At 41.5% G+C, this 134413-nt stretch overlaps 24 protein-coding genes across 28 annotated transcripts in view; 15 read left to right on the forward strand and 9 right to left on the reverse strand.

Annotated features, from left to right (window-relative positions):
- mmp14a (matrix metallopeptidase 14a (membrane-inserted)) overlaps positions 1-412 on the reverse strand; it is a 12990-nt gene extending 12578 nt beyond the window's left edge. The window contains exon 1 of the mRNA XM_034557238.1: positions 1-412. This exon is cut by the window's left edge and continues 22 nt beyond it. Coding sequence (XP_034413129.1) covers positions 1-59 — 59 coding nt within the window. The 5' untranslated portion in view covers positions 60-412.
- A 1420-nt stretch (positions 413-1832) lies between these two features.
- On the forward strand, positions 1833-10834 carry lrp10 (low density lipoprotein receptor-related protein 10). 2 transcript variants are annotated; one of them, XM_034557085.1, is made up of 10 exons: positions 1833-1877; positions 3791-3956; positions 4132-4164; positions 4404-4548; positions 4984-5180; positions 5368-5930; positions 6045-6481; positions 7242-7436; positions 7747-7876; positions 8906-10834. In XM_034557085.1, exons 2-10 carry the CDS (start codon positions 3908-3910, stop codon positions 9521-9523), a joined length of 2367 nt encoding a protein of 788 aa, XP_034412976.1. In that variant the 5' UTR covers positions 1833-1877; positions 3791-3907; the 3' UTR covers positions 9524-10834. The 2 variants fall into 2 exon arrangements, with proteins under 2 accessions (XP_034412976.1, XP_034412978.1); XM_034557087.1 differs by lacking the exon at positions 1833-1877 and adding an exon at positions 1884-2636.
- A 1103-nt stretch (positions 10835-11937) lies between these two features.
- Positions 11938-17475, forward strand: LOC117748130 (leishmanolysin-like peptidase 2). The gene is made up of 14 exons (XM_034557762.1): positions 11938-12286; positions 12478-12571; positions 12862-12913; positions 13015-13164; positions 13505-13663; positions 13746-13830; positions 14436-14575; positions 14660-14843; positions 14974-15043; positions 15162-15258; positions 15449-15547; positions 15618-15755; positions 16345-16454; positions 16538-17475. The coding sequence occupies exons 1-14, from the start codon at positions 11938-11940 to the stop codon at positions 16725-16727; spliced, it is 1917 nt and encodes a 638-aa protein (XP_034413653.1). The 3' UTR covers positions 16728-17475.
- Positions 17186-21584, reverse strand: LOC117748131 (ubiquitin carboxyl-terminal hydrolase 47-like). Its single transcript, XM_034557763.1, has 15 exons — positions 21508-21584; positions 20816-20870; positions 20631-20679; positions 20419-20480; positions 19788-19896; positions 19359-19471; positions 19210-19280; positions 18998-19123; positions 18557-18652; positions 18348-18470; positions 18114-18242; positions 17989-18026; positions 17739-17770; positions 17383-17646; positions 17186-17298 (listed from the first exon to the last, which is right to left on the reverse strand). Exons 4-15 carry the CDS (start codon positions 20474-20476, stop codon positions 17186-17188), a joined length of 1272 nt encoding a protein of 423 aa, XP_034413654.1. The 5' UTR covers positions 20477-20480; positions 20631-20679; positions 20816-20870; positions 21508-21584.
- A 2745-nt stretch (positions 21585-24329) lies between these two features.
- Positions 24330-26997, forward strand: LOC117747403 (E3 ubiquitin-protein ligase RNF19B-like). The gene is made up of 4 exons (XM_034556571.1): positions 24330-24535; positions 25161-25261; positions 25823-25978; positions 26063-26997. Exons 1-4 carry the CDS (start codon positions 24379-24381, stop codon positions 26504-26506), a joined length of 858 nt encoding a protein of 285 aa, XP_034412462.1. The 5' UTR covers positions 24330-24378; the 3' UTR covers positions 26507-26997.
- A 778-nt stretch (positions 26998-27775) lies between these two features.
- Positions 27776-29802, forward strand: LOC117747395 (E3 ubiquitin-protein ligase ARIH2-like). Its single transcript, XM_034556560.1, has 4 exons — positions 27776-28045; positions 28177-28277; positions 28927-29082; positions 29154-29802. Exons 1-4 carry the CDS (start codon positions 27781-27783, stop codon positions 29613-29615), a joined length of 984 nt encoding a protein of 327 aa, XP_034412451.1. The 5' UTR covers positions 27776-27780; the 3' UTR covers positions 29616-29802.
- A 948-nt stretch (positions 29803-30750) lies between these two features.
- LOC117747451 (E3 ubiquitin-protein ligase RNF19A-like) lies at positions 30751-33772 on the reverse strand. The gene is made up of 4 exons (XM_034556676.1): positions 33631-33772; positions 32453-32657; positions 32154-32324; positions 30751-32062 (listed from the first exon to the last, which is right to left on the reverse strand). Exons 2-4 carry the CDS (start codon positions 32645-32647, stop codon positions 31607-31609), a joined length of 822 nt encoding a protein of 273 aa, XP_034412567.1. The 5' UTR covers positions 32648-32657; positions 33631-33772; the 3' UTR covers positions 30751-31606.
- LOC117747449 (ubiquitin carboxyl-terminal hydrolase 47-like) lies at positions 33743-39062 on the forward strand. Of its 3 annotated transcripts, none has more exons than XM_034556674.1 (11): positions 33743-33913; positions 34991-35124; positions 35209-35305; positions 35691-35806; positions 35903-35973; positions 36394-36519; positions 36619-36714; positions 36899-37027; positions 37120-37248; positions 37353-37428; positions 37608-39062. In XM_034556674.1, the coding sequence occupies exons 2-11, from the start codon at positions 35067-35069 to the stop codon at positions 38405-38407; spliced, it is 1698 nt and encodes a 565-aa protein (XP_034412565.1). In that variant the 5' UTR covers positions 33743-33913; positions 34991-35066; the 3' UTR covers positions 38408-39062. The 3 variants fall into 3 exon arrangements, with proteins under 3 accessions (XP_034412565.1, XP_034412564.1, XP_034412566.1); XM_034556673.1 differs by having other exon boundaries at positions 33782-33913; positions 34988-35124; XM_034556675.1 differs by lacking the exon at positions 37608-39062 and having other exon boundaries at positions 33782-33913; positions 34988-35124; positions 37353-37600.
- A 52-nt stretch (positions 39063-39114) lies between these two features.
- LOC117747453 (polyubiquitin-like) lies at positions 39115-42273 on the forward strand. Of its 2 annotated transcripts, XM_034556680.1 has the most exons (4): positions 39115-39153; positions 39315-39480; positions 39751-39987; positions 41224-42273. In XM_034556680.1, the coding sequence occupies exons 2-4, from the start codon at positions 39351-39353 to the stop codon at positions 41433-41435; spliced, it is 579 nt and encodes a 192-aa protein (XP_034412571.1). In that variant the 5' UTR covers positions 39115-39153; positions 39315-39350; the 3' UTR covers positions 41436-42273. The 2 variants fall into 2 exon arrangements, with proteins under 2 accessions (XP_034412571.1, XP_034412570.1); XM_034556679.1 differs by lacking the exon at positions 39115-39153 and having other exon boundaries at positions 39282-39480.
- Positions 42274-42559: 286 nt separating this feature from the next.
- On the reverse strand, positions 42560-44545 carry LOC117747452 (probable E3 ubiquitin-protein ligase ARI5). The gene is given in 6 exon segments (XM_034556677.1): positions 42560-42874; positions 42876-42911; positions 42914-43195; positions 43535-43705; positions 44041-44141; positions 44428-44545. Coding segments are annotated over 6 exon segments (816 nt in total). The 5' UTR covers positions 44516-44545; the 3' UTR covers positions 42560-42736.
- A 43-nt stretch (positions 44546-44588) lies between these two features.
- On the forward strand, positions 44589-46434 carry zgc:194655 (uncharacterized protein LOC794380 homolog). The gene is made up of 2 exons (XM_034556681.1): positions 44589-45553; positions 46176-46434. Exons 1-2 carry the CDS (start codon positions 45409-45411, stop codon positions 46307-46309), a joined length of 279 nt encoding a protein of 92 aa, XP_034412572.1. The 5' UTR covers positions 44589-45408; the 3' UTR covers positions 46310-46434.
- Positions 46435-47303: 869 nt separating this feature from the next.
- Positions 47304-52627, forward strand: LOC117748058 (putative ubiquitin carboxyl-terminal hydrolase 50). Its single transcript, XM_034557673.1, has 12 exons — positions 47304-47591; positions 47684-47784; positions 47868-47970; positions 48061-48182; positions 48411-48481; positions 48561-48686; positions 49178-49273; positions 49393-49524; positions 49610-49738; positions 49852-49889; positions 50227-50267; positions 50360-52627. Exons 2-12 carry the CDS (start codon positions 47730-47732, stop codon positions 50440-50442), a joined length of 996 nt encoding a protein of 331 aa, XP_034413564.1. The 5' UTR covers positions 47304-47591; positions 47684-47729; the 3' UTR covers positions 50443-52627.
- Positions 52628-53397: 770 nt separating this feature from the next.
- Positions 53398-59278, forward strand: oxa1l (OXA1L mitochondrial inner membrane protein). The gene is made up of 11 exons (XM_034557285.1): positions 53398-53531; positions 54558-54692; positions 55505-55603; positions 55700-55979; positions 56104-56247; positions 56360-56445; positions 56887-57051; positions 57266-57370; positions 57667-57829; positions 57927-58007; positions 58963-59278. Exons 1-11 carry the CDS (start codon positions 53421-53423, stop codon positions 59091-59093), a joined length of 1500 nt encoding a protein of 499 aa, XP_034413176.1. The 5' UTR covers positions 53398-53420; the 3' UTR covers positions 59094-59278.
- An 8-nt stretch (positions 59279-59286) lies between these two features.
- On the reverse strand, positions 59287-67629 carry slc7a7 (solute carrier family 7 member 7). The gene is given in 19 exon segments (XM_034557286.1): positions 59287-59966; positions 60616-60799; positions 60908-60930; positions 60933-61017; positions 61019-61057; positions 61146-61240; positions 61334-61364; positions 61366-61440; positions 61554-61591; positions 61594-61676; positions 62591-62735; positions 62897-63022; positions 65158-65257; positions 65259-65378; positions 65381-65434; positions 65436-65519; positions 65521-65562; positions 65564-65832; positions 67432-67629. Coding segments are annotated over 18 exon segments (1485 nt in total). The 5' UTR covers positions 65657-65832; positions 67432-67629; the 3' UTR covers positions 59287-59898.
- Positions 67630-71891: 4262 nt separating this feature from the next.
- si:ch211-212k18.5 (sal-like protein 4) lies at positions 71892-76973 on the reverse strand. The gene is given in 5 exon segments (XM_034557764.1): positions 71892-71948; positions 71950-72519; positions 72593-74995; positions 74997-75139; positions 76898-76973. Coding segments are annotated over 5 exon segments (3249 nt in total).
- Positions 76974-78790: 1817 nt separating this feature from the next.
- Positions 78791-81228, forward strand: LOC117747957 (E3 ubiquitin-protein ligase CCNB1IP1). Its single transcript, XM_034557502.1, has 5 exons — positions 78791-78861; positions 79351-79655; positions 79772-79918; positions 80108-80276; positions 80877-81228. Exons 2-5 carry the CDS (start codon positions 79359-79361, stop codon positions 81041-81043), a joined length of 780 nt encoding a protein of 259 aa, XP_034413393.1. The 5' UTR covers positions 78791-78861; positions 79351-79358; the 3' UTR covers positions 81044-81228.
- A 626-nt stretch (positions 81229-81854) lies between these two features.
- ttc5 (tetratricopeptide repeat domain 5) lies at positions 81855-85994 on the reverse strand. Its single transcript, XM_034557210.1, has 9 exons — positions 85697-85994; positions 84448-84580; positions 84144-84355; positions 83807-83957; positions 83599-83690; positions 83302-83505; positions 82605-82819; positions 82328-82472; positions 81855-82238 (listed from the first exon to the last, which is right to left on the reverse strand). Exons 1-9 carry the CDS (start codon positions 85757-85759, stop codon positions 82119-82121), a joined length of 1335 nt encoding a protein of 444 aa, XP_034413101.1. The 5' UTR covers positions 85760-85994; the 3' UTR covers positions 81855-82118.
- Positions 85995-86205: 211 nt separating this feature from the next.
- Positions 86206-92131, forward strand: mettl3 (methyltransferase like 3). Its single transcript, XM_034557211.1, has 11 exons — positions 86206-86423; positions 87462-87649; positions 87808-88260; positions 88414-88589; positions 89557-89770; positions 89884-90071; positions 90590-90628; positions 90717-90825; positions 91467-91532; positions 91634-91746; positions 91845-92131. Exons 1-11 carry the CDS (start codon positions 86321-86323, stop codon positions 91945-91947), a joined length of 1752 nt encoding a protein of 583 aa, XP_034413102.1. The 5' UTR covers positions 86206-86320; the 3' UTR covers positions 91948-92131.
- A 12264-nt stretch (positions 92132-104395) lies between these two features.
- Positions 104396-109674, reverse strand: tm4sf5 (transmembrane 4 L six family member 5). Its single transcript, XM_034557363.1, has 5 exons — positions 109501-109674; positions 108264-108344; positions 107174-107316; positions 105529-105721; positions 104396-104597 (listed from the first exon to the last, which is right to left on the reverse strand). Exons 1-5 carry the CDS (start codon positions 109672-109674, stop codon positions 104580-104582), a joined length of 609 nt encoding a protein of 202 aa, XP_034413254.1. The 3' UTR covers positions 104396-104579.
- A 1542-nt stretch (positions 109675-111216) lies between these two features.
- On the forward strand, positions 111217-113022 carry zgc:103586. Its single transcript, XM_034557340.1, has 5 exons — positions 111217-111491; positions 111602-111718; positions 112297-112408; positions 112699-112756; positions 112855-113022. Exons 1-5 carry the CDS (start codon positions 111485-111487, stop codon positions 112966-112968), a joined length of 408 nt encoding a protein of 135 aa, XP_034413231.1. The 5' UTR covers positions 111217-111484; the 3' UTR covers positions 112969-113022.
- A 231-nt stretch (positions 113023-113253) lies between these two features.
- fis1 (fission, mitochondrial 1) lies at positions 113254-115270 on the forward strand. Its single transcript, XM_034557672.1, has 5 exons — positions 113254-113321; positions 113768-113900; positions 114600-114676; positions 114862-114967; positions 115073-115270. Exons 1-5 carry the CDS (start codon positions 113277-113279, stop codon positions 115174-115176), a joined length of 465 nt encoding a protein of 154 aa, XP_034413563.1. The 5' UTR covers positions 113254-113276; the 3' UTR covers positions 115177-115270.
- Positions 115271-121643: 6373 nt separating this feature from the next.
- On the forward strand, positions 121644-123829 carry cldn15a (claudin 15a). The gene is made up of 5 exons (XM_034557356.1): positions 121644-121860; positions 122166-122330; positions 122573-122654; positions 122733-122840; positions 123736-123829. The coding sequence occupies exons 1-5, from the start codon at positions 121644-121646 to the stop codon at positions 123827-123829; spliced, it is 666 nt and encodes a 221-aa protein (XP_034413247.1).
- A 1496-nt stretch (positions 123830-125325) lies between these two features.
- Positions 125326-131045, forward strand: dnajc3b (DnaJ (Hsp40) homolog, subfamily C, member 3b). The gene is made up of 12 exons (XM_034557355.1): positions 125326-125818; positions 126634-126744; positions 126877-127001; positions 127156-127230; positions 127339-127482; positions 127798-127979; positions 128136-128255; positions 128384-128489; positions 128603-128723; positions 128947-129085; positions 129235-129383; positions 129993-131045. The coding sequence occupies exons 1-12, from the start codon at positions 125734-125736 to the stop codon at positions 130139-130141; spliced, it is 1506 nt and encodes a 501-aa protein (XP_034413246.1). The 5' UTR covers positions 125326-125733; the 3' UTR covers positions 130142-131045.
- Positions 131046-131996: 951 nt separating this feature from the next.
- On the reverse strand, positions 131997-133956 carry naa38 (N-alpha-acetyltransferase 38, NatC auxiliary subunit). The gene is made up of 3 exons (XM_034557854.1): positions 133837-133956; positions 133181-133355; positions 131997-132707 (listed from the first exon to the last, which is right to left on the reverse strand). Exons 1-3 carry the CDS (start codon positions 133873-133875, stop codon positions 132580-132582), a joined length of 342 nt encoding a protein of 113 aa, XP_034413745.1. The 5' UTR covers positions 133876-133956; the 3' UTR covers positions 131997-132579.
- Between the last annotated feature and the right edge of the window lie 457 nt (positions 133957-134413).

Consider the following 134413-nt stretch of genomic DNA (forward strand, 5'->3'; position numbering starts at 1 on the left):
GTGACCGAGGTAAACCCAAAGCAGCAGAGACCACAGGCCAGGAGGATCTGGGGCAGCATTCTTCTCTCTGCAAACTGCCCCGAAAAAAACAAAAACGTCCCGACGACCTGACAGCAGACGACGAATAAAAAAAAAATGATAATACAAAATCGACTGATGCTACTCCGTTGTGCTTTTTAAAAACAAGGCGTACAAACTTGTCCTCGTATCCACATGGACACTCGGAGCGCAACAGGACGGGGTTTTTCTGCACGAGCGCGACTCCCTTAAAGTCAGGAACACTGAGCAAAATGCCCCCAAAAGTCGTCGGGTTGCGGTGACAAACGCTCAGCTGCGTGTTTTCGCTAAAGCTTCATAGTTTGGCTTCCTGTCCTCTGGAGGGATTGTGGAGCGCGTGTGGACGTGGTCTCACCAGAGAGAGAGAGAGAGAGAGAGAGAGAGAGAGAGAGAGAGAGAGAGAGAGAGAGAGAGAGAGAGAGAGAGAGAGAGAGAGAGAGAGAGAGAGAGAGAGAGAGAGATGGATTTTCCTCTGGGTCCTCCTCCAGATGTGCAGACGTCATTTCATTTTTTTAATGGCTCATCAGAAATATCAGTGTACCGATTATTGACACTGAGACAAATGACAATCTGGAGAAACTATATACGACATTATAGGCAGATTTTGAAAATATGTTCATGTGTTTGATTTGGCACAGAAATTGCCAATGCTTCACTTTTTATTTATTATTATATATATTTGTACAGGCTAAAATATACATTTTCTACATTCAGTATTTAAAAATAAAATGCAAATACTCCATTAGTTCTAAATGCAGAATACTTAACTCTACAACTGTATTTATGTAAAAGCCGTATCTATCTTTATTCTAATGAGACGTTTCAAAACCATATACTCAATTTATAAAGCAAGGGACATTGCTACCCAATTGTTTGAAAAGGGAATTCGCAACATTAAGATACTACACATTCATGCACCAGTAGATGAAGATATAATATAACCAGAAAGATATACAAGAGATATGATAATATTACATTGAATACTAACTAGTTATATTTGTACTTTTAAGTGGGGTAAATGTTTAAATCAATGGCCTTTTGTTAAACTGCAGTATTGCTATTTTCACTTCACATGTTTGAGCTACTGCAGAAGGAAGTGTGCAGAGTTTAACACTAATATGTATACTTAAAACCTGCAGTTCACATAAACTGAGAATGGACATTTTGCATCCAGCAGTTGAGTTTTTTTTAAAATGGAAAATATATCTGGATTTTCTCATTCAAGGAGGAGAAGTATAGGACGAGGCATAATTTTATGAACTTTCAGTGAGGTAATTCAACTTTTTATAAAGGAAAAAAACACATCAGTCTGCGGGGGAAGAACTATTGATATTCGTTGTAAATGTACGAAATACTAAAATACTCATTATAATGTTATATCATAAAACACGTCTGGATGAGTTCTTTATGCAAAGGAATTGAATAATATGTTTTCTCCCCATGCTGAAATTCGGTGGAGTCGAAGTATAAAGTAGCATCAAATTAAAAATAAATGTAGGTCCCTACCACATTTTTGTGAATTAAAACTAATCTTGTACATATTTGTACTACCCGACACTGACACCGTGCGTTTAGAAATACACATTTCACACTAACTCTTTTCAGATATTAGCTATATATATATATAATATAAATATATATATACATTTACAGTATTGTGACTAACGCATGTATTCAGTACAACACGTTTAACGTGCATAGAAACGTTAAAATGTATGAATGAAAAGAACGACGACAATTTAGCCCCGCCCCCTCCTGTCACAGGCTAAAATATACGGAAGTAGATCAGAACTTGTCAACAAGAAAGGCCGACTGACATGGTAACGTACTGGGCGCCTGTCCTTTGCATAGAAAGCCTTTTTATTTCCTCGTCGCCGCTTCTGACCTCCATGTTTCGATTGCTTCGGGCACTTAAAGCCTCCGCGTCGTGCTCAGAAACGTTTCCTCGTGGTGACGTCGTCTGTAAAAAGCGTTTTAACGGAAAGTGAGGATGTTAGCAGTTAGCTGTGAAGCTAACTAGTTAGCTGTTAAAGCTCTTGTGACTAAACGACGAGCAGCTGCCCACCCCCACCCCCCCTCTCAAACCGAAACTATCTCCTAACGTTGTTTAAATTAATAGGTGAACTGAACGAGGCGTTATTTCTCCATAAAACGAATGTTTTATAGCTTTTACTTCACTGGGAATGACGGAAAGACTTTGAAACAGTTTGTGTGGCGAGGATTTTCGCTCTCGGAAATGGTCGCGAGCGCTACTGACGTCATCGTCGAGAACATTATGTGAAGGAAGTCTCTGTGTGTGTTGCGTAAACTCAAATGTACAAGGTACACACACCTTTAAGAGGCAATACTATTGTGTTTGCATGTATCGCGTACAGTAGTGGATTGATTTGGGATGTTACTGTGTCTATAAATGCTCACTTAAGGGAAGTGCCCCCGTTTTGTACTCAATCGGCGATAGTTGTGTTTATTTATCTAGTAAATATGTTTAAAGCAGGAGCACTTTAGCAGATTAACCAACACAAATGATGAAGCAAAGTGCCACACAAATAGATGGTTTACAAAATGTATTGGCAGCCAGGGTAAGTTATTTAAAAAACTGATATCATTCAGTCGTACAACTGTATATTTCCTAAACTGAGGTCTTATAATTGAAATTGGCAAATACTAATTTACACTTTATTTGTATTAATGGTTAATCTGCTGATTTATTTTCACAAATGTTTGGTCGAGAAACTATTAATTCCACAGTTTTTCAGATTACTTGTTCTGTCAGACCGATGGTTCAAAATCCAAACATATTTTAATTTAGAAACATAGAAGACAAAGAAAGCAGCAGGTGAGATCATTTGACGAGCCAAAAAATATGACTTTCATTTGTTGAGTTGTAGTGGATTTTATATATACTTGCACATGTAAATAAGATAAGTTTATGTTTTAAATTAATACATAAAGAAAGTTATGATAATTAATGTAGGATATTATGAGGAATATTCTGGAGGAATGTATTATGAAACATAAGAGAGGATCGCTGTTTTACTATTCTGTTTGTTAATGACAAATGTAATTAACTGTATGATGCATCAGAATGAATGAATGTTTTATTGTTTAGACAATAGTTAAAATGGATGCCGATTGAAACCTGACATGTTGCTTTTATTCTGAAGGCAGGATAGTAGGTTTTATTCTGACGGGGAACTTCTGGTCCCTGACCGGATGTGTGCACTTTGACCCCGCCTATTTACTAATTTGCTGAGCGAACAGAACGGCGGCATCCTTTGAACTGGCCAATAGAACTAACCTTTAGGTGTGAATTCATTTGCATGACCAGACTAACGACCGAGCATTTGTTCTGGGGAGACATGGTTCTACTGGTCTGGAGGACTCGAGACAGCCCCGGTCTGTTGCTTCCTGGGAGCTGCAGTCCGTCTGTGGAGTATTATCTTTGCCATTAAATATTGTTAAACTGTAATTGAATCCTGAATTTCCTGCGGCCACGGGACCTGGAGCTCTGAACACAAATCTTACACATTACAGCTCTATTGTCATGATAGTGGACAGTTGGTTTCCCAGCGACATAATGCTTTAGCCCTAATTATAACTGTCAAATATATATAAGATATGTTGGCTGATTATTTGTCACCGGAGCAGTGCAGTAATAACGTCATGAGGCTGTTTTTATGCTGTACAACCAGATCCGACACCTCATTTATCTTTTTCTTCTTTCACGTTACAGGTGAAGTCTTCCTGAACAAACCTCCCAAAAATGGCCCTTCTCTGATGTTTGTTTACCCTTTTTAAGTGTTCAGTTTTTATATAATTTCCAACATTTTAGAGGGGACGGATTACCACAATGACGGTCACGTACAACCTCTGCGCCCTCCTAGTTTTCACCATAACAGGTGAGTGAATTCATCGAGGTGTTCGACAGTGTATCTATCTAAGGTGCCTACTTTAAAAGTGTGTCAGGCAAAGGTCGTGTTGGTCACATTTCATATCATACGTTTACAATCTGTCAGCCGTGGTTATAAAACTCCTGCTCGACTTGTTCTGCTTTTTCGCTTATTTCCTCCGCAGCATGGAGCCGCTTTGAGCCTGCCCTCTGCTCTGGTAAGGAAACAATATAGTCAATGTCACATTCTGGTTACATACTTTTCTTTGACGGTACTTCCACTTTGGGTTTTTTGTGCAACGCTACTTCTTCAAACACCTATTTCCAACTGTGGCGTGATGACATTAGGCTACATTTGAGGGATAAATGATTGTTTAATCAAAAATAGTCACGCTGCAACACATCACAGGTTTAATACCCCAAATATTTTCTTAACTTTTGCTCTTCTGTCTCGCAGCTCGCTGCGGGCATTCCTTTCAAGTCTTGGACAGCAAAGTGGGCGAGATCAAGAGTTCTGCTTACCGCAGCTGGTCCTACCGCTTCGGCTCTAGCTATGACTGCTGGGTCATCAAGGGTTCCGAAGAAGAACACATCGTTCTCAGGTAAAGGCACTAGGGGAATTTGAAATGCCATCAGATGCCGTCTGTGGTAATAACAGACATCATTTAATGTTATATTAATATGAGATGTGCTGTACATTGACTGTATTTACTCCATGGAACATATTGGGGAACCTGATCTCGCTTGATCACGTTCTCTGGAGAGGATGTAATGTTATGAATGCGCAGTATGGATACAAAAAACTATTGAGAAACAGTTCATGGATAAATTAATCAGATAGGGAGGCTATTCCAGCAAATGAAATACCCAATAGATGAATAAGATTGATTTACATTGGTGCCAGAAATATAAACATAAAATGTTGTCATGCTAAAGGACATAATGTACTGATGCACTTAGCATTTTTGGGTCAAATGTGAATCACTTTAATATCTCTGCCTCATCTCTCTGATCGTTAATCTAAATCCTTTTCTCAGCTTTTCCCAGTTTTTAGCACAGTGTAGTAGGAAGGAATGGGTGTCTATACAGTCTTCAGCTGGCAGTGAGCCGGTTGTCCTCTGTGGCTCCAAGTTGCCGCAACCAATGGAGTTCTCAGGGGGAAATATTACCGTGATGCACCACTTCCTCCCGCACCAGTTCCCTGTGTCGTCTTTCCTGTTGAACTACGCCAGAGGTAGGATAGCAATGTGTTTTTCTTATTTCTCTTAAATATCTTTATTTGAAACATTCTTAAAAGTGCTGGCACATTCAATCAGTGTTTGGAAATAATAACTGTCTTAAATAGTTCCAGTTATTCTTGGAAAAAAAATCTTAATTTCGCTCTTAATATCTCTTATACTCTTCTGTTTCTACACATTCAGACTCTGGTGAATGCCCAGCAACATCCTTCAAGTGCCGGGAGGGGCGCTGCCTTCCTTTCTCTTGGCGCTGTAATGGCCAGGTGGAGTGTCTCGGGGAAGGCTCCGATGAACAGGGCTGTGAGGCAGAAGTGGAGACCCCTGCACCCCCAAAGTATGGCATCACACCGGCAGAAGAAGAAGCCAAGGCACAGACGTCCTCGGAGAAGAACCTTGATGGGGACTCTGAGAGACCTTACGGGACAGATTCTGAATCTGATCTGTGGGCGCTGCTGAAGGAGAGGGATGAGGAGGAGGAGGAGGTGCAGGTGAATCGAGAGCAGGCTCACAGGCAGCTCGTTGTGACGGCCACTCCCATTGAGTGGCCCTGCGGAGGCCTCCTCCAGACCTTCTATGGTACCTTCTCCCCTCCAACCATCCGGGGCCCCGCGCTGTTCTGTGTCTGGACCGTGGACCCTCAGGACTCAAGGCCACTGAGACTGGACCTGCAGCAGCTGGTGCTGGGACCCGGGGATAGACTCACCGTGTACAACAAAGAGCAAGGCAAAGGAGACGTCATCAAAATGGTGAGTTATGTTAAACTCAAGAAATTAATCCAAACCCTTTTTTCTTTTTTCTTTTTTACTATATTTTAAAAGAGCTTTTTGGTAACATGATGTTCCCTTCCTGCATCTTGACAGATCACCAGCTCGTCCAATTACAAATCGATCCAAGTTGAATCCCACACCGGCCTCCTCTCGATGAAGTACGAGACTCTTCCTGGCTCGGAGGGAAGCGGCTTCAACGCCACGTTCCACGTCGGGACCTACTGCCCCCCTTGGGAGGGCCGTTGTGGGGGAGCGGCGGGTGGATGCTTCACCCAGGAGCAACGCTGCGACGGGAAATGGGACTGTTCCGAGACGGGAAAGGACGAGGAGGGTTGCAGGGGATGCGGTTTGAACCAATTTACCTGCGGAGTGGCAGGGCAGAGAGCGGTGCCTTCCAGCCACTTTGCCGGTAGACCGGTGTGCTACTCGGTCACGGAGCGGTGCAACTACCAGCTGTACTGCGCTGATGGTAGCGACGAGCGGGACTGCACCGTGTGTCAGCCGGGGACCTTTCACTGCGACAGCGACAGGTATGTCGGGTATATGTGAGCGTCTGAAAAGCTGCTTATGCCCCCCCGGTCGTCTCCTTTTTGTTCTGTTCTTGACTGTGGGAACAACGGTTCACAAAACAATCTCGCCTCATTTTAAAGCTGTTGTGGAGCGCTATGTCTTCAGCTAAAATCAATAATTTTGTGATGCACAGAATAATTAACAGAATTGACACGGTCTCAGTCTCCATAAGAAGATTGAGTTTGCTCGCGCTTTAAACACTGTAAATGTTTAAACTTTTAATAAGTTTGGTCTTAAAAGTTCATGTTTGAGGCTGATTCTCGAAGCACAGCTGACAAAACCGTCTCCTTAACGTCCATATTGTCTTTATTATAGATTATTTTGTCAAATTAACTAGATTGGTTTGTGGATAGTTGCATATTAGTGCGAGGTGCCTCTTGAATATAATGCAAGTGTGAGTCAGAGGGTGTGTGTGACAATGTGACCATCTAATTGGTTTTTCTGTCCTCAATTTTGTGTATTTTGTGGGTTTATTCTACAGTTGGAATTAACTTTGGGCGTAATGAGAGAAAATACACTTTCTCATGTAGTTTTGTTACATTTTCCCAAATCTTTTACATTTCTAGTGTATTGTTAGTATATTTGTTAGCTATACATACATTAATTCTACTAAGGTACATTTATCTGACACATTTGGAGCATCGATAACACAAAACGCAGTCTCTCACTTAACTCCTCGACACACTCTGACACACAAGCGGCACATTGTCCCGTCTGCAGGTGCGTGTTCGAGAGCTGGCGCTGCGACGGCCAGGTGGACTGCAAGGACGGGACGGACGAGCTCAACTGCACCGTCATCTTGCCCCGCAAGGTCATCACCGCGGCAACCGTGGGCAGCCTCGTCTGTGGGCTTCTGCTGGTTATCGCCATGGGCTGCACCTGTAAACTGTACTCGCTCAGGACCAGGGAGTACAGGTAACTCTTGAGTAACAGCGCTGCCGTGTGATTTGTTGTCTTAACTCATGTTTGCTTTCCAGACACTACTTGCTTGTTTGATGCAAGTGGGTTATGTTATGTGTACTCTTTTCAAAAACTAAACTTGTGCAGCATCTTTTTAAATTAAGTGAAAACGATCGTATAACAATATGGTAATGTTCTGTGAAAGGTAGCGATAAAAGATTGTATTCTCTCAATTGCTTTTCAACAGAAAATGTGCTGACGGCGGAAAGCAAAGCGGCAATCTGTGTGTGACTGCATCTTAATGTGTACGTTTGTGTCTTGGCAGCTTGTTTGCACCAATCAGCCGCCAGGAAGCGGAGCTGATCCAGCAGCAGGCTCCTCCCTCTTACGGTCAGCTGATTGCGCAGGGCATCATCCCGCCAGTGGAGGACTTCCCCACAGAAAACCCCAATGAGGTAAGAGAAAAGGGCACGAAACCGCATTGGAGTTATCTGATGATCAATTCAGTTGATAATTAAAGAGCTACTGACTCCTAGTTGTGTTTACACACATCTAAGATATTATTTTTTAGTACTGATGCATTTTCTTTTGTCTTTAACCTCAGTGCCTAGTTTTTAACCCTGACACAAGTACGACTAGAGCCGAATATGTGACTATGCATATCTTCCGTTGGGTAGATTCAGATATAAAAACACACCAAACCTTTTTGGAAAATGGTTCTTGTTCAAAAAAACGAGTAAGAAAAACCAAACAACAATACTGTAGATTAACGGTATCCTTACAAATGAATGTCTTTTTTTTAATTAAACCAAAAAACGTGCGGGGGGGGGGGGGGGGGGAGCCTCTGCGTGAGTGACGGAGGATATTCGTTGATGATTACGACCAAAGCTCCGGAGTCCGAGACGTAAAGACACAGAGACTAATCTATTGGCAGCTTACTGTAAGATCCTACTACCTACTACCCGGGACTTAAGGTTGCGGTAAACACCTCCCCCAGAGTTGTAAAGCACCATGACAATTCATTTAAATGCTTTGAAGATGATAGGAGTGGGTATTTAAACTGTCCTATGAACTGAAAGTAGAGCGCATTGACTATATATTGATTAATAGGGAAAGACCTTGACTTCACCCACGAGCAGCACACTGTAATCTATAGCAGCCCTTGTTTTATCTCTAAGTCCCGCCCTCCACTTTATCAGCCGTAATTAATCCCCAGCCGGCTGCGGGTTGAAGTAGACGAGTGTTAAGATGTGCTGTTGCCATGCGGCTCCACTCTGAGGAGCTTTATTATTAGTTGGTGAGGAAAGATGAGGTAGGAGAGGGATTAAGTGTATGAATCAAAGCTGTCTGAGCTACTTACTCGTTCCCTTGGATCTACTAAGTGTCATATTTCAAATGATTTGAACTTCAGGATATGGAGCACGAGTTGTAGTTTTATGGGCTCTTTTCCACTCACCGTTCCTTTACGTCTCCCTCCCCGTCAGACTTCGTCTCTTTCTCTGAGGGGAATTCTCCAGCTCCTCCGTCAGGACGCCGCCAACTCCCCACACCGCAGACGCAGGCCCCGATTCATCCGCCGGGCTGTTCGCCGCATGAGGAGGTGGGGCCTGATCCCCAGACCTCCGTCCAGGCCGAGTCAGGCGGCGAGCTCCGGCCAGCAGCAGTCGGACGCCGCTCTGTCCGGGCAGGAGCCGGCTCACTCCGCTCCCACCGGCTCCTCGTCGGCCGTGGAGGCGGTCAACCAGCCGGTGCCTCAGAAACTCGGCTTGTTGGCTCAGTCGGAGCAGCAGCAGCATGAAGCGCCACTGCCGCCTGCCGCTTCCCCTCCTCCACCTCCGTACGCTCCGCCAGCTCCAAGCCCGGTTACCCCTCACACTCCTCCCGTCGCTGTCCCCCCGAGCAGCCCCTCCCTGGCCTCCATCTTCCACACGCTGGGCCTGAGCATCTCCCTCTTCAGGGCATCGCCCTCTCCCTCCTTCACCAACTCCATGCCCCTCTCGGCCTCCCCGTCTTTCTCCTCGTCCTCTTCAGACGACGAGGTGCTGCTTATCCCGCTGTCTGAAGACACCACGTCAGAGGACGACGTGCCCATGCTCACCTGAATGACTTCCTCACCCACCCAGTAACCCCCTTTTTTTTTTTTTTTCCTCTCCTTCACACACTGATAAAAACTGAAACTCAGTCTTTCCACGTTTGTTTGAACTTGAAGCACAGGAGTGGCCCACGGCGAGACTCACCTGCACTGTGCAAGTCTGGTGCCTTTGGGAAATGGCTTTTGAGTTGGATTTGTTGACTTATGGAATCAAGTATTTTACCTTTTTTTTTTTTTTTTTTTTTTTTTAAAAGACCTCCTTGAAATCAGTTTTAGCCCTAAAAGCATGACTGACGTATGTAGGCGAGTATTGGATGTGCACTCACTTAATGCTAGTCTGCACATTGAAGGTAAACTTTTTGCACAGATGAATCTTCCCTATCCAGAAACTGAGGCAGGCTACTGGCAGATTGAATGATTTGAGTTTTTAGAGAACGTGATGGAAAGTATTGCGTTTGTGTGACTGCGACCGTGTGAATGCATTTTTGCGTTTTAGTCTTACGTTGACAGTGGAGTATGTTCGTAGACGTGGATTGTCTCCACGTACTTCTGCCACTTGCATCCAGTCTCGTGTTTAATCACAGCTAATCCCAATCAAGATGATAAAATCTCCCCTATTTAAGTGCCTTTTTTGAGGAGTTTCCCGTCGACGGTTCCTGAGATGCACACCGCAAACCAAAACACACGCAGGAGGCACACGTTTTTCTCTCATCGCAGCACGCGTCGACACACACACACACACCAGTGGCTTTTATTATAACATGAGCGGAAATGCATGTACTCTGCAAGCTGGCAATAACCTTTTTGGGACCCGTGTTTTAGTGCACACTGATTGCAACGCATTGTGTTCTGAGTACACACACACATACACACTTCTCCAGTGAATGTATGTAATCTACAAAAGCAAACGTGTCAAAAGACAATCTCGTGTGTGTGTGTGTGTGTGTGTGTGTGTGTGTGTGTGTGTCCGTCCCTCATGTCGAAAGGGGCCCTGAACTCACTAAATAACTTGACTCTTCAGCCCTCGAGGGGAATTTATTGCATTCTGTCACATTTTCACACAACAGACTTGTGGCGTGCCATTTGTATTGTACATTTTATGGTGTGTTTTTTTGTTTGTTTTTTCAGCAAGTTACTTTTTTTTTTTTTTTTTCTTAAGCCGTTTTGCTTTTGTTGAATGTATTTGGGTCAATCTCGGAAGTTTTAAATACGCAATTTAATGAGGTTAAATAAGAGAGAAAGTGATTTTATGGTTTATTAGGGTCAACTTCACTGTATATAAGTAACAAATGTGGCTGAGATTAAACAATTTGCACTTTTAGGTGTTGGGTGTTGTGTATTTTTTTTATGTGTTAGTCCGGTGGGTGAAGACACACCTGACGCCTCCTAACAGGAAGGGCCGAGTCGTTGCATTGTGCTTTGTATTCAAAGCCCTGGAGACATTCACTGGTTCCTCAGAGAGCTCCACTGGTCGTACTGGGGGGGAAAAGGCAGATCATCGCTCCCGTGTTCAGGATAAAAGGCGAATGCAGAGAAAATGAAGCCGTTTGCCATTCAGGGTCGAGTCTACGCGGTCATGGAAAGGTAATCGTAAGGAATTTGATATTTTTGATTGATGTTGCAGGAAAGTGATTGTTGGAGCTGAAGGAGGTTCTATCTGTTATTCCTTATTTTATCCTTTATGCAAAATGTGCCTGATTTAACGACCAAGAAGATGACAATCTAGGAAAAATGATCTTTAAGTTAAGTTTGTAATATATATTTCCATATTTGTAGAAAACAGGCATCTGACTGAGTCCAGAACATTAAATCTACCTTTTTTATTTATTTTTAAATGACCTCATGGCTGTCGAAAGTACACCATATAATTTATTTTTATATCATTGATTTCAAAAACAAACAAATGTGCCGTTATGACAAAACGCTTAATTCACAATGTAAAGTACAACCGGCGAAAGCCGTGAAACGAGTAAGCTAAACAAAATGATGTTTTTGAATAAGAACTTTAACTCGATGATATTAATATACATGGTCTGCATTTAGTTTTATATTTTCTGTTGTGTTGGAAAAGTCGTCTTTGCGTTGGTTTAACATTACGTACAAGACGAGTGCATAATTATGGCCAGAAATACTGAGGTCATGAGTTCAGGTTCCCCTTAATGCTATTATTTCTATTATGTTTATGTTTCATGAGCCAACATGAAGGTCTCCAAACTGCTAGAGAGAGAGGCAATTCTTCAAGCTCACTAACTCCTCTTCTCCGGAAAAAAATGACACGTGAGCTCATTGTCCTCAACATCTGCTTCCATCTCTCCAAATAGGCTCCAGGGAGGGAGATCAAAGGATGAAGTTGCTTCGCAAAGCCCCAAAATGTCAACCGACTCCTCATACGCTGTGACCCTGAAATAGGTCACAGTTGTAATTATGGTTTTATCTCCATCCCAGCGGTTCTGGGTGGGGATGTTGGTGGTAATGGTGGTGGTGGAGGTCCCTGGAGTCCTGCCGAAGTGCATCTTTGACGAGGTTCAGGCCCAGGCCCGGGTGGTCCGAGCTGCACCCAGCGAGCCCAGACGCGGAGCCCCCTCTGGGCAGCAAACCAATCACCCGGTGACACGCCTGAGAATGAGGGCGCCGCCCACTCCAGCCTCTCCGCAGCCAATCAGGATCCGGACCTGGATTCCGGTGGAGGGCAACGGCCTATCAGAGGCTGAGAAAGAGAAGCTGGAGGCAGCGGTGGAGCAGGCTGTGAGGATGGTGTCGTCTTTACTGTCAGGTGAAACACACATTTACCGATGTCTCTCTTAGACAAACCCAAACCATAACCACTACGTGTCTAACATTAACCACTGACCCCAAATCAGCTCTCTGGACAAGCTGCCCCCAATGAAGTGGTGTTTAGTCTGTAATGTGTCTGAAGGTGGCCTGAGTACATGTATGTTCATGACCTGTTGACCTTTTCTATAGTGAACAGAGTGCCGGGTCCATTGCTGCTCAGCAGAGACGTCAGTAAATACTGCAAGTTTCTGTGGAAGAATTCAAGTACTGCAAACTACAACAGGTGTGTATGTAGAGCGTGTACTTTTAGCCAGGTTATATTCAATAAACTGATTCACTGTAAACATGTTTTGCGTGTTTTATTTTTGCATGACAATATATTTTTCTAGTTTATCCAAAGAAACTGAAATGTTTTTTTTGTTGCAAATCACATCGTCGTACCACTTTACCAAATTCACTTCATGGCGTAAAACGAATAAATACAAACACTAGCACTAAAATGTGTATTAAATAAACAATATTCTCCATGTATTTTCTCAAAAGACGGACGCTTTCACGGTTTTCTTCTTTCAGGTGCGGTCGGGCCAGCACCAACTACAGAGCTGAGACCTGCCTGGATGTAACGGTGAGTATCAGTTCTCACCGTATTCACGTGGGAAACTTACACAGCGGCTACCTGTGTACCCACAAAGTACATTAAATCCAGTGGAGCTTCGTTACCAACAGATCCCAGATGAGCATCTTGCCGGTTGTGATGTTTACCCCGAAGCTGATTCACCTCGAAGGACTCGGCTTCGTCCCGAAGGGGCCGGACTCCCCAACACCGACTTCCTGCTGTACCTCCACGTTCAGGCCACCGACAAGTGCAGAGCAGAGGTGAAGAAGACTGAGAACATACCCAACACTTGGTTTAAAGTAGATAGTTAAAGTTGGACACTTCAATTAATGACAAAATATGATTATATCTTACAAACAAGGGAACAAGGCTGAATAAACAAGTTAACTGACTGGCTTTACTGTGTTATAAGTGTCTAAAATAATAATATTTTCCTCACATCTTAAACACTCACTGCTTTAAATATGTGTTGCCCTCAAAGCACAGACATCACTTGTCAGCATCGTGAAATCATTTTCCTTTTTTATTCTTTCAACGGACGAATAAAACAAAATAAATGTTTCTGCATTAAAACATTAAAGTGATGAAATGTATTTGCAGCTGTCATTCTCGTATGTCCTGTTCACCTCTCAGCCTCATGTGTTGGCCTACGCTGTCCACTGTCAGACGGACGCCCGCGGGCGACCTTTAGCCGGGGTCGTGGTCCTCTGCAGGGGCCGACTGGCAGAGGCCCCCGACAGCCAACGGGCGACTGTGCAGGTCTTTATTAATATTGTTAACGATGCTTTTTTAATTTGTCTGTTAATTGTGCTGAACTGTGTGAACTCATCTGTTTTCCCAGACTGTGATCCACGAGCTGTTTCATGCACTTGGTTTCTCTAAAAAGCTCTTCGACACCTGGAGAGACTGTTCCTCCACTTCTCAAGGTTTTTAAACGCATTCTGATATTTTTTTTTACCATAACTTTATTCACACCTTTTTTTTAAAGACAAAGTGCTTTGACAGACGAAAAGCAGTACAAACTGAGGTACAGTTTAAGAAAAAAATAAAATATGCCATTAAAGTAGACAACCAAATAAAATAAAGATAAAAACTGAAAATGTGAGTAAAAAGGCCATGTCAGCCTGTAGAAAATAAGTTTTACTCAAAATTCCTCTTTTATTTAACTGCTGAGTTGTGTATTTAAAATGTGACTTTTCTTTTATTCAACTTTTATACTTTGAGATCTGTTTTTGCAACACTGGAAAGCCCTGAATGAGGAAAGAGAAGCTAGAGAGGCGTACAAGTTACAGACACAAGTATAGTATTTATGTATTAAATATAGTATATACAGGAAGATTAAAACACAATCAATCATAAACCTAATAAAATCAGGCAAATTAAAGTATATGTAAAAGGAGAAAGAGCAAAACAATCATCCTGCACACACAGCTCTATTAAATCTTGAAGCAAAGATTCATTGAAGATCATGTGCAGTGGTTATAAAATGCTTTTCTTCACTGGTTATAAAATGCTTTTCTTGCTGCTGCAGCCGGCTGTTCTCCTCGAGGCAGAGTGACTCACTCTGATGGATCGGGCCAGATGAGGATTTACACCCCGTCTGTTATCTCGGCCCTGCAGAGGCACCTGGGGTCCGCTCACCCTGAGCTCGGGGGGCCGCTGGAAAACCTGGTGCTGAGCCGCCCTCGACCCCTTTTCTTTTTGTACACATCCATCCTGTGCTCTGCTTACATATTGCCCACTCCCTTCCTTCAGGGTGTTCCTCCAGGCACAGTGTCCTCTCACTGGGAGTCCCGGGTCCTGCAGGGCTCCATCATGGCGGCGGTGCTGGGGGACTCGACCACGGTTCGGATCGACCCAGTGACCTTGGCTGCACTACAGGACACAGGCTGGTACGCTGTCGACCTGAGCCGAGCTCAGAGTCTAGTCTGGGGAGACGGTGAGGGAAGATGGAGACAGTCAATGTTGTCATCGACATTAACGTTATCATATTTTCCCCCAAAAAACTGACTCGTGTTTAAAAATTGTTTGCAAGAGAGAAATAATAGATGAATGTGTTTGTTTTATAGGGGAAGAAGCCATGTTCGGTTCCCTTTCAGCCTGTCGGAACAAGTCCTCGTCCTTTTTCTGCACCGGCAGGTATATTTATAAATATAAACTCTACACAACAACTTGTGTTTTAAGTTGAATGTGGGTCACTTTTCTCTTTTCATGCTTCCTTTCCAACACTTACGTTTGCATTATTCCTTCTTCTCAGTGGGTTTGGGTGTCATTATCTTCACCTCCACAAGGGGGAGTGTCAGACCGACGCACACCTGGAGGGATGTAGAGTGTATAAACCCCTTAAGAATGGAGTAAGTTGTTTTTCCTCTCACTTGATTTTATTTACCAAACTATATCCTTCAGATTGTAAAATAAATAAAGTATTTTACATCATAACATTTCCAAAACTATCAACACTCTTTACGCTGTTTTTTTAAAAACTTAAAATATGGGTTTGTTTCACTCTGCATTTTTACTCCTTTTCCTCCTCTTGTTCTTCAGAGTGAATGTTGGAAAGAGGGAAATGGAAGAGAAGAGGATTGGAGCGGGGAGGTCTTTGGTTTGCACAGCCGCTGCTTCTTCTCAAACCTGACCAGACAGGTGTGTGTGTGTGTGTGTGTGTGTGAATAATGTCACCTTTGTTTTCCTGACTGTTTCCTTTGTTTTTTAGACCCTGAGTCCGATTCTTTCACTCAGCAGCTCTGTGCAGGGACGTTGTTACACACACAGGTGTACTGGACCCAACAGGTACCAGATCCAGGTGTCAGGCTCCGAGTGGGTGCACTGTCCAGCAGGAGGCACCATTCAGGTAACACGACACAACCCCACCCTAAATGTAAATAAATCAATAGAGTTGTTGACTGCTACTGTTAATGATAACCACTCAGTGGGAGGAATGTGGAAGTGTACTTTGATATTTGCTGTTATTATCGTTCTTTTGTGGACAACAACTGAATCATTGTTATCTGTACGACAAGATATGTTTTAACTTTATTAATCCTCGAGAGGAAATTCACACGTCACACCAGCACAGAGAGACTGAGAAGTAAGAAAACAGATAGTGTATAAGTATGAATAAGTACAGTATGCCTTATAATAAAAGTGTTATACTGGACATGTATCATAGTATTGAATATACTCACATTATACAGGAATAATACTATTAAATTAGTATTATTATATGTGATATACTGCAATGTAAATATATGTATATATTGTGTACTTGGTCTTGATGTATTGTTGTTTAGTGCAACACTAAGCAGGAAGTAATAACTGTGAGCCAGATGGTTTGTTTACTGATTTTACAAAAATGTCACAGTTGATATAAAAATTCAGTATACGGCTTAAACGGATCCCCATTTATTATTTGGACTTGACTCATTTGATGTTTTCAACAGATCAAAGGTCACCGGGGTTCAGTTCGCTGCCCCGACCGGAGGTTATGTGTGTACGCCGACGTCGCTCCTCCTTCAGGCGACGTCGGTTCGCTTCCTGCTTCTCTCACAAGGCAAGTGCGACTTTACACAAGCGGCCTGTTTCTATAGTAACCTGAAACTCGCACTTATTTTACTGCGTTGCTTTTTTGGTCAGTGGGACTTTAACTTCAGGCCAGAACGGGACCCGGCCGCCCCTCGGACGTCCTGCAGGGCTCACTGCAGCCTCGGCGCTCGGCATCACCGCGGCCCTGTGTCTCCTGGCTGCGGCCGTGGCGTCCTACAGGTCATGTGGCCTCTGCAGGACCCGGGTCCACGTGACCCCAGAGGAGCACACGGACCTGTAGCGAGCACGGCCTTCTTAAAAATATACACTTTCAGTGTCCAAGAAAACTCTGGCTTTTTTTTTGTGTGTGTGTGTGTTTTCTCCTTCTTAATGATTATTTTAATGGGAGAGTAGAGGAATAATTAATTCAATCAAATAATGTATTTTTATTTTACAGGAAAGTCAGCAAAGTCATGAACGTTTATCAGCTGGTTTCCAGCACAAAATATAATGTTAAGTGATACAAAAAAAAGCGTAATGAGAAAGAATAACAGTAAATACAACATTTAAAGAATGAATAGTGACTCACACTGAAACAGCAGGCTGAGATAAAGATTACAGGCGACACACAATAGACAGTTGATTGGTTTTCACTTGGTTTAGTGCATTGCTTACAAAGAAGCAAAGTTAATTAATAACATTATGGAGTAATTATCGCCTTTTTATTATCCCCGTGTTCAGAGCTGATGTAAATCCTCCCTAGTAATATATTATTGCTAATGCAATAATAAGTGCCACAACTAGCATAACAACGATAACGATGAGTAAAATCCAAAGAGGATGCATCTTGTAGCGAGGCCGAGAATTCTCATCTGGTGGGAAAGTAAGACAGAAATTAATGATCAAGCTCTTTTAAATAAAATGCATTGAAATAATAATAATAATCCTCTCCTCACCGGGTTTATTTTTGCAACCTTTTTCCATCATCTCCTCCGCTGCGCTTCTGTCCGCTTGTCGTCGACTGGAGTTGCTTGTGTTTTGTATTTGTTGAAGGACCAACGCATCTTCTTGGATCCTGGACTCGGGAAAACGTGGAACTTCCTGTTTATATTTTGCATCTTTCTTCATCTTTTTTTTCTCACGACTTTCTTCTAAATTGATTGCGTCTCTCCGTCGATCCATTTCCGGTTCTTTCCCCTCGACTCTCAGACTCCCTGAGGCTTTAAAGTGGAGAAAAATAAATATATACGAATCGATTATCTTTGGATATTTCTGACACTAATGATTTCTTGATGGTTTTAAGTGAACTTACCTCTGTACACGAGCAGATAAACATCACTGGAACTGTTGAACAACCATTTAAAAAAAATATTTGTTTGCATATAGAGCAATAAAAAAAGTTGAAAACATACAGTAAACATTTCCAGATAATATAATATATCCATTTTGAAGCTGTTCTGAAGCTTTTTATCATTTTAAATGAATTTGAAGTCCTTTAAAAAATGAGGAAATGTCACTTTTATATATCAGACGTTTTGGAAAATGGAAATAATCGAGCATACTTGTAAGTCCCAGTTTCTGCAAATGGTTGCTCCTCAACCTGCACCATTTATAAGAAGGAAAAAATGTATTTATTGTTTTGGGTTTTGAATATTTATCACGCTGGATACGTTCAATGAATCCTCACCTTGTTGACGCGAGTGTCGTCGAACTCGTACCAGGTGTGGTCCTCATTGGACAGGAGGATGGCTGTGTAGTGTCCTCCTCTCAGGCTGCCCGTGTGGTTCACCATCCCGTACAGGTCGTACCTCTTTTCCTGCAAACACATTGTGTGTGTGTGTGTGTGTGTGTGTGTGTGTGTGTGTGTGAGTGAAACCATCTTTAAAGCAAACGCAAGGAGCACCAAGTTGCCCGTCGTTACCTTTCTCTGTAATGCACGTGGCACATCCACGCTGCAGGTAGTTTTGACATGCTTCATGTTGACGTAGTCAAATCTCTTGAGGAGTAGAGTCAGAATCTGAGGAAATGCCACCATCTCACATCCCTAAATAATACAAGAGGCATTATTATACACCACAATATTATCAACACACAAAGAGTTGTGGCTCCATGGGGTGTTTGATAACTCACACTTTCTGCCTCCGTTTTCTCTTCACACTCGTTGCAGTACACCATGTTGTCTCCATTGAATGATTTAGGATGGAAAAACTTTTCAAGGCCACTTTCCTGTAAAAACACAACGGTTTGTCATCATTTCCAAAGATTGTTTGACCTCTGTGACTGGCAGCGTTTCTCCTGTCACTGTAATAATGATAAGCTGCAATAAACGCTTTATTGACGCTTAATACAAAATGTACTATTGCTTTACAGATCAGTTATTAGCCATATTATTGAGAACAGCGTTTTTGACACTAATCTTTATTCAGACAATCGAACAACTTCTCATCTTAGACGTGTAGCATTTATAAGATAACCGCCGTTTCCATCAACATTTCACTCCCCCATTAACTCTCCTTTTTGACTCATCACTTATGTTGATACGTATTCACAATAAAATAGCAGGGTAATCACCACGCTGAAGGTTTTATCGTGGGCGTCCTTCAGCGACAGTGGGAGAGTCCAGAATGGATTTGTCTCCTCGTTGATGCTGTGGCCGCTGCAGCATTTGGTTGTGTATGTCAGCTGTCCTTGGAACACCTTTTTAAATATAGAAGTATCAGGTATATCACGGCTTTCTGATGTGTCAGCTGGTAGATTGAAGTCTGGATTTCACGAGCGCTCACCTCAGACGCTTGCGGGCTGATTTTATTTAAAATCAACTCCAGGCATTCAGCAGCATCCCGCTGTTGGAGAACTTAAACATGGATATGACCATTTACATCCATTAACTCCCAAATCAGTGAATCTGAATGTTCTCATGATGACAACTTACCATTCTTTATCCCCAAACTCTTTGTGAGGTTTCCTGTTTGGCACGGTGTTTCCTTCAGCTTTTTAAAGATGTTTTTCAGCTGTTGATCTATGATCTGCGATCTGGGCTCCAACCTATCGGAAGAGATGAGTTCATTATTGACTGTTTCACTATTTTAGTCATTTTTTATGACTATTTTAACCATGACATCATCACCAATAGAGTGTTCTTTAAGCACAAGCACACGTGTATTTGTTATATGAGCTTCATGGTACTGTTTTAAAAAACACATGGCAGATGTTTCTTGCAGTAATCATGTGGCTCAAGGAATACGTGTGTCTTCAACCAGCACCATCTACTGGATCACTCTATAAAACAATGTTTCCTACTTGATACTTGGCATACTTGTCTCTCTTCTATTGTCTACAGATGAAAGCAGGCATTTCAAACCTGTCGTGGATCTCTGTTGTCATGGAGAGAACCTGCAGGACACAGTTGAGGTAACACGTGGCGCCTTGATTATGCAGACCATAATAAGGAAGTGTCTGCGTCGGTGTCACTTCAAGGAAATAAAACCACAGTGTCAGTTCATCTCCAGTAACTTAGGGATGTGAACAAATGAAGAGCAACAAGTTTTGTAGGAATCTCCAAACATGCATATTCATTTTATGACACAATTCTCGACACGCTTATTGTTAAATAACCCTGGCTGGAATCTATCCAGATAGCTGATATACATTGTGAACACTCATAGGACATAGAATTTGTCAGAACTAGTGCTAATCCCAAGAAATTAAATGCATTTATGGTTTTATATATATATATATATATATATATATATATATATATATATGTAATTATACATATATTTAATTATACATATATATATATATTTAATTATATATTATATATATAATTAAATATATATATATATATATATCACCATCAACAACATTTTTCTAAAAACAGTTAAAATACAAATTCTGCTTGGAAGTCGCCCACTTTTACTCATATAGTTTTTTTTCTATCCACCAAGTGTCCCGCAATAATATTTTGTGTACTTCACCTGCATCGTTATTACCTTTTGGTTTCTTCGACTTTTGATCCGTGTCTTTCGATCGTTTTCTTGAGCTGCTCATCTTTCTTTGAAAAATAAGAAAGTAACGTCTTATCGTTATTTATTAAGACGAGAAGAAAAAAAAGAAGAAAATCAACTCCTGTGTAAAGTGTATTTTAGATACACAAAACAACAAAAGCCATTTGATAAAGAAGGATGGAAAATGTGTTTGTTACCCTGTGAAGTGTTTTCTTTGACTTTTGCAGAGGGACAGGTGAGACGGTCCTAGTGGAGCAGAGGAATTTAAATGTATTTTCCAATCACTCTCAGAAGAGGATAACCGTCCTCCTGCTGCAGTTTCTTCCACTGATGGACTATAATGATTACACTGAGATGATCAAATGTCAATACTGCAACTCACAGCCACACTGCAGGCCTTTTGACACGTATGTTCCAGGAGGGGGCGCTGTTCGCCTCTACGTGACACCACAGAGAATATTTAGAACATATTCATTTAAACAAATCTGTATCAATAAAATTAGCTTTCTCAGTAGGGAAGTATAGGGGAGTTGCACCAAATAATTGCTTGCAGATACTATTTAATTTGTATTTTAAATATTAGATGTGACTGTTATTAATTTGTACTGTCGATTGGTTGAGAATAAGCTCATATGGTAACATATGTCAAATTATTCCAGTCCAATAAAAGCCTAAACATGACAGACTTTAACAGCTGCTGCATGAACGTATCTGTAATCAATCGAAAGAAAAAGTATTAATGATTTAACGTTAATTAACATTAATATGCCATTCAATCTGCAACAGCGAAGTGGATGAATATAGATCCCACGGCCCGCCAGCAGTAGTTATGTTAGTTTAAAGAAATTAACTTCACAAAGTTTGGGTTGTTTACTTCAAAATAGACGTTTCTAGGATGCTCCCGACGTTTAAGGGTAAATTAAGCTCGATGACCCCCTATTGTTGTGCATCGCGTGCAATGACTCAAGCTAAAAAACACAATACATATCTGCACAGATTCAAAACGAATGGATTAGAATGACTATAAAACAGCCGTGAGGATACTTTGAGATGTTAGAGGGATAATCTACTTACTGACAGCTGCCTTCACACAATGACTGCAGGACGCTTTAATGGAGGATGCGGCTTCCTGCGCCTCAGCACCACGTCATGAACCGTAAACCTCGCCTGACGATTTCGTGTTTTGTGTGTGTTTATTTATGGGATGGAAGAAAGCAACTTGTACTTCTGATAAGGAAGTAAATACCATGAATATTCTAACCACATCCCCGTTCTGGTTTAGTCTTCCACTGCCTGAATGTAGTCTGACTACATTGTCATACTCGCAGTTTACCTTGATCTCCTTGTTTCGGTTCCTCAACATATTGTTTTATCATGTCAATCATTATACTTGTTTTCACTGCGGGAGATGACTCAGCCGCTAGTTAATGTTGTTGGCACTCTAGTTGTTGTCTAAAAGTACCTTTTGATTCTTCACCAGGAAGAGGAGAATATAAATACCGTCTTGACGGTAATAAAGAAGGATTTCTTAAAGTCTTAACCGGTAAAACCGCAAAGCTTTCCTCAGTTCAAACCGGGTTTCATTCCTTTTGTTGAGACACTCATTGAAAAGAAGAAGAGTTCAGAGCTTTACATGTAATGTAACATGTTCCTATCATTTTGTTTACAACTCATTCAAAAAAATAAAAAAGCTGTATTCTATAACCCACTTAATTGTTAAAATAATAATATTTGTATATATTAATAATTAATATACATTTTTGTTTTAAGTAAAGTTAATCTGATTATTTTTTATATAAGGTGACACTATAGGCAAAGGAAACGAACGGAAGGAGGCAGCTATATTTCCGCCACTGTGAGAACAAAAATTAGGATCCTGTAAGTCATAATTACGTAATTATGACAGCATCTCATAATAATGACTTAGCATCTCATTATTATGAGATGCTATCTCATAATTTCGATTGACTATCATCCACCTTCGCTTACATGTCAGTGTTGCAAGAATTTCAAAATCCAAATGTTTTTTCTCCTCGGTGTGTCGGAGCTGAAAGTGAACACAACTTTGCCTAATTAAACATTTCTGCTGAATTCCGAAAAAAGCACACGTGCACCTCGCTGTCCGTATAGTGCTCTCCGTGGTGCTGATGCACGCTACATATACAGCTGGGCCACACTGTGCGTCAGCTACCTCGCTGACCTTCTGCGGCTCGCACGCGCTGTTCACACAGACAGCGCCGCTTTGAACATCCAGTTTGTCTTTGATAATAGAAAATGATAATTGTGTTTATAAAAAGTGCACAGAAGTCCTTTTTATGTCATCATTTGTATCTGATCAATATTAGTAACGTTTGTTTATTAAGTGCAAAGAACGTGCTTTTAATATTAATATTTTAGCAAACAAGATGTGTTGATAGTTTGATTAATTCATCAGGACTTTTGTTATTAATTCTAAACAAACAAGAGGTTTCTTCAAAGAAATAAAGTGAGTAAACGGTCATATTGCTTAAAATACTCAATTAAAGTGCAAATATCTCCAAATTGTATACACTTTTTGAGTATGTGCATATATACCTTCCCCCGCTGGTTATGAAGAGGAGTTGCTGTTGCTTTCTGAATATAGTTATAGTTATTAAAGTGAGAGCTGATACCACTGCAATTAAAACTCACACGGAACTATTAAACATAGGCACTCTGCCAACTCGTTGTCTAACATGCTGCACATGGGTTGAAAGGGCAGGGCACTGCAGGTTTTATTTATAGCTGCATTCAAGAGAAATATACACTTTATAAATATTTTTTATTATTTTTTTAACATAGTCGAACAAACAAATACGAATCACACCCGTCAGCACTATACAGCATATTTATTGTTATTCGGGTTTGAGTTAATTCGACATTTTCGCTATATATATATATATATATATATATATATATATATATATATATATATATATATATATATATATATATATCGTTGACTCGGTGTAGATTCGAGTCCCGGTGCGTCTTCGTGACGTCAGACCCCTCCGGGCAGCATCAGCAGCGTGTGGATGGTGGACATGTGTCGGATCCCGTAGGACGACAGCAGGGACGACTCCTCCAGCTGCTCTGTTCTGAAGACCATCCGGATGTCGTCACCTGGACAGGTAGAGACTGTTTACCACAAAGACGCCTCTGATCCCCCCAAAGAGAACTTCAACGTGTTTTATGTTAATGATTTAAAGCTGAACCATAACCAAATATACTTTTTCAAGGACTTTTTCCCCTCATAAAAACACTATAGTCTTATAACTGACTCAAATACATTGTTGTACCTCTTATTTATCATGTGTGCCTGCACTAGCTTGCAGTGATAAATGCATCCGCAATCATTAATATTTTGCAACCATTACAATTGTAGTGTAGTTGTATGTCATATATAAAAGGTATTTCATGCATGTTCAAAATACAAATATTGTGAATCCATCCTTTGGACCCCGATCTCCAGGAAAGAAGCCTTTTAAAACATTGTTTACAGGTACATTGGCCTATATCTATCATTATTTGCTCCATCATAAAAGTTTCAAAAGCCTGTAATGCATAATTAAAAAAGACATACTTGTCTTCAGCTCTCGAGCGATTTTCTTTTTTAGCTGGTGTACAGTGATCCTCCCCATATCCTCTTCATTCTCGCACAGATCGATGATCTTTTCTTCTCCTCTCGGTCCATTTATTTTCAGCTGGTATTTCATGTTGCCACCGAGTCAGCTCAGAGCAGGAGACATAGAGTGCGCGTGTCCAGGTGGAGTTATATATTCAGGTGACGCGAAAGACGGGAAGAAAAAAAAGGACGCCTAATTTCTGGCAACTTCTCGTCACATGACTTCACGGAAAAAGGATGCCGCGCGCACTCCGCACGCCTTAAATGCTGCGGCTGGTCTCACAGGAGAGCCGAGAGTCGACATGGGGACCAACTCGTTCGCTGCAGAGGATGAGAAACGTGTGTTTTTCAACGAAAGATACGTCGGACATGAAGAGGAGCTGAGTCCTCCTCGTGAGAGGTGCTACGACCCCCACGACGCCACTCTGACGTTTGTAGACGGAGAGGACGATTTAGATTGTAAGTAGTTACATTTTACATTTACCAAAGCATGAGTTTAACGAATATAAATGAGGGCTGTGGTCGATAAATCCGAATGATTAATGATTGTCTCTCGATTCGAATCTGATGAAATCATGAAGATATGATGAAACACTATTATGTCGTCTAAATTGATGACAGTCACGAACTCAAATGTATCAGAACATTTTATAAAACTCTGTTAAATCAAACGGATGTCTTGGTTACTCTGTATTTGCGTGCATGCATGTAGAGAAAATCAATGGAAAAGTGAAAATATATATTTTGTTCCTCTAATTTCACTTGAAAGTGTTAATTTTGCACTAAAGTTCAATATTAAATAGGAAAATATACTGATTACTTTTTATTTGTCAAGTATTTAGTTCACACAGGAGTATCAAAAATATATTTATTACATATAGCATTCATAAAATCTACTTTATCACGATATGTATCGCTATCGGGATAAACACCTACATTGGAGAAGATTTTCCCATATCGCCCAGACCCGATAACTTCACAATTTCAGTTTTTACCTTGCTGGTTACTTTCACATTTGATATAGTTTAGTAACCATAAGAGAGATTGCTGATATAATAAACCACTGCACATCTTTTCATCATAGTTTTGTGCGCTGACTACAAGTCTCTCCGAGCTCGGATGTCCTGCGGGCACGCGGTCACTCCCACGTCTCTCATCAACTGGTGCCACCGTTTGCTGGACAAGGTCTGTTACTTGATGGCACTCATCATGAAACATATAGCTTTAATACTAAAGTTAAAAAAAAACTGAATGCGAGCTACAACAATTTTTGGAGGGCGAGAGCCGGAAGTTAGCATCACACTGGTTCCCTCTGCAACATGCCATTTTGTTGGCTTTTTGTATTATTGCAAAAAAATATATGGTTTTGTTCAGCAAGATAATCTTCACGAATGAAGGGTCAAAGTCATTTTATTGTCATGGTACAGGGTTGCACAACAACCAGAATGCAGTCCCATTTTACTGCATGAGAAACATACCAAAAAAACCCGATATTATTTATGGATCGTGGAGGATGAGGAATGGGCTATTGTCAGTTTTTTTTTATTTCTGGGTTTTAGGACTCATAACTGCAGCATGAAGAAAGTTATGTTGTTAATATAAACTGATATTATTATTAATTCCGTACAATGGTCAGCTGAAATTGAATGAAGAAACTCATGTTGTTGAAAACTGATTGCTTGATGCAAAATAATTCGCTTTTGTACTCTTTAATGTTTTTCTATGATTTCCTTTTCATTCTCCAAGGGTGAATGCACATTTGTGTGCGCACAAACGGACTGTGATGTCAAGTGGCCCTTCGAGGAGGTTTGTAAAATGGCTCTTCTGACCCCCGAAGAAATGGAGGACTTTGAGAAGAAACTTTTTCAAAACGCTGCCAAAGATTCCTTGGACGTCAAATGTGTAAGTATACCTCAAATCACACCATTTACATCATGTGTTTAAAAACATATGGCTTTGAGTTCAATGGGTCACTTCTTGTAACAGTGTCCCGGCTGCAAATCCCGTGTGATGAGAGCTGACGTCCGTAATCTGTGTGTTGAGTGCCCGGTGTGCACAGCTAAAAGAAGAAGGACTTACACGTTCTGCTGGCTGTGTTTGAAGAGATGGAAAGGTCCGGCTCCTTGGTCAAAGCACTGTGGAAACCACGAGTGCCAAAACCCTCTGGAAATACTGAAGAGCTGCCCTCACATCACCTTCAAGGATGTGAAGGGGGTCACCGGCTGTCCCTCCATCCGGGCCTGCCCCACCTGCGGTTTGCTGGTGGAGCACAACACAAAGCAATGTAACACCATTGTTTGTCGCCTTTGCAAAGTGAAGTTCTGCTTCGTGTGCCTGAAGCTCACCGGAGAGTGTCGGACTAATTATAATCTTTGCTCCGGTGGTGTGGCTCCGAGACAGACCTCCATGCCCGTGTGGCAGAGGACGTGAATCTGTTGATTTAACACCGCGATCTCAAGGAATAAACACACTTTTTTTTCTGTTTTTTTTCGTATAACTGATATGTCTCCAGCACTAACTCTGCTTTTCAAAATAGTTAGAGCCTTTATGATCTTTTCTGTATACTTCAGCCCATATGAGAATGTGTTTCCTTCTTCCCACGGTTGAAAGATTTATGGAAAATGTAGATGTAATTTTTTGTCTCTAATGTAAAAAATCCTGAAAAGAGACTATAAATGTCAAATACATCAATATTTCCCTCAGAAATGGAGAGTTGTGGAAGTATAACAGAATATGGAAGTGCAGTACTGAGTAAATACTGAGCTACAAATAAATATTGGAGATGAGAGGGTTCTTATAGCACTGCTGGTTATAGATGTATAACATATATATATTCTGAATAAATGCATTTTTGTCAAAAACATGAAGCTGGAATATTTGTCTCTCAAACTTATTACAATACAATAAACCTGTGAATCATCCTGGGGTCACATGTCGTGGTACTATGTACTTTTAGGACATTAAATACATCTACAGTACCATTTAAATTAATTTTCAAGGTCACAACTTTGAACTCCTACACAATGACATCATCACTGCTCTGGCTTACAACACAGAGGACACTTCATCTTCATCTTTCTTTGTTTTGTGTCAATGCAGTAATTTTATGTTGAGTCATATATGCATGTAAAAGGTTGTATTTGATGGTGTTAACATTTTAAAAAGAGATACATATATATATATATGTGTATATATATTTATATATATATATTTATATATTTATATGTGTATATATTTATATATATATATATATATATATATATTTATATATTATATATAATATTATATACATGTGTATATATAACATATATAATATATATTGTTACATCAAAATAGCATATTGCATGATAAAGAAGAAATGATTTATCCTTATAGTTCTCGAGTGATTGTCATTTATTTTTAATCTGCTGTTCATTGATCTTCTTCATCTTCTCACAAATCGATAATCTTTCCTTCTCCTATTGGTCCATTTTATTCCCATGCTTAATTTTCATTTTGCCACCGAGTCAGTTCAGAGGAGACGCACAGAGCGCGTGCATGTGTTCAGGTGGAACTTTTTTTTTTTCAGGTCACGCAAAAAGGGAGAAAAAAGCCAAAACAAGTCGGGTCATTGCTGTCTACTTCGTATCACTTGACGTCACGAAAAGGACGAGGAGGCCGTCTCACGCGCACGTCAACCCTTAAAGGCCGTGCAGGGTGTCGTCATGTCAGAGTGGAGAGCACGAGGAGTCAACATGGGAGGCTCAGCTAGCCGGGAGCAGAAACGAAAGAGCCAGAGGAGTTATTACTGTTTGACTCATGGAGTGGAGGAAATAAGTTATAAAGAGAGGTACATAGGTGAAGACCACGAGGAAGAGCTGCTTTCTGATTCTGAAGAAGGCAGCAGTTGGACAACTGAAGAAGAGGAGAAGTGTTATGACCCTGGAGACGCCACTCTTACATTTGTAGAGGGAGAGGACGTTTTAGATTGTAAGTAAATTACCATTACCACGTGTTAGTACCACCGAGATTATTTTTCTCATTGGCTATATACCGTTTCATTTTAATAACATATTGGCTTATATGCCAATAATAATAAACCACTGCACATCTTTTCATAGTTTTGTGCGCTGACTACAAGTCTCTCCGAGCTCGGATGTCCTGCGGGCACGCGGTCACTCCCACGTCTCTCACCAACTGGTGCTGCTATTTGCTGGACGAGGTCTGTTTACAGGAAACGATGACCTCTTTTAAATGGGTCTGACAACAACATGCATATAGAAGGAAAAATAACAACTTTTCAGTAATAAACTATTTTAATTATTAGGAAAAAAAAGACATCGCTGTGTAGATCATGTATTTTTGTTGGAGCGTTTCCTCAACAACAATCCTATAAAATGTGTCCATTGGATTTCGGAATATTGCAGAAATTATGACACTTTCACGTTTTTAAGATAAAATAAGATATTACTTTATTCATCCCAGAAATTCCTTGAAGCAGCAGCAAACATGTTTAGGAAATGAAAATGTAAAATAATTGTTCAGCAAGACAAGATAATCTTAACAAACCCCACTTTTATGTTTAAAAAAAAAAATACGAACGTAATTGGCAGGATACAATATTTAACTTAACGATACTACAACGAAGCTGGCAGGATCACTAGACCACGTGATGACGTTTGTAGTCTCATTTAGCCACTTAGGCAACCGGAAGTGCGTGTTGGTGAATACTCAATTCTGATTGTCTGTCTATTAATTCCGTACAATTCCTCGGCCATTATACCTGACATGGAAGAAACAAATTGAATAAAGAAACTCGTTGTTTTTTTACTCTTTAATCTTTTTCTTTGATTTCCTTTTTATTCTCCAAGGGTGACTGCAAATTCGTGTGCGGACAAACGGACTGCGATGTGGAGTGGACCGTCGAGGAGGTTCGTAAAATGGCTCTTCTGACCCCCGAAGAAATGGAGGTCTTTGACAAGAAACTTTTTCAAAACGCTGCCAAAGATTTCTTGGACATCAAATGTGTAAGTATTCCTCAAATCACACCATTTACATCATGTGCTTTCAAAAACAAATGGGTCACTTCTTGTAACAGTGTCCCGGCTGCAAATCCCGTGTGATGAGAGCTGACGTCCATAATCTGAAAGTCCAGTGCACGGTGTGCACAGCAAGAAAAAAAAGGACTTACACGTTCTGCTGGCAGTGTTTGAAGAGATGGAAAGGTCCGGATCCTCGTACAGACCGCTGTGCCAATGACGAGTGCCAAAACCCTCTGGAGATACTGAAGAGCTGCCCTCACATCACCTTCGAGGATGTGAAGGGGGTCACCGGCTGCCCCTCCATCCGGGCCTGCCCCACCTGCGGTTTGATGGTGGAGCACAACAGAACTGAGTGTAAAAACATTTACTGTGCTCGGTGTAAAGTGGAGTTCTGTTTCGTGTGCCTGAAGCTCACGAAAGACTGCGTGGATGAGGCCAACATAACCACGTTCTTCAATCTTTGCTCCGCTGGTGTGGCACCGAGACAGACCTCCATGCCCGTGTGGCACAGGACGTGAATCTGTTGAGTCAACAAAATGCTCCTTTTTATTTTACTTATTGTAAAAGGTTCTTCATAATTATCATAACTGGTATTTCTCAGACAGGAACTCCACCACATATACTGTCTTTCAATAATTGTTTGAATGTACAATGATTTAAAGATAACTCTGATACAGAAACAAATGTTTTGGTTTATACTGAAGATATATTTAGAAAAAGTCATATTCTGGATTAATGTGTTATTGTTACAAACTTAAACCTAGAATGTCACTCAAGCTTACTACAATGACTACTTTGCTCATATTACATACAATACAGCTACCATTTTAACTTCACAATGTGTAACTCCTACCCAATGGCGCCCCCTTCTGGCCAATGCCCTCCAACCAAATCCGTCCTTCAAGCCTTCATCTTCGTTACTGCAACACAGCTTCTAAACTTACTTTCTTTTTTAATCATTCATGAATGTGGTTTCATCTTGGATCTGGGTGGAAAAAAATAGCAACAAAAAATAAAGATCAAGTGCCACTCTGCTGTTATTTCAGTGTACGAATACACCCATAACCGAATCCTCTATATATGGAAACTATATTTGATGTGACTTTTATTGACATGTTGTTGTCCTGAATACAAATGTGCTTTAAAATAATGTCCGGTGTATTTTTTATTTGTTAGTTGTCTTTTGTTAAACTTTGGATTTAGATCACACCATCATCATGTACTTTACCATCCCATCTTTTCCTTTTTTAAATAACATAATGCAGCAATATCTTAACTGACCTGAACCTACTTTTAACTTTATCAAAGTACAAAGTCAATTGTTCAATTGGAACATAATTAGATTTTGTTCGGCATAAGGAACACGTTTCCACATTTAAATTTAATATCATTAACATTTTTAGTCCGTTTTTGTTGAATGGTGCAGATTAAATAACAGCCATTTGCAAAAGCCAATTATGTTTGATTAAATTTAATTTATTACATTTTAATTAATAATAGTTTAAGATACATTACATTGTGTATCCAACAGTGTTGATTGTATATTGTCCACAGGACTGTATGTGTGTTTGTGTATAGAGAGGTAAGATCATAAAAAAGACTTTATTGTAATATTAACACATCATTGGTAAATAAATAACATTGTCTTCACTTCAGAGCCAATTCAGAAGGTCAGAAAGACAACTAGGAATCAACATTGTTTTTTAATTATTGTCCATTTATTAAATCAGATGAAAATGATGTGATTGACCATCCTGTGACATACTGTATATGTACATGTGTGTATATATATATATTAAAATATATATTTATATGTGTATATATATTTTTATATATATATCAAAAATATAAAACACATCTCCAGTTAGGATTTTCCAGTATTAAATTGAATATATATTAACAAAATTAACTGAAAAATATTAATTAGATGTAAATTATGCACCCAAAAACTGGGGGGGGGACAAAATCACAGAAATATATATACTTTATAAACATACATACTTTCCAATCACGTGAACATGCACATTGTAGTTAGTTGTGGTAAATGTGAATACAGTGTCATTGTTTACTTTGATCCTGATGTAATCCCTTTAAAGACACTGATCATGTATGTTTGTATGCATCTGAAATATAAAGCAACATTTAAAAAACATATATATTTCGATTATAGCTGCATGGCTCCTGGAATGGAGCTATACACAGGAGGATCTTTGTAAATGTAAACATTTTATTTAGTAATGATAAAGTTTCTAAATACATTCTGAAATCTAAGAATCTCTTTTTAAGACATTTAACTTTGTATGTACAGAATGTATCACAAGTAGCTCATTGTCATGTTCAATTTAAAGTCCATCCAGAAGATACATGTGTAATGTCTTTTGGAGTTATAGCGCGAGTATTTGTCACATTTTGTGTATAAATCAACAAATATATATGGAGTAATATTGATACATTTAAACTCAAATCTCCTGTTAAATTGTTCATCAAGTTACAGCCACCTGTTTCTTTTTCAGGTCCTCTTCCACACGGGGATGGAGGTCTGTCTGGGGGCCACACCACCAGGACAGATGCTGTACGGTGAACTCGTCTTACGGCATTCTCGCTTTAGCTTCAGGCAGACGAAACAAAACTCCACGTGGCAGCGAGGGCAGTTGATATTTTTGCAGTGCTGCTGGCTGTGCTCCACCTTCATGCCGCACGTCGGACAGACTCGGACAGAGGGGCAGTGGGTGACCCCCTTCACCGCGGGCAGGCCGATGGTCTTACACGTCTGCAGAAGCTGCAGGTCCCTGTCGATGCAGCCGTCGTTGCCGCAGCCGTCGGTTCGAGGGACCGGACCTTTCCACTTCCTCTGGCACTGCCAGCAGAAGTCGTAGGCCTCCTTCCGATCGGCTGTGCACACGGTGCAGCGGACGCGCAGGCTGGAGAGATCCTTCCTCTCCACACTCGTTTTACACTGCGGGCACTGATTATTGAACAGGGAGATTTGAAAATCAGTGCGCTTTATGTCATTTTAAAACTTTTTCCAACATTCAAAACCCCCCGGGATCACTTACTGTCTGAACTTCGCAGAATTCTGCAGCAGCCAGACGAGCCATCGTATCTTCAAAGTGCTGCATTTCCTCGACAGACAAATCCGCCAGCCTGCGCACCTCTCGGTACGACCACAGTTTGTTGCACAGTTTGTTCCCCTCTACCAGGGCAGGGCATCTGAATTTGTAGTGACCCTTGACACCGCGAAGAGAAGAGGAAGCAGAATTTATGAGCCCCTGATCTGCCATGGAGGTGACTATGTTTCTAATGCTTATATACAGTATATATATTTTTAAAAATGTGCTTTCGAGACTTGAGGTACCTCATCCAGCTGGCTACGACACCAACTTGTGAGAGAGTCAGGAGTGACGGCGTGGCCGCAGGACATCTCTGCTCTGAGACCGTCTTCATCATCGTCACACATTGGATCTAGTTCATCCCTCCTGTCGACAAACTTCAGGGTGGTGTCATGCGGGTTGTACTTCTTCTCCGCCTGTTCCTGTCCCCGAATGCTCATTTTGATTCTCCTATAATGTGGGGAAAAGAGTCAGGCTTTGACTATGATTGTACTGTACTGACGTAATATCTTGACTCTTATTATGATCGGACACAGGGATGTATATACTGTATATATATAAGAATGCTGGGATATTCTGAGAATACATAGCGTCATGTCGAATTATGGCTCACATGATATTACAATATACGGTGTAAAGAAAATTCAAATGAATGGATTTTGAAACTCCAATCGTTGTTTTTTTTGTCACATTTTCGTCATTATTATAGTCATTTGGACTTTTAGGGATATAAACAGGAAGTGTGATGAACTTTGGGCTACAACTTGAGTATTTAGCCTCATATTGGCACCATTAAAAGAATGCTGGATTATGTATTAGTAGGGCCTGTTTGCAATGCACCCCCGAAAGTACAAATAACCACCACTGGATTACTTTTATACTGAACTGAACTTTCAATTCAGTTCAGTATAAAAGTCATATACAAGTCATATAAAAGTCATAAGGAACATTGTTATAAGGAACATTGTGTTTATGATCTTTTTAGCGGATTTCTGGGGGTTTATTGGTAATGTACATAAAGACAAATCCCCGAGAAGTGACTTTGTGTTCTGATTTTTATGAATTAATAGTCCAGTTTAATAACCTCTGATTTGAAGCAGGCTTTTGGAAAACGTTATGTTGAAAACACATTATGTTAAGAAGGCTGTCAACACGGTTTTTATTTAGGGTGGCATTACGTCCACCTGAGGATATATTCATAACACAGTAGGGAAACCAGCATTTAAGTTAATACTTTAAACATGTTAACGTTGCACCGATCAGTAGAAAAATATCGACAGTTTAAATCACCGAATATGTAAATATAGTTCCCCTCTCACATTGGTCATTTTTAATGTATGACACTGATATGACACATTGTTAATACAACCTTCATATTATATACATATTAACTGTACATTATTAAGAGGAAGGAATGACTTACCTCTCTCTCGAACTTTCCTTTCACGACTTTCCTTTCAATGTGTTGCCCAACCGGAAGCGCAGAAGCCCCGCATGAAACGATACTCATCCGCGTCTGACTGCAGGAGGATTCCGCTGGAGCCCAGTGAGGCAGTGAGGTGTTCATGCCAGTGTCTCCTCCTCCTCCTCCTCCTCCTCCTCCTCCTCCTCCTCCTGTCTCTCTGCGCCGGGGTCTTCCTCCTCCGACCCCCTCTTTGGTATCGAAAGTGAAAGGGTTGAACGCGGATAACCAGATCGGCTGCTCGGTGAGGATATCCTCGTGTTATTACTCCCTCCCTTATTCCTGCATACCCAAACAATAAGGCGCCGTGTGTTGTTGAACCGTGTGTAGTTGTAGTGTGCGCGTGGCTAAGGTGTGTTATGTGTGTCTTATATTCCTTTAAAAACTCTTTTGGAGGCGCTGGTTGGTCTAATGGAGGCTTGAGAGGCTGCGTGGGTTTCCTTGGCACCCAAACACACCAGCTGCGTTCAATGGTTACTCATTGCGGTGTTTGTTTGGGCTGAACACCATTATTTATTTATTTTAAGTTTCACTGCGTAGTTGCAATGCAACATTATAAATCAACCTGCTTCCTTATTGTGACTTTGGACTTCCATGTGGGTTTTTTTACTGAAGTGAAATGACACTTTACTTCCTGCATTTCTTATTGTGCATGGGCAGAAACCAAACTAACATTTAGCATTTGATCCCACACAGAGTAAACAGAACAAAAGAAGGGGCACACAAGTCAAATATAAAAGTTTGTGTTTTATTGTTGTATTATTATGAGTGGTGCATGAATGTGTAAGCTGTTATGTATTCTTATTTCTAGTTGATGCGGAGCTGATGAAACTTTATTTTCTAACAATCATCACACCATCATATTTTAGAGACGGGTGTGTTTTGTAACCCTTCTTGGCATAAATGGTATGTTAAGGACTCAAGTACAGAACTCCAGTAAAAGTACTGACTGTTAGAAAGGTATAATAATATTTAAACTGAAGTATAACGAATCAAAAAGGTCAATGCAGATCAATGGGAGAAATACCATCTTAATCCAAATGTAAGTGGTGCAATCATAATATTGTCATTATGAGTATTTTTCTAAACAATTTATAGCATTTCTTTTTCACCCCTCCGCCATCATTATTTAAGACATTATCAAAATACATGCAAACCCCTCAGAACCAGCCCTGTAAAACTTCCCTCTGGCTGTTTTCAATGGTCAGCGTTCTATTGTTGTTCATGACTGCCTTTCTGTCTTGTGAGTGTAAAATCAGGCCACTTGTGCCTGCTTGCTGTCTCTTAACTTCTGCTGTATCTCATGTGCTTCATTCAGCAGTCTGAATCCGTACACCAGGAGAAGAAAAAAAAAAAAACTACAAAAATCCTAAAAATGTCATTCAAAAGACGTCATTATGAATCACGACCTTGTTGAAAGGTTCCGGGAGAAACTAGACAACTTCACCATCTCAGGTGAGTGACATCACGCCGCGAAAGCAATGTGCCTTTTTAATGCTTCAGAGTTTGGTGATAATGTAGCTGCTGTGTGTCTTTTAGATTATAATGGGCTGCACAGTCCAGGTCTGACATGCTATTTGAACAGCGTTCTCCAGGTGCTCTTCATGACCGAAGACTTCCGGGAGGCTGTGAAACGGTTGGTAACCTCCTCTTCGTTCGGATTGTTTAAAAAAATAATTTTAGACAGTTCAGATCAAATTAATATAATGATAGTGAAGGAGTAGTTTGATATTTTTGGGATGCTTCCTTGCTGAGAAGATAGATAGCACTCATGTTTGTTTAATGAAGCTGGAGCCGGCGGTGTTAGCGTAGCTTAGCATAAAGGATGGAGAGCAGGGGGAAACGGCTGGCTTGGCTCGGTCCAAATGAGAGGTCTGAGGAAGGTGCGGGATGAATGATGAGCGAACATGCTGATGGGTCCAGCTTCACATTTAAAGGAATGTGTGTGTGTTTGACAAATACGTTAAAAAAGAACTTCACTCATTCCAATAAAGCGCCGCGTTGTTCCCACTGTGCCACAGACGCTGCAGTGAAGATTCCACAACCATCGACCCACAGCTGAGAAGCCTATTTGCTGATTTACAGAAAAGTACGGCGAAAACAAAGAACCTGGTAAAAAAACTGGGGATCACAAACGGTAAGTTTGGATGTGAGACGTCGCACTGCGGCTGCAGGTGTGTGAACATCCTGCACTAAGGCTCACGATGATCTGTTGGTCCTCTCCTACGTTTAGTGTACGAGCAACGGGACGCAGCGGAGTATTTTGAGAAGATTTTGTGTTTGACCAGTCCAGAGGCAGCCGCGGTATGTATGGATAGCAAAGGATAGGATTTGTTTTTAAGTGTTTTTAACGATCAATCCATTAATTGTTTGGTTTGTGAGTTGTAAGAGAATAGTGAGAAATGTGCTTTATAATTATTTTATACAGTGTGGGGAAGTTGAACTTTTTTTTGCCATGCATCATCTGTTAAAAGTCCGCCGTGTGTTTTGTTTGTAGAAACTTAATTTGTTTGCTGTCAGATAAATGTTTCCCTTTTGAAGTATAAAAGGGACAAGTAAAGCTACCGTTACAGTTGTACATGTGTTCTGCACTCGAGTAAATATACTAATAAACAATTAAAGAAGTCAGAGGTTATAAAGTGGTTTAAGTGTTCAAGTCTACAGGAAGAGATTATACCAGGCTACTCGGCACTCATTGAACCGGTGCTGTCCCTTTGTGTCCAGACATTCAAGGGGGAGCTGAATCACAAGACCACGTGCCTCAAGTGCCAAGAGAGGAACGATTCCAGGGTCTTCTTTTGGATTCTGCCGCTTGCGGTGGAGGACTTGCGTCGTCAAACCTACAGCGTGGTACTGCGCTTCCCTAGAACGAGAACAAGAGTAATGTGTTTTTCAGAAATGCACGAGACAAGATGCATGCAGGATGAGTGAATATACTGTGTTTCCCAGGAGAACGGGCTGAAGGCATTCTTCACGGGAGAAAAGGTCTGCGGGGACAACAAGGTGCACTGCAACCGGTGCAATAAAAAACGAGATGCAGTCTTCGTGAGTATTTATTTAGTTCAAGTTTTTTTTATTTGCATGAAAACGTTTCCTTTAATTTCTCATCGGCTTATGATGATAACAATAAATATGTGACCCTGTAACATCGAATACATCTCACTGTAGTAGGTTAAACCTAATTCCTGACGGTGTGTTGGGTGACCTTGCCTTTCATTATGTGGTCTAGGGTTGCGAGATGACACAACGTCCAACGGTTTTGACCCTCCTGCTGAAGAGATTCAGCTTTGACGACAAGCGCAGGTGTTACGTGAAGCTTCACTGCAACGTGGATGTCCCCCGAACTTTACACATGGAGGCGTGTTGCGGTTTTTTTCTTTCAAAAAAATACTTATTTCCTCAGCAAACGGTTTTTCGATTTAACATTTCTTAAATGTGGTGTCTCCTCAGAGTTGTACATACGACCTCTACGCGTTAGTTCACCACTTTGGGAATCTAACAGGCGGTCATTACACGGCACAGATCAAGTCTTTCGAAACTCACGCATGGTATCACTTCAACGACCCCATTGTTAACAGAGTGAGGAGTCTTGTTTTTTTCTACATGCAGTCCAGTTTCACAAATCCTCTTGACAGTTCAACAACACAGTTTAACATTTACTGTGGTTATTTTTAATTCTACAGGTCATTCCACCATTGTTTGGGGCCGGGAATAACTCTTTGAGGTCTTGTACAGCTTACCTCCTCATGTACCGGAAGGGTACGTTTGCAACCGTACATTTACTTCACATTTTACTGACTTGTGTTTGGCTCCCTTTACATTTTTCTGACACTGAAGTCCGTTAGCATCCTAAGGCGAGCAAGATAACCTTTCTATATGAAAGGTGATATATTTATAAAGTTGTTATTACTATCAACCTTCCATTTTTACCTTCAAAGTTAGCAGACATGCTGAAAAACCTGATGAAGGCAACCGGCAGTCTGTCTGCACACGTGCAGATGTTGATGCTGAAGGAAGTCAAGACGAGGCAGAGAGAGGAGCTCTTGTACCTGAGCTACTGGAGGATGAGAGCAGCGGCGGAGGGGGAAACTTGAAGCGCTCGAACAACGACATATTAAAGAAGTGTCACGGAGATTCGGTTGCGAAAAAAGAGACACACTTTTCTTGTGAACAGAATGAACAGCTGAACCCGAGAGCGGCGCGGGTGAGGCCGCACGAAGGGGTGTTACCTCAAACAGACAGCGGAGCAGATGGAGAGGGCTGCAGACCAGGGCTGCAAACACAAAAGGCACATTTAGCTATGCTACAAAAAGATGGTCATGATAGTCGCCTTACAAGAAATGGAGCCAAACCTCAGGAATGTAAAGTTTTGAAAAACAAAAGGGAGGCAGTAACAGAGGTAAAACAGAAAAAAGAGGCGCGTTTCAGTGCAGATGTGTGTGATTCTGATCTAAAGTCACCTCACGTTTCCTCCAACGGCGTTGCTTCTTCGACACATCCAAAGCCGCAATTTAGCACGCGCCAACCCGCTGGGTGTGGCTCTTCACCAAACCTCTACTTAAAACTAATCAGTCCAGCGGGAGACGAGGAGGAAATGCAGCACGCTGCGACGGCAGACGGCAGCTGGAAACTGGCGACCACACACACTGGGAAAAGCGGAGAAATGAGTGCAAGTCCCAGAGCGAGAAGAACGGCTGCAGAGAGCAATGACAAATTCAAAAGAGAGCCATGGAGGTGAAGAATGAATAAGGGATGCGCGAATTGCCACTGGAAATAACTTATTTGATGCAGGACTCATGCAAACCTAATTCTTTTGACACTGTTGTGTTTTGTTTTGCACCTCAGGGCCCACCCCCAGCTCCTTTTGAGTAGAAAAGACTCCCACCTGCTGTCTAAACGTGGAATCTTACACATGTCTGCCTTTTATTTATGTAGGTCAACGTATCTATTGTCTTAATTCTAACATTTCAAGACCTATTTTAAAAATCAATGTATGTTTTTCTTACTTTTTGTTGTTTGTTAGACTACTTTCCCCGTCTTAAAAAAACGTGACATCATTGTTCAGTGTTATTTTGGGATTAATAATATTGTAAAATACTGTCAATTTGACTTTTTCATAATTTTATATCTTCATAAACACAAGTTCAAATACATACAAAAACAAAATGTGTACATTTTTGCACATTTACATTTTAGAGGTTTACATTGACATCCACTCTTAAGTCAGTGAGCGTAAGGTGACTTTGTAAAGAAGTATCTATGTATTTGTTGTATAAAATGGAATAACTCAAAGTATCTCAACATTGCACTTAAATACACTATTGAGTAAATGTACATTATACCACTGATTAAACTGCAAAATAAATGTTGTTCACCTATTTATTTGAATATAATCTTTTTTTGTTTGTCTTTATTTTAGGTCAATGAAGGGTGAACAGATATGAATGGTGTAAAAGCATGCTCCCATGGTAGCCTACTGAAAATGTAATTAAACTTCTAAAAAATAATACATGAATAAGAATCAGTACTGATGTGTATAGGCTAAACACGCACGTGTCCAGGTTAAGGCTGGTGTATATACCTTTAATTCCAAAGATGAAAGTGAAAGTAATCTTCAGCTCATTTGTTTCATTGCTGTCGGCTAGTTAACACGTGAAGACCGTCGCAGAAACAGCACAGAAATGGTCGTGAAGGTCTTCATCGAAGAGCCGTGTGGGAAGACCACAGAGGTCGAGGTGCGCGACGCGGAGTACGAGAGCTGCACGGTGCTGCAGCTGAAGAGAGAGATGCGGGACAACGGCACGCTGCCAGGTACAGGAGCACGTGACTGACCTCAAATCATCAAATCATCCAGTTGATAATATCAAGTTGAGTTATTTTATGAACTTATTATTTTATTATAAATTATTATTATTATAAACTCCTTGCGACTTATTTTGCTATTCAATGGTGTGACTGTGGGGTCACCGAAGGGCGGATTCAAATGACTTCCTGTAAATGATGACATGGCATATCTTTGTTGATCTCTCTCTCTCTCTCTCCCTCTCTCTCTGTGTGTGTGTGTGTGTGTGTGTCATGTAGTTGGTTCCCAGCAACTGATCTTCAATGGCCGCCAGCTGGAAGATGCTGCTAAACTGTCTGACTATGGAATCCAGCACGAGTCAACTATTCACTCGGTTGTTAAATCCACGGAAATAAGTTTCTTCCTAAAAAATTATCGCGGTCAAACCTTTGGGATGAAGATGGATGAAGATGAGATGAAGAGCTGCCTGGTGCTGGATCTGAAGACCAGGATACGCGCTATAGAGGGAACCCCAGGTTGGTTAGAATCACTTTGGATTAGCGCCACCACACCTTAAATTAGATTAGATTAAAACTTGACACCGAGGTCTACAGGTTAGACTATAGGATAACTCTCCAATCATACTGTTTTAGCGTTCCTGTAAAATTCACGAAAAACGCCTATCCAGACGTACCCAAAGTAAATTGAAAGCTGTAGGAGAACCATTTGGAGTAAATGCATGGCTTTGGTCTCTTTTGAAAGGTAACACTCTGAAGTCCCCCCCCCCCCCCCCCCCTCCTATTCCCAACAGTCAGAATCACTTTAAGTGCTGCTGACATTGAGTAATATAAGTTGGCACACACATAAGTAGAAGATTTTCTATTTTCGCCTAAATATTTTTGTGAAATAGATGCCTGGAGATGATTATAGCTGGGACTTATGGTCTGGAAAACGCAATGGGAGCATAGCATTAAGCCTTACCTAGTCCAAGTAAAAAGTAGATTATAATTTTACAGAAAATCATTTGACAAATCCGACTTCGTGTGTGCGCACAGTAGCCAAAATAAGTTGGTCAGCCCTCTGACTCTGGTTGGCTAATGTGGGTTTAGAAGAGGATATCTTGCTCCTATTGGTTTACATTTGGTGTCAATCGAAAGGTCCAACGAACAGTTTGATATCCGGGTTGTAAAGGTGCGCGGCAGAGAACGGCTTTTACAGCTACTTTTCTGAAATATTTTGTCATATCTGCCGGCTGATTTGAAATGATGCAACGGGAGTTTGTGGATATTTATGAATGTAATCACGTGTTTTGGACAAAATCTTTGACTGAATTGGATCGTATGGACCTTTTTTACGACGTAACAAGACCGTTTTTATTGGAATGTGATGACCTGTGGCTCAAAACGAAGCTTCATCGGTGAGTCGGCTTGATTTTAAAAACGTTTGTTTGTTTGTTGTTGTCTGACAAAAACGTTGCCTGTAGCTGCTGTGGTGGTCCGATCTTGAAATGGAGTGGATAGTTAGAATCACAAGAATCACAGGTTTCCAAAAACATATACAACACTAGTATCTAACTATAAATAGATGGACAATGAACGGTACGATCATGCCAATGAAGAGCCATGTGGTATGACTGCAGCAAGTTCAACAAGGGTGGATTTAAATGACTTTTTAAGGATTATAGGCTAAATTACATCTGTGATTTATTTTGGAGAAATGTTGTCAGTCCTCACCTTTGACTTCCTCTCTGTGTGTGTCTGGTTTTGTTGTAGAAGACCAACAGAAGCTGATCCACTTGACCAAACTGTTGGAGAACGACCGTACTCTGTCTCACTATAACATCGAGAACAACTCATTCATTCACCTGACTCCAAAGCTGCGTGGGGGAGAGGTGCATCCACAGGGACCTGGTGGAATGGGTGACAAAGGGGGCAAAAACGAAAGTATGGAAAACCTGTTTCTTTTTCAAACTACTCCTAACTGACAGATATGAAACACGAATCCTGTAGCCTATCCATATAGAAAGCGTTACCTTAAGGTGGAACTAACTATTCATATGATTAAGTTTCATTCCCTTTGATAAGCAAGAAAGTGTTAACTTAAAGTTAACTTAAAGTCGCAGAAGATCAGACTATGTGGACTGCTTTATACACTTGATTAAGAATTCATTGTTGTCTACCAAATATATATATCGACCAGGAGGTTGAAGAAGCGCCAAAGAAAGAGGTATACATAGGAGGAGACAACGAAGGATAGAGGTGTGGTCTTTTGGGGGCGGCAGGTCTTCTTCTCAGGGGTCTTTAGGTCCAGGACACTTTAGATTTTAGAAGGTCTGAGTGGGGTTTGGAACTTTTTCCATTTTGTCTTTTCTTATACTTGTTTTTTTTCCATTTTTGTAACCTTTTATCTTCTTTTTATTACCAAAAAAAAAACAAGTAAAACTGTTTTGTATATTGTACATTCCGACCAAAGTGCAGTCTTGTTTATGAGCATCGCAATGCTGCAGCTGAAAGAGAAGATAATAGAGACAGAGAGCAGACATTTTGTAGGGAAGGGCAGGTGTTATGACACTAACGATGGCTCTGTTCTCTGCAAGTGTGCATGCACAATACAGGACCCTGATATCAAAGCAGCTAAATGGAATCTATGATTTTTCCTAATTTGACAATTGAAAAAGGCCTCTGTGAAAAAGGCCTTTTGGAGCTGATTCCTGTCGCCTCCTCAACCTCCCCACTCCACGTGCACTCAGGACTTTTTTTATTTGTTTGTTGTCCTCATTAAAAAACATTCAAACAGGGTGAAATTAAAATAATCTGAAGTCATGATCTTGTATCCATACATTTACATTTACACTTTCGCTTTTGTTGTTTCTTTTGGATCTGACATTTTTCTTCAAATTGGGCTCCTTGTTACCCTAAAATATGTGTAATTTTCTCCACTCCTTTCTGAACTATATTCTCCAATAATTGCTTTCCGGCCAGGAGCCAGTAAGACCTTACCTGCTCATCTTCTTTTAGTCATATTTAGTATCATACAACGCCTGAGTATTATTTCATTGTATTCACATGCATCCACCTGTTTAACATAAAATAGACATTCTGCATTATATAAGTTTGGGTACATTTTATTAAGTTATCAATGATGAACCATGAACAAAGATCAGTAAATAACTTTCAGTGGCAGCATTACGAAGATTAAGACGTGTGTGTAATGCGTTCAATGTTACAGAAGACAGAAGAAGGCAGCGAGCTTCGTCATGAGCGGTGACCGTGTGCACATTCGCTCTTAGTTTCTGCGCCACACAGGTATGGAGGTTTGTCTGGGAGCGACACCATCAGTGCAGGCGATGAAGTAGGAGCTCGTACTCAGGCACTCGGGAGTGAGCTTCAGGCACACAAAGCAGAACTCGACCTGGCAGCGAGGGACAGATGATGTTCTTGCAGCCCGTTTTGTCGTGCTCCTCACCCTCTGACCGCAGGTGGGACAGGCCCGGATGGAGGGACACGCGTCGACCCCCTGCACCTGAGGGAGGTCGGTGGTCCTGCAGTTCTTGAGGAGCTCGAGGTCGTGGTTGACGCAGCCGTCGTTGTCGCAGCGGTCAGAGCGCGGAGCTGCACCCTTCCATTCCTTCAGACACTGCCAGCAGAAATGGTAAAAGTGCTTCTTGTCCGCGGTGCAGACTGTGCACTGCACGTTGAGGTTACTCGGGTCCTGTCTCTCCACATAGGTTTTACACCCGGGACACTGTTGGAAAGGATGGGAGTAATGGAAAGGTGTAACATTTAGGGTAATAGGCTTATTCACTTTCTTGTTTAGAGTTGATGAGAAGATTGGTACCACTCTCTTTTATATTTATATATATATGTATTAACATGTTTTATCTCTTTTGTTTAATCCATACAAAAACTGAAGAGTAGGAATAACAACACCTTATATCTTCATTCATGACAGACAAACTTCTCAAACTATTCCCTCCTGGGTTTTTTTCTGCATGATTGGCGGATGTAGTAGAAATAAATAATCCCTGCATAAATCAATCCGTCTGTAATTCGTTGAAGGTGGAGGCAACATCGGGACACTCACTGTTTTAAATTCACAGTATACTGTGGCAGCCAGACGTGCGATGTTCTCCTCGAAGTACTGCATCTCTTCGGGTGTCAGCACCGCCAGTCTGCGCACCTCTTGGTAAGACCACTCAGCATCACACCTCAAGGTGCCTTCCCCTAAAGCTGGGCACTTGAATTTGTACTGACCCTGAAATTAAAAAGGACACAGGTTGCCAGTAAAAGATGTGGTAAAAAAAACTGTCTGGGAGTTGAACATCCCTGACATGTAAACCTAAGAAAGGTGTAATTCAGTAGAATAAACCGACGACATCCAGCCTGAAGAAAAGTTCACATGTAACACTGACGACACAACATTGTACAAATGTCCTGTTTGTCCTGTATGAAATAACACATGGTAGTTTAATAAGTTGTCAAAATGGGCTCTGTTGTATTGCCTGTGAAATGTAGTGAAATAAATAAGTCATTCTTGGGAGACATGCAGTGAAAACACCTCTGCTCTGTAAATGAGGTTTTGGAGGGTACCTGATCCAGCAGGCTGCGGCACCACCCAGTGAGAGACTCCGGGGTGACGGCATGACCGCAGGACATCTCTGCACGGAGGCCCTGGTCTCCCTCATCTGGTGCTGAAAAGCACAACAACAAGAGCGGGCATTGAACTCACCATTACAGTCGCGTACACGCTTCACATCCAACGAGGAGGATTCCACCCGCTTAACAACATTGTGACAATAAAGCCTCGCATCTGCATCACTGTTTACATATAAACAAAAGTAGAATTTAACACGTGCTATTCGTTTAATTGACTTAATCACGATAACCAATGAAAAAAATATCAATTAAGGAGATATTGCACACATTCGACAATATAATTTAATTATAATATATGAATATAAATGTTGTTGTGCTTACGTAGTGGATCCAGATCATCTGGTCTGTTGACAAACTTCAGACCGGTGTCTTTGGGGTCGTATCTTTTCTCTTCGAGCTGAGAAGTCATTTTGTTTCAGCTCCTCTGCTCCCGGTCGACCAACTCCTTCTGTCTGCTCTTGTTGCGCAGTTAAGAGGTGGACTGCTGTGTCACATTCACTGACTCCACCAACAAAAATGTTTTTTGGTTTTTTAACTTTCACTTTCTGCCTCGCCATTTACAAGAAGTCACGTGAATGCAGGGTTAGATCTGGATTCCCCTTCTAGTTCCATTGCAATGACATGATATGTATTGTATTCAAGCACACTGTGTACATTCTTTGTCATTTAAAAAAAAAAAAAACGTAAATGTCTAAATAATCGTTGCAATTGTGATCAATCATTGTATTGATGAACAGTTCCACGGCAGCTTTAAGACAATGAGGAACAGCTGGTAAACAAGCACAGCGTTGGCTAGGTGCCAACCCCTGCTGGGAATATGAGGTGATTCCCAGTTACACCAGCTTGCAAACTGAATGTAGAGCTGCATTCACACACATTGGTAGTCTTTAGGCTGTAGAATGGAAATGCTGCTCGGGCTTTCAATGACAAACTCTCCAGTGTCCAACACGTGCACGTTGGTGAGGTTTCTTTCCGTGGATGCTGTTGGAATGAAGCGTTTGAGTGAATCAGGAATATGGAGGAAATGTTGGGTTCAAAGGTCACGTGCACCACACCTTATCAGCTGGCACCGAAGAAGTTGGCATTATTGTTAATGATGACGATATTTATTATTATTGCAATTATGAGTAATCCATCATGTACTGTCATTGTCATTGTTTTGCACTGAGACGAAAGTGAAAGTATCCTCGACCCTCTGACGTCCTGGATTCAACGCCCTGAAGTGTCATTTTATTTCTGAGCCGCGGAGCCGAAAGCAGCGCAGCAACTCGCGCACACACTCCAAGAAAAACAGCACGACAAATGGGGAAAATCTACCAGGTCGTTGTGCACGGGCTGAGGGGGGAGAAGATGGTGGTCGACCTGTGCAACACGGACGAGCAGTTTAAGAACATGACGGTTCTGCAGCTGAAGGAAAAGATAGGAGAGAGACTCCCGGAGACCACAGGTAATTGACCTTAGCCACCAATTAAGTTATGCAAGGATATATATTATATAAGGAAGTAACCAGGGTGTTTAAAAAATAGTAACACAAGTCTTGCGTTCAACATTTGACTTAAGTAAAAGTATTGACAGAAAAAAATGAGGCCATTAAAGTGCCTGTATGAAACGTACATTCATCAGTATGCATGTGTACATATGAGCACACTTTTAATGTTCAATTTAGTGAGAATAAACTCCTGTTGGTTATTTTAACCAATAACAATAAACCATAAAGTAGCACCAGAAACACTCAAATTACCTCCAAGTTGTATTTAAGTACAATACTTGATACTTAGTTACATAGTTCCCACTGGGGATTTGATAATCCAGATTACAACTGGGATTCATTTAGTACATTTAGAAAATGTTTTTCGAGGTTTCCATTGAAATAATGTTGAATCAGAGGTTCAGACCAGCAATATCCACCATTACTGTTTTTGACATATATTGGAACCTGACCTCAAAAGGAAACTTTTATTTTGAATGAGGTAATGATATCTCTTTTATGTTTAATTCTGTATTTTTCTCTCTCTCTCTCTCTCTCTCTCTCTCTCTCTCTCTGTGTGTGTGTGTGTGTGTGTGTGTAGGAGAGGATGCTCTGCGGCTGATCTTCACAGACAAGATGCTGGATGGAAACGACGGGCTGCTGTCCGTTTATGGGATCCAGCACATGTCCGTCATCCACATGGTGGTGAAGGTTCCTGGAGGACTGACCGCTTGACAGAGACCAACTCCGCCTGCCGCTGTTTACACACTTTTAAAGCATTTTAGTGCAATGTTCCTTTTAAAATTGCCATGTTTTTAAAAACGCTGCTGCTGTTCTGCAAAATAAAGAAAAGTTATGTCTCAAGCCTGGTCTTTGATTAAGTGTGCAGACATTAAAGCTTACGGTGAAGCCACGTCAAGAGGGCCATCAAATACAGGCAGAACGTGTGATAAACAGGGTCCACCATGGAACCATGCAAGGGCTCTAGTGGCCTACAACAGAATAAGAGACACACTGTATATAACCCCATGCATAAAATCAGTTAACAGTTAATTGAATAATTGAATACTATATATATATATATATATATTTTAACCTTTATTTAGCCAGGCGAAACAGATTAAGAACAAATTCTTATTTTCAACTGTGGCCTGACAAGAGGCGAAAACCTCTTGCAGGAAAGGAGAGGAAAATAAATAAATAACAGGGTTAAAAAGTGCCAAAGAGTGGAGAAAGCAACATGCTAACAGCCTGAGAAACAGCTGCATTCTTCTTTCAGCAAGTCTGTGATCTTGGCTTTAAAGGCCGACTTGGAGACATAGTGAAGTTGCAAGTTTTTCTGTAGTTCATTCCATATTAGCAAAAGACTGCACATCTTTATGGCGGAATAAGATACAATAATCCTTTATTAGTTTCACAGTGGGGACATTTGCCCAATTACAGTAGCTAATGGGTAAAGTGCACACAAGAGATATAGTAGGATAAAAAAAAACAAGTGATATAAATAATAAACAGTAAAAAACAGTAATAAAAACAGTGCAGAATCTAAACACATTCAACACATGTCAAAATTCACTACACACATGTGTGCCTTTATAGATTTTGTAATATTCAAACATCTCTATGGATAAAGCCATAGATGATCCACAATAAATAGTAACGGTGCATCAGACAGCTGCATATGCTGCGTTCACGCCCTCCCGTAAAGCAGAGAGAGAGAGAGAGAGATAGAGAGAGAGAGAGCGAGAGAAGGCAGAGGAGACGCTTTTTCGTAGCTTGCGATTTATTTTACATTTATTTGCGCTCTTGTTCAATATTATTTAATTTCCTTGTCAGTCACGTGCACCGTCTCCTTGATGACACACACACGCCCTGAATGCAGTTCGGGACAAACGAAAGAGAAAGCACACGGAGGGGCTGTGCGGGAGACGGAGGCGCTGCGTGTTCGTGTCAGCCAACAGAAAGGTGGACCAACACACGGGGAAATGACTTGAAAGTGGGAATCTTAAAACCGAAGGTGAGCTCCTAGTGTTTTCTGCATTTGTGTTTGTTTAATAAACAGGTCCGATGGATTTATTGTCAACAAAGTGACTGTCAACTTCTTCGCAGCTGGCAGTGAAGCAGCTGACTCTCACAGCCATTTAAAAGGAAGACAATGGCTCTCTGGGCAAATGGTCGAAAGTTTATCTACAAGATTGTGTCCTCTCCAGGTGAGATCCACTGTCCGTGCTCTATAATGGTTTGAAGACAGTTGTGCACTTGACATGCATTATTAACAATCTGCTCCCTGCAGCCAAAACGTACCATGGCCTGGTGAACCAGGGGTCCACATGTTACCTGAACAGTGTGCTGCAGGTGCTGTTCATGACCGAAGACTTCAGAGAAGCTGTGAAAAGGTTGGTTTCAAAGTCCAACTCCGTGCCTGTGCGATACATTTAAAACGCATTGAGGCCACAGTGTCTCCATTTTGTCTTTATTTTGTGTAGGCACACCTGTGATCATTCTGGCCCTACGCATATTGATCTCCACCTTACATCCTTGTTTGAAGACTTGAAAGCATATGATGGATACACCTTTAAAATCACGAGGAAGCTGTGCATCGATAACGGTACAGTATGCTAGAACAACAGATGACATTAAGGTCACGTGGAGTACAGTATAGTGTCTGAAAATAATATCAGGATCTGCGTCCTGTGTACTGGAAGCGTGAACAGTTCCTTTATTCCCCACAACACCCTTTGCTTGTTTTAATATTGACCAAAAGTCTTTTTTAGTAACTTGACCTTGTATTTAGTCGAATAAATCCACATTAATTTCTTCTCTTTTCCCCCCCCAGTGTATGAACAACGTGATGCCGCCGAGTTCTTTGAGAAGATTCTAGGTCTGACCAGCCGTGAGGCGTCACAGGTAAAGACGACATCATCCATATCGAAGGGAGTCCGCACTTCGAATGAAAATACTTTGTTTACCAGTCGCGTGCTTTCAGATCTTCCACGGAGAGCAGACACAAAAGACCATTTGTTCTATGTGTTCTACTGAGACCGGCAGCGACGGGCCCTTTTGGAATCTTACTCTTGCGTTGGTGAATTCCTACTGCGGAGACTACAGCGTGGTAAGGAACTCACAACCTGACAACTTCTAAAGCATTTTTATTTTAGAGGGTGATATCTAGTGAACTAAAATATGCCATTTGCAGAAGAGCATTGTTGCTCAATAACATGACTAAGTTGAGAAGACATTCATGAACACTTCCAACACACATTAAATAGGTCGGGGCGATAATTCAATATGATGATTTCTCATCCTTCAACTGAATCATATCGCAATAAAATCGTATATTGAGATATTGATACAAAATGACGTTGTTTTAAATGGATAATAACAAGCACACACTAATAACAAATTCTGATTAAACTAAATCAAACTATTTTCTTAATCAGACTACTCAATATGTGTGAGCATGCGTGTAAACATAGTCAGTGTATAGGTAGAAATATATATTTTGTCCCTCTATAATTTCACTTGAAACTGTTCATTTTGTGGTTGTTCAGAAATTCTGTCGCTATAGTTTCAGACATGAGTGACACGAGTGCTTTTTATCAGGTGGCCGGCATTGAGGATTATTTCAGAGATTCATATTTCAGCGGAGAAAACCAGATGTACTGCGACGTATGTCAGGCCAAATCTGACGCTACCATTGTGAGTAACACGTCTCTGATTCCTGTACATCGGCGCTGTGATTTGAAGAGTCGATTGTGTCGTGAGAGTATTGTAACATAACATATTAATATACGTGTCGGCGACCCGTTTCTTTTCAGAAATGGGAAATAAAGGTATCATCCAGAGGTTTTGATGCTGCTGCTGAGAGGTTTGAGTTTGACTACCGATACATGGCGTATGTCAAAACCAACTGCTTTGTGAAAGTTCCCTGCACCCTTCAGATACCAGAGGTGTGTGTGTGTGTGTGTGTGGCATATTTTACTATTTTCATCATGAAAATAGTTTCATTCTGACATATTTTCCACTGGTGATCAGAATCAGACATATGAACTGTACGCGGTCGTGGATCATTTTGGAGATCTTAGGTTTGGACATTACACTGCAACAATCAAACCTCAGGACAGCGAGAGCTGGTATTACTTCAACGATGAAAGGGTCACATTGGTAAGACTGATCCCTCATTGTGTTATTGACAGTTACATATTGTGTTGACAGTTACATATTGTACCCCCAAACAGATTAATCATGTTATGTTTGTTTATTCTTTTCCTCAACAGCTTGATTACCTGCCATTCCAGGTGGATAACTTCATAAGGTGGGTTTCATACCCACCACACATCTTTTGCAATTATTTCTTGATTGATTATTATTTTCAGTTTGATTGAATATACCACATACACATGTTTGATGTACTATATTACACCACACCATGCTGTGGAAAATTGTTTCTGTTACCCATTGTCCAACCCATATACGCCACTACCTCCACTAATTACGGTGCTGCAGAAAAGAAAATGAGAAGTGATATATGGAGTATATTTTAGCATGCTTACATGCATGCATACTTACATATTGGTGCATGTGAGCATGCACAACAGAAGCCATACATTTTGAAAATGACTGTACTCTCCGTTGCACCTTTCTCCCACTAGATCCAGCAGCGCTTATCTTCTTTTTTACAGGAAAAAGAAAGGTAAGATGGCAGACATGTTCATTGTGTTATTGATGTGCAGTGTTCAGATTGCTTGGTACTTTGCCTGAATTTATTTTCTACCTATTTTCCAGTGTATGCTGCTGATACATGTACTCAGGACCCCGGAGAGATGTTTTCTCCTGCATGCTTCAGGCCCCACAACCAGAGATATTGACAATGTCCAGTTTGAAAGGATGAGTGGGCAGCGAAGGCAGAGGTTGGGTCCAGTGGAGTGGGGCTATCATTCTGACCTCTACAAAGAGGATCGGGACAATAGAGTTTATTCCAGCCAGAGCAATCACCAGGACTGTGAAAAGGACAGAACGACTTGAGCTATGAGGCAGAAAAACTAAGAGATAAGGATAAATAATGGCGGATGATGAGGAAGACAACAGAGGAAATGAGACAGCGAGGAGAGGAAGTTTATCTGAGAAACTCAACGAGAAGAGAGTGTTGATGATCCAAATAATGACAGTATCAGAACAGAGGATGCACCACAGGAGAGTCTGGGGGGTGAAGACATGCACAACACAATGCAAAAACAGGAGGTCAGCAACATGCAACCTCAGCAGGTTTGTGTTGACATGCAGAAAGACGAGGAAAAAATGGCAATGGATGTAAATAGAGACAAGAGTGTAAGGAGAGGAATAGCTTCTACAAAATACCTAGAGGAAGAGCATCGGGACGATGAAGATAATGTCAGACAGAACATGCATGAAGACGGTGCACAGAAAGTTAGTCAAGATGACTTCCAACCTGTTAGTGAGGACAGACAGGATGATGGAGAGGGGATGAAAACAGATGACGAGGAAAGGAAAGCAGGGAGAAGAAAGCTCTTGACAATACAGGACCTCTACAATCCTGGCGGTGAGAGTAAACAGAACATGCCTAGAGATGATCAGAGGGTTAAACGCAAAATCGAAAGCAGGTTTTATCAAAGCCGCGAGCAACCGAGAGAGGAGGAGAGGGATGTGAAGGGAGACAAGCAAGCAAAGAGAGGGGATGATGAGCACGCACCGAGGACAGGAGCTTCAGGGAGACAAGAACAGGGTGCAGAGAAACGGGCCATAGGAGGTAATGGACATATTCAAAGAAGAGCAGACTCTTCTCTTAGACCAGCAGGGTGTGCAGGAAGCAGCAGAGGGACAGAGAACAGGGGAGACGGCAGCGTTGAAGCAAGAACTGGACTTAATGAGGATACAATGGAAGGAAGGTCCAAGCAGTTGAAAACATACCACGTGAAGATAATTGAGGAAGAAACCCATAGTGGTGTTCAAAAAAGCACTGTGACAAAAAACATGAGAATAAAAACTGTAGAAGGAGGCTCTCGAGGCCGCCTTAAGAGTTTGGTAGAATATGATGATGGAAATGCTGAAATCAAACTCTGATCCAAAAAACAGACCCGAGGGTCACTTTGTCAGAGGGTTTTAGCAATTTAAAATCTGAATGGCTCCCCTCTGCCAAGCCAACAGGAACGCGGAAAAGAGATAAATGTGTCTGATGCTTATGGGGAAAAACATGCAGCGAAAGAAAGAGGTGAGAAGAAAAGACACTTGTGGCGTCGCTCTTCCCCTCTGAAGCAAAGCGGAAAGGAAAAAAAGAAACCGCAAAAAGACGACATGTTTTTATTGTTCGAGGAAAAGCCGTAAAACTGGACACCAGACTTCAGAGTGAATGTTTCTTTGATTGATGCTTATAACAATCATTAAACAATCAGGCACTACACGCAGTATTGGACTGATGTGTATTTTTTTTGTTTGAGTGGTATCAATCTTTGGTTTGTCTGGTTTAAGTCTATTTAACAATTTCTGTGTAAAATAAAGTGCTACAGATTTATTGCATCAGTCTAATAAAAAGTAATGCTTTGGAAACTTAAAACCTATTTAAATTCAAGAAAAAAATAAATAACTCATGCTTAAATGATCTGAAATCAGATTCATGGATTGAATGATTAAACCTTTTCGTTTGTTGCTATGCTGTTGAGCTTTTACATTTTATTTTGAAAATCTTCCTGTTTAAGTTGTTGTGAGGTATATAAATATATGGCATTGAATGCAACATCTAATTTGATCTCAGATGAGATTGCATGAGGAAGTGAAAAGTAAATGTAAGTATTTGTATAGATATTTAATTTGGGTTATTTTATTTAAGTGTTTCCTTACTGTTAAGTACTATTTTAAATTAATTTAAAACTATTGCTGCACTTTCCACTGACTAATGTCATCGATGCTTTAGATTTGATGTTTATCACTTTTAATCAAACTATTGTAGTAATTTGTGTTATTTGTTGGTTTCTGATGGTGATTTAAAGAAAAATATATGTAAAATAAAAAAGAACATTAAACACATGCTTGAACACACACTGGTTTTTGTGGAAAGTCCTATTATTGTAGGTTATGATGACAGAATAGGGAAATCAAGTTTCAAGTTTCTTAAATCACAAAATAAATGTTCTCATTTCACAGAGAATAAAAGGATTAAACTTCAGGATGAACAACAGACGTAGTAAAATAACAGTCGTCAAATTATAAGAAAAAAGTGTGTATAATATGAATATGTTGGATATTGCATTGGGCAATATGTTCATTTGTGTTATTTGAAAGTTTGTTTTTCCACTTAAGTTGCTTCTCATTTAATTGGATGTTTAATGTTGCTAATGAAGCTAGAATAGTTGAAATTAACTTGGCGTTAACATTTTACTTAATTTGTATTATTTTGTATTTTTTATTGGAAGGAGGCAATCACCACCTGTTGCCTCTGACATATACAGTACCGTGTCTGTGAGTTTTTTCACTGTGGGTTTGGATTGGGTAAAGCTGCTAATTAATTGCCCTTCTTATATGAATTATGTCGTCTCAATCTGAACATGTTATATTTTAAGGGGTTTTACACTTTACATAAATGTACATCATTTTTGAGGTGGAAGTTGTAAGGTTTTACATCCATTTTGATTACTGTATGAAATGTGCACATAATGCAAATGCAAATTGTTATTTAGTTTATCCTAATTAATTACACTGCATAGTATTTTAATCAACAAAAAAGAAACGTGTAACACCAAACACGAGCGAAGCGCGCTAGAACAGTCAGGAGAATTGACTCTTCACGCGTCCCGTAGAAACGGTTTTCTTTTCTCCTCCTCTCCCCTCAAACATGGCTGCCATCAGGAGCGGGGTGACTCCCGGCCGCCTCGCAAGATGCCTCCTGAGACATTCTGGAAAATTGAGCCGAGGCAGCCGTCCGCTTTCAGACGTCGGAAACCACGTAGGTCTTGTTTACAGTGTCGCAGCTGGCACTTTATCCCTGCTTCTGAAACAGAGACGCAAACGAAGGCTTTCCACCGCTAACTGCGCTGGCCGGCTAGCGCCCTCGCTGCGCAGTTTGAGTGCCTTCTGTGTGACTTTGACAGGCTCTCTGGAGGAGACCGGCTCCTCGGATCTATTGCTACTGTTAGATCTCCGGGGTTTTGAATAAGAACAGCATATAAACTCAATCCCTGGAATACGTGCTAAAGACCACCAGGAGTTTATTGACTTATTGACTAATAAACATGTGGTTGTGCAGGTTAGCCCTGTTGACAAAGCTAGCCCTGCTATCTGAGACATGCTGCTTTTTCTTTTTAGGCTATAAAGTTCAGTTAAATGGTAGATTTCTACAGCTCAGATAATGTTATTATTTTCTCAAATTTCAAATCCTTCATTATGCACGTTCTTGTGAAGGCAGAACAGTTACACCATTGTAATATTGTGTCAGGTGGATCACCTGGGAATTGTTTAATTATCTGAGTTTATGAGTCACTGTAGAGGTGCCAATGCTCTAGTTATTGATGCTGCAATACATTTAAAGGAAACCGTTGTTATTGTCAGGGTTAAATGTTTCACGATATGATTACGTTTGCATTTAAAGTATTTTGTTATTAAGATTTAATTTTAATGACGAAAAAAAATAATGCAACTAGCCCATATACGAATACTGGATCTATCTACATAATGCATCTGGTTGTATTTCCTAATTATTCATATTTGAGAAACTGTAACTAATAAATAAAATTACTTACCATGATTACTTAACTATCAAAATATTCTTCTTAATGTTCTGTCACGTAATGACTCAATCAAAAGTTCCAGATTAGTTTCTGCTCGAAGGTAAATTTAGAAAGCAGCTGCGATTTTAAACCCTGGCGATGCCCGTGTGACGACGGCAGCAGCCCTCACACATCAGATCGTAGTTTATTCTGTGTAAGTGTGCATCTGGCGGTCTTGACACGCTGTCCCTCTGGTTCACAAACAGCGGTTGCTCCAGAGGTCCCATCTGCACACGGCTCTCGAGTGTCGCAGTCCTGCCGCCGGGACTCTGCTGGGCCGCAGGCAGCAAGGGAAGTTCCTGTGGGTGAACGCCGTGGCAGTCAGGCACAACAGCTCGCAGGTCAGTTGTAACACAGGTGAATAGACTAATGGCGAAGCGGCTCTTGAGAAGCGGCAGCGAACGTCAGTTTTGAGACCAAAATCAGGTCGTCCTTGTTTTTTTTTTAATCCATGTGAGTTCAGGATAAACTCGGATATATATAATTGTAGTTTGAATTGTGGATTTCTTGAATGACCAGCATTTAAAAGGTGGTCCTGATCACTACGACTGATCAATAACCACCTGCTGTGTCATGTTTCTATTCATTTAGAACTTCCACAATTATGTTATGAGCTATTAGGATTTAACGGTTTCGCTAAAGAGTTTTCTCTTTCGACCATAACCTCTAATAAAGACTTTCTGTAAGTCGGTTGTGGTTTCTGCGACCATGAAAACAGTTTGTTTGTTTATTCATCGGTACAGCTGCTGCTCACTTTAAACACTAGAGTGCTAACTGAGCTAGTGATGGTGAGAAAAATATGGCTCCACCAACATATTTGTAATGAAATATTGATGATCTGACTAGTGTCATAGTCTTTATTTCTATGCACTAAATGTCTGTTTAAACTATATTTTTATATTTGTAAGCAATTTCGGTTCAGCCTTTGAAGATGAATGATTTTTTTATTGCATCAGGGCCCTCAGTTAGTTCTATAGTCTGTATAGCGGTTGCAATTTTTCTGTATTTTTATATTAAAATCTATCAAATTAAATTAAAAAAAAATGTATGGTCAGAATGTGAGATTTTAGGATGCGTTGAATCTTTGCTGAAGTCAAGTCGAACAACCGTTTGAACAAATCGTTACACCTCCACCTTGTTGTTATATTGCCAGATCCCACCTGAGGATGGAACCAGGGCAGCTTCAGTCCTGGACTCCTCGTCCATCTCTCTGCCCGCTGACCCCGTCATTGCACAGCTCATCACGGAACAGGTGGAGCCCTCATCTGAAGTAAAATCATCTATCTGAGGCGTTTAATTACCTTCTAACTTAAATTGATGTGATTCCATTTTCATCAATGTTTTTCAGATCGCAGCTGAAAGCGTTTCCATGGCAGCACCGTTAGTGGACATCTCTCCTCCAGCCTTGAGTTCCTCCCTTGAGCTTTTGTCCGCTGACCCGGCCGCTGTTTTATCGCAGGCGGTCGACGCTGCTCCGACTGCAGTGGAGGTCCTGCAGGCGGCGGCTACAGAAATCAGTTTAACGGAGCTGGGATTGGCCGCCCACACACCAGTGGGGCTGGTGCAGCACCTGTTGGAGTTCATGCACGTGGATCTTGGTTTGCCCTGGTGGGGGGCCATTGTTGTAGGTAAGCAACACTTACTATAAATCAATCTTTCAACAGTCAGGCGTTCTGGGAAAGCGGTCACTTGTTTTCTGTCCTTTTCTGATCCCGGTCTTCCTGTTTCTATCAATCTCTCACGGTCGTAAAGGAACGGTGTTGGCTCGTATGGCCGTGTTTCCAGTCATAGTGAAGGGCCAGAGGGAGGCGGCCAAGCTGAACAACGTTATGCCCGAGATGACCAAACTCACTGCCAGGATGAACGAGGCCAAACAGAGTGGAAACAAATTTGATTGTAAATTGTCTTTCTTCATTGCGTTTGTCTTTTCAGTCACAATTTAGAGTGAGAGAGAGAAAAACAAACCAGCCACATCAACTTGTCGTGAGCTGTTGTTTACATGTTACAGTTGCCAAAGCCTACTCTGAACTGAACTTGTTCCAGAAGAAGCATGACGTAAATCCTCTACGTGGCTTCCTCATTCCGGTGGTGCAGGTCAGTTGGTTTCTTTTAAAACTGGTTTCGCTGTTGACACATTTAGACTTTGAATGCCTTGTGCAGTTCTTCTCCATTCTTTTTTGAAAATGTATATCACATTACACTTCGATATACATTTGCAGCGGTTATTACTGTGTGAAATTAAAAAAGGCATTAACCAGATCTTTAAAATATTTGTGTTTAATCGAGATTCAATTTCCACTTGCTAAAAGTTCCATTTAATTAAATCCTAACATGCTCACAAGTCCAAGATATATATATATATATATATATATATATATATATATATATATATATACATATACTCATACAAAAACATGTACCAAATACAAATATGTGGCTCTTAAGTAGAACTTAATACTAGTTTAAAACTCAAAGTTGTATTACTGTTGAATTATGTTTTTAGGACCTGCAAGTCACAGTTGTCTGTTCCTCCAGGCACCGGTCTTCATCTCTTTCTTCATCGCGCTGAGGAAGATGTCCTACCTGCCGGTGCCCAGCATGCAGACCGGAGGCCTGCTCTGGTTTACTGACCTGACGGCAGCAGATCCTTTTTATATCCTGCCGGTGGTCGTCACCGGAACCATGTTCTTCATCCTGGAGGTTCGCCAGCTTTCACCCAACTTGGGGGTCGTAGTAACTAGAACGATATCAACCCTGTTGAGCTGCATTTATTTTAAATTGCTCTTTCGATGCCTGCCAGAATAACAGATTATCATAACGGTTTTGATTGTGTTATGATCTTGTTTCAAACTGTTTAATATAATCATGCTTTTCCTTTTAATAATCACCACTTTGTCGCCCCGTCTCTTTTTAGTTGGGGGCAGAGTCCGGTGTCGACAACCCCAACCTGCGAGCCATGAAGACCGTGTTCAGGATCATGCCCTTTGTCATCCTCCCCCTCACTATCAACTTCCCCACGGTCAGTCTGTCATTCACGCACATCAGTGTTTCTTCTCCTGTGTTAACCGCACCCCAATTCACAAAGAATTGATTGCAGCTGCTGATGGCGCCGTGAATTGCGCATCATTTGCACCCGCTATCCGTCTCAAGGTGCAATTGTGGTTAATTTAGTCTATATTTAGGCCTTCGTTACTTTTCTCAGGAGCACTGCAGTGAAGGGGTTCATTTCTCACCTCGCACAGCTTTGAGAATTACACTTTTTCTTTTTGCTTAGTCGGCACAAAAGCAAAACAATTCTTCTCCAACATCCCTCAGGCGGTGTTCACCTACTGGCTGACGTCCAACTGCTTCTCCTTGGGTCAAGTCGCTCTGCTCAAACACCCCTATGTCAGAGAGAGGTTGAGGATCCCCGAGAGGATCAAACACCCGGCCTCCGCCCTGCCCGAAACCGACGGCTTAATCGAAAGCATGAAGAAAGGTCGGTGTCTAACCTCGCATTGAGTAGATTAGGAGAAATGTTAAACTATCGAGATATTCATGATTTAATTATTGGTTGTAACTGGTTTGGTCTCCAGGCTGGAAAAACGCTCAGCTGGCCCAACAGCTGGAAGAGAGGGAAAGAAGAATCAAAAATCATCTGGACCTCGCTTCTAAAGGTCAGATCCCACCTCAGCTTCAATCAGACAGACTCAGTCAGCTGGTTGGAGTTTATAAATGTAAATAAAGAAGGAAAGACGTTGGACAGGTGGAAAATGATATTGACATGTGGCATTATGAAAATGTTATGGTTGGCAAAAGTGATCCCAACATATGTTAACTATACGTATTTATTTAAAATCAGAGTTGTTTATTGCCAACTAGGTTACACATAGAAGGAATTTGAATTGGTGAAAGGTGCATAAGATTAAACTAAAAACAGTGCAATAATATGAGACATCATTTTAAAATAGGGGTTTGTTACTTGTAGCTACAACAAATAAATGAGCTGCTTATTCAAACGGACATTGACTTTTTAACATAATGTATTGTGTACTCTGGATATAGACATGGAAGATGTGCTCCCCCTTGTGGCCACGGGCAGTTATTGCAATAATGTGAATTTAAAAATATATGTAAAAAAACAGGGGATTATGAAATTGATAGCCAGCAAATAGTGACAAAAGGTAATAATCCTGAAACAATTTTGGATATTCACTTTGTACTTAAGTTGAGGTTTGAACACTTCCAGATGTGCTGCTGTTGCTTCCACAAGACTGTAATAAAGATATTAGTGTTCGGAGCTTTGCATGTAAACTTATCACGGCTGAAACCTGGAAGACGAATGATTGTTTCAAAGAATCGTCCGTCAGTATCTTATTAGTATTGGGTTTTGTAGCACTTGTTTTTGCTTTTAATCTTCAGACTAGAACTGATAATGATTTTTTTATCTTCCATGAGAGTAAACTTAATATAATTGGGATTTGACATTAGTCACTTTTTGCTGAGGCTTTAAATAACTATTTAAGAAAAGTAAACATTAGTTGCTGGGAACACTGATTATAAAGTAAACATCCTGTGCTGTCCAGGCTTTGACTCTGTGGATCTAAATGTATTAATGTCTTCTCTCTGCAGGTCCACTGAGGCAGACTTTTACCCACAATCCCCTCCAACAGAACTCGCCCGTGGCTGCGTCATCACCCAAAGACAGCAGGCTGGCGGCAAGGCGAGGCCATGGAAGGACACTATTGGATAAATCGGACTGATAGATTGACAATATAAGGATTTATGTACATATTTATGGATGGAAGAGAGGACAGGATGCAGGTCATTATGTATTATTCTAATTAAAATGTAAAATCTGCATCAAAACTACTGCTTTAGAGTTGTGATTTCAGTCCACAATATCTTAATTCACTTTCCTGTAAACATCCTCGAAGCAAAAAAAAAAGAATTGAGTACATTTGTTAAGTATTTTTTTATTATAAATACATGTTTTCAGCTCAACCGTCTCAGTCTTTTACATTTCACAGCCCGTGTTTGAGTCCGAAGCTGCAGGAAATAGCCCTTCACGAGACCTCGCGGCTGACTATAAAACTTTTTATGAACCCTTTCCTCCACATTAGTGAACGTGGGAATATATTATAAAATAAAATGTATTCTAATCTGTCACTGCTTGATTTTCTTCGTGAAAATACAAATATCAAGGGTGTTTCTATGGTCGGCAACTCTTGTATAATCATTTGCAACCTACAGTAAAATCAAGAAAGGTGGTGCACGTATGTCATTTCACACAAAGTACTCGTCTTGATATATCAATTAAATAATTCTCTACTAATACGTACAGTTCTGTGATAGAAAGAGGTGTCGATTTCTTCAGGAGTGCATTAAAAATGTTCTCTTCGGTGAGAGTGAAGTCTCGCCAGGAAGCACCCGGGCGCCATCATTCATTAAACACGATCGCCGGGTGATGATTGACAGGTCGGAGCGCTGTGTCCAGCTCAAGCACAAATGTTTCGTCCAGCGAGGCCTTGTTGAGGCTTGCTGGTGCTAGGTGTTGAAACCAAGCATCTACTCTTCCTTGTCCATTTCAGTCAGGACGGAGAAGCACACCTTCTGAATCAGCACGCCGGATTTAGCTGAAAGAGGTGGAGGCAGGAGTAAGGTTAAAAAGGTCAAAGTACTTTGCAGCTGTGATATCTGGTTGACCTCGAGACTGAGCCATCTCTAGCACTCTTTAAAATACCCAGGGTGCACTGCTGTTTTCAGAAGCAGACCATTTCAAGGTGTTTTCCTTCCAAGAAGTGAGAATAATCACAATCTGTGCCGTTTGTAGTGAAGGGAAGTATTTATTTAAATGTAGTTCTACTGAACATAAAGTTGGAACGACTTTGTAATCATTCTATATTTGTCAATATAAATGATCATTAATTGGTAAAGTTTGTATTATATATTTATGTTACATTTAATTTAATAAAAACTGGATATTGTCTGTCAGTTTCCTAATTAGAACATTTTAGAAACCCTTTTCTACTGCCTCATCTTTTACCTTCAATCAAATCATCTATGTTTGCCCTGCCCCTTACCCTCTCATGGCCTCCTCGGACATTATAGCCCCAACTGATCACTTTCTTTAAATATTTGGGACGAACCTACGTTCCTACACTAATTCATCGTTTAAAAAAAAAATTAATAAAAACGTGGCCAAAAGGAGTGAACATAACCCGGTAATTTGAGTTTGAGACCCCTGCTGTAAAAGTTAACAACGTTGTAACCGCTTCATCTCACCAATGAGGCTGCGTAGCCGCTGTGGCCTCTTTCGGGCCGGCGTGTAGATGCAGAGGAAGTAGACGGGCACTCCCGACAGAGCGATGCCGATGCCGATCAGGGAGTTGATGGTGTCGCTGTAGAGCGGCACCACCACCAGGAAGACCGAGAGCACACAGAAGATGATGGGGAAGAAGAGACTGAGCTGAGGAAGGAAAGGAGGTGAGATCACGGTCAAATATGTAGGCGGGAGAAGTAAACTTTGTGCTCGTGACACCTTTTTAAAAAGCCATCTCTGGTTTCTGCTCCTTACCTTTAGTGGCCTCTTTCTGTCCGCTGCTTCCAGCGCAGATACAGTTGCCCCAAAATGGACAGACCGACAAAGAACCAGTAGCTGAAGCTGTAGTAGTTGATCAGCCTGAAGGACGTCCTCTACACACAGGTAGATCAGAGCCATGATGCCCTGCAGAGGCAAACATGAAACATCGTAAGGTTTTATTAATGGATGCAGCTAATGGAAAAACTCTTGTACGACAAGAAATAAAACTGACGTTGAACAGCAGGGCGGGGACGGGCGTGTAGCGGTGGACGTGGATCATGCACAGGTAGTCGGGCAGGTGTCCCTCTCTGGAGCCCACGAAGAACACCTTTTAGGAGACACAGAAACATGAGACAGGGTGAGTTGATGGGCCACGCTGCCGATAACGCACGGATGAAGTAAGAACTAAAAGAGACCCTGACCTGGAGGAAGCCAGGATGGAGGCGTTGAGGTCCTCCGAAGCAGGAGAGAGCCACAGCTAAGGGGATGGTCCAGTTCATGACACCAAACACCTGGTCTGCAAACGTCTAGAGAGAGAGAGAGAGAGAGAGAGAGAGAGGGGATTACACGGTGTGACACTGCACTTGATGAATGAAGACCCAAAGTGGAGTCAGTTATTGAGGATTATTTGTGCGCCTACCACAGCCACAGCGTCGCTGTCTAAGATTGCATTCATGGGAGGATGGCGTAGTACGCCACGTTGGTCAGAATGTAGATCACGGTGACGATGGGCATGGAGATGGCGATGGCCAGCGGCAGATTCCTGGAGTTCACAAGAACGAGCAGCAGAGGGAGGCAACAGTGAGATGAGACACAAAGGCTTTTAGAAACGTGAAGCAAGCGAGATTCAATCTGTGGGGTCGAGAGCAGAACGACCCCGTGGGTAAGGGGAGGGAGGGGGGAGGATGGGGGGGGATTGTGATAAATTGGGGGTGTTTGTCACTTAATCTGCCTGGGAACTCCGGGAGAGGCTTGTGATCCAATCACATGTGTCGTCTTGCTTCATTTGATCAATGCTTGGCTGTGGGAATCGCAACTAAGAGGCCCAAACATGCTCTCAATTTGGTCGCGATTGTTTTCTAACTTTTAGAAACAGTAAACGTGGTAAATGTGTTGATCGAGGTCACACCAGAACTGGCAACCTGTATCCTGGCGGCGTTATGCTTCATAATGCACCGGAAAGAAAAGCATTTCCTTTGGCTTCAGAGGAATCAAAACACAAGCTTGACGGTAACAAGTGTTCACAACCAAATAGGATGTTTGTAGCTTCAGATTACAGGACAAATATATTTACCAACATGAATTACATAAGATTTTAGATATTGCTCCTCATGTTAAGAGACAACAAGAGACTAAGAGACAAAAGAGACAAGAGACAACTAGAGATGAACCATTGCCAGAGCTTAGAATACTTACCCATATATGTACATTGAAACTGTCATTTCTCCTGTTTGTACTGGACAATAGGAGCAAGATCCTCAGTTCAGAAAGAGGAAACTTCTTATTTAGAAGACTTTAAACTTTGGAAGATGCTCCCTGTATTTGGGTAACTCACACTAAGCTTCAGCTCAAGTTCACAGTGTGTTATCCAACCGGTTTCACCATTAATCCAGAGTCTCAACCAGATCATTCAAAGTGGTACAGCTGGTGCAAGCCATTCAAGTGTATTGTCCTCACCTCTCTGGGTTCTTGATCTCCTCCGTGACAAAGTTGAGGGTGTCCCATCCCGAGTAGGAAAACAGAGCAGCGTACAGAGCCAGAGCAATGTGTCCCGGGTCCTGAGATGAGCCTTCAAACAGGCCGTCAAAGTTCTGCGTGTGACCTGGAGAACATCATAACCATTTAAATTTAAAGCAACAATTATCACCATAAACTGATCATTTATACCACAAAGGTTGCGTATAACAGTCTACTGTTTAGCATCGAAGCCTTAGCGTTGGTATTCTTAATCTTTAAGATATTGTGGGTATCCTGGTTAGTCACCTTGTCCGATCTTCACCAGGCCGGTGATGATGACGGCGATGAGAGCGATGACTTTGGCGTAGGTGAAGAAGTCCTGGACCCTGGTGCCCCACTTTACATAGGCGCAGTTCACGAAGGTCAGCAAACCTAATTGGAAGCAACCGAAGCATATGCATGAATATAAACATATATATATATATATTAGTCACACACACACACACACACACACACAAACACATCCTTTAACAGTCTCAGTGGGTGACATTTGCTCTGTAAACGGAGTGTGTGCCAGCATGTTTCTGTGGGAGTGAGTCTGGCTGATTTAAGGAAACGCTCCTGCTGACTCAAGCAGACTGGCCTCTTGTTTTTCAGATGAGGAAACAGCTGAGTGCAGCACATACAACATCACACACACACACACACACACACACACACACACGTGCACAAGGGTACAGTCGTAAAAGTCAGACACACTTTTAAAATCTTTAAAAAAGGAGTGTTGTGAATCCGACACTGAACTGACGATGTCGTATATTTTTGCTTTTGACTGACAGGAAAAGGGCTCCCCAAATGTGGCTTTTCCCTTATGGCCCTCCTTCACGTGTCTTGGCCTCGTATCAGCAGGTTCATAAACGTGACACGTTTTACTTTGGGAGCCTTGACATAAAGTATTTCCTCTTGCATAAATCCTCCGCGTAAACAGCGATAAGACAAGCTCCCCTTCAAACCAGCTGAGTGGACGTCTTTTATCAGCGAGTTCAGTGTCAAAGCGCTTCCGCTCTCTTATCGCTCCACAGTGACCTCCATCAACCAGGCGTTTGAGGAAGAGACCAGGATTACATCACCACCTCCTCCGCGTTGACCATCGTCATCCGCAGTGAGGGGACGAATCATAACACTATCGTCTTCCCCTACTCTGACAGGTGGAGGATCATAACAAGTCCGTTCCCAACGGGAGGCCCGGTTCAAATACAACAAAACACACAGAACCCGGACAGCGGCGACCGGGGATGAGGCGATGGAGACGGAGAACTCGCCACACAGAAGTTGAGGGCGTGGTGTGTTGACAGTGAAAGGTTAGACGGGTGGGAGGTGTGAGATTGGGTTCAGGAGGCCGGCTGACTGGTAGTGGAGGTCAAATGTGGTGAAATGGAGATCTTTAAGAACTCACTCAGTTGCTCACGAACTGTGAAACTTTTTTTTTGTTACATGGCGAGCAAGAGGTTCATGTCTGAGATTTGTGGAAACCCCTACTCCGATATTGTAAATCAACATTTTTACTTAAATTATTAGTTATGTTAAAACTATCTCATAATTTATTTTGATTTAACAAGAGCATTAACTAGGTCTGTTTAGAGAATGAGTGTCTCAATGAGATTACCTGTGAAAGAACAAATAAAATATTAAATGTTTTCTTTCTTAGCATAATATATGGAGTCCGTACAAATTGGACTACGGTACATAAAATGAACTTTTCTCAATAATAAAGTGACCAAAAGCTTGTCCTAATGTCATTAAAATAAAAAGTACATGAGAGGCCAAGTTTCCCAGTCGCAGTCTCCCGGGGTGTGAAATTCCGTTAGACAGGAAGTGTGTCGTGTTTGGGGGTCAGAGTCTCACTGCAGGACTTTACCTCGCAGGCTATCAGCCTCTCCCCCGCAGCACTGCCTATCTGCGTGTGTCGAAGTGCGAGTAAAAGTGATCGTAAACTAGCACGGCGTACATCCGTTTATCTTGAACATCGGGGCTCGTCTGTAAGATTTAACTTGGTCTCAGTGTCCGGTTGCCTGAGCGTTGGTATTCATCTCTTTGTGCTCTGTTGCCTCGGTGAGCGGTTCCATGAATTTATTAGTTTGTTTGATTAATTCAGTTTGTCAGCGTTGCTCTTTTCCTCGGTGCCTTTGTGTTCTCGTTACCTCGGCAATCTGTGCTGGGTTTACCTCGGCTTTTTGACGAACTGTTTCTTGCTGTTCCCATAACAACGACTCGGGTCGTCACGTGCGAGACATCATGCCGGGGTTTCTAAATCCGAGATTGAGTAAAATGGCTTTTCCCCCCCGTTACTCTTCCTAATTGTGCAGAAGTTTGAGGGTTCGCTCGGTTCCTCTTCTTCCTGCCACAGACCTGCTGACTGCAGCAGTGGAGTCACCATTCTTCACTTCTCTAGTCTAAAAAAGCTCACATGCTCTCATTTAGATGGTGACGCTTACCTGTGAACACTTGCTCATCTTTTACTTCTCACACACACACACACACACCACACACTTCAAATGTGTACTTACATATGCAACCAGCAGCCAGCAGCCTGTTGGCGGCGTATGGAGCGATACAGGTGGGGAAGACGGGCTGCACCATGTAGTTAGAGAACGTGATGGCTATGATGGGCCTGGCTGGTCGGCTCGATGATCAGCAGCGACGTCCATAAGCGAATGAAGGCCATGAAACCCCCGAAGGCCTCCAGGATGTAGGCGTAGGAGGCCCCCGAACTTGGTGATGGTGGTCCCCCAGCTCGGCGTAGCACAGGGCCCCGAACACGGAGAAGATCCCCCCGACGGTCCACCACCACCAGAGAGAGGCCGTAAGAGGCGCTGTGGATGAGGACGCCCTTGGGTGAGACGAAGATCCCCGAGCCGATCATGTTCCCCCACGATGAGGCAGACCCCGTTCAGGAGGGAGATCTCCTTCTTTCAGCTTCATGGACTCCCGTGGGCCCTCAGACTTTGCAGATGCGGGGCCACCATTGTTCTCCTCTTGTGTTGGGGCGGCGCTGTAGGACGCCATTGTTCACGTTTCGGTGCTTTATTGCTTAGTTTTGTAAAAAATTAAAAAAAAAATTTAAAAAAAAGGGACTGTTTTTCTAAAAGTTGGAGTCACAATTGAAGAGTTTTTTTCGCCTTGATGTGCAGACAGAAGACTTCAATGTTCCCCAGTTATCTGTTGGGTCCATCTCCTGCCATCTGTGGAAGGAACACGGGTCATATCAGGGGATGCGGTTACCATGGCAACATACGGCAAATGTCGTTTCAATCCTGTCCAAATCTTGTCAAAAAACGAAAAACACATCTACATGGACAGGGCTCCAATGTGCGAACAAAAATGCAACAACAAAAAAACAGCACACTGGTTGGATTTGAGGGCAGTTGTGTGGATTGGAGCGCCATTAGGCCGCACAGCAAATGGCCTTTTAAGGTTGAGTGTATTGACAGAGAGAAGAGAGAGGGGAGCAAACACCACACATGCCTGAAAACACCAGCTCTTCATTAGTAACCTTACTAGCTGAGGAAGAAGTAACGACTGAGACGCACAAACATTTTGACTCCTCGCTGCTCACACAGACACACACACACACACACACACACACACACACACACACACACACACACACACACACACGCAGAGTTTGAGTGTCAGCACAGTGGTCACATGTTTTCCAAAGTTCATCATCCTCAACATGTATGGAGTTTGCAGCAGGCTCATTCACCTTTCTACGCGACTGGTTTCAATAATGTGACTCGAATGTACAAGCAAAAAAACAAAATGACTAATTAACCGCCTTAAAATGTAACGATTTGTAAATAGAGTTCTAATGAAAACGAGGGTGCCGCTGGTTGATTTTTGTTAAAAAAAGGGAGAAAAGTCATCCGTAGATTTGGTTGAAATCAATCTGTTCAACCAAACCAATCAAAGTTTAAATCCAGGTGACCTTTCACCTTCGAAATCACCCAAAAAATGTCTTCAGGGCTTGTTAAAGCGTTTCTTGGACAGAGATTTTAGATAAACAGAGCTTAGAAACACAGGAATACCTCGATTGAAAGACCTTTGCAGTGTGTTTAAATAAAATAAATATAAAGATAGTAGGCATAGGATGCTATAGGTGAAAATATAAATGGGCGAGATTTACCCAGAAGTAATGAAAATTAAAAGACTAAATATGGAGACAAGTGACCGATACCTTAAGGCAGCAGCAGATCAGCAGCACGTGGGATTAGCAAAGGAGTGACTGTAGAAGAAGGACAGGAGATTGAGTCTCGCTGCATGTGATCAAACGCGTGCCACAGACACCAAGAGGCGAGGCTCTTACAGAATAAGAGTTCAAGGTCCAAAAGCTGCTGATAAGTATAGTCCTTTTGAGTTACTCAAGGTTACATTCTGAGTCAGAACAAATCCTCTCACGTTTGTGGCGTCAGCTCCTTTTTTTTGGTCTAGGGACCAATGAAACTAACCTTTTACTATCATGTGGAGAGACAGTGAGAAGTCAGGGGAGTCCCCTGGCTGCAGCAGGGCTAACTTGTTACACTATAGCTATACAAAAGGAGTACGATAATAAGTGTATAGGCCGAATCTAAGAGCATCTTTAGTCACATATAGTTTCACTTGATTGGATTTAAATGACAACACAACCATGGGCTGACATCACAGGTTGATAAACGACAGACAGGCTCTGTTGTCAGCTTGAGTGTATTTATCTCCGCATCAGTGCGCATGAAAAGAATAAAAAGCCCCCGGTGCCATATATCCTGACGAGGGGGAAGCAGCTGCTTCTCGGAGAGACTCACCTTCTCCAGACGCGTTTCAGTCTCCTCGATCCCAAATAGTGTGTACAGTCTAATTGCACTGCAGCTCTTCTCGTTGCGTCTCCTTGTTTTGCGGTCCAACACTTAAAAGCTTCTCCGTGCGTCTTTCCTCCTGCGTCTGCGCGCAGCTGTTTCCTCCTGGGGTTTGACTTTGCTCTGCTCCTCAGCTGATGCACTTGTGCATTTATGTACTTCTGGTTTCTCCCAAGGAAACGAGTCACGGAGGGAGGGGCGGGGGAGCTTAATTGCCTCGCATTGTGTCTCCTAAGTGAGTTATTAGAAATAAAGGGTTTTAATGAGATTACCGAGGACCTGAACTATCACTGCTAGTCCTTTGATTAACGTTGCAATGAATAGAGCAGCGAGGCGATGCGTTTAGAGATATCATTATAATAGTATATGACAATGAAACAATCAGGTGAGTTGGACACTCACTAATAGGATAACGAGGAAAAGCAACTATAAGCCCCCATTCATGTATTGTCTGCTAATCAAGTACCATTTTGAGGTACTTTTACTTGTACATTTTCATTTGTATTACTCTGTTATAACTACATTTCAAAAGGAAATATACTGTACTCTACATTTATTGATGCACTTTGTTACAAGTTACTTTATATATTCAGATTAATATCAATCAATCAAACTTTTATTTCAGGCTCAGGGTCCAGATAAGACAGAACATTAAATAGAATAAAATAAATACAAAAGCACAATTCAAATACATAGAGATGCCTTATAAAGAGACAGCTGTACCAATGTCTCCACAACTGGGACTGGTACTCAACTTTCTGTTTGATAAAACCAAGATGATTTTACTTTTATTAAGCCGGCCAATACATTTTACATAAGATTTCGTAAAAAAAAAAAACAGTTTGGAAAGTATTAACTCCTGCAGCCACAAACATTTCACTTGCACAACACCATCTCGGTATCTTCTGTAATATTCTCATGGCATCATTATAAGCGACTTGTAATTTTATCAACACATACATAACTTATTATTAGAGATTAAGCTACACAGCAGTATACAAAGTCATTAAATGACTGTGAAATGGACCACTCTGCACGATAAGCACTTTTACGTTTTGATGCTGAGACTTTTTCCTTTTTTTTATTTTCATTTTTTATTTTTTATAAGGATCTTTTTTAGTCCATCTGGGCTATTCTCCCAACATAAAAATATCACTTTAATAGATACAAATAGAAACAATTAAGAACTTAAAACAGAAGTGTTGCAACAGAAGTAAATTATACTTCTTTCACCAATGAGTAGAAATTAAATGAAAAAAAACCTGCTGTGCAGGATAAAAAATTGTAATTAAGTAATAATCATGTCAGGGTAAAGTAATGCAAACAAAAATATATTGAGTATATGCTGTCAAATGCGTTCACTTGTTTGATGGATGACGTATGGGCCATAGCGCCCTCTTGTGGATTTAAAACACACTGAAGATCACAGACTGCGGCTCTTAAGTGGAGTTTATTCTGACTTTGAGTGTCTTTTAAAAAATTCAAAATAGGAGTTTAACAAGTACAAGAAGGAACTTATTGTTATTAACAGTTTCCCCATAGAGATGTGTTGCTGATGTTATAAGATTGACCTTCACTCTCACAGGTGTAAAAGAATACCTGCACTCTATTTGTCATAAATTACCATATGAAGTTTGACGATAGTATCATTCATTATCTGTTTATGCAGCAGCCTCACCTTGGAAAATGAATTGATAAATACATTAATAAACACTCTAATAACTATTCATTATTCTGCTTTATCAATGTCTTAAGTTAAACGTTAGAAATGGGTTTCAAATACACTTTCAGCACACGCTGTTTTTCAGATTTTACGTTATATAAACAAATACCCCCTGACTGTGTGATTTCATCACATTCTAGTTGAATGGCTGTAATTAACAAAAATCACTTTAATCAATGGCCAGAGTGTGAATCAATAGCTTCTTTGTTTTCCAAATGGTGTTGATTCTTCTTGTAATATAACGGTTAAATATACACATTACATGACATTTAACACCTCTAAAACGTGCTGTCCTGATGTTTGATGTACTCATCTTCAGTAGGAAGGACACAATGTTGATTAATGCGAATTGAGGAGTGATGAATCTGTGACATGTGATCAGCCATCTCTTTCACACCTGTGGACCTTTTGCATTCACCTCCACCTCCCTGGTCCTTTCTTACACTGAAAACTATTCAAATGACTTTCTCTTTTGTCTTTTTTTTTTTTTTTTGATTGAGACACATCTCTTGTCGCCCACAAACGCATGTGGACAAACTTCTCACACATGGCTCCTTTCTCTCCCTTTGTCCTGCTCCCTGCCCTGAGCATTCTTTTCCTTGGTTACCGGTTGTCATGGTTTCAGAAGCCCCTGTAGGCTCAAAAACTGGAGGGATTAAAGGCGGCCATTTTGGGGACAGCTGGGCCAGGTTGGTCCCTGTTGCCCCCTGTCCCGCTCCCAGTCACTTGGGGGGGAAGAGGGGTGGCATTGTGTGAGGATTAGAGCTTCCTGTGTGTCAGCTCATTACATGGGGTGGGGGGGAGAGGGGGAGGGGGGGGGGGGGGGGGGGGGGGGGGGGGGGGGGGGGGGGGGGGGGGGGGGGGGGGGGGGGGCAGTGAGGGGGTGAGCAGAAAGAGTGAGGGAGAGAAATGAAAGGAGAAAATGAAAGCGAGTGCTTATGAAAGAGCGTATGACACACTGAGAGGGGAGGGAAAGGCAGGGGGGGGGGGGGGGCTCTACAGCTGCACCCTCAATCACACTCATACAAGGCTCTGATTATCCTTTTCACACATATACACACACACACACACACACACAAGTGGGGAACTGAAACATATTAAAAGACATTGAGGGCAAAAAAGGCAGAATTAGGAGACAGCTATAGCCCAGTGGCCCAGACAAAGGACCCCCGATCCAGACACACCAAGAGCTGGAACAAACAAGCAAACTAACCAACAGTGTACATGCAGGACACACGCACACAAAATACTTAAACAGATAAATTAATTCACAAAGACGCAAGCTTAAACTGAACCCGGACGCACACAAAAACACAGACGAGCAACAAACTTCTCCTCTTCACATCACCATTGTTTTATTTATCTTTTATACATCACATGGGAGGGATGGGAACATAGTTTGTCCTTGCTACAAGAAAGAAGGAAAAAAAGGGTTTACAAAGCATACGAATACTAAACTGGGCAAAGCAGGAATGCATCGAGTGCAGACAATTTCTGCAGGAGCAGAAAACTCTCAAGTGCTTTGAGAGAGGAGAGCAGGAGGTAGAGGGGGGGGAGGTGGGGGGTTTTAACGGACAGGGCTCATCCTTGTTGTCGGTTTGACAGTCCAGATAACGTCAGCAACAAGAAAAAAACATTTACAATCATCAGTATGAATAAGGTCATTTGCTGCTCGCAAATTTTACAGCTATAATTACAAGGACTGTTCACAAAAGTAGTAACACAATCATCGCCATCATTATTATCATCATCATCATCATCATTGCTAACTTGTTTAGGAAGATGTTTCGGCAGCACAGGACTTAGTGCAACTCGGCACATCAGAAACATGCTTTCAGCAGCATGACAGTAAAAAAAAAAAAGAAGAACGTAACAATAATAAAGGCATCGAATGTAACCGAAGCTCAAATTTACAAACATTGGGCATTACCAATTTATGGCCTGTTGTGGTATGGATTTAATCTTGCATTTAAGAAATGCTGGAATATCCCTCTTATTCAAATCAGCTGAAATCGGTGTCAGCAAAAAGAAAAGCGCAAACAATTAGATCTCATTGTGACAATTCTGTGAAGTGTGTAAGATAAGGCCTCACTGTGGTCTTTGAAATACAAAAATACATAGCTAAAATACTACGTTCACAAATCTCTTGCAATGCGACGACAAATACAAACTAGATCTATCTCCCCAATACAAAAAAAGGTAAACACGAATTAGAATCAATAACTCTAGAAAAACGATTCTCATTCTATCGAAAAAAAATACATTCCCTTGTCAGGACCCTTTATTAAAGACTGACTGCAGCCACTTAACGAAACTAACTCTACATTGTAGTGTCCATAGGCTCGTCCGCACACATAGAAACCACGCCGATTGGTGGTAGAGGATCTGTGCCATCCCCTTTCTCGGGGGATTTAGCCAATCCCTGCTCTTCTGTCCTTCTGTACCCGATTCTTATTAGTCGTGGTGCGAGCTGCGATCCTCCACAATGTCTGTGTCATTGGTTTGAGGCCTTGGAGGGGGTATTGGGCAATGCTGCAGGGTGAGTTTTCATGTGGCCCTGTTGATGAGAGAAAAAACATTAGCAATGTACTTTAAGTCCAGACGGATTAATTAAACCTTCAATTGACATAAAAAGGTATTTCCATTAAAAAAACAAAAACATAAGAATCCCTAATATCTTTAACCCTTACCTTAGTCCGCTACGGCTAGCGTATGCCTTTCCACACTTCGAGCAGCTGTAGGGGTTTATCAGAGCGAGGAGGCTGGGCTGGTGCTGGGACAGAGGGCTCTGGGTCCTCTGAAGGTTCTTGCACGCTACCACCCTCCTTCTCCGGCTCTGGATCCGAAACTGGCAAAGGCTCTCTGGGTGTGGTGCTCTCACTCTTGCCATTGCTTTGGGCAGCATCTCTCTCTTGTGCCTCCTGTGGTTCACCTTCACAGGCCTCTTCTGCTTCGGGGATAGCTTTGGGGCTGGCAAGGGGGCTGAGTGTGGGTGAAGCATTTGCAGCTGGGGGTTTGGGGTTCGAATCGGGACTTGTGGTAGGTTTGTCTGTGGAGCCGGCGTCATCATTATTAACATCTGTATGCAGCGTGTCATTTTCTAACACAGGCTTGGAAACACAGAGGGATAGAGGGGTGTCATCTGCCTCTGCATCTCCATTCAAAACAGCTGAATGAGAACCATCTATGGGTGCTTTTAAAGGGCTAGTGCTGCCCAGGTCAGCATGGGTCTCCCCCTCAGAGAACATGGAGCTGTTCACGGGGCTACCATCAGCTAGGGTGTTGTTTCTCAGACGCAGGGGGTCCTCCGGCTCCTACTGAGGGGGGATTATGGGTCAGGGGTGGGCTAACACTGGGTGTTGAACCCTCTGATTCCTCTGTCTTCACAGAAGTGGCATCAGCAGCTGTGGATTTCTTAGAAGTGGACCCTGAGTTTAGAGCATCAATTGGAGACTTGGAGCGCATTGTTAAAGCCAGAGGAAGGAGTTGTTGAGCTTTAGATGGGGAGTTATTCTCACGCTCATTGAAGACAGCATTCTCCGTTTCTTCCGCGTCTTCAGCAGGCATATCTTCGTCAGGAGGTATTTGCCCTCCCAGGTGCAAGCGGATATGGTGCTGAAGAACCAAGGCATTGGTGAACTTACGTGGGCACAGCGGGCAGGAGTTCAAGGCACGCGAGTTAGCCGGTCTTGCACGGTGAGTGGCCAGGTGGGCTCTAAGGCTGCCCTTCGTGGAGAAGGAACGGCCACATAGTTTACAAGGGAACGGGCGCTCTCCCAGATGTGTGGCTTGGTGCAATCGCAGCGCTCTGGGGCAGCTGAGGACACGCAGACACACTCCACACTGATTAGCAGCCTGCACGGTGCCAGAACCTGAGAGTCCCAGTCCAGCAGCATTGGTACTTGGGCTCAGGCCGAGAGCGGCCAACATTTCCTGCGATAGGCACTGAGGTGGTGGACAGGTCATGGCCGTGTGTGTCGCCATGTGCTTCAGCAAGGGTTTGTGAGGAGCTGAAGGAAGAAGACGCACCCTTTCAAGCTTCTGTACCAGGCGCTGCAACTTGGAGGTCTCTGAAGTCTGGGTAGAGGTGGTGGGAGAGGACGAGGAGGGGGAGGAGGTTGATGGTTTGGGGAAAGGTGGAAACTGGAAAGGTAGCTGATGAGGCGAAGTGAGGTGTGAGGCCGATGGGTGGCCTGGGGGCCGTAGAAGTGCAAGGTGGTGAGGGGAGGTACCTTCAGGGAAGAGAATCTTGGGGAGGTGGGCCAGCTGGGAGTATGGAGAGGTTGTATGGAGGGCAGAGTGAGGAGGTGTGTTTTCATCAAACCGCTGCTGCTTTGCTCCTTTGAACTGGCTGCCCATGGAGGAGGAGGAAGACGAAGAAGGCAGTCCAGTGCTTGACGCGTTGGCAGCAGCTGCAGCCGAGGCTCGGTTCAGCTGTAGCAGTGAATGGGCTGTGGATAACAACGCCATGTCCACTGATGGCGGCAGAGGTAGAGAGGAAGGCGAGGGCCGGGCAGATGCACCAGACAGGAATCCTAAAGCCATGTTTTCTGTCATCCCAGGAATGCTTCCTTTCACTCCATTAAATGACTCATCATCATCAGCTCGTCGTTTTCTTCTCCTCTGGGTAGGGACAGGAACGATCTGTGTTTGCTCCGACAGTGCTGGGGGCAGCAGGGAGAGGGACAGCTCTGGGTTCTGCTCTCTGTGTCGCAAGAAATGGGCTTTGAGGTTCCCCCTGGTTGTAAAACGGCTCAAGCAGACTGGACACTGGTAGGGCCTTTCCCCTGTATGCGACCTCAGATGGATCTGGAGTGATGAATCGCTGCTTAACACCTTCCCACAAAAACGGCACACATGTTGAGGGCGTCCTGCTGAGGAGGCAGAGCCCAGAGAGGAGCTGGGCTGAAGATCCTGGGAGTGGCTGGTGGTAGGAAGGGGAGGAGTCGAGAAACTGATACCATTGCTATGACCGAACGAGGAGGTGTTGGAGGATTTCTCGTGGAGGTAGCGAGGTGGTAGTCCCAGTGACAAGGACAGAGGGTGCAGGGAGGCAACAGAGGAGCTAATATTGGATGAAATAGATGAGGAAGAGGTAGAGGAGGATTGAGCTCTGCTGCCATTGACATGTGAAGCACCTGATTTGGAGACAGAGGGCTGGGGAAAGAGGGAAGATGGAAGGCCAGTCAAAAGTAATGAGGCTGGGGTTACTGGCGTGGCAGTGGAGGGGTGTGTTGGTGAGGAAGATGCTGCTCCTGCAGACTTACGGTTGCAGTCTGCACCACTGGCCTGTGTGTTATTATCTTGTCCAAAGACGGCACCTCCGAGCCTTAGCACGTGCCGACAGATCTCCTCTGTTATCTGCATCTGGTGGATTTGCCTCTGCTGTAAAACCCTCAGCTCCTCTAGGAGTATTGCCAGGGTTGGCGACACATGGATTTGTCCATGCTGCCCCGGAGAGCCGGAGGGCTGCTGATGAGAAGGACTGATGCTGTCGCGGTGCAGCTGCACACACTGAGAGGACGAGGAGGAGGAAGAGGAGGAGGTAGTGGTGGTGGCTGAGCTGCCCATTGGTGGGGAGGTCATGGTGGAGTGAGAGTTTCCTTGGTGGGACAGGCTGTGGGAACCTGAGGTTTGACCCAAGGGAGGAGGTGAGTGAGTCTGGGATGACAGTGAGGGGTGAGGAAAGTCTGGGGAGAGGGAAGAGTGGGTGTTTGGGAGGGAGGTGGTGAAGGGGGCAATGTGGCTGGGCCAGTGGGGAGGAGGCGAGCTCTCGCTGGGCAAGGAGGGGCGCGTGGAGCCCACCAGGAGATGGGCGAGGGGCCAGAGGCGGCTGGCAGTCTTGGAGAGAGGTGGGGGATGAGGAGGAGGAACCTGACGAGGTCACTTCTGAGCCAAGAGAAGTGGATGGGGATTTCATGCCCAGATGATCATCTGAGGATTGAGGGAAAAAAGGAGATTTAAACAACAAAAAAAGCAACATACATTTTGTTTGTTTCTTTGAAGGTTAATTATTATGCAACACCCAGGCTCCAATATCAGCCCAGACATCCAGGTATGTAAATTCATTAAAACTCTCCACTTCAGTTCCAGTCTGTTTATTCAATTGATTCCAATTATTGTTTACAAGTTTAGTTTGCAAATTTGTGTGTGCATACCAAAAGATCCTGTTACGACTTCAGAAGAAATGCCTGCTAGGAAATGGCCTTGAACAAGCAAATAAACAAGTGGAAGAAACTCTGCAGTCTATGAGTCTTTGTAATGTCTTGTCTCAATCTGTGCTCTCCGGAGCAAAACTACTCAAACATCTTGCACACACAAAAAAGCTAACAGACCACCTTGCTGCTATGGCAACACATTTTAGAGGACAATGGGCATCACCAAGACAACCCATAACCCCTCTTAACCCACCCCCTCCCTACAGCAGTTACGTCTTTCATCTCCCTATTCACCCTTCCCCCCTTACGTCACAGTGGAGGTTAAGGGTCAGGCCACGCTAAGGGTTCTGGGCACTGTCCAGACACTCTGATTGGTCAACTAATCTGACCTCTGCTGCTAAGGGGTCAAATTCTTTCAGAATCTTGAGCACAGAGTGAGAAAGGGTAAAAGAAAAAGAAGGGGGAGGGTAACAACAATGAGAGACAAACTAACTATTCCCTCCTGGAGTGATATAGTGATGGAATGAAAGACTGTACCTCAGTAAAATTCCTTCACTGTGTGACTTCATCACAAACCTGAACCTGCAGGAAACGCATGAATATCTCCTCGGCTAAACTTTCTTTTGTGGAAGTTTACCTGCAAAAAGTCTTAGGTGCATGCACTTCAGGTTTTGACCTACTGCAACACAGAACAAGTGCGAGAGCAATCTCTTTATCCACTCTGAATCTTTTTTTTCCTTTCTCATCCATCCCCCCCCCCAACTGTGTATAGGAGTATACAGTCAATAGGGTTGAGGGAGAGAGAAAGAGGGAGAAAGAAGGGGGTGGGAAGTATTGAGAAGGTGGAAAATGGGGGAAGAGGGGTGCATAAGAGAGAAAGGCATGAACTAAGAGCAAAAGAAGAGGAGAATAGAAGGGTGGAAGATTAATCTTTACCAAAAACACTGCCTTCCCTTCCCCACCCATGCACCTTATTGTTAGCAAATAAGAGAGTGCGCTATACTAATCAAAGACCTCCAGCAGTCAGCGCTGAGCAGCCTGTTGGTTTCCTAGAGGACGACCAGCACATGAAAATGGCCACAGATGTATGTTCGTTAATCCTACTCTATTCATTTCACAGGGACACGTTTATTGGCCCCGACTACAGTGCCTAAGGCTTCCATTTAGTGGGGCCCATCACAATGAATGGCTGAGCAGAAGGAGTTTCTTTAGTTGACAAACTCCGATCTTTAACTTGTTAGTTTATTAACTCAGGTGCGTTTGTCGGAATGCGGCCACGCGTAAATAAACGTGTGAAAATGGCCGCAATCGACCGGAAACCAAACAAATAAATAGCGCACACAATTCATGCAGGTTACGTCTAAAAAAAAAAACACCCAAACTTTTTGCTTTTGTTAAGCGCACCCGAGACGCCGAGAGTGAGTTCCGCGTGCAGTGTTGTGATGATCACCATCAAGTCGCGAGACGGGTTGCACTCTTTCAAGAAATCCAAGACCCCGCAACGCATGCACACTCGTTAAAGATGTTTACTCACCGTGAGATAGCAGCCTCGGGCCCCCCGGATCCGCGTTAACTAGATGCTGGGGTCGCTTCTGCTTCCGGCGTGACATGATTCACTGCGACTCAGACGGAGAGGGGGGCATCAGTCGGTTCAATGGCAGTAGGCACGTTTTTGCGCACTTGGAAGCGCTCCTTAAACCATCCAACCATCTAAAGTTCAAAAGACGCGCACATCATGCAAGCCCCGGGATACAAAAGGAAATGTTTAAAAAAAGTGTATGATAACTTCTAAATGTAAAAAAGAACGTCTTTTTATGGACGAAGGTTTAAAAAAAAAAAAAAAAAAAAATAGCACATAGGTGTTGGAAATCCGCAGGTCCGCACCGTGTCATATGAAGCTGCTGTGAATGCGTGTGTGTGGCTGTTTTCTAAAGTCTCCTCTCCCCCAAAAAACTTGTCCAATTTGCGCCCCTCCTCTACCACTGCTGTCCCGCTGCATGCACATACAGGGAACACACACACACACGCACACACATACAAACACACGCACACACGCCATACACACTCACAGACACAGAACCACTCCTTGTTCTTCAATGATATTTGCATTTCAATGGCGTGTTACACACAGCCTCCCTGGTTCTCTCTTTCTCTCCAGCTTTATTTTTCTTTACACACTCACACAGCAGCTATAAACTTTCAGTAAAACATGACAATTAGGTGTCAAAGCCGTTGGATTGCTTAAAAGCTAATTTATATTGACGCTAGAATCGGCAATTTAGCAAAAGATAGCCCTAAAAGATGCAATACCATAATTATGGGTCAAATTAAGATGCAACAATTGTGTCTAAATGAAGTCTTAACAGGTGACTCATCCATCAGGTGACATCTGTTCAGGACCCCTAAGTGTACTGAAGCTACTTATTTGCAGCAAGGTGGATCAATAATTAAATCATTGCCATAATAATTGACTTTCAAAGTCAACAATCCGTGTTCAGTGTTATTGTGCCAGATGAGGAGTGAATGAGCAATATTTCTACCCTTTGATTTCCATAGGGCCAATTACCAATAACAGTGCAGTGAGTTGTGTGCAAGTGGGGCCACACAGCCATTCCACATGGATGTATTTGGTGTGTTATCACCAAGCGTATAATAACACCCCCCGCCCCCCACCCCCCGCGCTCCCCATCAACTTCCCCCTCCCCAAAAAAAGCATCTTACACTGGAGCTCTATTTAAAAGGCAGAGAATAGATGGGAATCTTTGACAATGGCGTGCTGGACACAGTTGAGTGAGCATCTCCCCTCTCTCACTATGAACCCCCGGATCCACTGCTGCACAGCACAATGCCCCTCTTTCACCCCCCGCCTTTACTCCTGTACCACGTGGAGAAATGGATAAAAGAGAGAGAGAGAGAGAGAGAAAAGTGGGAGAGGAGGAGGAGGAGGGGAAGCCATATTTAAGTAGGTGTCTCACATTATACTTATATCCACTCAGAGGCTGTGTGAGGAAATGGGGCATTATTTTGGGGAAATAACTGTCATGTTATAATCGATGGTTACAGTTTTGGACATAAAGTGTCCCACTTCATCGAGCTTAATCATCACCTGTAAAATAAAACAGGAAATGGTGATGTGAAGTCGAAGAACAAACAGGTGGCTTTCAGCAGTAAAAAAAAGTGGAAGTATTCGTCAGCTGATTTACTTAAGTAGGAATACCAAATATCAGTTCAGAAAAAGTACTTTATACTTAAAGTAAAAGTACTTAAAAATAAATTAATAATAATAATATTATATATACATATAATTATAAATATTTGAATTATTATAAGATATTTTTTCATCCAATTCAGTATTTATAGACTTAATGAAGGTTATTTGAATATTTGAAGTAAATGTATTGAGCTTTCCGGTTGAGCGTTTGAGCTGTAATCAGCCAATCAGATCACAGTATTCATTTAGCGTCACCTCCCGTCACCTGCGGAGTAAAGAGCTAACTGGTAGGTTGGTAACTCCCGATTAATTAGTGAGAAACTAAACTTTATATTCCGTTAAGGTATCCGTTAAAGTTTTAAAAGCAGATTTAAGAGTTCTGTTTCATCAGCGGGCTCAAAACTAACCGTTAATGCTCATATTTAATAGCAGTTGATATAGCATTAAGCTAGCTATGTAACAGCCAAAGCTCTTCACACAGCCAAGTTAGGATTTGTGGCATTTAGTATGTCCATATCTATCATTTTCTCACCCACAATGTGAAATAAGGTGATAGCTAAGATGTAAAAAAAAAAAAAACAAGAGGACCGAATGCCCAGAAAGGTTAATGCCATGTATCCAATATTTTAATATTAATAAGACCAGGGGTCAACATTCTGCTTTACTCCAAAAAAATCATGAGAAAGGAAATCTTTAGCAATGCATCAACTAGTACAAGTCAATCAACACTCACACACACATTTTCATTACTAAAATATTACTGCGCTTTTCCCCAGTCGTGGCCATGTCTCTCTGCGACGACACACTGCTATGTAACTTCCCAAAGTGCCGGGCCAAGCTGAGCGGCTTCGCCTGGGTCACGGCCTGCTCGCATGTCTTCTGTGACCAGCACGGGTCCGGTGAGTTCAGCCGCTCCCCAGCCATCTGCCCGGCCTGCTCCTCTGCACTGTCTGGGAAGCTGGACATTGTGAGGACGGAGCTGTCTCCCTCTGAGGAGTACAAAGCCATGGTGCTGGCAGGTCTGCGACCAGACGTAGTTCTGGACATCAGTGCCCGCGCTCTGGCCTTCTGGAGCTATCAGGTCAAACATATTTCTGTTTGTATGCGCATGAACGTAGTGTAAATCGTGTCTTGAAATCCGGTTGTCTTTTCCCCTTTCTTGTAAAACAACGAGCTCGACAGTCTCTCCGTAAACAGGTCTATCAGGAGCATATGTATCAAGAGTACAGTCTGTCACGGGCTGAGGTGCAGCTGAAGCAGATGGAGAAGGTGTTGACCCAGCAGAACCAGAGCAGAGAGCTGGAGCTCACCGGCATGAGGGGGGAAATCACCTCCCTGAAGAAAGTAAGCCACAACTCTTAAACTCAAGCGCAGGGCTCCACGGTCATCATCTATACACAAGGAAGAAATAGAAAAGGGAGCAGTAAACCTCATAAACCTAATGTTGCATAATATCTGGGCTCGATTAATAAAGGTAGAAACGTATACGTGCTATACAATATATAAACATTTAGGAGCACCTACCTTCTCCAGGTGATGGAGGAGTATAAAAGGAAGTACAGCGAGGTGTCCGAGAGGCTGATGGAGAGGAACAGGCAGTACCAGAAACTACAGGGGCTGTACGACTCTCTGAGGCTGCGCAACATGGTGGTGGGGGAAAGAGACTCGCTGCTACAACCAGGACACCACGACTTCAACACTGGTAAGAACAACAGGAACTTGGAGTAATGGTCACGTTTTTTAAATAACAGCTGCTCGGTCTTTTTGCGCAGGAGATGAAATTATGTTTTTCGCAATTAGTGAAGTGGGTATAGATTGTAGTTTATGAATAATCAGGCCACAAGTTATGTCCTTCCTTATACACCAACATTTTGAAAGTGTTTGAATGGGATCTTGATAAACAAGAAATATTATGTGGAGAAAGTATTACATATTTTATTTCTTTATCTGATTGTTGGTCTTTGAAGATGGGGAAAACATTAAATACAGAACTTTAAAAGTTAAGATCGATTAACAGATTAGACCACAGATTAATGGGTAATCAAACATATTATTAGTTGCAGTCCAAAACAATACGTTTGGCAGGAAAATAAACTTTACTAGTTTTTTTTAAATCACTTGTCGTGTCACACTTAGAGTCGAGGAAGGAAGCAGAAATAATTTATGGTTAATAGCAGGAAGACACAGATGTAGAGGTTTTGTCAAGAAGTGGTCAATTAAGAATGAGCTGATCGTCTATCCAAGAACATTTTACTCAGTGTAACAATAAGAGACATCCGTCAACCTCCTGCGTGTCGCCCAGGGGTGGCTCGGCATGCAACTCCCCAGAGAAGCCCTCAGTTCCTCCCCGTGAACCACGACGGTGACAGCAGGTTCTTCTCCTGCCTGGAGGCCGACGGAGCCAAGACCTTCTTCCAGTTCAGCTCCCCGGCCCGGGAGAGAGGCCGGCCCTTCATGAAGAAGCACTGAGACCACGACAGGGTTCACAATGACCCATTAACCTGAGAAAATGTGTTTACATTTGTTCACAAAGTGTTATAATGTTTAGGTAGTAATTTAGCTGGTAGTAATTTAGCTGGCAGTGTTTTTGCCCCGAGTGCCATTTTGTAGTATTTATTGTTCAACTTTAACAAAATAAACTGTTTACAAAGAGCATTGACTTAGTCTTCTCTCGTCAAATTAATATAATAAGGATGACTTCACCTTGTCCCTTTCAGTGTATGTGTTTACGGTATATTATTTAGAGGATTGGGGTAAGTAACCGTAGCATACATTTACTTTATAGTAAAAAAAAACAACAATCATACATTCAATTTACTGATGAACACATGTTACTGAATGAATAGCAGTAGGTGTTATACACACACACACACACACACACACACACACTGTCAACTATTTAGACAATTTGGGTTCAACCCAAGCGTTTGGTTGTTGATTTAAGGTAGAAGAGACCCACTGAGGTCTAGACTTGAATATTGGGTGTAATGGGAAGATTTTCTCTGCATGGCAACAAAACAAAGCAGAAGAATAACTGGCCAAGCCGGACTGCAAGAATAAGTGTCTTTTGTACAGATTTGTTAAACTATGCGGTGAATCACATGAATTGAAGAGAGCCTATTAAAATTGTTTTAGTAACACCTTTTCCAATATGAAAAGTAGAAACGTCTGCTGGGAAAAAGAAAACGATTTTCCTTTAAAACAACATTTGTGGGGACCTCGTGTCCCAATGATCAGTTTAAAAACGGCCGTTTTAAAAAGACACCACTCAAACAATGCGTTTCAGATTAAAATGATTTTTGTTCAGGGTAAACTTAAAATCACAATTTTGACAATTATCCTCATCCATTTACAAAAAAGAACAGTGTTGTCTGCATACAACAGAATATAAAAAAAGAAATATTTATAAATATAAACAAAATGTCTATCTAAAAGACAACGTAACATAAACCTCTATTTACAAAACAACACATGAAACAGGCACACACTTATCCAAACTCAAAAACATTGGTCCTCTTGCTGAACTTCCTGTTGCTTGTTCAGCTCATTCGCTCTGCGGCTTGTAGCTCACGGAGGCAGCGATCTGACTTTGGACATTTTGTTTCTTGCCGTTGACGATGAGCAGCAGAGGGGAGTCCACTCGTATGCTCCTGAAGTCAAAGGACTGCCGGAGAGAGGAAATGCAAAAGTCAGACTATTCAGGAAGACACTGTTGTTGTTTACATTTTTGAACTGCACACGTGAAACACTGACCTCGTCTTTATGAGTTATACTGTTCCGTTTGACCTGAGGTTCAGGAATGACGACAGTGTCTCCTATCAGGACGCCCCAGCTGTTCGCTGTGTTGTACACCATCACCACTATACACGACTCCTCGCTGTCAACCATGCCAAATGTACTGGAGGGGGCGAGGGGAGAAAAAGAGAGCAAGATTTTACATCACTCCAAAAGTCTAAACGGTCACACCAGGACAGAAGCAAACAGCACTTGTATTAGGTGTGCTATTGATGATCAAATAAGCTGCACTCACAAGGCCATGCGACCCTCTGAGGCCAGGCTGAACACCACCTTGCCAAGGGCGGCCATCCCAGCGTTGTGACCGTGCGTGAGGGAGGAAAGGGTTCGAGGCTCCAGGCTGCCGACGCGGCCCGTCTGGGAACGAAACTGAGGGGAGGAGCAGGGACCCAACGCCGACGTGTTGAGGTTAGAGAGCATCGTCCTTAACCTGCGCGCCTTCACCTTCCCCTGAAGAGATGGAGAGACTGATGGTTAGGAGCAAAAATAAGAGATGTGGCTGTGCTCTGCTGCCACCCTGTGGTGGACAAGGGATTAATTTATATATATTTATATTTATATACCATATATATATATATATATATATATAAAAATTAATTATTTTGATATTTCTAATCTTAAATCAACAGCAAGATTTTATTCCATATTTCAAAGTGGGAATCTTTACCATTTCCAGTATATCATTCTTAAACTGAGGTTTTGTTGGCAAGGAATATAAAAAAAAGTAAACTGGAGCTAAAACGATTAGTTCATTCGAGTACATTTTAATAAAAAGTGAAATAATTCACTGGATCCAGCTTCTCAAATGTGAAGATGTTCTGGTGTTCTTAGTCTGCTATGACAGCACTCTGGACTGCAGATCTGAATAAACAAGACCTTTAAATACATCACCATGGGCTGGAGGAACTAGTGCTCGGAAGTTTTCTTCATACCTTGCTCTGTACGTGTTCTGTGACTTTCCCCAGATACACAAGCAGCTGCTTCTCCCTCTCTGGAGGCTCCTCCCAGCCCGGGTCGAGCGCTGCGGCTCGGCTGTAGCCGCCGAGCGCAGACCCGAACATCTCCTCGTACTGGAACAGTGTGGCGCGGTTGAAATGCAGCTCCGGGTAAGAAGAGGCCGCTCTGTCTACTTTCTCCTACAAATGAGGAAGAGAGGAGTACAACACTGTAGTCGTGAAGCTACAATAGTGCAACTGGTGCTGATAGATTTCCACAGGTTCAGTGCTTACAGATTGAGTGTAGGCGCTAAGAGCTTGTTGAGACAACTGGGGATTCTGTCCGCAGGTGAAGAACAGGGACACATAGGCATTTCCCAGGATGTCTGTAAAAACAACAACATGAAAGACAATTTTAGCACCGCACACACATCATTTGTACGATCACTTTCCTCCAACTGTTATTCTCTGCTCACTGGTAGCACCCAGACGCTTTACTCACACCAGGACGTCCCGTCTGTGACATCCAGCTGGACAGCCTGTCGGGCCATGTCCACACTGTCCATCACCTGCTTGCCATGTTTGTCGCTGTCTGCCGCCGGAGACTGCCTCAGCACCATGGACAGGTTGCGTAGAGACACCTTGTTTTTGCTCTACAGAGGTGGCAGGTGCAAGAAATGTTAACATACACATTTTAATCCTGCAAAACCTGCACTTTTACAATACCTTCTGTGGTGCTTAAATTATGGCTTTTATGTGGAAACCCAGGGCAACAAAATGGAATAGAATGCTTCAACGCTTTAAAAACACGTCCCTCTCTTTTATGGTCCTCCATGTACCTGTTGCAAGGCTCCGGTGAAGCAGTTCTTGGCACCCATCAGGTCGCCTTTTTTCCAGTACTGCTCCCCCAATGTGTTCCAACCTTCAACCAGGCCAGGCTCCAGCTTCACAGCCTTGGAAAGGCACTCTTCCGCAACATGACTGAAGTCTGGAGCTACATTCAGACACCTGCCCTTCTGCAGCAGAAACTCTGCTTTGTGTTTAAAATGATCTATGGGAAATCGTAAACAGAGATACGGTAAGTGGGAATGCTAATCTGCAAATTAAAGACTAAAGCGCTGTTGTGTAAAAAGAAGCACTCGCCTTCTTTCTCCTCCAGCTTCTTCAGGGTCTTTTGGATCTCCTGCGCGACATCGCTTTGTTTACTCCCGGCTTCCTCCACACTGTGAGCCTCAAAATAGCAATCTCTGAAGTTATACAGTTCATCCACGAGGTCCTGTGATGGGAAGGCACAGAGGAGGGGGGAGGGGTATATGTTGAAATAGTTAAAAATAGATCAAAAGGGGACATTTCTCACAGTACAATATTAGGTTGGTGAAAGAACTGGGGCAGCTATCGTCCATTAACAATGCGCCAATATAACAAAATACTGTTATTATATGTTACACACTTTTGTGATTGTTTTTCCAAGAGTAAATCCCGTCTTAAAAACAGGTACAATCTGAAACCTTGGCCGTATTTGGTATTTTTCATTAACAACAACAATCATACAAATTATAAATAATACTCAAAATGTTAAGCATTAACAGTGCATTAAGATCCAAATTGTCTAATCTTCCGTTTTTACAGAAAAGCTGCTGTACAGACTTAGCCAGTGGAGTCTTAAAGGGGTCAGCATTAGCCAGACACAAAGGGTCTCATGAGATAATCTATTCAGTTGCATGATGGGAGTTGTAGGATCCACTGTGCTGGATGCTTGCTTGACCCATAATTGGGTATAAAAGTCAGGATATCTGAGCCTCTGTTGATTTGCTTTTGTTTGGTTATATGGAAGCACAATACTGAAATGCTGGGGAGCTCCTTAAAAACTACAACTATCGAATCAGTAAGATAATTAACTACTAACCTACCACAGTTGTTACAGAACACACAATACAGGTGCATCTTGATAAAAGGCATTTCTAAAAAGGTGTCGATCGTCACCAATGCACCTGCACTAATCGATAAGGGATGCCTAAGGAATGAAACCTTGTTCCGACTTACAACATGTCAGAGCATCTTTGGTGCATTAAACCAGGCACACTGACAATCTGTGACTAGGCAAGAAGTGGGTAGTTAGATGTAAGGCAAGCAGGCATATGAATAGTCATGTATCTGGCGATTTGTCCCGTTATTAAGTAATTTTACCCATATAATAAGAAGTATGGCACTCAAACACCCGACACGGTATCGGAAATAAAGGCTGAACACTAGATGGGGTAACTAGTTGTTATAGTAACGAGTCGTTTCCAGCGAACAGTCTATGAGGAAACGCGCGACGCCGAGCTCGTGAATAGTCAACAACATGCAGATGCCGATGTGAATGTTCGTGTGAATAAACGGGAGCAAATACCTTCATAACTTGCAGCTCGCTGTTCTCTTTCACAGGCTCGCCACTCTTCTCTTCTTCCGCCATCTTTGCGTTTGCTCAGCAGAAACAGCCTCGTAACGTAACGCCGACGAGGAGTCGAGAAATGACGTCCAGTCACGAGGCGAGTGTTACATGTGACGCCCTAATTATAATACGACGACGGACATTATTTATTTACTGAAATAGCGGCAACGGCATGATTTTTAACCGGAGAAGAAATAGGCTTTTAATTTTACTGACGCCGGAAGTTGGAGACCGGTTGCCGGTACGTAGCCAAAATGAATCCGACAAAATAGATATTTGTAATTTACTAAATTATCGTTGCTAAAATGCTGCTCTCAGAACCGGTTGATAAAAGTACCTTTAAGTAATTAAACGTAAGTCATTAAAGAAGTTATTTATTTATTTCAGTTAACAGACTACAATGATTGTTCGTGAACACAGTGCCAGTCCGCCGGAACCTTTCTCATTCAAGATGCGGGTCCGACGACATTTCGGCACGGACCGCGCATTATTCGCTGCCGTCAACAAGGCGGAAAGTGGTCAACTTTTGTTTTTAGATTCTCTCTCCAGTGTGACCGGTGGCGGCGTTGGCTCCAGTTCGTTATGTCGGACACATGGAGCAGCATTCAGGCCCACAAGAAGCAGCTGGACTCCCTGCGGGAGAGGCTGCAGCGGCGGAGGAAAGACCCAGCGACACTGTCCTCCGGTACGTTCAGGGCCACAGAGCGCGGACCCAGCAGGGCGACAAAGAACAAGTGTTGTTGTTGTTGAGTAATCAATGGAGTATTTATCAGATTAATCACGTAATTATTGAGTCTGAACATTGGAACCAAATCAGGAATTAAGACAAATGCTCATGTTGTGTCATTATTCTTATTGATGTTGTTTGATAGTTCTACTTTCTATGATCTGGGTTATTTGCATAAGGCATTTAAATGACGAATGTGTTTTTAATTAATCGAGTAATTGTTTGGTCTATAAAACGTCAGAAAATAGTCCCATGTCCATCATAATTTCCCAGAGTCCAAGATCAGATCTTCAAATAACTAGTTTTGTTGGACTAATCGCCCTAACTCCAAAGATACCCAATCACAGAATGGAAAGAAAAGCAGCCATTTCATTTGGTGAAACATTGTAGAAGCAACCAGTGTTGTAGCGTCAAGAATAACAAAGGATTAGTTAGTTGTCCAATTTGTTGCTTTCTTGATGAATGACTTATCCAATCATTATGTTCTTTCAGAGGTCTAAACTGAAAAGCATAACATCCTTACACTTACAAACTCAAACCAACTTAATATTTCCCCTTTGCTTGATAGATGAATGATAAATAAGGAAATCAATTATCAAAAATATTGTTTGTTTATTTGCTATTTGACTAATAGTCTTAGCTTGATTTGAAGCAACTGAAAAAAAGAAATTAGACATATCTAATTTTTCTAATTCAAATATGAATAGCGAGAGATTAGTCAATTTATATATTTTTCAAGATGAAAGAGAGCCCTGAAAATCCAGGAAACAAGAGGCAATCAATTGAAAGCTCTTTTAAAATAACTAATTTGCATTTGTTCTAACATTGTTGCCCCAAAATTCATCTTTATGCTTTTTGGACTTCTGTTTCCCTGAGCAAAACCCCACATCCAGATGAAATACTTAACACCAGGCTGGAATTAAATGTTTTCATGTCATTGGTTTCACATTGTCACAATTGAAAATTCGTTAACCTCTGTTGTCTCCTCTCGTTCAGATGGTGGAAGCAGCACAGAAGGTTCCACAGCCAGGAGTGACAGCCCGGCTCCGACAGCTCCTCTCCCCACTCAGGAGGAGACAGAAAAACCACCAGACCCCGAACTAGAGAAAAAGCTGCTGGGATATCTCTCTGATCTGAGTCTCTCAATGCCAACGGACTCCCTTGCCATTACAAATGAACTCAGCGTGAGTCCCTATCTTGGGCTTTAAGCACAGAAATGTTTGTGGAAAATAGTACAGATGTTTTATAGAGGAATGTAAAAATAAATGTCATGTTAAGCTTGGCTGTATGATATGAACAATGTCCTATTTCTATTTCCTTCTTTGTTTTTTTTTGCTCTTAGGTTGAATCAGCTGTCAGTCATGGAAGCATCCAGAGTCTGCTGCTTAAATTCTCTGCTCAGGAGCTCATTGAGGTCCGGCAGCCCACCTCAGCCTCTTCCTCTACTACTTCCTCTCCCTCAATCGTGGTAGCAGTGGACCACACAAAACTATGGGCCATGATCGGGACTGGGGCCGGAGCCCAGCGGAGTGGAGTCAAAAGGAAAGCAGAAGATCAAACCCACCATAAAAGAGCTTCGGGCCTCTCGCCCTCACTTCAGAGCATTGCTCCGCCGCCGCCTATTATCTTCACCTCTCTGACGCCGGCTTCCTCCCTGCAGCTGGCGGGGCCTTCTGCATCAGGGAGCGGGGCTGAGAAAAAGGGCAGGAGCAATAAAGGCCAGTCGTCCCATATGGACATGGAGATAGAGAGTCTCCTGAACCAACAGTCCACTAAGGAGCAGCAGAGCAAGAAGGTAGGAAGGTTTAGGTGACCGACCAATATCTCTCTTTGTCTCTTACAGCAACCAGAGTTATTGTAACTTGTTACATGTTCAACGGCATGAAAGTGAAGCAGGATAGTCGTGGAGGTGTGGTCACTGATGTGTTATAATGTTATTTATGTCCAGATGAGCAGAGAGATCCTGGAGCTGCTTAATGCCAGCACAGCTAAGGAGCAGTCCATCGTGTTAAAGTTCCGATCTCGCGGCCGAGCTCAGGTCCAGGAGTTCTGCGACCACGGGACCAAAGAGGAGTGTGTGCGCTCCGGTGACACACCACAGCCGTGCACCAAGCTACACTTCCGGTCAGTGTTCCTCAGCAACTTTTCTTCTTTGTATTTATGTCAACTTATACGGTAACATCTTTTAATCAAATTCAGATAAATGATGCATTTTCACGGCAGTTAAGTGTTTAAAAAAAACACTGGGGACACCCTGGTGGCTTAAGGGTGCGGGCACCGACCATGAATTCCAGTGCCACTGCTTTGTGTTTACCATGAGGATCATGTCATGTCATTCCTTATCCCTCTTTTCCTGTCGTCTCTCCAGAGCAACTATTTAATAAATGTCTGGGAAGAAAACAGAAGTACCCCCATTGGCCTGAAGAGGTCACTATAACAAAGTAAAAAGAATACTACTACTACTATCAGAAACACCAAATGTGAACAATGTTCTGGCAAAACAATAACTGGCCTCATGCTAAGAATTTCAATAAGGCTCTAAATTTCAAACTTAGAAAGAGCTTACTGCTACATTAAAAATATCTCAAAATATATAATTTGTGGAGGTTCTCCACATTCTAAATGATGGGTTATGGTATTGAGTCACTTACTGTTCGGGAAACCCTAAAGAAGTCTCAATATAAATCTATAATCAGATTTGAGATCCCCCCAAAAAATCTGCTACATACAGTTTAGTTTGTTTTTCAACACTTTAATAGTAGATATTTTCCTGTGAAATGTTTGATGCGGTAATTAATCCCTTTCAGGTAAATTTTAAAAAACAATCTGAAAAGGTATAACGGCGTGTTTAAGGGGTCACAAGTAGGCTTTGTTTTAAGAGGGCACAATTTAAGATTGTTAGGAAAAGAATGTGTGCCTCAGGGAGAAAATGTCTAATTGAATAAACTTACCTGACATTTGTGCATGCAGGTCTAACAGTTGTATTTGCCTTCCTGTATTTTACCTGTTTGCTAAAGAAGTTGTTCAAGCATAATGATGATGTTCCACAAATCTGTTCACGCTGCTGTTTTAATTTGTGCTTCTCCCTTAGTCGCATCATCAACAAGCACACGGACGAGAGCCTCGGCGACTGCTCCTTCCTCAACACGTGTTTCCACATGGACACCTGCAAATACGTCCACTATGAGATCGACAGCCCTCCGGAGGCCGAGGGGAGCCTGCTGGGGCCCCAGGCCGGGAGCACGGAGCTCGGCCTCTGTGCAGGGGAAGCCGACAGCAACGTGGGCAAACTGTTCCCCTCACAGGTGAACACACGAAAGGACGGAGGAGGAAAGAAGATCCGGAGAGAGAGAGAGAGATGGATGTTGATATTTCTGGCCGGGCTATGAAATTGACAGGCTGTGTTTCTGCTTTGCAGTGGATCTGCTGCGACATCCGGTTCCTGGACGTGTCCATCCTCGGCAAGTTTGCTGTGGTGATGGCCGACCCTCCGTGGGACATCCACATGGAGCTGCCTTATGGAACACTGACTGACGATGAGATGAGAAAACTCAACATCCCCATCCTGCAAGACGACGGCTTCCTCTTCCTCTGGGTCACCGGCAGGTAACCACAGCAACCCAACCAGTCTGAAGGGCGTGGCTCTATCCATACTGTTTGATGGTTTTTAACAGGTCAACAGTCACGTGTCCATCGTTGCTTCCTTCAATGTCAAGATGTCCTTGGACTAAACACTATTATCGTTGAATTTCTTCATCAACAAACCTCAACAAAACCCTTTTTCCTCAGCTGAGACGTCACCACTACTATATCATTTTCTACAGTAAATGTCCCTGGAACCGAAGACCTACATTTTAAAAATAGGAATACACTATACAGTTTTGTTTTGAAGCGATAGCCTTGCTGTACTCTATTCCCATTCTTCAAGTCCCCAAAAGGTTCAAGCTTTCTCAGTTAATTTAAGTAGTAGTAGTTGGATTTCTCATAACTTACAACACTTTTTTTAACAGTTTGAACCTGCATGGTAATACATTTATAAGAGAAGGCAGGGGCCTTCTGCACATCCAGATAGAGTTGTGTCTTCTCTGCTTCTTAAACCATTGTGTGGCCAACTCTTCTTTCAGGGCCATGGAGCTGGGAAGAGAGTGTCTCAGTCTGTGGGGGTGAGTCTCCTTCAAGCCATCACTTTGTCAGAACACTTTTTTAAAATTTCTTATATGTATGTCTATGTATTTATTTTTTGTCTGTCAGCTATGATCGAGCTGATGAAATAATCTGGGTGAAAACCAACCAGCTGCAGAGAATCATCCGCACAGGAAGGACCGGCCATTGGCTGAACCACGGGAAGGAGCACTGTCTGGTCTGTTGGTCCACGTTTCCTCTACATTTGAAACCGTCCGCCATATTCTGCACGAACATACATGACACTGCGAAGCTCTGAGCATCAGGAATCTAGCCTCCGGGAGTGCCTACTTTTTTGCATGTTCATTCTCAGTAGTTAGAGAGGGCCCAACCGTAAGCAAAAGATGGTGAGTTACAAAAAAAAACACCTGAGAAACCGTCATTGGACACAAAAGGGCTGGCACTTTCAATAAAATACTTGGCTGATGAGCCATCTGTCCATCAAACTATTGCCGTAGTGAGTGGCGCAACAAGATCTCGTTCACGTACGCTCACCTCTTACGCTCTCACTACTTAGTCGCGTAGCTAATCAGCCACGCCCCTAGCCTTCAGTAGCTCCTTACGTGATTGGCTGGCTCGACACGAACCCATTACGTGGATCCTGACGAGGTGGATTTTAGTGTGACATTCTCACGTGTTTTCGTGATGTCGCAAGAATCCAGCTGCCGTGCAAAAGGTAAAGAGAAGCCGCCCAATAGCCAGAAGGTGATTTAGAATCGAGATGCTGCGCTGCTGCAGGCTCGTTCTTCGTAAATCCGTCTCCGAAAGTGTGTCACATAAACGCCTGGAATGTAACACAGAGCGTTTGTTTCTCTTCAGGTGGGTGTAAAGGGAAACCCTCAGGGATTCAACCGAGGTTTGGACTGCGACGTCATCGTGGCCGAGGTACATCTTTAGTCCTACTCTTTGTATTCATGACGTCTACAGCTTGTAAAAGGTTGCTCAAGATATGAAACTCTTCATTACATTTCAAAAACCTCGTCCAGGTCCGCTCCACCAGTCACAAACCAGATGAGATCTACGGCATGATCGAGAGACTCTCGCCCGGCACCAGGAAGATCGAGCTTTTCGGTCGACCGCACAACGTCCAGCCCAACTGGTAACATACATCACGCTTTCACTTACAAGGCCAAGAAACTGTCGTGCGTGTGTCACGTGTGCTGATGTACCCGTTTCTCCCCCTCCCTCCATTTCCAGGGTAACTCTTGGAAACCAGCTTGATGGCATTCATCTCTTGGATCCTGACGTCGTGTCTCGATTCAAGAGCCGTTATCCGGACGGCGTCATCTCCAAACCCTAAAAAACATGCAGTGATGACGTAACCGTCTGTCACAGGTTTGGAAGAAGTTTGTCTATAGACTGTTTTTTTTTGTTTTTTTATACCAGTGAACTCATTTCTTAAAAAAAATGTTGTAAACAAGATGCATTGTCTGTGTCTTGGTTATAAAAAAAAAAAGAATAAATACACGAAAAATTATTGTTAATCACTTTGAGCAATGTTTTCATCATTTCTGTACAATACTGTATGTAATCCCCAAATCTAATTCTGCAAAACTTCACATTAACCAACAAAAACACAGGAGACATTTTTAATGTACATTTACAGTTATTATTAGTCGTTAATCAAGAAAAAAGATACTTTTTGTGTTGACGTTCTATAGCTTTGAAACACAAGGATCTTTGCATCAAAGGGCAAATATTGCATTTTTTTTTTTTTTTCAGCTGATTTTTTCAGTCATTCGGGATCAGAGCGTTACATTCATATGTTTGTTTTAGGCAAATACAGAAACCTGTTCAACAGTTACGGTTTGTTACAAAGTTTTAAACATTTAATATCAAATGAAACCAGGAGTTTTTGGTTAAAGTTATAAAATATTAACATGGACAAAATACCTAATGGAAATAACTTTTTCCCTGTGCAACTTTTGCAAAGTTTGCTTAATGCTTTCAAAAGATAAACTAACTAGAAGGCAAACAACATTTGCGTAGCACCCGCCTCTAATAGTGTGCAGGGGTTTTGTAACAGGGTTAGAAAGTAAACCCAGTCCTGGTTATCAATAATAGGTGTCCTAATCTCCCCTCATGATTATGGCTGGGTATCGTGAATAAAATGACAGTAACGGTACCTTTTTAAAGTATTAACGATACCAATATAGTTTATTTAATAACTTCAACAGTCAGTTGCGTAAAATGCCACCACTATTCCTCCAAATACAAATGTTTTTTACAAATACATTTTTGAAAGTGTACAGATCAAAATATGAATTTAAACATCTGGGCAGTGTAATTTAGCTATCCTGTGAAACGTTTTGGTGGCATCAGCAGTGGGCCAATCACAGGTCACTTTGAACGCTCGCAGGCTTTTTCTTCTACATCTTCTGTGCAAAAAGGAATTTATGCCGGTATCATTTGACTGGAGGAGTTTCGATACCACTTGGTACTGGGATGTTGCGGTAGATACCTTTTTTTTATAAAAAAAGGAAAAAAATGTATTAAGTACGCTAAAGATATTCATCATCTCACTTTGAAGGTTAACGCCCTCATCTTGCTTTGTGAAACACCCCGTTATCTCAACAGTGAATACAAAATAAAAAAAGGTTTTCTCCACGAAGTTAGTAAAAAAAAAAAAAAGAAGTTATGCACTTTTTGGTAGTGAATGCTGTAAACAAGTCTATTGTCGTCTCTCCACCATCAGTATTGTGACTGTATGGGCAGCGGATCCACTCACTTCAGTCCGTTTCCCCCGGTCCCGTGTTGAATCTGATTTATCATCGAGGGTTCTTTGTTGGCAGCGAGCCATGAGGGGTTTAATCGCAAACTGTGGCTGTGCACCCTACGGTTGATCCCATCCAAAAAAAAAGAAAAGGTGACCACACAGATGCTTGTCCTCCGCAATCAGGCTCCCAGGTTTGCGTCACAGGGTCCGAGCACAAGTGGGCAACAGAAAAACTCAAGATACCAGAATCCATTGATCTTCTCTGCGGCCTCCTCAGTAGGTGGCGTCCACTGCATTGATGTTGCTGTCCAGCTGGTGTCTGAAAGACAGCCTGGCCTTGGTGGAGAAATAGATCTGGGAGCCCCGACTCAGGCCTCCCGCTCCTTCGCTGTCGCTCCCGCAGGATGTGGTGGAGCACAGACGGGGCTTCATCTCCTCAATGGGAACTGAGAGGTGGAAGATGGACAGAGAGTCGGGCGTTATGAGAACGTATACCATCACGAAATGGCTGTTTTAAAAAAATTGGTCGACAAAATAGAATTTCTTGGAGTGTAGCTGCCTCTCACCTGCCGCTGGGGGGCACTGTCTGCTCTTGCAGCGCTCTTTACAGCGTCTGTAGAAGGGAAAACACTGCAGCATCTTCACACCCATGGCCGAGATGTCTGGAGAGAGAGGGGAGTGAACACATACATGCACATTTAAGAGAAACAGTCAACAAACTTACGAACATAAACCTTAAAGGTGTAGGCTTCTGAGAGAAAACGGAAGTAAAAAAACAAAATGTTTTGCAGGTAGCTCACATCCATTTAAGCTGCCCGGTCACAGTGCGCATGTCCTAGTGCTCGCTGACGGCTCCAGGTTACAGTTTAATGGAGTTATGATCCTGCACTTCATGATGTTTTAACGTAAACTGACAATGCAACTGAACAGCACCGTGTCCCAGCAACCACCAGCCAGCCAGTCGCCTAATCCGGGAACAGGACGTCAATGGGCACCGGCAGCCAGACGCATATTAAGCCCTCTCCCGACAACCAGACGGATTACATAGAGGTCGATTGATGTGTGCAAGTTATGACTGACAGGCAGACCGGTGCATATTACAAGTGAAGCTGAAGCTATTGTTTTCATTTTTAAGAACTTAAGTGCTTTTGTTTTTTAAAACGTTTTCCTCCCATCCAGTCATTGTGTTTTCCATTGACGGGTTATAGACCGAGATCTGATCTGAATAAACTTCCAATCGTTGATCTAATGCTACTCATTGAGCAACAGGGCAGTCCGTTTCCCAGAGGAGTGTCCCTCTATCTGTGGCACCGCTACATGATAAGATAAAGCCAGGGCCACACGCCAGCGCTGAGCTGTATTTACTGAGAGCACGAGAGAAAAGACAAAAAAAGCTATTTATTTTAGTCTAATCGGGTTAGGAAATGGGTCAGGTGAAATGGAGCACAGGGAGGTGGATCTCGAACGTTTCTATTGTGTTTTAGGTTTAACAGGAGTACATTTTGATGTACAACTTTTATACATTCAAATTAAAATCATGACAAAAAGACTCAAAAACACAAAAGAGACGCGCAACAACCACAGGGACTCAAAGTGACCACAGAGATGCAAAGCGACAACGAGAAGACGCAAAATAAGAAAACAGAACCACGTGATAGAAAAGGACTTGAATCAACCACTAAGACACGACCACAACATTGCAAAACTATCATAAAGACTATAAATACATTTTAAAAAAACACATGTGGCTTGAATAAGATGCAAAACAACCACGAAGAGAAGCACAACTATGACAAAAAGACTGATAGTGAGAGACATAAGACGAGCATAAAGAGACTACAAAACAGCTTTAAAATGACCACAAAGAGGCTCTGCGTCTAAAAATAAATGCCTATAGTTCAGTCTGATGAGAAAACCCACTTGTGTGATAAAGCATTACACCTCATTGATCATTATTCACAGATAAGAAGATTTAGATATCTGATGTCAAGCAGCAAACTGATTGCAACATGAAGGACATAGTCGTCGTCGTCTCCCCCCCCCCCCCGTTTTTACTGCAGAGTCCTCGTGCTGCTCGACTCGGGGAGGAGTTTCATGGAGACGTGACAGTTCACACGCACGCACAGAGCCACAGAGCTGACAGGCTGCAGGGGAGACCTTTGGTAAATAAATGAAACGCTTTCATTTAACTCTTTTGGATGAATTCAGACAGGAAAAGCTACTTTCTTTTCCTCTCCATTTCCTCAGCATCTGATGCACCTCCCTTCTAATTTTCTCTCAGGTGTGGCTGTGAAATCCTATCCCGTTTTACAGACACAGTGAACCCATTATGCTTCGGTCAATGTAGAGGTTCTGCATGTGAAACGAGAACTCAGAGTATAGCTCACATTGTGAAGATAAGAGAACAGGGAGTCCCGGCCAACCATGTACTTCCTTAGTTTCATTATACTAGTTTCCTCCTACAATCATGCCATAGAGTCTTTGAGAATTAACAATATAGCAAGCGGGCAAAGCAGTAGCACACACACACACACACACACACACACACAATATTGAAGGTCCTGGTCAGTGGTGAGGAATTTTGGGCCCAGATCATGATTGGCTGTGGGGGTCTGGCAGCAGCTTATGGAGCCCGGAGGAGAAAAACAACCTCAGATGGCAAACTCACTCGTACACGCCCATGAAAAGCACAGAGACACATTGACCACGGAGAGGAGGGGGAGAAAGGGAAAAGAGGAAATAGAAAGGGAGGTGGGTCAAGAATGAGAAAAGAAGTAGAAGTTCTGCCTCGAACCGCTTTCTTGCAGCCTGCAGTCGGCTGAACGTGCATAATGCGGTTTTTATATATAGTTGCGCAATCAGAGGCGACTCACTGATGGAGCTGGAAATTGCGCAATTCCCTCCAGAGGAACAGTGAGGTTTTCATATTTTTTTAGTGCATGTGTGCGCTTGCAGGGAGATCTGTGGGAGAGGTATACACGGCCTGGGCGCGTTTGCTGAGCACGATCAAGCTTCATTCTCCTTTTTTAAAACATCAGTCAGACTTTTCCCTCTTCAAATCAACCAAAACAGACCACACGTAGCTTCTCGTTGGCTTTGTAAACAACGTTAAAGCAAACAGTAATGCGATAACAATCTTCCCACAGGGCCACATTTCCCCTGAGCAAACCCCTTCTCCAGTCAGTCTCTGGGGTTTCATGAAAGAAAGAAAGAAAAAAAAAGAGCAGTCTTGTGTCACAGTCCGGCAACACAAAGCCTCACACAGGCCTGCCAGGCTGGATGACGCACACACTGCTCTGTATACCTGCACACGTGTGTGTGTGTGTGTGTGTGTGTGTGTGTGTGTGTGTGTGTGTGTGTACGCACGTGTCCATTAATAGCAGCATACAATCCGCTTTCATTAATATTCATCACAGCCAGTGAATAAAGCCGCTTTTAAGGTGTTTCTATAGAGCTCAGACCAGAACTTTACTCAAATAGTGCATACAAATATACTTATGGTACTTTTACTTATTTTATGCTACTTTATACTATTACTTCCGGGGCAAATGTTATATTTATTTACAATTATTTGACCTTACTGATGAAACTGTCACAAACAAAACATGTTTAAATGTGTTTTATATTAAACCCATCTCAATATAAAGTAGTTCAAATTAGCTCCACCTAATACATAATTAGCATGCAGCCAACATCAATATAATAATTAAGTAATATATTATGTATAACACTATAAAAAAGGAGAACGTTTTGAATGCAAAACTTTTAGGGACTGCATGAAAGTTACTGGAGTGGTGTGAGGTAGATATTATTTACTTTGTAAACATTACCATGTTTATTTCATGAACCTTCCTCTTTATATATATATATATATATATAAAAATGTCAGAAGGAAAATATAAAAAGTAAAAAACGCCTTCCCATACCTCACAAGTCAGACTATACCAGATTTAGTAAAATCAAAACAAACAAGTATTACAATATTCTCCCCCCTTCCCTTAACGTTGGGACAGTCCCTAGCCTGTGGTATAAAAACAACCACTAGTTGTGTTTGTCTAATGATTAGACAAACATGACACAACTAGTGGTTGTTTTTAATGTATTACTAGCAGGTGTGTTGATTAGACTCCAATCAACACACTTTTAGTTTATAATTTCCCATGCAAATTTCAGATGCGCGTGCAGGAGGTTGAGGCCTATTAAAGACCTGATATTTGAATCACAAGTGGAAACTGTCATCATTTAAGTGTGAAGTAAAGCCTGGGGACGATATATATATATATATATATATATATATATATATATATATATATATATATATATATATATATATATATATATAGAGAGAGAGAGAGAGAGATATAGATATATATAGAGAGAGAGAGATATATATATATATATATATATACATATATATATATAAATAAACATTTTTAATGGGTTAATTTAACTAAATCCGGCCCAATCAGGGATGCCAATTAAACCGTTAAAGATGGCAGTAGGTGGCGTATAGGCGGGCAGAATAAAGTTGTTCAGAAACAAGTGGAGCCCTCCTCCACTCACACACCTCCTGCTGTTTTAATAAGAGACCCGCAGAGTATCTCCATCCAGCATATGGACCACCTTTTCATTTGAGGGTTAATAAATGAGTTAGATGGCTTTTATTTTTTTGAATTAATTTATTTTTGAATGACCCACCTGCTGAGATACACTTGCAGACGCGAAGACGGGCAGTGGAAGGTGGATAATTTAGATAATTCCCAACACGGCTGTCCTCACTTCATCCGCGTTTTCCCGTCGCCTCCCTGGTTCCAAGTGTGTGTGTGTGTGTGTGTGTGTGTGTGTGCGTGTGTCCTCTGAGCGCTGACGGCTCCTGTTGAGTCCCCGTTGGCTGAATGGAAAGGCTTCCGTGGCGCGGAGCAACTGCACTTTAAATAGCTAATCCCCGGAGCATGGCGAGTGAGAGGAGGACACGCCTGCTTTCTCTCTTTCTCTCTCTCTCTCTCTCTCTTTCTCTCTCTCTTTCTCTCTCTCTCTCTCCCTCCCTCCGAGCTCCCCGATTCTCCTTTCCTTCCTCTCAGGCATCATCCACGTAACCCACGTAACCCACGTAACACACACACACTATTCCTCCTGCATGCCTTGTTGTGTTTTGCTTCGTTTTCACACATTTGTTGATACAGATAGCACAACATGTTGATCAGAAATAGCTTAGAGTATAAATAGGCACTCCTCAAGTCAGGAAGGATGAAGTCACAGGTCAACAACTCCTCACTTAGATCATTATTCAAGGTGATTTGACCTTTTAAACTATGATCAACACACAGATCAATAGGATGTAATAATTTCTTTTAAAGTGTATTAATCCCTGAGGAAGTTCTTTTCACCTGATCGATATACTGACTTTCCTTTTAGCCTCATAGAGAGGTCAGAGGTCACCATCACCAGACTTTGTCCCTGTTTTTAAATTTCTTTGCTGTTTTTTTATTTTACTTTTTCATGGTATTTTCCTGTCTTTTTAAATACTCTGCACTACCGACAAGAATGAACAAACAGCCGACACCCCTCAAAATCCACTTTATGCATTATAAAAATAATAGATTTTTTTCTCACTGAAAAAGTACCTGCAGTTCTCAGAAGGGAAATCAAAGATCTGAATCAACACTTAGATGTAATCTCATGTGTCTTGGCTCATGTCCACCTCAGCTCATGCTAAATGTTTTGAGAAATAGCGAGAGCCCCCCCCAAAAAAGGGGTAAATATAACATTCTCATTAGAAGGACTAAAGGTGAAGCCACATGTGGCTTCCTCCAGCACCGATCCAGACCAAAAGAGTCCTGCAGAACTGATTATAGCCGGCTGGCTGATAGGATTTTATGCAATGCTAGTATGTGCAAACACAATTGGCTGAACCTCAAAATGATCTGAATAGCATCAAACTATGCTGAAGTTGCACCCACAGCCAGAGCGTGTGTGTAGTGATCTCCATGTTTGTGGGCTGGAAACTAAAAACACTTGTCATGTTGACAGGAGGCAGAACCTGGAGGATAAATAATAAAATCAGACAGTTCTGAACAAGTAGATTCCCACATCTCTGTAAAGACGGATGGATAGAAAGCCAGCGCAGAGTTCTTGGCCCACCGGATGGTTTATTGCTGCTTGTTGTTAGCTTCCTGGACAGAGTTTAGGGCTTATTCAGGGCCGCTCTCTGGTTGGACGGCATTCGTCAGAGTGGAAATTTACCCAGATGAGCTCTTGGAGTGAGTCTGCGCCGGCAGGTTGGAAATCACCGTGGAAACAGTCTGTGAAGCAGCGGGAACATTTCTGAAGCCGATTCTGCTCTGTGACCGAGGAGAACAGTCATCTGTCACATTCTTTCATTTGGAGATGAACATACAGAGTAATGTGATCGGATCAGGTTGAAAGCTTTGCACAGCTTGTGTCCTATCGCACCGTTGAATAGTTATTGAATGTAATTATTTATATTGAATGATAATTCATTCTTATTGTGGCTTGTTTGATATCCATGGGCCAAAAAGCATCCAACCAAGACTTTTTATAATTCAAAACCACACAGATACAAGGATTTTCTATTTCAACATTTAGTGAAAGTGAAAAGAAGAGTGCCCTTTAGTGCACCATGTGCCCAACTGCAAGTGGTAGTATAAACCGGGCTGCAAGGGGAACACAAGCTTTGTTATTTTGACTGAAATTAACAGATGTACTGAAGCAGATCTGAAACAGTCTGTCAGTGTTATTTCTCCAACTGTTGCCGGTTTTACGGCAGCTCCAAAATCTCCCCTGGGACATTGTCTCTAATTTAAAATCCACTCTGTGTGGATGATTGACAGCAGAGCAGCAGACTTGGAATCAAGCAGTTGTAGCTTTGATTAAAAACAATTCTTCTAGTAAAAAATCTTACTATTGACACGGATGACTATTCTATTACAATTAGGACTTCTTCTTTTTCTTCACCCTGTTTCTGAGTGATTTAAATGTCAACTTTAACCTCCCAGACGAACATTTCACAAACGGATAAACTGGGAATTACAAAAGCGTGTTGAACAACAGCCCAACATTTTGGGTGCAGCAGATTCCAAACTCGCACTGAGGTTAGTGTCACGCTGTCACAGAGAGTCAAATACCTCTGCGGTATTCCTCCCCTTGTAAGGTGACAAGTGCACTCTGCCAGTGTGGCCCGAGTATGATTATGAGGCAACACAGTCACTTCCTGTGAGGAGGAGGCTCCGATATCAGAAACTGAACCACTCCCACTGTCCCATTGGGCCTCAAGTGCCATCAGGATATCTGCTCGGGGACAAACTGGATGGCGGGTGGAAAGCGATATTGTCATTATACTGACATCATCCTGTGTGAATATTTGCCCCTTTTGGTAATTTAATCCCTCGCTGCCACTGCTCTACTGGCCGAGAGACAGGAATAGCAGCGCCGCCGTCGTGCAGACAGAAACAGATCGAACGAGAGACATGCGAGGGTCAAAAGTAGTGAAATGACATCCATTTAAACCTGTGGTAAAGTCTCACACATAGAGGCATCCACATGACGTGCCACAACTTCAAAATAGTGCTGAAGTGATTGAGTAAAAAAGGTGTCTTATTCATGAGACAGTTATTAAAATGACCAGTTTAACCTTTGCAGGTCTTCAACAGTGGTCAAAGCAGGAGAAAATACATCACTTTGACCTTTTTATACATTCTTTGAATAAGGATGATGATGATGATGAGGAGGAGGAGGAGGAGGAGGAGGAGGAGGAGTCTCATTCAAAATACTACAAATACTACGAGGCCATGTAAGTTGCAACATTTCTAAATGTTTCTCTACCTTAATTTACTATCACTTTGATGCTATTAAATAAAAGCAGATCTTATTAATCATTTCACGACCCTTCAGATTTGTATTTTGACGCCTTGTACGGGTCTAGACTCCCAGGTGGAAAACCCCTGGTTTAAATCATTTTAAGAGTTAAGGATGATTCCTTTTATGTGGAAGTTAATCATCTTACATTGCAGGAGAAAGATTTACAAGTGCAGTGTGCAGGAGTTTATGAGATTCTCTGCGTTTACTGGCTCGCTAATTCGATTTGAAATTGCTTCCGAGTCTCTGATACAAATACATTACAGCTTAATCTTGCAGTGATTTAAACATTAAAAAAAAAAAAGTATTTTGTTCATATCTTGCTGAAAAACATATTCGCAAGACTTATGTTAAGATGCCTAAAATCTCCAGCTACCCACAAACTCCTTTGCCCTTATATCAAAAGTATTTCAAGATGAGGTAATTAGATTGAAAACAAACAAAAATCAAGTCATTGCAGACTGAAACCAGTCGGCTCCTCCCACAGGGTGAGTGTTTACTGGTCCCCACCAGCCCACAACCAGACATTCCCACACCCATGTTGGTGATTTTCTGTTGATGCTGGCATGCCTCTGTGGCTCCAGCCTCCCTTTCTTCTCCTCGGCTCGCTCCTCCTGTACATTATCCTGACATTATGCTTCGAAGACGCCTAATGGTTGTGTAGCCTAAAGGCCATGTAGATCAGCTGATAATGCTGAGTGTCGTAAACGGACAATTTGAGGGCAAAGGTCAGACTGTGCAAAATAAAGTCACATTTTATGTCTGGCTTGCAAAGAAAAGGATGCAATGCCTTTACAAAAAAAAACATGTTCTTTCAGCTTTTTTGGTCATCGAGTCAAATTATTTAGTTTTGCTTGGTGTCTGTTTCTCCATCTTTTTGTATTTTTTTATATTCAAAACCACTAAATCATCCATACATAAACATACAACCTAAAACATTTGAATATGTGTAGTAAATGTAGTTGGTAGATTCAGGGCTTAACTCTTAAGTTTTGACCTAACGCAGATTTTGGGGGTTCTTTCTTTGTGCTCGAGTTGATTTAACCTGCTGGACTTAAACCTCTCAGCTCCACACAGAGCAACGCTCACACGTTTGGTGAAATACTTCTCCTCACTTCTGGCCTGCCGTTTAAGCAATGAGACACAAAAAGAAAAAAGTGACACAATGTCTTGTTGGTAATGTGCGGTCCAAGTGTAAAATATCACGTTTAAGTGCTATATGATGATATAGTGCCAGAAACACAGACAGGTGCTGTCAGCATCTTTAAGCAATTGTTACTTGAGCAGAACTTACAGCCGGTTCAACTCAAATTATGACCTGACAAAGAAGCTCAATCTTCATAAAATGTCAATTTTATGAATATCAGTGCATTTAAGTCAATTCATTGATACATCACATATGCAACAGCAAGATGCTTTTATGGGATATTAAAGTCAAATTGGAATATACGAAAAAGTTGAGTAAAAGGTAAAAATGTAGCTTTTAATTCAAATTGATTGATTTTGGACCAAGGTGTAAATAAGCTTGCGAAAACCTGCTGAATGTGCCTGACTGTCTACTTTGTGGCTCCGCTGAGGTCATTCATACTGTGGCGGAATAATTATTGGGTGGTGGACTCTGCTGAGTTATCACTTACGTACATGTGAGTCTTGCCAAGATGACTGCTGCTTTTAAATGAGGCTGCGGTTGTTGTGCCGAGGAGATGTCAACACATGAGAACAGAGAGAACAGGAGCACCGTTGTAGAAATGTTAGTTTCAACTAAAAACAAGGGTTGATGATTCTGTCGAAATCCTTCTCTCACTAGTCCGGCCCACGCCGGCCAGTTCTGCTTCATGTCCTCTTGTTTTTTCCCATCTATCTCCTCTTTGTTTTGTCAGTCAACCTTGAACAGCGGGGAGGAGGGGCTTAATTTGGGGGTACATTTCTAAATAATGGCCTCACCACAGGGTCTTAACAAGTGCACAAGGCGGATGTAATTTAGTGCTTGAATAACCGTCTTTTTGACCTGTTGTCGTTCCCTCTTGAGGAACCTCTCTGTGTCTCACGTCTCCCTGTTTGCATGCATGGCCTCACATCAGTATGAGTCCACTGCGTCATTAAACAGCACTTTATTTTCCTCTCTGGATTCTTCAAGTGGCCGCGGTTTGCATGAGAAGTGGCTGAGAACTGGGCCCCCTTCCTGGTTTCCTCCTTTTGTCCCCCCACCCATTCTTTTATTCCAAATTCTTCTCACTTATGCCCCTTCCTCGCTTTGTGCGGCGCATTATATAAGAGAGCTGCTCAACACCAGCCAATCAGTTAAGATGGTCACTGTGTTGGGCACGGCCCTTATTTTCACAGCTACACAATTTCCCTTCTCACCGTCCTGGAAGTGTGTGCACACATGAACTTGAAATTTGCGAGACATTGTATGCTTAAGAAGCCAAAGTACACAGGAAAGCTGACAGGCATAATTGTTATTCACCTGGCTGCACACATACACCTCATCTCTTTTATCTGCACTGCCATGGAGACATGGCTTTAGCTTTGGGTTGATTGGTGTCTATATTTACCTTAACTTAAAAGTTAGGTAACAATTACCACAAAGGAGCTCCATGGCAGCGAAAGATTATGAGCTTAACCTGCAACTACAGTATGCTAAAAGACTGTTTACTGTTTAGGCAGCTGCAGTGTTCACAATGTCCACAGGGGGCATTCTGACCTTTGACCTTGTCTCAGAGCACAATAATCCTGTTAGATCTGGCTGTCTGGCAATGTGGGCACAGCATGAGGTGAGTAATTGACAGAGATACTAACAGTGAGTCTGTAGAAGTGTTTCCACTGGATAATCAGAGTTATAGAGTTACATAGTTGGTGTACAGGTTTCTGGATTTATTAGTGTGCTTTTTTTGGGGGGAAGCAAAGAAGCAAAGAAGCAAAGCTCAAATAAAAACAGGAGAATAGGCTTATTAATGTTGATATTCACAGAAAACACAGTCACGTTCACCTGATATGCAGTAAAACCCAAGTAGAGGCACATTTAACAGAGGTACATCATTTTTTACAATTATACTTTGATCAATATATTCCATGTGGGGTCTTCAGTACTGAAATTACTTAGAAATTCAGTAAATTACTTTAATGATAAATTCAACCAAAAATAGGTGAGGCAAATCACGTAAACCACCAGCTGGAATACAATTGAAACAAAATGGAGTGAGGGCGTTGACATAATTAAAATAGCCATAAGACTTGATGTTAGACAAAAGAGTCACACAAAAAAGGAAATACTTGTTTCATCTCAAAGTATTGTGGCTGTTGTGACGGTGGGTCACAACCAGGCCGCGTCTTCTTCACTTTCACAATCCACTGTCATCCTGCAACGGCACAGAAGTCACATTTTTAGGAAGCAAGCTCCGAGATGACTGACAGAGCTGTCAATAAATGTGAGCACCACGTTAATGTGTAGATGTTTGTTGTAACTTCGGCATTTCCTGAGAAATGTTACAAACATGTGTTTGTGAGTACAAATGCAAGTCAGCAAAAACATTCTCAGCATCCTCATTATCTGTTCAATTATGTTCTGAATCTGAGTTTAATGCTCAACCTGTGTAGATATTTCTGTTCAAAAGTACACATGCAAAATTTGACTTTTTCCAGTTTTCCTGCCAAACTGCCAGTTTACTTATTGTACATTCATGGATCAGTCCCCCATTTTGCATATTTTTAATGACCCTTTCAACTATTTTATCCTGAAATGGCTAAATCGAGTTTTTTTTACGAGTATTGCTTAGCGCAAAGACTTGGGGAATGGTTATCCTGGCTTTATTATAAAAGACAAATCTAATTCCTTTATAAGAAAAGTTCACTATTTTGGGAAATACGCTCATTCACTTTCTTGATTGATACCACGTATGTATTGTATGGAGCATTTTAAGCTAAGCTTAGCTTAGCACAAATACTGGAAACAAGAGGAAACAGCTAGTCTGGCTCTGTCCAAAGCAAACAAAATATACTGACTAGCACTTTGAGTGATCAGAAGTTTATACCTTCTTTTACGCTCCACACTAAAGTTTAAAAACATCCCACTCTATCACCACAGGATCAAGACTGCAAAACATTTGCTTCACAGTTTCACATTTTATCGCTTCTCCCTATTCTGGCCACTCCAAATCCTCCGTGGAGCTTTCACGACCTCCTGGACTTTGAAATACTGTTCAACAGTCATTACAAAGATGTGTATGCATCCTCTCCTGACTCTGTGCACTTTTGTTTTTATGTTTGGAGTTTCAAGACTCGTTCACCTACATCTTTGCTTTTGCGACAGTCCCCGCAGATGCATCCCAAGCAGCCGTTGACGACCTGGAGGCCGCAGAGCACCAGCTGCACCACCCCCACGGCGAGCAGTATGGAGAACAGAACGACGTGCCACATCACCGCGTTGTCAGGATACACACAGAGTGTCCACAGGGTCTGGTTTACAAGGTAGCTGGTATTGCCACTGTGAGGGAGGAGAGCAGTAGAGTGTAAGCACTGTGCAAGACACACACACACACACACACACACACATACAGCATTAATTAAAAATATGTGTGAGTTTGGGGTGCAGGAGGAAAAAGGGTGATGACTGAGTTGAGGAAAAATGTGTCAGTGAGAAGGTCAATGGAACAAGTGAGGAGTGGAGAAAGAAAGCTCATGGAAAATAGAAAGAGAGGAATTAGGAAAGAAGTTCTTGTCGAAATATGAATGGTTTTGTTTGAGAAAAGTAACGTTTAAACTTCACAGAGTAACATGCTATTCCTTATTTGTGCAAACAACACAGTTTAAAGAGGACATATTATGATGGGCTTTTGTTACTTTGGACTGAACAAGGCTAGCTGTTTCCCTCTGTTTCCAGTCTTTATGCTAAGCTAAGCTAACCCGCTACAAACATCTACTATAAGATGTTTAAAATAGACATTGTTTTGTCACATTATTGATATTTTAAGGAGAAAGAAGTCCAAAATTATACAAACTGATATATATATGATATAAACCAAACAATATTTTTTCTATTATCTCTTCATCTAAAATATTCAGATTGCTTGTTTGGCCGGACTAACTGCTCAAAACTTAAAGACATTTAATTTACAATGATATGAATTTGAAGAAAGGAGCACATCCTCACATTTGAGAAGCAGATACATGAAATTGTTTGTCATCCACTTTCTGTAGAACGATAAGTCTGTTAATTGACAAATAATTGTTGTCCAATTGGAAATATTAGAATACTAACGCTAATGGTTGATGGGGAAATGTGTAACAGACAGTTAAAAGGACTTCATAGCAGAACCTCACGTGGAAAAACAGAAATGGCAACAAAAAAAATGAAGGTTGGCTGACGAAAGGATAATCTGAGGCTAAACATTAATATCCCAGCATGCATTGTTGGTTCTCTTACTTTAACCACCTTTTAAATTGCTGTCGTCATGGACAGCAATACCCTACATATTAACAACATGCTCATATTGATTAACAATTGTCTGAGTCACCTGATGAGTCTCTCTATTTAGTGTTATCAAGTTATGTTCGCAATGTTGTCGCTAGGAGCCAAATATATCTACTAGATTGACTGTTCCTCAACCGTAAAAGCCAAGAACCCTCATATTTTGCTTACCATGATCAAGATAAACATTTTCTTTAGGAAAGTTTTACATTATTGTTTTTTCACGCTTGACAAGAAGACAAAGGAGTTTTTGCTTAATCTAAATTCCCAGGCTCGTCAATAGCACAGAAAGTGATGAGTGATGGTCTGGCCTGCCACCTACTGGGGTTTAAACAATATTGCATTTGTTATCGTTATAATCAAGCACTCTGCTGCACTCACAAAGATAATGATTGATGGAAGCAGCAGAGATTCAGTGTCTATGATAAAAAGTCCATTTAAATGCGTGATGATGGGAGGAACACTCACACGCCGAGGTTCTCAAAGGGGTATTCCCATTTGCCACCGGCCACCCGACACTTGGGTCCGATAGCCAGACCAGCAGAGGCCACACTGGTGCAGTAGATCGCTCCGACCAGGCCGAACGCAGAGGAGAACACAGAGTTCAGCATCTAAAAGGAGAGATGGCAACACGTTGTTTACGTGACATTTGTGAATTGCTGGCCCTAATCGCTGGCTTCCTCTTCCGGTTTTTAAAAACATGTTCTCTTCTGTCAGTGTTTCTTGTCTAGAGTTGGCCTCCGTTGCCCTTTAACAATTAATGTGAGCACACAAAACACCGTCGGCATGATTTATGACAGACACAAACACACCGGCCGGGCAGCCTGGTTTCATAAGTGGAAAGATTTGATATTGTAATTGAATACAATGCAGGAGGTGAGATGGTAATGTTTTTAGAAGAATAAAAACATGTGTAAAATAACTAATAGTTTGACACTATAAAGGTCCACTGGCTGCTTTTGGCTGTATTTTGTAGTCTTCCTCATCATACAGCGTTTGCTCAGTTTACGCACGCACTCGGATATATATATATATATATATATATATATATATATATATATATATATATATATATATATTGAGCTATCTCCATGACAACGAAGAAAAATCACATCCACCGAAGAAAACGGTGAAATGTGGTCGAATGCCTCGAGAAAAGCGAGTGAGTGGACCTTTTCATCACGATGCTGTGTTCAAGGTCGAAGAGGAACTTTCACACTTGACAAAAAACGAATATAAAACCTATTTAAACAACAATGAGGAGTGCAACATTATACAAATAAAATACACAAATTAAGATTAAATTACATTACTTTTCTTGACTGAAAATGCCTCCTTAACAAGCGTTCTTAGTTCCTTTGTAAGTTAATACTGATAATACTGATACTGAATATATGAAAAGGTATTGACTTTGAATAGAAATTCACAGTAGTGTGAATATAATCGTATATGATAGTGTGATGGTGCTCATAAAATACAGTTAATCCCCCCCACCATCATTGCAGCCCGGTCCCCACCCTGACGCCTAAATGTAAATCTTTCAAATGACTATGCTCACCCGGCAGCGGTTGCCACAGCAACCTGTTCCGCAGCAACCCTTGCCCCCGGCCCTGATAGCCGAGCAGCTCGGGCACAGCATCTGAAAAGCAAAGAAAAAAAGAAAACATTCATCAATCGTGACATTCGGGCACAAATATATATGTTTAAGTATACTTCAAATGCACGAGTTTCTTAAGAGCATAATAATTGTATAACTCCACATTCACAAGTGTCTATATGTGTGTGTGTGTGTGTGTGTGTGTGTGTGTGTGTGTGTGTGTGTGTGCGTGTGTGTGTGTGTGTGTGTCTCTGTGTACGTTCCCTTATCGCCTAAAGCAAATATTTGTGAAACCTGAATCACGTTTTATTTAAAGGAAACAACTGCAACTTCCTGGTGCATGTTCCAAACTGTAATATCCAGGCTATAACGACTTGTTCTTTCCACACGACTCAAAGGTTTCTCTGTTCCATTCATGACATAAAGTATTTATGGTAATATTTATTGACCCTATCAGCTTTTAAAACGTTGATAATGTTGGTGGAAAGTTGCATAACATGATCTGTTGTGTGTTTGTTTCAGTGGTGACGATGTTTCAATCTCTTAAGGGTGTCAAAGATAACCTAAATAGTTTAACATGTACACCACAGTGTAGATATACAAGTAAAGGTACACCAAGTATATGTAGCATTTTAATCTTTTGACCTCCTCAAGGGGGAGACAATTCTTTATAGATATTGAGTCATGGTTTCATCTGTAACAATTCATGTTTTTTGTGTAGAGTAATTATATCTGACAGATAAATGTAGTGTTGGCAGTATAAATGACTTTAAATGGAAATACTGAAGTGCAAATACTGTAAAACTATACCTGAGGTAATGTACGTTGTTTTTTAATCCCTTTTATGCATTCTTAAAACAAAATATTGCATATGTTGGGTTTATTTTAACATTGTAAGGCTTTTTTATATGCCAGTGTTATATATATTTTCCGGTAAGAACTGAATTTGGGGATCAAATGATTATAGTCCAAGTAGAGTCAATTGGGAAAAATAATAATAAGGAAACAAAATAAATACAAATATTGTTAATGAAACCAAAACTACAAATTAATAATAATAAAAAAGATCCCCTAAAAGTAATAATACTCAATAAGAGCGTCATTATATTTTACAGGTTTACACAGAGCCGAGTCAATGACTAGAAAATCCAATAAAACACACAATAAAACATCAAACCCTAAACAATCATTTACTCACAAAGAGGCCTCCTCCGATGAGCCCCCCCATGAGCCAGACCTGCAGGGAGATCTGATCATTATCCAGACTCTCCCCGTTGGGGAAGAACAGCAGCAGGTTGGCGATCATGCAGATGAACGCTGTAGGCAGCAGGATCAGACCCACCAGGCGGGCACACTTCCCCGTACAACACATGGTTTTACCTTCTTTTCTTTTTTTTAAACCTCTCTTTTCTTACTCTCACTTCAAGTATTTTCTTCTTCCCAAAAGTCAGAAGGAATGCGGACGGAACAAATAAAAGGAGGCAAATGAGAGAGAAGCTCACCACTGTCCCACTGTGAACGCCAAACACAGCCGGTGACGGTTATAACAGGAAGGAGAGAGGGAGCAAAGGCCAAGTATTGGTGTGGCAATCTGATTTCAGACCTGAATACCTGCTGATGAGTCTCGGAAATAACAGAAATATTTTAATGACTCCCTGAAACAAATAAAGAACGCATTACATTAACGCACGTATACGTTTTTAGGTATTTGCAATTAATCATTTCCATTTTATATTTATATTTTCTACAACAAATCAGAGGAAAATACTACTTTTTACACTACATTTATTTGTCAGACATAGTTACATTACATATAAAACATGATGAATCGTTATGGATGAGGTCCACACTAGCAACGCGGGACAAACATGAAACCTAAACAAACAAAAGAGGTACCCCTCTCCTTCCTGTGTGTGTTTAGGGGGCTCGACGCCCTTTGATACCTGTGATGATATCAGTCTGTTTGTTTTATTTATGGCATGCAGCAAACAAGAAAGTGGGCTTGGCCTGCAATAAAAGCCAGCCGTGCCAACCAAAGATACAACATCTGACTAACTGTGTGTAATGTTAAACAATGTCCTCTCCTTTGGAGAATTTAGAGATCAGTTCTTTAAGGACCTTATTTTTAGTTTTTAATAAATACATTTTCTAATTTTAAATTTTAAAATTGTAATTTAAATTATTTTTATTATAATTCTTTATTTTTATTTATTTATGTATTTTTTTGTATATTATATTATATACTAACACATCTTCCGATGGTGTGATATGATAAGTGTCAGCAGAAACTGCCACCCTCGTTTTCAGTGTTTGAATTGAGTATGAAACAATACAAGAGAATAATAATGACAATGTTAATATTTATAATAGTGAAGGTATGTTCCCTGCAAAATGATTAATGGAACAACCTAGACATGAACTAGATGAGGTGCAGAATCAGAAAAATAATATTATCTAAAGCACACAACATTGTTTTTACTTTCCCTCTACGTAACAATGTAACAGCAAGTGAAGAAACTGTGGGCGAATAATACCAGTGTATATGTTTGCTCTTTAGCCCCATCTACAGGCCGCCTAGTGACGTTACCTGTGGGAGCAGCCAATACCCTCAAGGGGTGATTGCAATAATTAGATAAAACAATACAAATAATGCCCAGCACAATTTCCAATAGACAAAGATTATGTTATCAAACTGCTTGTTTTTTAGACTAATTTAGGTTAATATCCCAAAAGAAAGAAAAGCATACAACTAAGAAATAGATAAATATACCATTTAGTCACCAATTAGGCCCAATAGTTTTTAGTTTCCTTCTGAACTTGGTTTTGTGTTGTGTTGTTTTTTTTTTTATACTTTGTTTATAACAAATTGCAGTTACTACGTTTGTCTTATTTGTTTATTTTAACATTTGTTTTTGCAGGAATGCCAGTTTTAATTAAAAAAGGGTGATTTGATTTTGGTTGTAGTCAATTTCTCTGAACTTTGGCGCATCTTGGCCGTTTGTTCGATGTCCTCTTTTTTTCTCGCGAGAAAACTCTGACAACAGTCACGACGATCGATGACGCTCCGTTCAGCCGGCCAATCAGGTGAAGGTCAACAATGCACGTGCATCGGTCATGATCACCGCTATTTTTTTGCTCCCTGTCGACAAACCTGACCGGTTTGCGAAAACTCTTCATGTGCAATGGAAGGCAAGTACATTCAACACACCTGGTCATTTACACTTGATATATAATTCGGCTCATCACACATGCTGCCTCACCTTGTTCCGTTAAATCCCGGTGGTCTCTGTTATGCTCAGATAAAGTCAAAGAGCTCGTGTCAAAGTGTCTGCAGGCCCGGGACATGGCATACTGTCCTTACAGCCGGTTCCCTGTCGGTGCCGCCATATTAACAGCAGATGGCGCTATAATCACAGGTAACAAACAACCCAACAGGTGTGTCTTATCTCCTCTTTCAAGGGCTCCCATCAAAACTAACCGAGATCTGGAAAAAGAGTGTACATTTACTCAAATACTTAGTACAATTTTGAGGTACTTGTATAGTTAACTTTAATACTTTATTGGATGCTGCTTTATACTTCTAGTTAATTGATTGATTTGTTTATTGTAGTTTTACTATAAAGCATTTGTTCTTGTTACTCGGCTCCCTATCTTATCTCATCTCACAATAGCCTGCAATTCTGTGAATTGCATTGTCATTCAGTAAATTAGATTACCCCATAGCTTATGGACCAGCTACTGCATTAAAAAGCTGCAGGCACACAAATGCATCGGTAATAATAATAATAATGATAATGATACAACAATGCATAATGAGTATGATAAGTATTAACTTTTAAATCAAGCATACCTTAAGAGAAGAAGAAAGAGTGGAATAATATAAAAAGCAAAAGGAATTAAGTGTTAACATTTATTTAATGACAAAAAGGCAAAAAAAACCTCAAGGATCTCAACACTTGTGAAAAGAGTCTTCAGTATTTGTGTGTGTTTTCAGGGTGTAATGTGGAGAACGCCTCCTACGGTCTGACGGTGTGTGCTGAGCGGACGGCCGTCCAGCGGGCCGTGGTGGAAGGACACACACGGTTCACTGCCATTGCTGTGACATGGTGAGACTGCACACTAAGGCTTGAGCTTTATTTACAGTTACAGCTATACGTCATACCAGAAATGACCCACTACTGAACAGGTCCAGAATAAGTGCGATAGAGATCCTTCGATGATGTCACATTGATCAAACATGGGAGAAATGGATTCAGATGTTTTGCTGAGTTTGGTTCAGAGTAAGGCACTCTGTGTAATTTAAGTAATCTAGAAGTACTACATAACTTCCTCTGATACTGCAACATATGTACAGCACATGTTCGGATGCATTTATCCTCTCCTCTCTCGTATGCAGCGATATCAAAGACCGTTTTGTTGGGCCATGTGGAGCATGTCGACAGGTTCTTATGGAGGTGAGGCATCTCTTTTATGACCAGCACAGATGATCAAGAAATACTTTGCTTCACTACTGTACATCTCTCTCTCTCTCTCTCTCTCTCTCTTACTACAGTTTGGATCAGACTGGATCGTATACTTGACCAAGCCGGACGGATCTTACAAAGAAACCAGCCTCAGTGAACTGTTGCCTCTAGCCTTTTCTCCGGCCCACCTGGCAAAGAACTGATGAAACCTCAGCTGCCTCTTTAGACGTCACTCTTTTTTTAGACATCACTCTTTTTTTCAGCTGCAGTTTCTCTTTTAATTATGTTACAGCAACACTACAAATTAAGAAATCAATAAAACCTGTTTTTGTTCTCCCTTCAACATGTGTGATTATTATTTAAAAAATAATGTTTTATTATTTATGAATAATGTTTTATTATTTATTATTTATTATTTAGATTATAGGCTTTACTTGAGAGATCTGTCGATGACGTCAATTAGCTATATCACGTGATAAAATGGGCGGAGCCGAGATCTGTTTCCGGAAACATGGAGGCGGTTGTGAGCGATGTGGTAGCTCCAGAAGACCTTAAGGTAAGTTTACAAATGATTAAACCTCTTAATTTCATAAAACATACATAACAAACTATGGGCGACACATACGTTGTGTCATCTCGACGTTTTATATCTCGATAAATGCTGAAACTAGCTTAAGAGGCGACGTGTCGGAAGATACTTTGACGCGTCACGTAGCTGGTGCTAATGCTAGCTGTCGTATTTCTGATCAAACATTGGTCACGGGGACATCGTTATTTCCGTTTATAGATTCACATGACTCATGCTAGCAACAGTAACGTGATGTACTCTTTTAACTTTAGTTTAGTTTTCTAGTCAGGAAACGATACACACCGAGTGCTAACTCTTAACGTCTGCCAAAACAAACACTAATATTAGCAAAGCGCGGTGTTTCGGTTTCAATTTAGTTGAATATGACACTGGTTTAATTTTGTGGTTGCTTCATTTCTGCTTTGTTTTGCCAGAAATTTGAGAAGAAGTACAACAATGAGCTGTTGAAGGGAGCCGTCTCCAAAGACACGAAGTTTGAGTATGCTTGGTGTCTGATCCGGAGTAAATACACAGCGGATATCAAGAAGGGGATTGTGCTCTTGGAAGGTAAGTTAATGTGCTTTTCTTATTCTAATCAAATCGAGTTACATGTTGCAGTGCCCACTAGAGTTTTGGGGCTTATATTGATATTTTAAAGTTTGAGAAATACAAAATATTGGAGAAGGATGCTTTAAATGTTGTTCTTAGATAATTCAGATATGTGCTGGAACATATTTTGTTGGTCTTTATTGAAAATGGTGAACAGGCAAGACATTCAGCAGGATTTAAGTGTGTTAAAAAGTAGATGCATATGTTAAAAAGAACATGTTAAATAATAATGATATGTCTAACATAATACATATACAATAACATAAAGTGTACGTTAATCTGGGGCTCAAGGAGATGATACATTTTTTTTAAATAAAACTGTACATTTTCTTTTTTGTCAAAGATTAATCTGTGTTGAACCTTTTTTATTTAAACTAGTAAAATAAAGTTTGGGATGGACTTGAAAGGTATAATTATTTGAATTTATTAAGAATGTATTTAGGTATATTTGTTAAATAATGTATGTGTGTGTATACAGTGATATTGACATATCTTAAATCATGTGATAATGTTGATTGTGAAAATGTAAATGTGTCATTATTATGTCATTAGTATACAAATAGCTCTTTGATAAGCTGATTGTTACCATGAACATATCAGACAAGGGATGTGTCAGCATCACTGTTTGCAAAGTTATGATTGTTCTTTTTGTCCTAGAACTTGTTCAGACGGTATCAAAAGATGACTCCCGGGACTTCTTGTTCTACCTTGCAGTGGCCAACTACAGACTCAAAGTTAGTGCCATTCCTAATGCCATCATCATATTGGCATTGTTTTCATCATTTTCATTTGTATATGGAGCTTCATACATTTTGTTAACATGAGGATTGTAGCATTTTAATAGTTTTCAATGACATAATTTAACATGTACACACTTCAGAGAGTACTTTAAATCTCATCTCTCCTGTTCTGCTTCCAGGAATATGAGAAAGCCCTGAAGTACATTCGGACCCTCCTGAAGAACGAACCGGGGAACAAGCAGGCTCAGGAGCTGGAGAAACTCATTGTCAAGGCTTTGAAGAAAGGTACAAGCCAATCTGAGTCGAGGCGTAATAACAGAATATCCGTGGTTATTTCACCCTGTTTTTTGTATGTTTAACCACAACGCTGACATTCACTCGTTAACATAGATGGCTTGGTGGGCATGGCGATCGTCGGGGGAATCGGTCTGGGCGTGGCCGGTTTGGCGGGCCTCATCGGCTTGGCTGTGTCAAAGGGAGCGGCTAAATCCTAACCTGGACATGGGACGACCTGTCTTTACTTTGCTGGGCTCACAGAGTGACTCCTCACCTGCATAAATAACAATAAAGTGTGTGGAGAGAGCTTGATGGATGTAACATTTTGATTTGAAGTCGAGTATGCTCCTCAACACATTAAAGGGTTTGAATAATACCGGTGAATAACCGTTTTTTAGCAGGGTTGAGATTCACCATACATATGTTATTACTAAGCGTTCTATTCACCCACCATAGCATTGCACTTTCTCATTACTTGTGTAAATAAATTAGGATAGTCAAATGCAGCTTAGTTTTATGTCATTTATTTTAATTTCATTTGCACCTTTTAGCCTGAAGTTCAAAAATGTCTTTCTAAAAGTGCGGTTGCAGTTCTACAACTGTCTGTTTGATTATTTTTGACACATAACTGTTAAGGAAAGTGTTATAGGTGCAGTTGGAAGTGTAGCTCGCGATACCAAAAGCAACAGTGTGGTGTGTTTGCTGCAGAGGCAGCAGGCCACAATGCTGGTGGAAGACTGAATGGATGAGGAGGCAACGAGAGACTTTTACTTTGGACATGTTTCTGTCTGTTTGTTCCAAATACTACTTCAGATGAAGGGAGGCAACACACTTATCTAAAATGAATATCTCTTGTCATTTAAAATGCATTTACCTATGCTACGTTGTGTGTTCCATCTTGTTAAATAAAAAAGATTTTGAACTGAGAAGATTTTGTGTTTCTCTTGAGAGACGAGTACAGCGGAAGAAATGAGTGCAGAAAGAAGAAAAAGCATACAGCAAATGTTTTCTAAGAAACCGGATTAAGGATCATTTGAGCACTCACAATTCTTTGGTTGATGAAATAGATTTGTTTGTTTTTAAGTGTCTCTTATGTGAACCTTTTGTGTTTGAACCTTTCTTGTTTATTTTTTATTTTTGTGAGGTGCACTAGCCAGGACTCTTGTAAATGAGCTTCAGAATCCTGGCTTAGATAAAAAGGTTAAATACATAATAAATAATACTCTAATATGTACAAAGTGACACATTTGTAGGGTAAAAATAACATAATTCAAATAATTACAAGGAAAAAAACACAGCACATTTTCCCATTTAATAAGCTAAAAGCATGAAATGACAAGATTATCAAAATAGTTGCCACTTTCAATTAATTATTTGACTTAATTCAGCAAATTGTATATGATCTTGATTAGTTTAATCTAGGACAAAGCACCCTTTTTTTGACATGTTTTTTTAATGTTAAATAAATGTGCACTTCATCTAGATATTGTTGAAGAGGATCTGAAAATATAAGGATATTATGAGTATGCTTCATGTTTTTAACTTATGAAAGACCAACATACTGGGATTTCCCATTGATGTCGACAATTTATGGCATTCATTTTTTAGAAGAATATTTTCTTGATCGAGCAAAGTCCAATTCAATTCATATCTTATCATTTATTGGCTAATAAATTTACAATGCTGTTTTGGTAGAAACTGAACGATTGTGCATTGTGATCAGCAAGTGTCTGAGTATTCAACCCCCGGATCGGGCCGAGCCTTTTTCCCTCAAAATCAATCATCCTCACATCTTGACCCACAGACAGATGAAAGTCTTTGGCACTGTTTTACGACAGGAAGGCTTATGGAGGCTATCAGTTGTGTGGGGTGTTATCAGCCTCATGGGGTGTTACTCATTAACCCATCTGACAGCACCGAAACTCCCCAGGGACAGATCAGTGAAAACAGTGATCTTCTTTGGTGTGAAAGAGCTGATCGAGAACAGAGTAAACAGTAGGTAAAGGGAAAAGGGTGGGTAAAGGGTAAAGGGCCCAAAAAATGTATCTAATATCCAACCTGAGAAGCATAAAATGAACGTAATCGCCTATCAAAGCCGGAGTGGTTGTCGGACTCATCCTGTGTGCAGTTTTAACACACTTTAACATTAATGATTCATCAAAGTCTGTGTAATTCAGATCAGCTTCAGTGAGTTTCAGTTACGAGGGCCAATGTTCATTGAGTGTGCGCTGGTTTAAACACATTGCTGAGAGATATTAATGTGTAATCACCGTGAAGAAATAGAATGCATCAGGGAACATGATGTAGTGGAGAAGCTACAGCCTGTTTGTATGGGTCATCACACAGTAATATGTTACTGTATAATCCAGTGGAACTGGTTTATTGTCTGTCACTTTATATCACTGCAGGAAGACACGGAGGAAGAGACACGAGTTTTGTCTTATGTGTAGTTAATGTGTAATATGTGTTCCCTGCTATCTCATTTTTTGGACTTATCTTATTCTGAGATTGTATTTGCGGAGCAGACCAGCTGCAGACTAAAACATCGAAATACCAATAAAGGAAAACCATTTTTGTGGCAAAAAAAGATCTCTGAAAGTTATGTTGTGCTTTTTACATAATCCACATTATGTCAGAGACATGCTAGCACTCAACGCTGTCTCCTAAAAAGGACGTTCCCATTCAAAGACACTGCTTCGTGAATTACGTGTTTTTATTGTAACGCAAATAGGTCCAGATTGAAACATCTCTGCAATAATTGGGTGCATTCGCACACATCTTTGTTCAGGCATTCGTGATTCCCAGAGGATGACTAATGACTTTGTGATCAACATTTTAATAAGTAATACCGGTACTTTTTATGACCAAAACCAGAAAGCACAAACACAGAAATCTCTCATAGGAAACATCTGAAACTGTTTAATGTGGCAGAAAATGTTATGTTTTTGTTGGACCTCAATGCTCTTAGTAATAAGCCTATTTATGAAAGGTAGTTTGAAGGCCTTTTCAGGCCCAAGCATCATTTAACATGTGTATCTTAAAGCGTGTTTGTTAAAATGTCAAATTCTGTTTGACCTGAAATGTTTTCCCAAACTGTCCACACCGTGCATTTCATAAGATGTAACACTATAGCTGTAAAATAATAAAATCCAACTATCTGCACAAGACTGAGTGAGTTGTTGATACATGCCTGTACCACAAGAAGGTGGCTAGCAGACACAGACACATTTAACAAAACTATGTTTATTTATTCTGTTAGTAGTAATGCATAAAAAGCACATAGCATAGAAAGCACATAGCAAAAGGATGGCCTTCAGGAAACATATAAACTTTGTTTTCATAGACCAGGCCCCTGTGACATTCACATTAAATATCACAAACTCATCAGCAACCGATGCTGCGAAGTGAGCTGTAAAAGTTGGCTTTGTAAACAGCTCGGCCATAAAATGAGACGTTTATGGCGGCGCAGGATCCAGTTTTCAGAGCTCAGGAGGAGATCAAGTAGGTCAAAGAATTTAGGTTTACCTGTGGTTTCAATTTATGCCTTTATTTTTCATTAACTGAGACTGCAGAACCAAAGAATTATCTCAAATACTCTCAGGGTGTTTACGATGTTAGTAAATGTATTATTCCTGGAACAGATTCATTTACAAGATGGATTTAGGGGTTTAACAAAAAACAAGAACAAATTGTTGAATCAATATAAAATAAATACAATAATAGGAGTCCTGCAGCACAAGGAACAGTTCTGGCACCGTTCCTCTTTACCATTTACACCTCGGACTTACACCTAACAACTCTGCTAACTGCCACATACAAAAGTTCTCGGACAACTCTGCAACCATCAGCCTTCATTTCCGCCGATGACGACAGGGAGTACAGAGAACTGAACCAGGACTTCATAGGCTGGTGCCAGCGGAGCCGCCTCCAGATCACCTCTGGTAAAACCAAAGAGCTGGTGGTGGACTTCCTCTCCGGGGTTAACGCTCTCCTCCAGAACCAGTCAACATCCAGGAAATGGACACATGTACCTGAGTGTTCACAAAAAGAGTCAGAGCAGCTTTATCTGGTCTTCTGGAGCAGCAGCATCTCGACCGCTGACAGGAAGAGACTGAACAAACTGGTAAAGGAGGCCAGCAGTGTGCTGGGGTGTCCACTGGATACGGTGGAGGAGGTGGGAGACATGATGGCTAAGCTATCATCCCTGATGAACAACACCTCCCACCCCATGCAGGACACCCTGGCAGCTCTGTGCAACTCCTTCAGCCACCGGCTGCTTCACCCCCGGTGTGTGAAGGACAGGTACTGCAAGTCCAGCTCCCAGTAGACCACAAAACACTTCAATCACTTCACTGCAACCTGTGCTATATAAATAGTGTACAAAATAGTTATTTGTATTGTCTGTATATATACTATTCAGTTACTGGCACTGTTTTTATTACTGTTTATTATTTATATCACTTGTTTTTTTATCTTACTGTGTCTCTTGTGTGCACTTTACGCCTTTTGCTGCTGTAATCCGGTACATTTCCCCACTGCGGGATTAATAAAGGATTATTTTATTTGTATTTCTTATCTTTTCTTGATTCAAACACTTTTCATATGAAACATCTCACTTGGTAATATCTCAGCAAGCCTTTTTCACAAAGACAATTTGACATGTCACAGTGCAAACACAGTTGTAAATACAAAAAATAACTAATGGCTTAATTCCATTTTGTTTCTTCCGTTTCAGGGTCCTGATATTGTCTATTGAAAATGTAAAAAAATTATTTTGATTACATTTTAAAACCATTTATGTGGCACTGTGATTGATTTACAAATGTTCCTTTGCAAACACTTCACCTCCCTTTTTCCTTCCAGACAACTGATGAGCTGAGGTTTGAAGTTTATCGTTGGTGCACTCACCGTGCATCTATTTCTAGAGCCTCGTTCTTGACCTTTATACAAACGAGTTTGCTGTTTTACAAATATCCCCACCTCTATACACCTGAAGTCTTTTTCTGAACTGCTGGATAAGATTTATCTTAATATTATCAGTGTGCCCTGGATTTGGCAACACTGATCCATTAGCTGTCAGGAGGATTATTAGTTAAGACAGAAACTACAGGGTGAACTTGATAACATTTGACCCTTGTCATTTGCTTTTACCTGTGACTTTTGGTCTCATGTTAGACCAATTACATCTTGATACCTTTCCAAATTGTTTCAAAATCGTGGGTGTGGCGCTCAGTGAGCGTGACCTTAGTTCTTATGGCCTTGAGATTTCATTACTTTACAATCATATATTTAAAATAATGTTACTACCTGGAATGTTTTCTATATTTTATGAGGGCCATTAGCCCCATGACCCTAATTAGCATGCTGTTTGCAAGTGACTTTATCAGCTAACGTTATAGAGCAACCAACGGCGGATACATGCAGGGTCGCTAAGTTACAGCTAGCTAGCTAATTTTATAGCGTAGCGTAGACTTAGCTAATTGTCTCCGTCTTCCTTGCATCACTCTTGGCTGACAGAAAAAAATCATTACACATTTGCTTGGTACCGTTGTCATGAGTTAGTATCATGGATCACGTTAGCTGGTGGAGTTTACATTAAGATAAAGATAGCCAGCTAGCTGTAATATAGCTACGCTACATGGTTGCGTTGGCGTTGGTTGCTTCGTGCTGTTAGCTGATAAATTAAACGACAAACTCAACACTGTTGGCGCAGAGAGGCAAGGCACCTCGGGACAGCACAATAACGTCCAATCCTTTGGATTTTCCAGGTAAAACGTCCCAAATCCTTTAAATATATATCTGTCCACAGGCTGTTATTAGGAAGTGAGAAAATGGGCCTCAGTGTTTGAGTTATGTTACAATCCGCTCACAGATTGGCAAGACAATGTGAGTAATGCTGTTGATGTGGAAACAGGGTGAATCTTTACTTAGATGGATAAGAGAATAACTCGGTGAGCCCCAGTTGTCCTTCCTTGAATAGATATGTAGCTATATGTTTGTTCTTGGTACAACATGCATGTCGGGACAGTCATTCCAAAAACTTAAAGTAACAGGACATTCAATTCATTTCATACACGTCATTCACAATCACTTATTATCACACTACCTTTGCGGAAGCAAAACAATGTTGTGTGTGTTAAACTACAAAGTGCTATCAGTAAGAGACATGTAAGTGCTACTAAAGTGCTACTACGGTTCTACCTTCCCTATTCAAGGTATAGTCGAAAAAGATGTGTTTTTATTTTGCGACGGAAGATGTAGAGACTTTCTGCTGTCCTGATGTCAATGGGGAGCTCGCAGATGATAAAGAACAGTTAGTGCATGTATGATGCCGTTCAGGTGTAAACAGTGCAGCGTCATAAACAGTGACTGATGACCATTGGACCCTGAGAGTGAGCCGATAAACACCTGTTCAGTTTCAGGGGTGTAAAATATGAAAGAAAGAAGAGAGAGAGAGAGAGAGAGAGAGCGAAGTGAAGGGAGGGGAGGGGAGGAGGGAGGAGAGAAAGGCATATAAATCATTATACATATCTGTAGAGCTGAGCACATCTCACAGTGGCCGAACAGACACACCACGCTCTGTCACCAAAATCAGATGTTCTGTTTTTTATAACAAGTTTTTTATTGATTTCAAAAACTGAGATCTGGATATACTTTTTTTTGACTGCTGGGCCAAGGTAGGGTCATGGATCCTATTGTGGAAGTAGTGGCTTTGATCCTGTCGTTCATTGCTTGGGTGATGGTGGGGGTCACCCTGCCGAACCGTTACTGGAAGATCTCCACCGTCGACGGGAACGTCATCACCACCTCCACCATCTATGAGAACTTGTGGATGTCTTGCGCGACGGACTCGACCGGGGTGCATAACTGCAGGGAGTTTCCATCGCTGCTTGCTTTGAGTGGTACGGTGGCATACAATATTTTATGTAATCGCAAAAAATAATTATGAGAGAATTAAAAAAAAACATTGATCCACAAAACATCATCATTGTAACGTTAAAAAAAAAATAAGATAGTTGCATTATATTACATGATGTTGCTTTGTCAGAAACACAAATGTTAAAGAACAATCCTTGAACTTTTGCTCTTCAAGTTTTCAGAACGATTTATTGCGATTACAAACTGGCCGTAATCTCGTGACCCTTTTCAAGGCAGATGACACAGGAAAAAGTTGTGAAATCAACGGATGTTTTTGTCTTATTTCCAGGTTACATCCAAGCGTCTCGTGCCTTGATGATCACGGCGATAGCGTTGGGCACGTGTGGACTGCTCGGGGCCCTGATAGGAGTGCAGTGTTCAAAGGCAGGAGGGGAAAACTATGTTCTCAAAGGGAGGATTGCTGGTACTGCTGGAGTCCTTTTCATACTTCAAGGTAACAAAGATAAGAACAAATATCTCACCAGTCTGACCTCGTAATACATTATCCTATAAATAGATAAGGGAACTTCTCCACAATGTTATAAATTATAATCAAGCTTTATTGCACATTCAAATCAATCATCCAAACATTTCCTCTTACCTGAAGACTTTGGACCTTTTTGTGTGACTGTCTGGAAGCTTCTCCCCCGGCTGCTTTCCCCAATTATTAAACGATAGTTATTTTTCTATCAAAAGGTGTGTGCACAATGGTCGCAATTTCCTGGTACGCCTTCAACATCACTCAGGAATTCTTTGACCCCTTCTATCCCGGGATAAGGTAAGATGGCAGAAAGGCCTGACATGACGCTCACATGTGCGGACTGACAGCCTGCTGACAATCTGCTGCGTGTTGCAGGTATGAAATAGGAGAAGGACTTTACATCGGCTGGTGCTCCGCTGTGCTCGCCATCGTTGGAGGAGCCTGCCTCACCTGCTCCTGCAAAATGGGCACAGAGGAGAAATAGTGAGTTCAATTTTTACGGTTGGATCGCTCCCTGTCAGCCAAAATATGTTAATCATTCATTTGTTGACGGTGTTAATGATTGTTTGTGACAGTGTATGGCATCGCTTTACAACCTGTAGTTCCTCTATGCACTAGATGCGAACGTGAGAAAGTTACTTTTAAAATGTTAGGTCATGAAATTAAGAAAAAAGCGTATCTTTAATTATTATTAAAATTAATTAAATAACAAATAATTAAATAAAACAACTAATACAGCTAGAATAAGTAACACCTTGATAGATATTGGACTTTAAAAAAATCAACATAAATATATTTAATAATAAATATATTATTGACATTTGCCAAATCTTTTTATAACATGAACACATTGAACACAGTGTGACGTTGTGGAACCTTGAACATTGTTTAGAAATAAATTCATGGCACTCTGGTGCCTTGTTGTGGCACAATTGTATTAACTCACCTGTGCTCCGATTGGACATCATCACCTGAAGTGGGGCAATCTTATTTGGGCTTCATTTTTATGATCATTAACTATCATTATACAAAATTAATGGTACACTAACAAAGGGGTTGGCTGAAATGAAATATAAGATAAGATAAGATAAGATAATCCTTTATTAGTCCCTCAGTGGGGAAATTACAGGATTACAGATCAAAAAGGGTGGTAATTGATCAGTCATGATTTTAAAGGGCACATCATACAAATCCGCATGGTGAAAATGAAAAGGCACTGTTTAGTGATAACATGATAACTGCACACATTTTTAGTATCGCCCTCGTGATTTTATTGTATAATAATAGGCCTTTTTCAATGAAATCCATTTAGCTACTTTAGTTTCAGGGTCCAGGTATACTGCACGCTGCCTCATCATCAGTGACTCTTGTTTTGCAGCCCGTTGCCTCACACCAGGGGAACGGTGTACTCTGGAGCAGCACCAACCCGGAGCCAGGCTGCCAGCACTTACGGACGAAATGCTTACGTTTGAACCAGATATGAAAACATAACTCTGGACAGAAATCTTATGTCTTTGCAAAATCCTGAAGTAAAATCCTTTCATCGCCTCAGTTTTTTTTGCATCTAACATGTCAGCATGGCGTTCAGCTTTTCCACTTTTTTTGCCATGTGGAAAGGCTAAAGGTCCATCATGAAGTAACATAGCACCATTGAACTGTATATAATCACATTATATAAAGTGTTGTGTACTCTGTAAAAAAAATAGCATTGAAATTATAGAATTGAAGTTGTAAAATTTGTAAAAAGCAAAGCTTCTTATCACCTTATTGCCACATATACGTACTATATGTGTGCAATGATTCTATTTATGTTTCGCACAATCACATTTATATAGTCACTTATTTCCAAAGGAATCCAACCATTTGATGATCCTCATACACACTTCTAGACATTTATTAAGGGGAAGGTCAAAACTGTGATGATTCAGATATGTGTGTGTAGTTTTGTACAGTTTTATAGATAGTACCTGTGAAAAAGCATGAGGACAACTTTATTTTTTTTGTTTTTTTGTACGATGGCGCACAATAAAATGTGTTACGCTAAACATTTCTGTTTGACTTTGTATTCCCGTGGTTGATAAAGTTATGATTGTATTATTTTTTTAAGAAATAATACCAAACTTACATTTTATTAATTTTAATTAATTCTCATTAATTATTGAAGTAAAATATTGCACATTAAAACACACATACACATATATTTATTTTAAATATAAACAATACGCTATTAAACCCAAATTATGTCATCCCCAGCATATTCAGACATTTTGACATCACACCATGTGACTTATATGTTATATTTTAATTTTTTTTAAAGTACAATTTGCTACAATCGTAAAGTTTTGTCTCTATGTATACATACACTATGTATTATTTACATTGTGCTCTGCTTCACAATTAAGATATATTGTGTCATAATGAGATATTTAGCAATATAGTATTGAGGCCATTTTCCTATGGGAATTTGGGGGACAAATGACAACACTCACGGGAATATTAGACTAATTGTTTTTTCTTAAATTATAATTTTACAATCTCAAAAATGATTACATTAAATGGAGTTCAGGATTATCCTCCAGAGTTATAGTGTCAGTCATAACGATCTGATAAAGATCAGGACATTTAATCTCACAATTACGATCTGATAAAGATCAGGACATTTAATCTCACAATTATGACATAATCACACCTATTAAAAAAACACACAACTTAATTGGCAGTTTCTTTTAACAATTATGCATCAATACGCCTCCATAACAAAGCCCCATTGGGCGAGGTCACTCTCGATGGCCTCTGCGTGATCCCTGATGATTCGCACTAAACCCATACTTACTTAGTGAGAGCGCGTGCCGCCTGCCTGGCCCATGGAAGGGGATAGGCGTTAAAATAGTCCCTCCAATGAGAGCAGCACACGTTTCTAGACAAACGCGGATGTGCGGCATGCGGACCAATCACGGGAGCGCTGGGCAGAAAGGGAGGGGACGACAACCAGGGGAGAAAGGTTTCCTGTACAAAGCGTCCTGGCTGTCAGCTGTTCGTCGGCACGTTACGTGAACTTGTTTTAAGTTCAAGTAAAACATCCGCTGAGTCGAAAGGCGGAAGGACTGCTTTTAATTTTTTTTTTTTTTAAAGGGGAACCTTTCAGCGGCGCGCCTCATTTCTACACGGAATTCTGTCACACCGGGACCGTAAATACACCGTCGTAGCTTGTTCCTGCGGCGGGGCAGTAGACGGCGGAGGAGAGTTGTGGGGGGGGCGGTGGTTTGGAAACGATGAAGATTTAACAGAGAACATCGCCGTGTCAATGACACGAACCGCTCTTGCAGAGCCGTTAAGTTCCGGGGTTCCGGTGTGAAGGTGTGACTCAAACCGAGGGATGGAGTCGTGTCGGCGGACGGGACTCAGCGGGGTCCTCTGCTCCCTGTCGCTGCTGTCTGTCATCATGGACATCCAGCTGGACGGTAAGGGCCGGCTCTAGGTTCACAAACAAGTGCTTTACATTTTTTTTTAAAAAGCCTCCGCGGACCCAAGTACCGGCGCTTCTGTGTTTCGGTTACGTCACGTCCCGCCCCTTCGAGACTTGCTCACAATAGTCTCTGGTTAATTATTTATTTAATAAAAACATAGTTTCAGGGCCTTTTAAAGCGACATTTAACAGATGGTTAAGAGCGTGTAAGGCGTTGCCAGGAATTAACAGTTCCCCCCCCCTCCGGGTCACGAGGACTCCACACCTCCGTGATTTAAATTAAGTAAATAAAAAGGTTCAACCTTGTTCACACACTCATACTCCAGGGTGACGTCTTCAAATATCTTATTTTGTCCAATCTTCTGCCCCAGATATATTAAAACACGGACAAAAAAATCAAATAACAGAATGCTTGGCATTTTTTCTTATATGACTTATTACCTTAATTAAGGTGTTTTCTAAATGTAGCTGATTTATTTTTATTGTCAATTAGCAAATCATATCAGCCCTAAACATGTATAAAAAACAACTCCTGTATCATGCTGTGCATTATGCCACGTTATGTCCTCTTTCCCTGACTTGCTTTAATATTTATTTTAGACTAATAAGCTGTTAGTAGGAATAGAAATCATAATATAATCAGGTAAATATAAGCGTAGTGATTATTTTTTTTGTGCCTAGTTGTGTGTTCTCAACAATTGTACAATGTAATTCCCATGATGTGTCCAACTGTATTGTGACGTGTAGATCACCGAATCTCTGTCACTGAAGTATTTCTAGCGAGGCTCAAGTGCCGTTTTCATGCCTCAGGTGTCTTGGGGGCGACTCATGTCGAGATCGAGCACCACTTGGAGATGGGTCGCAAACTTTTGGCCGCTGGTCAACTGGCTGAAGCGTTGTCACACTATCACTCTGCCGTAGGTAAGGTTACTCACAAAATGACACACATTTATACTGGCTGACATCGCTGTGTGTCGCTGCTCCAGTAACGCCTCCACCCTCGAGAAACGTTTGATTCAGTGCTTTGACAAACTGTTTGTTGACATTTGACAGAGGGAGACTCTAAGAACTACCTGACCTACTACAAGCGAGCTGCAGTGTTTCTGGCTATGGGGAAATCAAAATCTGCCCTTCCAGACCTGACCAAAGCCATCCAGCTCAAGCCCGACTTCCTGGCTGTAAGTTCACCTGATCACAACCAGAAAAACTTGTAGCCTTAAGTGTGTCAATGCGCTGCTTATCAGATTGATTTCCATCTCTTGGGTCTCTCTTTTGCTCTCCTACGTCTCCTCCTCTTGACATCCCGTCTCTTTTATTTTCATGCATTTTCAGGCCAGGTTGCAGAGAGGGAATATCCTGTTAAAGCAGGGCAGCACACAGGAGGCCATGGAGGACTTTAAAGCTGTGGTAGGTTTAAAGTCCTAAACCACTCCCTCTATGCTAGTGTTTTACCTGAGACGGCAGTTTGACAGAACAATGCATCTGTTTTTTTTGTTTTTTGATCATTTCTTTTAGCTGCAGCGCTCACCAGACCACGAAGAAGCTCAGGACCAGCTGATGAGAGCGAACGAGCTGGAGGAGCTGCAGGAGGAGGCGCATGCTGCGTACCACCAAGGGGACTATAGCACGACCATCAACGTGCTAGAGAGAGTCATTGAGGTGTGTGTCTCAAAATGTTTTAAAAAAGCCCTTTACATGCAGTTTTTATCTGTCTTATAACCGTAGTTGAATTATTTACCAGTATATGTCAATTACTTTTTAATATATTAAAAAGGGCATTTAATTGTAAGTTTTCTCCTCCTGTAAAGTGTCAACAATCTTTTATTTGACACATCTGTTACGCCGTTGTTCTGTAATTCATCTGTAATAATATGCTTATGGATTAAGAGTGATCATCCTTACCTTTTTACTGTTGAGGTGAATCAGTTTGCACATGTCCCTTCACTCTTTATAAAAGCTGCCATCGTTTCCCAGATCTCTCCTTGGGATCCTGAGTCTCGGGAGCTTCGCGCAGAATGTTACATCCGAATGGGAGATCCACAGAAAGCCATCCTGGATCTGACGCCGACCACGAGGCTACGCAACGACAACCGCGCCGCCTTCCTGAAGCTCAGCATGCTGCACTACAGCCTCGGAGATCACAGCGAGTCGCTCAAGTGAGCTTTTTTTTGATGTTGCTGGAATAAACAAACTACGTCGATTTAGCCGGCAGTCATGCAAATCGAGACGATTTTCATCTCGAGAGCATCCTGTTCGTCGTGTTGTTTCCCTGATGTCAAAATGTAAATCTCTCTCGTCTGCTTTCTGTGCAGTCACATCCGAGAGTGTCTGAAGCTGGACCAGGACGACAAAGAGTGTTTCAGCCACTACAAGCAGGTGAAAAAGCTCAGCAAGCAGCTGGACTCGGCAGAGGAACTAATTCAGCAGGACAGGTCTGTACTGTAATCGTAATCCTCTAAAGATGTATTGAGATAAAAGTTAGCATGTGGATCTGATGAGGCAAACCTGCTACCTAACCAACCTAAGTAATGACCCGGATCTTCTTTGTACACACAATTAGGCATCAGCAAGCCGTTGATAAGTATGAATCGGTGATGAAGACCGAGCCGAACATCCTGTTCTACACCAACCTGGCCAAGGAGAGGATCTGCTTCTGCATGGTCAAGGTGAGATGGAGAGAGAGCACTTGTCTGTACATTTAAAGAGTGATGGTCCTGTAGGCCTGTTGCGTTTCTGTGATGAATGCCAACACTTTGTCCCTCTGTCTCGCCAATTGTAGCTCAGATTGAGTCTGGAGGCTATAGACGTGTGTTCAGAGGCTCACCAGAGAGACCCCCGCAACGCCAACGTCCTCCGAGACCGTGCCGAGGCGTACATTTTCAACCAGGAGTACGAGAAAGGTGACGGGGCGTGGGGGGGAAATAAATATATTGTCTTTTTTTTTTTTTAGCAGGGTCTTCGTGGTTTAAGATATCAATAATACTGTAAACCATTCGGGCAAAACACAGATTCTGAAGATTAATTAATAGTCTAATTAAAGTAATTCATAATTATGTTGTGCAGATATATTCGTGGTCGACAAACGTTGTTTTTAACATCTTTTTATTATTTGTTTCGGTTCAGCTGTGGAGGACTACCTCGAGGCGAGAGAGTTTGACAGCGAAGGCGAACGGATGGATCTCAAAGAAGGACTCGATCGAGCGCAGAAACTGCTCAAAATCTCTCGTAAGAGGGACTACTACAAGATCCTCGGTGTCGGCAGGTAACCAGCCCAACCCGTTTAATAAAAGGACTGGCTTAACTTCCTTCGGACTGTAACGTGTGTAAATCCGTCCGTTCTCGACGACTTCATCGAGCACATTGCTCCGGATGACTCTCACAAACATTGTGTTTTTTTTTTTCTTTTCTCAGGGGCGCAAACAAGCAGGAGATCATCAAGGCGTACAGGAAGCTGGCGCAGCAGTGGCATCCTGACAACTTCCAGTCCGAGTCGGAGAAGAAAGAGGCGGAAAAGAAGTTTATCGACATCGCGTCAGCTAAAGAGGTCCTGATTGACCCAGGTCAGGAGCTGAGGCGGCCGTTGCATCCATTTCAGGCATTTAGGAGACACTTATTGAAAGTGATTCTTGTTGACGTCACTGAATAACGATTCTCGAACGAAATTCTCCCACAGTTTATGTCAGCCGGTCACTATAATGTCACATTTTCACACTACTAATAGCTAATTTAAAAAAAAAAAAACAATGTGCTCATTCGCTTTCTTGCCAAGATTTGGAAGAGAAGGTTTATGCCCCGCCCATGTCTGTGCGTTAAATATGAAGACTGATGCATAAAGTTGAAAACGGGTGGAAATGGCGAGCCCGCCCCAGTCCTCAAGTAATAAAAATCCACTCTGAAGCTCATCAATTAAACGCTAATATCTCATTTGGTTAATTTGTGTAGAAACCAGAGGGATTTATGTGCCAGAGATTTGCTTGGTAGGCTAATACGCTACTGGCTGGAGCTTCATATTGAACAGAGTAGTGTGGAGAACAACTGTTCCTTTTTAATTCACACTGTTATCGGGCGTCGAGATCGGCGATGTTGGACGGAATCGAATGTTAAACAATGATTTGGCTTCCCATTGTTTCAAATGCGTCCCTCCAATACTTCCCCGTTTGTCTTTCCAGAAATGAGGCAGAAGTTTGACGCAGGCGAAGATCCCCTGGACCCTGAAAACCAGCAGGGCGGGGGTGGAGGCGGAGGACAGGGCTGGCCTTCCCACTTCAACCCCTTTGAGTCCGGCAGCAGCTTCCACTTCAAGTTCCACCACAACTAGAGCGGAGGACTTGGCGGACACCGCAGGGGGGGCGGCGGAGGAGAAGAACAACAACTTTCGGCGGATTAATGGAGAAGTCTTCCTCAGAACTTGTGCGACAGTTTTGTCGGTTACTTGAACTTTTGATTTTGGATGCAGCGGAGCTGTACGGTGTACAGTGACTAAAACGAAGGGTCTGACGGGCTCCTGAAGGTCTTGGGAGTTGACATTGGGGGAGGGGGGTTGTCCGCTCTTATAGTTTCTTTCTTTGTGCCATTCTTCAAACCTTTTTTTCGAGGGATTTTTGATTTTTTTTTTTCTTTATGCAGTAGCTGCTTGGACATGACATCGGAGGACTGTCGGTGTGTTGATTTCCTCTCGCAGTATTCTTTAAAGGAATTACATTTTTGACCATGTGGAACCTTCTCTGTACGACAGAAACAAGAGATTTTTATACATCATGGCAGCAAGGGGTTTATGTTGTTGAGCTTCAACATTAATGGGAAGTGCGTGAGTCTTCCACACTAGTAAAGAAAACTCGTGGGTGTTAAAGCTTTGAAATCCTATGGATCTTAAATCGGTTCGGCTCTGATTTGTTTTTGTTTTTCACCTGCTATCTAATTGGAATTATGTGAGAATTCTGTATTTTATTGCATCTTCAACAGGCTAAATATCCAGATCCAAACATTATGGATGCAACTTATTATGAACACTTGGCAAAAACTCACACATAAACAAAACAAACTAATATTCTGGACAAAAGTGTCGTAATCGATGAGTCGAGACTTGTAGCATTTAGCTTATTTCCTTTTCACTCATTTCGAAGCAAAATCTTTGAAAACTTGCACTTTTACCCTTTTTGTTTGACAAACTCCACTCCACTGAAATGTTACTGCAGGTTTTTTTAAAACTCTTTACAAACTAAGTGTGTCTTCGATGGTTATCTGAGAGCCTCACTCACAAGTCCCACAGAAAAGGGCACATTGGAAATGTTATGCTGAGCTGGGGTGGAACATCAGTTCCGTGTGTGTATATGTGTGTATATACATATATATATATGTGTGTGTGTATATATATATATATATATATATATATGTGTGTGTATATATATATATGTGTATATATATATATATATATATGTGTGTGTATATATATATATATATATATATGTGTGTGTGTGTGTATATGTATATATATATATATATATATATATTTGTGTATATATATATATATATATATATATATATATATATATATATATATATATATATATATATATATATATATATATATATATATATATATATTTGTAACAGGATGCTTAACCTTTAAGTTCCAGATAAAATCAGACTGTGTGTGTGAGGCTCCAGTTTTACAACCAAAAAAGACACACAAAAGTTTAACCTTAAACTAAGATGACATTCTTTTAAATATTTTTCTTTTAAGTTATTTTGTCCAAATTGGCTTAAGGATACAGTGAATCTTAACATCTTTGAATCCCGTCAACTGCCCGACTGTGTGAACCAAATGTGACCGGCTCTTTGTATTTAAATCGACTGAATGCGATGGTTTTGTTTCTGGGTTTTCTTTTTAGGGTTTTCTGCGGTTAGTGGCAGCGAGTTTGATGTTGCCAAACTGAATCAGCTGACATGCTCCAGCGTATTAAAATATTGAAGCAATCTAATTTTGTCCTAATTTCATAATGCATGGCATGCAAGTGGCCGCTCCAGAACAGCTCCAAGTATTTAGATTGATACGCTAAAGCCGGATAGATGATCGTCCTCATATTTGAAACTAGATTACAATAATCTTAATTTTTTTCCTAACTTCCATTGCACTCCTCTCACAGACTCACTAAGAGTTTTAAAACCAGAAATCAGATACTGTCTTTTTATTCCACACATTTCTTGTCAAAATCTGGTGCCTACATTACCCACAATCCTGGTATCTTTACTTCTTTCTAACTCCAAACCCTGTGATTTACTTTCCATCTTGAAACTTCTCGTCTTCAGTTGCACCACGTTGTATGCAGTAGTACTCCAACTCCTGCAAACCGACTTTGACGGGTAAAATCAGTGTAGTTCTCCTTTTTAGAAAGCACGTAGCTCCCGACACATAATTTAAACAACTGAACACAAGCTCTCAAACACAACAATGTATTTTAAAAACACCATGAAACAAAAGACGTTCTATGAACACATCCATGGATCGGGCTGTTTGCGTCACCATCTCATACACACACACGCTGTATCGTACAGCCGTCGCTGCAAATGGACGCATCTTCAAGCTTAGAGGAAATGGCTAAAATCCAGAATGTTGACACAGGAGTTCTGCATCTGTAGAGGTGAAGTCTGATAAAATCCTCCGGCGAAGATGTCCACTCTCCTTCGAGCGCAGCCATACGTCCGCCTCCCTGAGAGACGGTCGCACTGAGTGTGTCGTCCAAACAGGAAGGGCCTTCAACAACGGTTGGATCCAAATCCTTGTGTGTCTTCCAGACTGTCTGCCTCCACCTCGATGGACACCACGTGGTGACCGGGGATCATGGCCAGGCCCAGGACTCTGGGTTCGCCCTGGGAGAATGTGTCTGGGGACAGAATGGATAAATAAATAAAGATTACACAAAACAAAAAAAGTTAGCGCTGGATTTTCAAATTCCCACGGAAGATGTTGCTTGTTGTGAATCCATCTTCACCCCTTTCAGATTTCTATTTTTCATAGAGAATTTTAGGGTTTCATCTTTTCAGAAAATGTGATTGTTCCACTTGAGATAAGTGTTTAGAAATGACATTTAATTGTTGTAAAGTCATGTTAAAATCCATAAAAAGGCATACACCTTCTTTCACATTCTACTTTAAATCTGATTTTTGCTTCTGTTCTTTAGCAATGTTCTTATCCATGTGGCTATTTAACTTCAAAGAGCACCGGCTCATCCGACAAACACATCTTCAGACATCAAGAACATATCCGTTTCAGGACGCACGGATGCCGCTGTTCTTGGCACGATGGAAGAGGCTCCGTTACTGCTCGGACATCTTTAGTCTTCACCTGGAGACTTACCTGTGGATTTGAGGAACTCCTGAGCTGATCCGAGGATGACGTTGCAGTCTCGGTCTGTGCAGAGGAAGAGCCCCACCAGAGTGCGTCCGTCCGTCATGCGGATCTTCATGTTTTTATTCAGGAGCCCCTCAAGTTTCTGCCGGGCCTGGGCCCACGGGGACACTTCCGACTGCTCCTGGACGTGAGCAGAAAGAAGACACTGAATTTACTGGTGGAGCAAACTGTCAATTTCTTTATTAGCTGGAAAAAAATACATGTACATATATATATATATATATATATATATATATATATATATATATATATATATATATATATATATATACACACGTACAGTTTGCACTCGTATGAAGAAGTGCGTTCTGCAGTTGCCAATACAGATATATATTTGGAGGCTACGGTTCAAAAGCATTATGTCTCCACATATTATCTGGTAAATAATATGGCCTGACGTCACACAATGTTAACCTCACTGGTGACAGTTGCATTAGCTAATTCGTTAGCCGTCGGCTAACGTTACCTCCAACAGAAGCCTTGATAATAAGAGGAAATGCTTTCACGTGGACTGTTTTCTCGCCGTAATCACACGTCAAACAACGTGAACAATAATGTCAAATACAAAAAAAAATTAAATGCATAAAGCAAGATATACATACATGGGTCGAAGGACCATTTTCCTCAATCATTGTTGCCATAGCGCTTCTTGTTCCCCGACATTTGCTTTACGGAGCACTTTGTCTGACGGACCAGCTAAACCGGAAACTTCATATCCGTTTTTTTCTTCTTTCTTTTTTAAAGGGAACGACACCAAATACTGATGGAGCGTTATGTAATCTAACATTGAGGTTTAGCATGACAATGTAACACTAAGTGAACCATTAGCTTATGACGCAGAAGAGGAAGCGAACTCTATTTAAAGAAGTCACCGCTAAAGTTTCACACCAGATCTTTTAATGAACTTTCGAAAGATGTTTCCAGTCTGCAGAAATACAGAGAGTATAGTATTTTAAAGCAACACTGTGTAAATGGTCAAGGATAATGGCACATTGCATTTCCTTTAACCTCTCAGGACTCTCCTGAGCCAGTTACTTTAAAGACATCAGCTTACATCTTGTTTTATTTGTCCTGATAATTATAGTAATTATCTTTACTCCATATATTAACTCTTTCTACATGAATGTTTACAGGTGTCAAGCGATACAGGTGGCAAATGCTATCTAACAAGCTATCTAA

This window comes from Cyclopterus lumpus, chromosome 18, assembly GCF_009769545.1.
Source record: "Cyclopterus lumpus isolate fCycLum1 chromosome 18, fCycLum1.pri, whole genome shotgun sequence".
Lineage (NCBI taxonomy): Eukaryota > Metazoa > Chordata > Actinopteri > Perciformes > Cyclopteridae > Cyclopterus > Cyclopterus lumpus.

Excerpts from the sequence above, each read along its gene's own strand:
- LOC117748131 (XM_034557763.1), bottom strand. The coding sequence starts at position 20,476 with ATGAGCAGCTCAAGAAAACGATCGAAAGACACGGATCAAAAGTCGAAG. Across the intron at positions 19,124-19,209 it reads TCAGCCCGCAAGCGTCTGAG|GTGTTCCAAGGACAGCTGAC; the intron begins GTGAGCGCTCGT and ends ATATTTAAAAAG. Across the intron at positions 18,471-18,556 it reads AGAAAACGGAGGCAGAAAGT|GGATGTGAGATGGTGGCATT; the intron begins GTGAGTTATCAA and ends TGTATTATTTAG.
- zgc:194655 (XM_034556681.1), top strand. The coding sequence starts at position 45,409 with ATGGGGAAAATCTACCAGGTCGTTGTGCACGGGCTGAGGGGGGAGAAG. Across the intron at positions 45,554-46,175 it reads GAGACTCCCGGAGACCACAG|GAGAGGATGCTCTGCGGCTG; the intron begins GTAATTGACCTT and ends GTGTGTGTGTAG.
- zgc:103586 (XM_034557340.1), top strand. Across the intron at positions 112,409-112,698 it reads ACTGCCATTGCTGTGACATG|CGATATCAAAGACCGTTTTG; the intron begins GTGAGACTGCAC and ends TCTCGTATGCAG. Across the intron at positions 112,757-112,854 it reads GTCGACAGGTTCTTATGGAG|TTTGGATCAGACTGGATCGT; the intron begins GTGAGGCATCTC and ends CTCTTACTACAG.
- LOC117747449 (XM_034556674.1), top strand. The coding sequence starts at position 35,067 with ATGAATCACGACCTTGTTGAAAGGTTCCGGGAGAAACTAGACAACTTC. Across the intron at positions 35,306-35,690 it reads TTCCGGGAGGCTGTGAAACG|ACGCTGCAGTGAAGATTCCA; the intron begins GTTGGTAACCTC and ends ACTGTGCCACAG. Across the intron at positions 37,249-37,352 it reads ACGACCCCATTGTTAACAGA|GTCATTCCACCATTGTTTGG; the intron begins GTGAGGAGTCTT and ends TTAATTCTACAG.
- naa38 (XM_034557854.1), bottom strand. The coding sequence starts at position 133,875 with ATGGCAACAATGATTGAGGAAAATGGTCCTTCGACCCAT. Across the intron at positions 133,356-133,836 it reads AAAATGGTCCTTCGACCCAT|GAGCAGTCGGAAGTGTCCCC; the intron begins GTATGTATATCT and ends GCTCACGTCCAG. Across the intron at positions 132,708-133,180 it reads GGAGTTCCTCAAATCCACAG|ACACATTCTCCCAGGGCGAA; the intron begins GTAAGTCTCCAG and ends TTCTGTCCCCAG.
- LOC117748058 (XM_034557673.1), top strand. The coding sequence starts at position 47,730 with ATGGCTCTCTGGGCAAATGGTCGAAAGTTTATCTACAAGATTGTGTCC. Across the intron at positions 48,687-49,177 it reads ACTGCGGAGACTACAGCGTG|GTGGCCGGCATTGAGGATTA; the intron begins GTAAGGAACTCA and ends GCTTTTTATCAG. Across the intron at positions 49,525-49,609 it reads GCACCCTTCAGATACCAGAG|AATCAGACATATGAACTGTA; the intron begins GTGTGTGTGTGT and ends ACTGGTGATCAG.
- LOC117747403 (XM_034556571.1), top strand. The coding sequence starts at position 24,379 with ATGGGGACCAACTCGTTCGCTGCAGAGGATGAGAAACGTGTGTTTTTC. Across the intron at positions 24,536-25,160 it reads CGGAGAGGACGATTTAGATT|TTTTGTGCGCTGACTACAAG; the intron begins GTAAGTAGTTAC and ends TTTTCATCATAG. Across the intron at positions 25,979-26,062 it reads ATTCCTTGGACGTCAAATGT|TGTCCCGGCTGCAAATCCCG; the intron begins GTAAGTATACCT and ends TTCTTGTAACAG.
- lrp10 (XM_034557085.1), top strand. The coding sequence starts at position 3,908 with ATGACGGTCACGTACAACCTCTGCGCCCTCCTAGTTTTCACCATAACA. Across the intron at positions 5,931-6,044 it reads AAGGAGACGTCATCAAAATG|ATCACCAGCTCGTCCAATTA; the intron begins GTGAGTTATGTT and ends GCATCTTGACAG. Across the intron at positions 6,482-7,241 it reads TTTCACTGCGACAGCGACAG|GTGCGTGTTCGAGAGCTGGC; the intron begins GTATGTCGGGTA and ends TCCCGTCTGCAG.
- fis1 (XM_034557672.1), top strand. The coding sequence starts at position 113,277 with ATGGAGGCGGTTGTGAGCGATGTGGTAGCTCCAGAAGACCTTAAG. Across the intron at positions 114,677-114,861 it reads TGGCCAACTACAGACTCAAA|GAATATGAGAAAGCCCTGAA; the intron begins GTTAGTGCCATT and ends TTCTGCTTCCAG. Across the intron at positions 114,968-115,072 it reads TGTCAAGGCTTTGAAGAAAG|ATGGCTTGGTGGGCATGGCG; the intron begins GTACAAGCCAAT and ends TCGTTAACATAG.
- ttc5 (XM_034557210.1), bottom strand. The coding sequence starts at position 85,759 with ATGGCGGAAGAAGAGAAGAGTGGCGAGCCTGTGAAAGAGAACAGCGAG. Across the intron at positions 84,581-85,696 it reads GCGAGCTGCAAGTTATGAAG|GACCTCGTGGATGAACTGTA; the intron begins GTATTTGCTCCC and ends TTCCCATCACAG. Across the intron at positions 82,473-82,604 it reads TCAGAGGGTCGCATGGCCTT|TACATTTGGCATGGTTGACA; the intron begins GTGAGTGCAGCT and ends CGCCCCCTCCAG.
- dnajc3b (XM_034557355.1), top strand. The coding sequence starts at position 125,734 with ATGGAGTCGTGTCGGCGGACGGGACTCAGCGGGGTCCTCTGCTCCCTG. Across the intron at positions 127,483-127,797 it reads TGCTAGAGAGAGTCATTGAG|ATCTCTCCTTGGGATCCTGA; the intron begins GTGTGTGTCTCA and ends ATCGTTTCCCAG. Across the intron at positions 127,980-128,135 it reads GATCACAGCGAGTCGCTCAA|TCACATCCGAGAGTGTCTGA; the intron begins GTGAGCTTTTTT and ends CTTTCTGTGCAG.
- mettl3 (XM_034557211.1), top strand. The coding sequence starts at position 86,321 with ATGTCGGACACATGGAGCAGCATTCAGGCCCACAAGAAGCAGCTGGAC. Across the intron at positions 90,826-91,466 it reads ACGGGAAGGAGCACTGTCTG|GTGGGTGTAAAGGGAAACCC; the intron begins GTCTGTTGGTCC and ends GTTTCTCTTCAG. Across the intron at positions 91,747-91,844 it reads CACAACGTCCAGCCCAACTG|GGTAACTCTTGGAAACCAGC; the intron begins GTAACATACATC and ends CTCCATTTCCAG.
- LOC117747957 (XM_034557502.1), top strand. The coding sequence starts at position 79,359 with ATGTCTCTCTGCGACGACACACTGCTATGTAACTTCCCAAAGTGCCGG. Across the intron at positions 79,656-79,771 it reads TGGCCTTCTGGAGCTATCAG|GTCTATCAGGAGCATATGTA; the intron begins GTCAAACATATT and ends CTCCGTAAACAG. Across the intron at positions 80,277-80,876 it reads ACACCACGACTTCAACACTG|GGGTGGCTCGGCATGCAACT; the intron begins GTAAGAACAACA and ends CGTGTCGCCCAG.
- LOC117748130 (XM_034557762.1), top strand. The coding sequence starts at position 11,938 with ATGGTTTTATCTCCATCCCAGCGGTTCTGGGTGGGGATGTTGGTGGTA. Across the intron at positions 15,044-15,161 it reads TCCTTTTTCTGCACCGGCAG|TGGGTTTGGGTGTCATTATC; the intron begins GTATATTTATAA and ends CCTTCTTCTCAG. Across the intron at positions 16,455-16,537 it reads CTTCCTGCTTCTCTCACAAG|TGGGACTTTAACTTCAGGCC; the intron begins GCAAGTGCGACT and ends TTTTTTGGTCAG.
- LOC117747451 (XM_034556676.1), bottom strand. The coding sequence starts at position 32,647 with ATGAGCATTCGGGGACAGGAACAGGCGGAGAAGAAGTACAACCCGCAT. Across the intron at positions 32,325-32,452 it reads GTCGTAGCCAGCTGGATGAG|GGTCACTACAAATTCAGATG; the intron begins GTACCTCAAGTC and ends CGCGGTGTCAAG. Across the intron at positions 32,063-32,153 it reads AATTCTGCGAAGTTCAGACA|TGCCCGCAGTGTAAAACGAG; the intron begins GTAAGTGATCCC and ends TTCAATAATCAG.
- LOC117747395 (XM_034556560.1), top strand. The coding sequence starts at position 27,781 with ATGTCAGAGTGGAGAGCACGAGGAGTCAACATGGGAGGCTCAGCTAGC. Across the intron at positions 28,278-28,926 it reads GCTGCTATTTGCTGGACGAG|GGTGACTGCAAATTCGTGTG; the intron begins GTCTGTTTACAG and ends TTATTCTCCAAG. Across the intron at positions 29,083-29,153 it reads ATTTCTTGGACATCAAATGT|TGTCCCGGCTGCAAATCCCG; the intron begins GTAAGTATTCCT and ends TTCTTGTAACAG.
- cldn15a (XM_034557356.1), top strand. The coding sequence starts at position 121,644 with ATGGATCCTATTGTGGAAGTAGTGGCTTTGATCCTGTCGTTCATTGCT. Across the intron at positions 121,861-122,165 it reads ATCGCTGCTTGCTTTGAGTG|GTTACATCCAAGCGTCTCGT; the intron begins GTACGGTGGCAT and ends TCTTATTTCCAG. Across the intron at positions 122,331-122,572 it reads AGTCCTTTTCATACTTCAAG|GTGTGTGCACAATGGTCGCA; the intron begins GTAACAAAGATA and ends TTCTATCAAAAG.
- oxa1l (XM_034557285.1), top strand. The coding sequence starts at position 53,421 with ATGGCTGCCATCAGGAGCGGGGTGACTCCCGGCCGCCTCGCAAGATGC. Across the intron at positions 55,980-56,103 it reads GTGGGGGGCCATTGTTGTAG|GAACGGTGTTGGCTCGTATG; the intron begins GTAAGCAACACT and ends ACGGTCGTAAAG. Across the intron at positions 58,008-58,962 it reads TCTGGACCTCGCTTCTAAAG|GTCCACTGAGGCAGACTTTT; the intron begins GTCAGATCCCAC and ends TTCTCTCTGCAG.
- tm4sf5 (XM_034557363.1), bottom strand. The coding sequence starts at position 109,674 with ATGTGTTGTACGGGGAAGTGTGCCCGCCTGGTGGGTCTGATCCTGCTG. Across the intron at positions 108,345-109,500 it reads TCATCGGAGGAGGCCTCTTT|ATGCTGTGCCCGAGCTGCTC; the intron begins GTGAGTAAATGA and ends TTTGCTTTTCAG. Across the intron at positions 107,317-108,263 it reads GCTGTGGCAACCGCTGCCGG|ATGCTGAACTCTGTGTTCTC; the intron begins GTGAGCATAGTC and ends CTCTCCTTTTAG.
- LOC117747453 (XM_034556680.1), top strand. The coding sequence starts at position 39,351 with ATGGTCGTGAAGGTCTTCATCGAAGAGCCGTGTGGGAAGACCACAGAG. Across the intron at positions 39,481-39,750 it reads GGACAACGGCACGCTGCCAG|TTGGTTCCCAGCAACTGATC; the intron begins GTACAGGAGCAC and ends TGTGTCATGTAG. Across the intron at positions 39,988-41,223 it reads CGCTATAGAGGGAACCCCAG|AAGACCAACAGAAGCTGATC; the intron begins GTTGGTTAGAAT and ends GTTTTGTTGTAG.